The sequence below is a fragment of the Setaria viridis genome, chromosome 2, assembly GCF_005286985.2.
Source record: "Setaria viridis chromosome 2, Setaria_viridis_v4.0, whole genome shotgun sequence".
Lineage (NCBI taxonomy): Eukaryota > Viridiplantae > Streptophyta > Magnoliopsida > Poales > Poaceae > Setaria > Setaria viridis.
The window spans coordinates 3,135,395-3,270,842 of record NC_048264.2 but is presented as its reverse complement, the minus strand read 5'-3'; the positions used below and the strand labels follow the sequence as shown (position 1 = coordinate 3,270,842).

The following is a 135,448-nucleotide window of genomic DNA, read 5'->3' as shown; positions in this document are numbered from 1 at the left end:
TCTTGCAAAGATATCATATCTTGTAGTGCATCTATAGTGTCATGATGATTTGTTAAATGAAACAATCCCTCTCAATAATGCAAGTTTCAATTTATTTTTTCATAGGTGGCCATAGTATTTAATTCATGATGTGGAATCGTTTGATTGGACACATGATATGATGAAATAAACTCTAGTCCGTCATGGATTTGCCAGCTTGTGGTCGCTGCTCATGCTGCCCGAGTAATTTATAGCTTGACCGCTCCATTTCTGGGTCGCGTTAGTTCAGCAGATGCTGTCAGCCTGTCACAACATGCACATGTCAGCACATGACGAGGGAGCACAAGTGGCAATAGCTTCCCGCCAAATCTGCACGCATATACGCTTCCATCTTCCTCGCGCGCGGGCCCGTAGCCCGTAGGAGGTGCTGCTCCTGCATCGCTACACTAGTAGAGAACTGACTTTCGATGCACTCCCTTTTAATTCCGGTTTAAAGTAGGCCCAGTATAAAAGGGGTGTGCGGAGCTTTACCCCTGGTTGGTATTTACAACCGGAACTAAAAGTTACCTTTAGTCCCGGGTGAAAAAATCAGCCACCCGTGGGGGACCCTTTAGTCCCGGGTGAAAAAATCAGCTACCCGTGGGGGACCCTTTTGTCTCGGGTGGTAAGAATAACCCGGACTAAAGGTCACCCTTTTAATCCCGGTTGGTGTTACCACTTGGGACTAAAGCCCACGACACCAACCGGGATAAAATGAGGTATTTTATCCCGGTTGGAAACTCCAACCGGGATAAAAGGGTCCCTCACGGGTGGCTGAAAAAGAACTAAAGCCCTCGGACCCTTTTATCCCGGTTTGTAATACCAACCGGGATAAAAGGGGGTCTTTTATCCCGGTTGGTGTTTCCAACCGGGATAAAAGGATCCCCCACGTGTGGCTGGGGCATAACTAAATTTTTCGGACTCTTTTATCCCGGTTTGTAATACCAACCGGGATAAAAGGGGGTCTTTTATCCCGGTTGGTGTTTCTAACAGAATAAAAGGGTTCCCCACGAGTTAGTATAAAAGGATTGGATCCCTCAGATGTGGTGTGTAGGTGGGGATGGCAAGGAAGCTACGCGCGAGGCTTGAGGTCGTGGGTTTGAATCCCACGAACCGCACGCGCGCATATTTCGCGTGAAAATCACGTGACTTGTGATTTGCGACGTGCGCCCGTGTGGGGGGCCTCCCTGGGACCCCTCGGGGATTTATTTATTTTGCAATTTTTTTGCAAAACCATTTATCCCGGTTGGTATTACTAACCGGGATAAAAGGGGACTTGTACCGCGCCTGGCGTGGCAGCCCATTTAGTCCCAATTGGTATTACCAACCGGGACTAAAGAGTGTCTTTAGTCCCGGTTGAGGGACCCGGAATAAAAGATACTCCCTTTTGTCTCGATTGCTTTATTCCGGATAGTTTTTCAAGAGATTTGCACCCTTCCAACTGGGAGTAATACTCAGTTTTCTACTAGTGCCAGCGCTTCCCTACCCAAGCTGTTTGGATACTAGGGCTTTTATCACTCAAATATTCGGGATGCTAATTAAGAGAATTAAACATGATTTAATTATAAAACTAATTGCAGAAGTCCTAGGCTAATTTGCGAGATGAATCTATTAAGTCTAATTAATCCATCATTGCAAATAGTTACTGTAATTAGCCTATGTTTAATACTCCTAAATAGTATCCAAACATGCAAGAAGATTTGTACCAGGGCCTTTAAAAGCTTTTTGAAATCCAGTCTCTTGAAAGAACCATCAAACTCTGCCAGGATCTCCAGGGCTTGTTCATGCAGTTCTTGGACACTTTCACTGTCAGCAGGCTCCAAAATAGCCATCAGGTTACTGACGGCTTCCGCTTTACTTGCCAGCTCCTGGCGCAGGCTTGTGGCGCCGGCCATCTCCAGGCTGCTAAGTAGCCTGCTCACCACTGAGAGTGACTTGTTTTGCATTCCAACCCTTTTTTTTTTGCCTCGTGTATTGCCGAGGAAGTTATGGTTGCTCACTGTTGATGTGATCTTAGAGCAGCATTCGGTGTTTGCTTATCTCTGCACAGTCCTTGTTTCCTTTTGAAAGGAGAATATAACTCTGCTTTTCTGGAAAGCGAATGAGCAGCTGAACAGAAAAGGGGAAACAGCCTAACAAACAGAAACTACATTTCGTCGATGTCTGAAACTGAAATAGAGACAAATCCTTGTTAAAATCAAGTGCATACCAATGCTGCTGCGGCATCGCCGGTGCGCCGCGAACCCGGCGCCGGCAACCGCCAGCTGAGATGGAGAGGGATCCAACCACACCACTGCCGCTGGAAGCTGCAGCCGCCTCTTATGGGTTCCTCCCCGAGCTGGCTGCACGCGGTCGGCTCCGTTCGTTGCCGCCGAGAATCTGCCGCGCATCTCCAACCTTCAGGTGTTCATCCAACTCAACTCAATCTGCTTCATTTGCAGTTTTCTCCATCTCTAATATGTATGCCCATTGCATTTTGCCGAATTGGTTTCTTTCTTTCTTTTACTGTCAATTGTCAAATACCATCTGTTGCTCAGGATGAAGCATCTATTACCAAAAAAATGGGGTTACAAATACAAAACTTAGATAGCACGCGACTACATTGTCAACAAGAATTGTAGATCCTAGTTCTGGAATAAAAATAAAAATACAGGTTTTTTATTTTGCCAAACAAATAGCCCAGAAGACGATCCAAGATAAATCTTTGATAAAAACAAGATAATATACTTAATGATATCCCCTTTGTCAGGCAGAGATATCAATTACCCTGTTCTTGTGCTGTCTTTAGGAGTTCCTGTGCTTCCTTCACGAGAGAAGCGACAGACCTTGCAGGCTTGATCACCTCACGATCGTCCCAGCGAAGAGCAGGCAGTCATCAACCTCAGACATGGTTTCCAAAGTCTCGGCCAGTGTTTCCTCGAAATTATGTTCATTGAAACGTTGGATGCAGCTGGGCTGGGCTTTAATCATAGCTACCACCACGTGGCATGTAAGCTTCACTACTTCCAAACATCAGCCGTGCTGTGCTTGTTTAGTTTTAGTATCTCCTTGAGCTTCTTCACCATTGTTTCATCTCCAGGGGTGGCACGAGCAAAATCTTCTCTACTTATAGCATTCTTGTTGCACATCACCATGGCGAGGGATAACATGGCTGCCATTGATTTTATTTCAATACGTAAAAGGGAAGCAACAAACACAGTTACTTCCATTTTACTAGGTAATATCAGCTTACCGAGCACCTGCGACAACATAATTTAACAAAAAGGATCAGCAATGTCATAACCATATCATACGTGATACAGATTCATGCATGCAGCTCATCCCTGGTCTAAGAATGATGTTGTTTTATCTGTACATAAACTATTTGAAAGAACTCAACTAATTATATTGAACAAATTAAGGTGCTCCCCTTGGAATTTCATTTGTATATCTATCTAATGCAAGTACTAATTAGAAAATACAATTATTAAATATATTATGAAATGATATATAGTTTGGATCAGAAGGCGATACTAATGTTGACCCACTAAATGCATTTGAACTCTTGGGGAAAATATTCTACACTACAGAAGTAAGATAATTTACTGACATTTGAGGGAACGGGAATAAGTTCAAAAGCGATGCAGAGGTAGAGTACATAGCGAGTTACCTTGGTCGGCAGGTTTTCAATTATTGTTAAAGCCTTTTTGGGTGCATCTGCATTTGTTCCTATTTTACTAGATAGTATTTGATCATGCTCCTACATGATTTAACACAAGAGATCAGCAGTGTTATAATCATATTTTACATGATACAGAATGATGCAACTCATCTCTAGTAGAAGGATTATGTCGTATTATCTGTACATAGGTTATTGACAGGAGTTAATGAATTACTCGAACACAAGTTAAGATGGCCCCATGTGGTTTCATATGTATATCTACGCAAGTACCCATTAGCAGCTTGGATGAATATCAATGACAAAACTGCCTAGCAAATAATAATATCACAATTATAAACTATCTTACAAAGATGACATATAATTTAGATCCAAATGGAGACTAATTTTGATACACTAAATGTTTTCGAACAGTTAAGGAAAATATTTCTACACTATAGAGGTATAAGAGAACTGATTGACATCTAAGAAATTGGGAATGGGATCAAAAGTGATTCAGAGGCAGAGATAGCGAGTCAATAATTACCTTGGTTACTAGGTTTTTCGTTTCTCTAGCAGCCCTTACAGTTGCATATGTATAATTTCCCATTTTACTAGATAATATTTGATCGAGCGTCGGTAACAAACATAATTTAACACAACAGATCAGCAATCTTATAATCATATTATACATGATACAGATCGACGCAAATCATCTCTAGTAGAAGAAATATGTTGTTTTATTTATGCATAATTTATGGAAAGGAGTTAACTCATGTCTAGTCAAAGATGGATGTCCTTTTATCTGTATGTAAATTATTGAAATGAGTTGATGAATTGCTTGAATAAATTAAGATGGTCCCTTATAATTTTTTATGCAAGTAGCAGCTAAGATGGATATTGTTGATGAAAGTGCCCAGAAAAAGTAATAATACTACAATTATAAATTATCTTACTACAATGACATATACTTTGGATTGGAAAGGATACTAATCTTGGCGCACTAAATATGTTTCATTGTTTGAGGAAAATGATTCTAAACTACAAAAGTAAGAGAAATTTACTGCTGACAGATGAGACAATGGGGACAAGATCAAAGGTGATGCAGAGGCAGCAAGTTACCCCAATCACTAGGTTTTTCTTTTGTATAACAACCCTTTTGACCGCATCTTCACTTTTTCCATTTTACTAAATAATACTTGATCAAACATCTGCCGCAACATAATTTAACACAAGGGATCAGTAATCTTATAATGGTATTATACATGATACATGTTAAGTTATTGAAAGGAGTTAATGACTTACTTGAAGAAAAAAAATTAAGATGCCCTCTTGTAATTTCTTATGTTCATCTATCTAATGCAAGTTCCAAATGCTCCCTATTTCAACATGTGAGATGTTTAAGTTTTTTCTTTTTGTCCTAAGTCAAACATCTCTAAGTTTGACTGAATTTATAGAAAATGCATCACCATCTACAACACCAATTGTTTCATTAGATCTGCCATATAATATGCCTTGGTAGTTCATTTATTTGGTATCATAAATGTTAATATATTTTTATATAAATTTGATGAAAATTAAAAGTTTGGCTTATGGCAAAACTTAAACACCTTACATTTTAGAACAGAGGTATTAGCAGCTAAGTTGGATATTTATTTTGGAAAAAAATCCAAGAAACAATAATACTAAAATTATAAACTACTCCCTCTGTTTTTAATGTATAATATTTAGGATAAGTTCCAAAACTGTGGTTGTATCTTACTAAAATGGCAATATAATTTGGACCTAGACCCACTATATACGTTTGAACTGTCCGGGGAAATATTTGTATACACTACAGAAGTAAAAGAAAATTACCTGAGAAATTGCGAATGGAGGTCTTTTATGGTACACAATACTACATTGTACTATTGTTCGAAAAGGACTCGTATGTAAGGATCTAATGGTTAAGATTAATTGTATACTACTAAAACCTTAAGCTGTAAGAATCCAGTTTTTTGAAAGAATCATCAAAGGCTAACTCTGCCAGGATCTCCAGGGCTTGTTCATGCAGTTCTTGGGCACTTTCACTACTGTCAGCAAACTCCAAAATAGCCATCAGGTTACTGACGGCTTCCGTTTTACTTGCCAGCTCCTGGCGCAGCCTTGTGGCGCCGTCTCCAGGGCTGCTAAGTAGCCTGCTCACCACTTTGAGTGACTTGTTTAGCATTCCAACCATTTTTTTGTCCCGTGCATTGCTGAGGAAGTCATGGCTGCTCAGTGGGGATGTAATCTTAGCGACCAGCCGTTGGTGTCTGCTGATCTCCGTGCAGTTTCCTTCGTCTTGTGTGAGCCTCTCAAGAATCAACAGGCCTTGAGAAATCAGCTCCTTGGCTCCTCTAAATTCGTAGGGAATTCCTGGCCTCCCCTCTCTCTCTTTCCGGGCATCTTCCATAGCTTGTCGACATGCCTCACGGCAGTCCTTGGTAAAATCCCACACCAAAGCTATTCCTTTTCTCTTGGCTAAACTGGCTTGTTCGTGTTCATGGCCATCAGTTTGGTCTTTGATGGGCACTGCCATGTAGGCATCATCTTGATGCTGGGATGTTTCATGTTGATCCTTTTATCATCAGGAAGAAGTCTGTTTTGAGGATTCTCAGATGGACGACAAGTAGTAACTTGTGGCTCACAATATTGCTTACAGTTGCTTCTTTCAAGTAGGGAACAAATGCATTGTACTATACCCGTGAAGTGTGTTATATTGATGCTAGTGGCAAGATGAGCCACAATCCTTGCGGCGCGCTCTTTGCTCTCGATGATGTCATGAGCTACGCCTCTCCGACCAATCATGGCGATCAGATTCTGAATAGAGATCCTTGAAGACAGTAGCTGCCGTCTTATTGATGCATCCGTGTCGTCGAAGAGCTTGTCTAATACCCTTGCTCCCCATAGATAGTCATCATCCCCAGATGCAGACTGGAGCAACCCAATAGCGTATGTGATCAAGTACGTCCCAGTTGCAGGGCAGCTTCCCGTCCTTGCTAAGCTTCTTTTCTGGTTCTGAATAGTACATTCGAACTGCTTGTTGTCGGTAACCCCATTCTTCCTCAAGCCCAGAGTGCCTGTTCGTCAGAAGCTGCATGTATTCTCCATTAAGGTAAATGACTATGTAGTACAAGCTGAATAAGCTCTGCAGCAGATGTAGAGCATAGAAGATGTCCAGTGCAGCGTTCAGTTTTGCCGCCGCTCCGTTGGCGGCAATGTCTCGGCCATGTACAAGACGCGACACTGAGACTCCCAGGCTCACAAATGGCGAAGACAGATAGAGGCATGCATAACAAGTGGCTATGATCCACTTCACTAGCTGCATTGTACGCAACATGCTGATTATGGTCTTGTGCGCCTTGATCCACTTCTGTTGCCGGAGCACACAGATTATACCAATCTCGTGCCCAAAACGTATTGAAGTTTCCATGATCCTGCAGGATAATGTGTGTATTGTCGGTGAGAGAGATATGACAAGTAAAATTTATTGAAGAATTCGACTTCAATGGCAGGATTGTAAAATTGCAATTGAAGAGAGATGGGAAACCGGCCTCGATGCCACGACGAAGGTGAGTGCGGTGAGAAGCCAGAACTCCTTGGGTGGCAGATCGTGGACGACGAAGCCGCCGAGGAGCACCACGGCGGACCAAGACACTGCCAGGAACCTCAGAGCTCTTATAATCTTAGCTGTCCCCGCCAGAAGCCCCAAGAAGCGATTGATCATCAGCTTTTCCGGCCTGGGGATGATCCTCGTCTCTTCCATGATTCGATCTCAACTCTGTCTCTCTGATCAAGGGAAGCTAGTAATGCTAGCTGCTTCCAGTTCCAGATGAAGGAAGGAATTAATATCTGTCGTTGGCGAGATGAGAATGGTACGTTCATCACTTGGATTTGTTAGCAAATCCCTAAATTTAGAAGTGTGCTTTCTGTTGTTTCATGCTCGAGCTCAAGAAATGTGTGGACGGCGTTGGGCGTCCGAGTCTTACGCCATGGACTTGTGCGTGAGAAGCGCTTATGCATGTGCTCCTTCCTTCTTTTAGTTGTATGTGCATACCAATCAAGGGCAAATTAATTACAGAGAAAAATAGTTGCATGTGTACGGGACACAACAAATTAATCAGTTAAAAAACATAGGATAATGGATCCAACAATTTTCAACGAGCAGCTAGTAGCATTTTCTTTTCGCAAGCACTGCAGTAGGTACCAAAATAGAAATTACAAAACTCTCATACCCATATAAAGTTTGTAATCATCCAAGATCATATATGAAAAAGTTACAAACTTATTTGCATGGAAGCATTTATAGGGGCGGCCCATGCCACAGTAACTTCATGTTCAGATCCTCTAAAATTGTACTATTTCTTGCTGGCAGTAAACTTTTTTGTACAGTTTTATTAAAAAGACTGTATTAATAATACTGTACAAAATCCTATGTTAATACTCTATAGCAATATCCCATAGTGAACAAGGCTACAATTGTCCTCACGGCATAAGTTATCGATGAAAGTGTTGGGAGCTTCTACAAAATGCATAACAAAATCTTACAATTTCCTAAATCTTATTAGCCTGCCCTAAAAAAACGCGGTCAATTTTGCTGTTTACTGCTATATATTTCAAACAGGTTGCCAAAAAAACAACACGCATTTCCAGCCCAGGTACTGGAGACAAAAATGTTTTAATAAGGAGGCACACGGCACACATACCACATGTGTTTACCACACTTAAACTTCGAAGCAAACACAAGTAGCAGCTACCAACGCCTAGAGCCCCTAACAGAGTAACAGCTCAGGCCTTCCCATGACTGAAGCTTCAGCAAAAATCAATAATAGTGTAACTGTCAAGTAATTAATCAGAAATGTTGATGGGCGCACAGAGTTGTACCCAAGTCCATTTGTCAACAGCTTCCCTGTGTGGTCTCAAATTGAAGAAATGAGTGTGTCAGGTTCCCGAGGTCTCAAAAAGCTCCCGGTTACCTCCGCAAGTCTAGCTTGCGGAGTACCTCCGATTCCGCTGCTATAGTCGTCGTCTTCGGTCTTCACTTCACGTTCTCCATGCATGATGATGGCTGGTGTAGATGTGGGTGTCGGCATCGTCCATGGCCTCGTCGGTGTCCATAAGCCGGTGTAGCGCAGCTGGGACATCAGCTCCGCCCGCCTGCGTCGTCCACCTTGTAGGTGTCGAACAACACGTGGTAGTCATAGTAGGGGTAGGTTGGCGATGCATGGTCACGTGTAGCTGAACCGAGTCGATGTCGTAGCAGCTTGGTCATCGGTGTCAAGTTGATCTCTAGATCTTGAGTGCCAAAGTCGAGCCGCAGTCCGCGAGATCGAGGTACGTCGTAGTCGTGGTTGAGATAGCCGTCGAGTCATCGAGGTAGCCATCGGAGTCGTCGAGGTCATGGTAGCTGTCGGGGTCGTGGCAGCTGTCGGAGTCGTTGAGGTTGTGGTAGTCGTGAGGTCGTGGTAGCCGTCGGGGTTGTGGCAATCGTCGAGGTCGAGGTTGTGGTAGCCGTTGGTGTCGTGGCAGCCGTCGGAGTCGTTGAGGTTGAGGTCGCGGTAGCCACCCGATCGTGGTAGCCACGGAGTCGTCGAGGTCAAGGTCATGGTAGCCACCGAGTCGTGGTAGCCATGGAGTCGTCTGAGGTCGAGGTCGAGGTAGCTGCCTGAAAAGAATCGGTGATCGTAGCCTAAGAGGTAGCCTAAGAGGGCGAGGGGGTAAATTAAGCAACTTAAAAACTTAACCTATGACTTACACTACTTTGCATCAAAATATAAACTAGATCATGCTATCTAGATGTGCAATCTACGGTTGATCTAGTGTGAAACCCTCATCCCAAAATATGTTTTGCAACCCATAGCCAATCCTATCAAGACTACTCTAGGAAAGTAAAGGCACACAAGTTGCAAGTATGAAATGCGGAAACGTAAGGAGGGGATGAGAGGAAGCAAACTCTTAACACAATGATTTATCCCGTGGTATCGGTAGGCACTAAGCCACCACTAGTCCACGTTGTTGAAGCAATCACACAAGAGTATTACTTCCCGGTCACCAAGTCTCTCCCAATGTGCCTCTTGACTTGCCACAAAGGCTCGGCCACTAAGGCTCATGCCAAGTTTCTCGGTCACCTTGATGCTGTCTTCACTAAGGAGCTTCTCCATGAAGGAAGGGGGTCTCCACGTCCCCCGCACAAGGTCGTCGATGCCGCTCCACACCAAGCCGGAGGGTCGAAGACTTGCCGGCGAGCCACCAAGGCTCCAATGCGCCATCACACCTCTTGTACAGTGGTGGTTCACTCTAGAACCTAATCACAAGGTTGGCACACCTTACACTCCTCTCTAGGCCTATCCTAGCACTAATCACTCTCCTAAGCTTGTGCATGGATGTATCACTTAAGAACTTTTGGTGGCATGGATGTGTTCTTGATGAGTCTTGGTCTTCAATACCTCCCTTGACACTCCAGCAACGCCAAATGGGCGAGTAGTAGGGGTATAAATAGCTCCAAGGGCTCAAAGAGCTATTGCTCCAATGGCTAGTAAAAAAGTATACCATCGAATATTCCGATGGTCTATTTTTGGTATGCATCGGAACATCCGGTGCAACTAGCCGCCCAAATTCCTCAGAAATTCATCCGACACTTTATCTGATGCCCCCATCGGATCATCCAATGCCGCTGTTCACGTCACATAGCCGGTGGATCCCCCTGATGTCATTGATCCGACGCTTTCTCCGATGGTGCCGTCAGATCATCCGGTGCTGAAGGATTTCTGGCCAAAACCTTCTGTAAGGGATCAAAGAAAATATGCTTTGTCTGACGCTCCTCTTGCGCATACCGTCGGATCATCCGGTGCTATTGGATTTTCTTCATCTTCCAAGTTTGCCCCTCAGGATTCATCCGATGCTACTAGAAAAGTGACCATTGGATTATCCGATGGTTGAATTTGCCTAATCTTCTTTGCAGCGTACCAATTTACTCCGACGCTTGCTCCGACGCCTACCTGGGGACCATCGGAACATCCGATGGTGCATTTTTCATTGCAATTCGTTCAATGCAAGCACCAAACATACTGTCACTTGGATGGTGCATTTTTTCTATCATTTATATGCTTCAATACCATAAAATAATTCGAGATATCATAGCTTGGTCACTTAAATACCATAGCTTGGATACTTGAATACCATGATTTGGATACTCAAATACCATAACTTGGATGTCAAGAATACCATTATTTGAACCTTAGCATGATTTGATTTGCATTCTTGGGACCTAGAAAACCTACAAGGTACATGCTACATAAAGTATTAGTCACTTAATCACCAAAATCACAAACTATGGCTTAATGAGATCAAAATCACAAAATCGCTATGCCGCCCGGCAGCCCGGGTTTGGCACGTCCTCTCTGGGAGCGCCGTCTTGGGGGCTCCGGCACGCCCGACGGCCTCGTGGTGTCGGCGGCGGCCGTGGCGTCGTCTTGTCGCTACAGCACGCCTCCGGCAGCCCCACGCGGCATCGTAGAGGTAGTTGCTGTTCACGTAGACCGTAGACGACCGGCGGGGAGCTCCATCCGGTGAGTGTGTTCCAAGTAGTTTTTATGCTGGTGAAGGTGCTTGCATGTGCATGTAGGGCACTATACAGGATGTGGGCTCCTTGCTGCTTATATTAACTTGCACAGCGCGTACGCGGCACCGGCACCCTTCATACTTCCAGCTAGTGCAGCAGGCCAACGCGCGTCGATGATGGCACGGCGCCGCGATGGCACCGTCCGGGCTCGTCAGTGGGCTGCCTCGGCATCGGCGCCCGCAGCTCCTTCGATCTTTACCGCGTCATCACCGCAGGCTGGTGAAGCATGCTCACGCACGGCACGCTCCAGCGCGGTATCCACGGACTTGATGGCCATCTCCTCACCGACAGCAGGCTTGAAGCTTCTGGCTGCTGATGGATCGAGCTCCTCATGTCCCATGATGCATGTGCGTGGATGACCTGTGGGAGTGAAGGGAAGCAAGTAAAGAAATAATCAATCTATATCATTCACTACAGGAAAGATAAAAATTGCCGAGTGTTTTTTCTTTGCCGAGTGTTTTTTATCGAACACTCGGCAAACAGGCTCTTTGCCGAGTGCTAAGCTAAAAACACTCGGTAAAGAAAAAACACTCAGCAAATTGGGGCTTTGCCGAGTGTCAAAAAAAATACACTCGGCAAACCCCCATCTTTGCCGAGTGTCAAAAAAACACTCGGCAAAGAGGGGGGTTTGCCGAGTGTTTTTTTTGACACTCAGCAAAAAAATAATTTTTTTTCCTCTTTTCACCTTGAAATTTTTTCTACTCCCCACATACAACATGTGGTACTCCAAGTTAAAATTTGGTATATTTTTGGATTTATTTGCTATATTTATTTAATTAATTGCATTTCAAGGAAATTTTTGGTATAAGTCAAATTTGAGCTTGCAAGTGATTCAAATTATGGAACAAAATGAGTAGAAAAATGATATTCATGTTATTTGGCCCAATTTGAGACCTGATCCATGAAATGAAAAGAAATTTCGAACATCTTGTTCAGGAAACACGACCATGAACGTGTGTGGCAGTAGTATTTTTAAATTGTAAAAAAAACAAGTAAAGTCTGAAAATCATGAGATTTGTCATGATGTGATGATATAATACGTGGAGGCTGTGGAAAAAAATTGAGAAGGTTTTGCACATTTCATCATGTACGATGATTACAAACCGAAGCATCTCAGAAGAAGAATAGTAACTTTGAGAAGGATTCGATAAAATTTAGAGTCGAAGTGACGGTCGAGTTCGGTTTGACTACAAAACTTTTTGTATAGTCAGTAGAGAACATATCTTGTTTCGTGTGAAAATTTGGTATTTTTTTGAAACTGTTGGATATTTTTTATTTTTTTAAAAAAAAACTTTGCCGAGTATCCTAGGGTGGACACTCGGCAAAGAAACCCTTTGCCAAGTGTCCACCTAGGACACTCGGCGACTTTGTTTTCCCCGTACCGGCCGGGCCCGCCTCCTCTCACCGCCCCCCCCCCCCCCCCCGCCTCAAGACACCCCCTGCCCCCCCTCCCCGCGCGCCTCCCCTCACTGCACGCCGCCTCCCCTCCCTCCTGAACCCCCTCGCTGCGCGCCCCCTCCCCTCCCTCCCGAGCCCCTCCCTCACCATAACCCACGGCGCCCTGCCCCTCCCCTCCCTCCCGAGCCCCTCCCTCACCGGTGGCCCCCTGCCCCTCCCCTCCCTCCCGAGCCCCTCCCTCACCGGCGGCGCCCTGCCCCTCCCCTCCGCACGGCCGGCCCCTCCTCCCTCTCCGGCCGCCGCCCCGGCCCCTCCTCTCCCTTTCTCCGGCCACCGCCCCGCCCATCTTCTCCGGATCCGGCCAGATCCGGCCGTCGCACAGCCCCTCCTCCCCGGATCCGGCGGGGACTCGCTGGGTGGGTGCGGACTTCGTGGTGGTGGCGCCGGATCCCTCCCCTCCCTCTCCAGGCAACTCCCTCCACTCCTCCGCTCTTCCCCTCTCTCGCGCGGTGGCCTCTCTCCAGCGGCGTCTCCGGCCGCCGCCCCGCCCCTCTCCCCGGATCCGGGGGGGACTCCGCCCCTCTGCCCCGGATCCAGCTCCCCGACCCGCAACGATGCCGGTCACGGAGCAAGGAGTGGGGCGAGCTTGCTCGTGCGGCGGTCCACATCGAGGCCAGGGTGTGGTGGAGGTGGTGGCCGGCGGGTGTGGTGGTGGTGGCTGGCGGGTGGTGGTGGCGGCGGCGGGCATGGCGGCGCGGAGGCAAGGCACGGCGACCGGTGGGAGGCACGGGTGCAAGGCACGGCGGCAGCGTCGATGGCAGGAGGCAAGGCACGGCAGCATGGGAGGTGGTGCTGTGGTGGTGGTGCTGCCGGAGCTGGCGGTGGTGGCGGCGGCGAAGCTGGCGGTGGTGGCGGCGGCGAAGCTGGCGGTGGTGGCGGCTGGCGATGGTGGCGACGGCGGAGCAGGATGTGGTGGTGTCGGAGGATGTTTTTTTTTTCAAAAATTGTTGCCGAGTGTTTTCTCGGCACTCAGCAAAGACTTTGCCGAGTGCCCGACACAAAACACTCGGCAACTCTGTGTTTGCCGACTGAAAATTTGCCGTGTGCCGTTTGCCGAGTGTTACACTCGGCACTCGGCAAACGGTTCACCGAGTGTTTTTTGCCCTTCGCCGAGTGCCCCTAGCACTCGGCAATTTCCATGTCTCCCGTAGTGATTGTCGAGGAAGAGAGGGGCCATCTGCTTCGACTCGTCTCCGGCGCGTTCACAGACGTGGAGGGTGCCGCCGGCCTGGTGCAGAAGCGACGATAGACGTCGGTCTCGAGGGAGTATATGCTTCTTGACGGCCGGACTCTCTGAGCACCTTCGTCCGTGAGCTTGAGGTAGATGAGGACGCGCAGGGCCGCGGATCCAAGTTGCGCAGCGCGTCTCCTTCCTTGGACGTGAATCCCGGCGCCGTGAATGGCTTCGGTTGTTCGCGCAGCTCTTCTCCGAGCTGCACGGGCGCTCTCATCGGATGGATGTCTCCCGGATCTTCGTAGTTGGATGCCGGGCAGGTAGGTGTCGTCGGCGTTGATGCATCTGATGGATGGGCGTCGATGGACGAAGCTCGACGGCCGGGGCATCTCTACAACTTGCTCCCTCCCTTGATGGCAAAGCTCCTTGGTCGATGGCCTTCCTCCATGTGCGCTCGCTCGGAGTAGATGCAGATGCTAGGCTGGGGCGGCGTTGCAGGCGCAGGGTTTATGTACATGCAGCCTCGGCGTCACCTCGGGTCTCCATGTCCCGGCTCTTGGCCGATGGAACCACTGTGCGATGGTGCGGCTCTGCGGCCGCCGCTTCCTCCTCTCCAATGCGCCGGACCTTCTGGCGGCTCTTCCTCGGGGCCCGATCAGCCTCGTGGTGTGAGGGTGTTAGGCCTTTATATAGGCAAGGGTTAGGGTATGCGGCCACCCAGAAGTCACGTTCCATCCGGCGCCGCTTAGTTTGTTAGCGGAATATCTGCCGATTGCTGTTTCGCTTGATGACCAAGTTGGTTGACCTCTATCCAGAGCCTAGACTCTATGTTTGGCCGGCTTAATAGCACGGGCGAGAGTATATCCAGGTAGTTTGTTAGCTCCTGAACTCTTACCAAGATATTTTACTTGCTCGGCAACCAAACGATGTTGAAACCTACGGCGCATGGTGAGAGTTTCTAGGACTCTTCATATCTCCGGAACCTTCTAGATGGCGCCAGCTGCCGCATGCACCGCCCAGCCGCATGGCGATACGCATTGTAGAGAACTCAAATACGCGTACGCCGTATATGTGCATGGGCGCCATGCCTAGCGGCTGCCCTGTCCACTGATGATCATTAGGCGCTAATTAATTAGCGGCCATGTGTTTCTTGAGCACATACATAAACTTGCAAGTACTGATGCATGTAGCCTAATAATTTTCTCTATTCTTGATTCTCAGTGATCAATAGAGTTTAATCCGTCATGTTTGAATATTATGACAAAATAACATCAAACAAGACCATAGTTGTTGGTCCTGAAGAACCACGAGGTGGGGGAGGGTGGCAACCTCTCGTGGGGATAGCGAGCCCTCTAAGTGCTAAAGAAATATGATAATATCATAGTCCGATTTATTGTCACAATGGTATTATTATCACTTTGACGTAGTATTTTAAGCCTCAAGACATCGACATTCTTCTAATTGTTTATGAAGCTGATTTTGTTAATGTAGGGTTTTGATGCTGCTGCCATTGCTATTTGCTAAAATAATCCTCTTGTCTCGATATTAATGAAGCAGCTCGAGCTTCTATTAGCCCCGGCTCTTGCTTAACGAGCCGAGCTGAGCCGAGCCGAGGAAGCCTGCTATCAAAGTGAAGTTTTAATAAGACAAGCTGGCTTGTTATCCACTCCTATACTGGTGGTAGTAATGCCATTAACTCATCTTCAGTTCCGACAAAAAATAGGACACCCCTGCTATTCAGAATAATAATTTGTTGTCACACAAATATGTGTGCATTGATGGAGCCCGAGCCTGCTGCCTCCACCACGCCCCTCGACACCTTGCCGGCGGGGGCCAACCTCCACCGCAACCTCCACCATGCTCACACAGCCAAACCCCACCAATCACCAGTAACGCCCCATCACCTCAACCTGCAACCTACCTTCTCAGCCTACCACAGCTCGCCGACTCCTCTACCCACTGTGGAGGAGGAGCTAGACTTACTCTACTGCTCCGACACGGATGAAGACAGCCCATGCCCTCGTCGCTTCAATGACCGAGCATTGAAGACGGAGAAAGCACAAGAAACGGCGAAAAGTGTTCACCAGGAATTCGGGGACAGCGAAGCTGGGCAGGACACGGCATCAGCGGCCCCCCGCCGGATTCCTTCGCTCGTAGTAAAGCCGGCCAACCACCGTGTCTCCTACCGAGACGTGCTACTGAAGCCACGAACATTCAAGCCGAGATTCTCCAAGGATTCGTCACATCGCGAAAAACAGGTATGGCTCCATGAAGAAAGTAGAAGGCCGCGCTTGAGGAAGGCCTCAGTCTGGTCCAGGCTAGGTCCTGCACACAAGAGCTTTCATGACAGCCTCCTACCTCGAGCTCCATCACACGCTGCTACGCACTGGCTCCCTCTGCTCAAAGAAAAAGCTTCAATTGCTTTGCACAAGATCACCGCATCGGTGCATGCCGAGACCTGCCTAGGTGCATCTTGTGCTTGCGCTCTGGACACAAAGCTCACCATTGCCATTCCTCCTTGCCACACTCCTGCCATCCATCCACTCCCAGCACAGGTGCCGCCGTTGCTGCCAAATCCTCAATCAACACCAGCAGCCAAGAATACAAGCCTATTGCAGACGCTCCCTCACGGTTGAGCACCACGGTGGTGGTGAGGCCTGCCCTGGCAAAGGTTGCCATGGAGCACGGTGATCCTGACCTCATCCCGGGTGTGGCGCACAGGAGGCCGGAGCATGTAACGGTCTGCGTACCACACTAGACCGCAGTGAGGGAGGATGAGCAGATGCTCTCCTTGACGGCGCTCATTGGCGTTCAAGTCAACGGCCGTGCCAACCTCTCCATTGACGTCGTGCGCCAGGATGCTCTACAACAGCTCTGCATCCTGGAACACGAGATGGGGGTGAAGTGTCTCACGGCATCAACTTTCCTCCTCCACTTCTCCACCCCAGAATGCCGCACCGCGACGCTCCACCTTGGAGGGCTCGCCGCCGGGTGCACCGCTCTGTGGCTCATGCCGTGGATGTGCCAGGTCAGTGCATCTGCTACCAAGCTTATGTATCGTGTGAGGGTTTGCATCGAGGGTGTCCCAGAGCATGCACAGTAGATTGAGACAGTAGCTAAGTTTTTCAATGCCCCAACATTCATAGAGGAAATTGACACTGAACATGAAAATGAGCAAGAAAGAGCCTACATGTGTTTATGGGTTTGGCAGTGAATCCTGATGGATTGGCTAAATTGGTCTCTCTGAAGAATACTATTGGCAAATGGGAGAGTCGGATTTGCCAACCACTAGATGTGCTCCAGCTGAAATGTTAGAATATGCAGTTATCATCCATTTGGATAGGATCCTTGATTACTCGCCATTGCCAAGTAATCCGTCACATGGAAGCGTCCACAGTAGGACAAGTGGCCTGCCAGATGATCTTTATGAGGAAGAATGGCATGCAAGTATAGGTTTGTGTGGCATTACGGAGTGCCTGATGACTGGGTTGTTAGGCGTCGGGCTCCGGTTCAGGAAAGGCTCGGGGGAAGGAGAGACAAATCACCGACGGGAGGTTCAGGTGCAGGAGGAAGTGACACCATGCAGTTCCCACCTCCAAGTTGGCACGACTTGAGAAAGGCTAAGGCACGAGGCTTCCAAGGTGGTTGTAGCAATCAAAAACATGGGTGACAGAGTGACCATGGCTGGAGACATCAGCTTGCCGGTGGGGACTCATCCAACAGTCACCAGAATGGGGGCTCCAGCAAGAGGGGAAGCGACCAGATCAGATACAGACCAAAGGAGGAGTGGACACCCACTTTCTAAACAACAGAACCAGATTGCCATTCTGATGAAAGACTGGGACATGGGCCAAGCATAGACCCTATGACTGAGGAAGCAATATTGATGGCAAGGGATCAGACTACAAGGGTCTTCACAAGAGACAATGGAGGAGGGGGAAAGACTGCAACAGCATGGTAGCAGGACTACTGTTCACCTCGGGAGACATCTGAGCAACCAGTGCATGCCGGTCTGGGGGACAACAACAGGGCAATGGACCAGCATATGGAAGGAGGCAAGGAAGGGGTTCAAGAACAGGGCCACATGCACTTTGACACCGTTCGGGATCCACATGAGGTGATGAGTGTGCCTGACAACAAGGGGCCGGTGATGCACCAGGAGGGAGATCAGTGAGGGATGGAAAGGCCAGTCTCTCCTGCACAACTGCCTAATGTTAGACCAGCTACAGTACACAAGTGAGTTGAGGAGGAGTCAGTGTTGCCTATTGCCAGACTGGCTGCAGTAAACAAGCCTCACAAGCTGTCAGATAACAATGGCCGAGTGCTCAATCAAGAGGAACAAGCAAACTCAACAAACTCAGAAGAGTGTTGTTTCTGCTGAAAGTAGTTCAATTGTCGGACAAACAACAGTAACCAAGGGTCTTATGCTGTCAGGCTTGAACATCACCAAGCCTATCACAAGGGCAATTTTGGGCACCCTTCCCACATCACAGGAGATGTTGAACATGCTAAGCCAGGGAAAGGGAGTAGTAAATGCTGAAGCCTCAAAGGAAAGCCTATCAACCCCTTTCACAGATAAAATGGGCAGGTCATTCAGTGGCAAAGAAAATGAGGTAGGCTGGGCATCTCAGAAGAAAAGTGAAAGATTGGCCAATCGACCAAAATCTGACTTGTCTATGCAATAGCAAGCCACACACCTACTGATGAAGAAATGTGGAATTATAGAGCCAAGGAAGAAGGTAGATGAAGCTGACCATCATAGATTCAGAAGCCAATTTGTGGAACCTTTGATGGATAATGCAATGGATGGATTTCGTGAAGCTTTTGGTCTGAATGACCTAGAGGGGGGGCCTCTTAACGCGATGGCATTGGAGGCAGATGAGTGACTTCAAATTCTTTTTGTGTTGGGGGAGAGGTGTGTGGGTTTGTATCAGTTCCTATGTGTCGTCTCGCGTGGTGTTTCTGGTGTTGTCCAGTGTGGACAAGTGACTAGAGGTTCTATCATATCAGGTTGTTGTGGTGTGAGGGAGAGCCCAGTGTGGGCAATCTGTTTTCTATTTCTTCTTCGTTATGTGTTGTTGGGAGTAGTATGGCAGAGTTTGGAGAAAGGTGGAAGAAGGGTACTGGTGTTTGGGAGGGGAATATGGAAGGGGCTCAAATTGGGCTGAGAAGATCCACAAGTTACAAATGAATGAGCAGAATTGTATCATCCTAAACTGGAATGTGAGGGGGTTAAATGGTAAATCTACAAGAAAAGTGGTCAAGGATCTAGTGGCTGAGCACAAATGCACCATTGTCTGCCTGCAAGAAACTAAGATGGAATTTATAGATGACATGATGGTCAAGGAAACCTTGGGACCACAGTTTGCAACAAGTTTCACCTACTTGCCGGCTCAAGCAACTAGAGGGGGAGTCCTACTGGCTATGCACGAGGATTATTACAAATTGTCTCATCCGCAACACAGAATAAACAGTCACTGCAAAGTTAGAAGCCAAGACAACACCAATCAGTTGGTGGTTGACTGGGGTATATGGACCACAAAATGATGCTGAGAAAATTGAATTCCTGAATGAAATCAGATTATGTCAGCTGGCAGATTCAGATAGGTGGTTACTGATGGGGGACTTCAACATGATACTAAGTGCCCAAGACAAGAGCAATGACAACATCAACAGACGATTGATGGGAGCTCCCAGGAATGCTGTTGAGGAGATGGAGTTAAAGGAGATCCATTTGAGAGGGAGAAAATTCGCATGGTCCAATAATGTGACTCACACTAGGATTGATAGGGTTTTTTGTACCGCTGAGTGGGAATTCATGCTACCAAATTGCAAGTTGCAGGCAGATTCATCACTGGTGTCAGATCATTGCCCTTTACTGCTGACTGCAGGCTACAACATCAGAACTTACAGAGGCTTTCGTTTTTAATCCTTCTAGCCCAGCATACAATGCTTCGAAGAAGAAGTCAGTGACACATGGAACAGACAACTGACAATGCATAACCCTTTCCTTAGACTCCACACAAAAATGCAGCGCACTACAAAAAGGCTAAGGGCTTGGGCAAGATCAAAGATAGGGGACAACAGGCTTCTGCTGCAAAAACTCATAGGGATCCTAGATGTTGTCTAAGAACACAGGAACTAAAGCCCACAAGAGATATTGCTCAAAAGAGACCTCAAGAACAGATATCTAGCAATGGCAGCAATTGAGAAGCTGAGGACGAGACAGAGATCAAGAATTAACTTCATAAAAGCTGGAGTTGCGAACTCCAAATTTTTCTTTCTCAGTGCAAATGGAAGAAGACAAAAAAAAATTATTCAGAGCCTGCACACAGCTCAAGGGGTGGTGCATAGACATGAAGACAAGGAAAAAACCATTCTTGACCACTTCACTTTAGTGCTTGGGGCAAATACAGCAAGACATGAAACTCTCAACTGGGAGGCCATCAATATTCCAAGACAAGATTTGCAGCAATTGGAAGCAGATTGTAATGGAAATGAAGCAGGAAACAGCTCCAGGGCCAGATGGTTTTATTGGCAAATTCTTTAAACATGCTGGGAAACTATAAAGGAAGATCTCATTGTGGCTATTCAATGTTTCTATAACCTCCATGGGCAGCATTTCAATCTTCTAAATTCTGCTCATTCAAAAAACCACAGAGGCAACAAAAATAATAGATTTCAGGCCAATAAGTTTGACAAGCAACATAGCTAAGATAATATCTAAACTATTGGCTAACAGACTGTCAAAATACCTGAATCTGCTGGTGTCCAGAAATCAAAGTGCTTTCATCATAAAAGGGAGCATCCATGATAATTTCCTCTACACTCAAAATCTCATCAGAGAGTTGCACAAGGCATACCAGCCAGCTCTTTTCCTTAAACTAGACATTGCAAAAGCATTTGACACTGTTCGGTGGGATTACTTAATGGAGGTGTTGGAGCACATGGGGTTTGGCACAAGGTGGAGAGAATGGATCACTATACTACTTTCTATTGCAACCTCTTCAGTCTTGGTGAATGGGTCTAGGACAGAAAAATTCAGACACAGGATAGGGCTTAGGCAAGGGGATCCCTTATCACCCATGTTGTTCATATTGGCTTTGGAGCCATTGCAAAGATTACTCATGTTGGCTGAGCAAAATTCTTCTTTAACTCCTATAACCAGCAGAGCAGCCAAGATAAGAGTTAGTCTCTATGCTGATGATGCAGTAGTGTTTGTAAGCCTGGTTAAAGAAGAAATTGACACCATCAGACAGATCTCTGACACCTTTGGTTCAGTGTCAAGACTCAAGATCAATCTTGCCAAGAGTGTTGCATATCCAATAAGCTATGAAGGAGTACAGGTAGAGGAAGTGATGCAAAACATGCCCTACCAGATTAAAAGCTTCCCATGCAAATACATGGGTCTACCTTTGAGTCTGAGAAGGCTAACAAGAATTGAAGTTCAACCTCTTATTGATAGAATTGCAGCAAAGTTTACTGCTTGGAAAGGAAAACTGATTGACAAGGCTGGAAGGGTGACTCTAGTTAGATCAGTCCTCACATCAATGCCCATATACTTCCTAACTGTGTTCCCCCTGAAAAAATGGGCTCTCAAAAAGATAGACAAACTGAGGAGGAGTTTCTTATGGAAGGGGTCTGATAGTGCACATGGAGGACATTGTCTGATCAAGTGGAAAAAAGTGTTACTACCAAAAAATATGGGTGGACTGGGGATCCTTGACCTTGAACTCTTTAGCAAGGCATTGACATTAAGATGGCTGTGGTATAAATGGAGTGATCTTGACAGGCCATGGGTTGGAACTTCAATTCCATGTGACAGCATTGATTGGCAATTTTTCAGAGCTAGCACAATTGTAACTGTGGGCAATGGAACACATGCCAAGTTTTGGCACTGCAGTTGGCTGGATGGCAAAGCTCCAATGGACATTGCACCGAAACTTTTCAAGCTGGCTTGGAGAAAGAACAGAATGGTGCAGGAAGAATTAACCAATCATAGTTGGACAAGAGGGCTATGGCGTATGAACTCTTTTGAAGAAGTGGCTAAGTTCGTTACATTGTGGGATACGGTGCAAAATTTCCAGATCAATGGAGAAGAGGACAGCATAAGGTGGCGTTGGATATCAAATAGTGCATACACTACAAAGTCAGTGTATCTTGCACAGCTACAAGGAACATACTCATCTTTGCAAGGCAACAACATATGGAGAGCACATGCGGAAGGAAAACAAAAGTTCTTTGCTTGGCTCCTGGTCTAAAGCAAGATCCTCACAGCTAACAAATTGATGGCAAGAAACTGGCCATGTTCAGAGATGTGTGCACTATGTGATCAAGTCCCAGAAACGGCATCTCATATTTGCCTGCAGTGCTGCTATGCAAAAGAAATCTGGCTCCTTGTTTCCAATTGGGTGGGTTCTGGTGCTAATCTCCTCACAGGTGTTGATGGCGATATTCATGAGTGGTGGAACAGGCTTTTGGCACCACTGAATGCTAACCAACGAAGATTAGTAGCAGCAATTCTGATGGACACAACATGGAACATTTGGAAGGAAAGGAATCGAAGGATCTTCGACAACACTACGCTTCGGCCTGATCAAGTGTTTGAGTTAATTCAAAATGACGTTCTAACAGGACGAAGGGCAAGTGGGACTCCACTGCTAGGAGAGGAGCTCCTTGTATCTCAAGTATTCATGTTTTCTTTTCGTTCTAGTAGTGATCGAGAGCAAGCTTCTATTATGTAATAGTTTCGTACCTGTAATATTGAACCTCTATCTTTCTTAAATGCAAGGCAGTGCTTCTGCCAATGTTTCAAAAAAAACATGTGTGCATTTCTTCCCATTCTCCTGTGGGGCGTATAAAAGAAGCTGAATCTACAGCAGGGAAATAGTGAGCAAGAGTGATAACACCGGCACAAACTCTGGTAGACATTGTCTTCCCTTCGAGGAAGCTATAAATAGTTAAAGCACAAGCAGGAAGATAGCCATGAGTACGGTGTTGGCACTGCGTTGTCTTCCCTTTGGGTTGGGTTGGAAGTGATGCATGCATTAGTTACATTGGGCTGGAAGGAAATGTTGTGTGTTGTCTGTGGAATGTGGATGACAATTACATGGGATTGGGACGCATCAGGGAATGTGATGCTGGCTTGCCGAGCATCTGTAGCTCGAGGAACCTAAACTTCAGTCCTACTAGTGACAATCTGCTTACAGGAACAAGAGCTCATTGTGCGACGCGGAGCAACCAGCCATCAGCGAAGCATCCACCAACTTTACATGCGAGTCCTGACTGTCCTCTCGCTCTTCTGGACTCTGGAGCCGGCAGATGTGGACCTCTCTGCTGACTTATAGTCGTTGCAAATCGGTTGCGGGTCGGCGTGCCAAGGCGTCTCCCCGTTGAAGTACGGCGTCTCGAGCAAAATCGGATAAGGGTGAGTCCTGATTGCAAAATCAACCAAGAAATTTCAGATGAAGAATAGCTTTAAAATCCCATTCTCTGCAACTACAAGAATACAGCTAAGTTACTCTGCAGGAGAGGAGCTGGAATAATGCGAGAGTACAGAACTTTTCCGATCGTTTGATGCTTCAGGAGTTCAGGTTCAGTCCTTCAGATCAATGGAAAACTGAAATCCTTGCGAGAACGACCAATCCACAAGGGAAAGAACTACTTCTGTTGTGTGTGTGGTGATCCTGAACGAAATGTAGTGATTTGCAAAACGATTTCGTGACAGCTGCATATCCGTTCGATGTTCAGTATTTGCGACCTCCCTGCAGGGAGAGAACATATGGGGCTAAGACTTGCGACTTGAACCCTACTTGGAACTTCACAGTGCTACATCAGCAGATCTGCAAAATGATCCTTTTCTTATACAAAACAATCCTACTTGGAAGCAGTCTAGACTACATTTCCTTTTCTTATACAAAATGATCCGTGTGCCTACAGAATTTCATCTGACATTCGCACCTAGAAGATGGATGTGCAATGGGAACACAATTCGTAAGTTGTCCTTCCTCCTAGTATGCAGGGAAAAAATGAAAAAAAATCATATCTTAGCCTTTACCTATACTTCTCTCTTGCTTACAAGGAAAACACTAGCAGATCTAGTTCTGTGACTTTGAAGGGAAAAAAGTGCATCCCTTAATAATTTAGTATACTAGTCCATCAACCCGGGCTCCCGCACGGGCTAATATTTTTAGAACCTATTGTATTTGAAAATTATTTAGAAATTAAACTCTTAGCTAATAATCAAAATTGTTTACCTACTACTCTCTTATTTTTCCAATACTTCAATATAATACTTATATACCTATCTTTGTCCAGCTGTGATTGAGTTTTAATTAATAATTACTCTATGAACCTTTTTATCCATATTCATACGTTTTCCATTTTGTATCACACCTCCAATCCTCCGTACATTATGTTTAGCATACAAATCAATGTTTTTCATCGATTCCGCACGTATATGTATAAATAGTCTAAATGGTGGCACTCATCATGTGTATATACTTTAAGTTAGTATTTTTATATTAACAATGACATAAATAGGTAATTTAGAATCATATATTAGTTTACTTTTTGACATTTATGTACGATACACATGAAGATAATTAGATTAAGATTTAGATGTTTACTTTAGGTTATTTTTAATAACGACATACGTGGGTAATATAGATAAAATTTTAGAATGATATTTTAAGTTATGTTTTATAATGATGTGTATTAGTAAATTGGATGAAGATTATGAGGTTACTTTAGATTATGTTTTATAATAGCTAAGCTCGATAATTTAAATATAGGTTTAGAGCTCATTTTTGAATATTTTCACAATAACAGTGGTGGGTAACTTTTTAGAAAATATAATAGATCAATGGCTATGATTATTAGAGTTTACATGATTGCCGTTTGATGTTTTTAATTTTTATGAGAATTTCTCACTTTTTTCTAGCTTGTCTCGTGGGAACTAATCCGGAGTCTCCAATGGAAAAAGAAATAAGACTACATTGCTACAAAACTATTACCATAGGCTACCTCTCGTTTGTTAAATATTCGAACACAATACTTATGTAGATATATACTTAATATCTTCGTCCAATTGTGATAGATTTTAGTTAGTAATTATTCTATAATATTTTCATCCACATTTATAATCTTTAACTTTTCACTTTGGATCGTAGGTATGCACTTGAATTTGTTTAATGAACCCTAAGTTTGAGATACAATTTTAGCATAGAAATCTATATTCCCATCACTTTATATCTTATAAATGGTGACACACATCATCCATATAGACCTTAATTATTATATCGTATACCAATAGTGCAAGATATAGACGATTTTGAATCATATATTGTTGTATATTTTTAATTAAGGTTATTTGATTCAAATGTAGGGTTACCTCATATTATTTTTAATAAAAGCATGTGTGGGTAATATAGATGCAAATTTAAGGGGTTAGTTTAAGTTTTTTAAGTAATAGTGGTAGGCAATTCAGTTGCAAATTAGGGGGTTATTTTAAATATTGTTTATAATAGCATAAGTGGGTAATTTTGATGAAGATTAGGGGGTTATTTTAGTTTATTTTATATAATGGCAGAGATGGGTAATTTATATATAGATTTAGGGGGTTACTGTAGGCTATTTTCATAATGGTATAGGTGGGTAATTTTTTAGAAAACATAATAGATTCAATGGCTATGATGATTTGAATCTATCGATCGATGGTCGAATGTTTTGCTTTTTTGTGAGAATTTCTAGGATTTCTCTCTTTTTCTAGAGTGTCCACCTAGGAATCCTAGGTGGCTTCACCTGAAGACTTCAAAAGAAGCCTCCAATTAGTAATAGTAAGATTACCATCCCTTCCTCATGTGATATTGGTAGTAGTGCAGTTAGTATTTTTGCTATTCTTCACAAGTTCCCTCGTCATCCAATCCTAGGGTTGCTAATGTCATCAACTCATCTCCAGTTCCGACAACAAATGTGACACATCTACTCTTCTGTACAACAAGTTGTCAGACTCGGACATGTGTGTGCTTCTTCCCATCCTTCTCTGGGGCTAAAAGAAGATGAATCCACAGCAGAGAAAGGGTGAGCGCACAAGAGAGACAACAATGGCGCAATCTCTGAAGATGGTAGTCATGCTCATGTATACGCAGGCCTACCGTGTTCATACTGTGCTGGTGTTTGGGTTGACTTGGTAGTGCTGCTGTGAAGGAAATTCTGTGACAAGTCTGCGGATGACATAAACATATGTAGGATTGGGAAGCATCAGGGAACATGATGCTGGCTTGCAGGGCATCTGCACCTGCATGCTCTCGAAGCTATGAAGCACTTGTAACCCTCCTCGTACATAGGAGAAAGGGCAAGCCGGAGCCATCAGCCATGAGCAGAAATTTTGTCCAACCTCATCTGCGTGCCCTTCCTGTAATCTCTCTCCTTGCTGAGAACCAAGTCGTTGAGAATCTGCTCTGTTTGCAAGTGCAGAACAGGTACAGCTTTCTGCAGTGAGTTCCCACTTCCGAGTGCAAAATTAACCAAGAAATTTCATGTGAAGCATAGCTTCAGAATCCCATTCTCTGCAACTACAAGAATACAGCCAAGTCCCTCTGCAGGACGAAGAGCTAATGAACAATGATGCATCCATGTAGGGAGTACGGCACTTTGTTGTTTTGATGCTTAAGGTTCAGAGATCAAAGGAAAGCTGAAATTTCAATTGAGTGCATCAGCATCTACCTGTGATCACTCAAAACTCTAGACGCTGAGGAAAGATGAACGACAGTGAACTCCACGGAAAAGAAGTGCTAGTTGGGTGGATCGTACAATGAGGAGGAAAAAGAAATAATACTAAACAAAATGTAGCTATTTGCAAAATGATATCTTGACAGCTGAACATTCGTGAGTTGGTGGTCAGTAGTTGCAACCCCTCTGCAGGTAGATAACATAGGGCGCTAACACTTGAAGGCCACTAATGGACTGATACATCAACAGACTACAATACTACGTATTCTTTTCTTCTACAAAGGTTAGCTTGCAAAGAACTTGCTGGCCAACTCATAAGCTTCACCTAAGACTGTAAAATCCACTCCTAAGTGCAACGTAAACTGGACACGATCCACCAGACCGACTAGGCTGGGGGGCTCAGTATTCTAAATCTCACGAAGTTCACAAGAGGTTTAAGGCTAAAATGGTTATGACAAGAGTGGAAAGCGGAGCATAAGCTCTGGGTGGGATCCGAAGTCCCCTGCAACAGCACAGATAAGAAGCTATTTACAGCATGCACAACTATTAATATAGGCGATGGAGCCCGGACTTCATTCCGGAGCAGCGGGTGGGTGCAGGGGCAACAGCTGAGAGACATAGCTCCGAGCATTTATCTGGTTTCCAGGAAAAAGAATAGGAGCATGCGGGAAGCCTTGTGTAACAGAAACTGGATCAAGGACATCGACCTACAACACAGTAGCTTCTCTGCGCAACACTTTCACGAATTTGTCACCTTATGGAGAATTGTACAGCAAGTGGCACTTCGGCCCGGGGTGGAAGACGATATCAAGTGGAAATTCAGCGCTGATGGCAACTACTCAGCTAAATCAGCTTACCATGCGCAATTTATCGGTTTGGCGTACACCAATTTCGATGCGCTTATCTGGAAAATGTGGGCCCCTAGAAGCTACAAGATATTCTCTAGCTAGTGATCCAAAACCGGCTCTGGACAGCAGATAGACTGCAAGAACAAGGATGGCCGAATCAACTAAATTGTCCGCTCTGCCGCAACACGCATGAGTCGGCTATGCATCTTCTTCTCGTTGAGTGCCGAGTAACCCGTAGACTATGGGACATGGTGGCCACTTGAATATCTTGCCCGGCAATTAAACCAGCACTTTGGGAACAAGCAGACACTTTACACCAATGGTGGACAGCAAGGGCCGTAGCAACATGCTACTCAAGGAAAGACATGCATTCTTTGATCATGCTCACCTTATGGTCAGTGTGGAGGGAGAGAAATTTGAGAATTTTTGAGAAAAAGGAATCTACAATCACCACGATCTTCACAAGACTTAAAGACGAGTTCGCAAGGTGGATCATGGCCGGGGCAAAACAACTCTCCGCTATTCTTGCGCGTTGCTGATTCTTTCTTTTTAGATGTACTGTAAATAATAGTTTTTTTTCCCTTTCTACACCTTTGGGTGTTTCTAACTCCTTCTTTTTAATATAATCGGCAGCTCTCCTGCCTGGTTCGTTTCAAAAAAAAAAAACACCCTACCGGTAGTAATGTAATTAACTCATCTCCAGACCACCAGTGGGACACACCTGCTCCTGTGCACAAGTTGTCACACAAGTGTTTCTTCTTCTCATCCTTCTATCTAGGATTCTGGGGCATATAAGAAGCTGAGTCCAGAGCAGAGAAGTGCTCTAAGGATTGCACGGAGCTAGAAGGAAATGCGGTGACATGTATGTGTATGACGGCTAGTAGCCTAGTACATAGGATTGTAAAGCATCAGAGAAGGTAATGTTGCCTTGTGGATCATATGTACCTCCATGACTGTGGAGTTTGGTTCTACCGGTGGCCGTCTTTGTACAGAAACCCGAGCACCAAGCGTGAGCCGGAGCCATCCGCCATGAGCAGACCTTCTACCTCGCCCTTCTGCAACCAGCAAACGTAGACCTCGCCGCTGTCGGGGAGCAGATAATCCTCAAGAATCTGCTCGGCCACTGGCGTGCCAGGGCGTTTCTCCGTTTGCAGTTACGATGTCTCGAGCAGAACCAGACAAGCTGTCTTTACTCTTCAGAGAACCAGGAAACTTCAGAGTAAGAGTAGGTCTAGAATTCTAATCTACAACTATGAAGCCCTTGCTCTGCTTCTGCAACCATGTAGAGAGACAGAGAGTACAGCGTTTTGTCGTCTGATGTTTGAGCTTCAGTTTCTCAAATCAAAGGAGAACTGGAATTCTTGGTGAGAACGTCTAATCGGCATGGGTTCATTACATGAATATAGCCTACAGAATAAGCCGTTTTCCAAAAAAAAAACAGTTGACTATCCAGCTGCATCTACCTGTGATCACTCAAAACTGAACGAAATGTAGTGGTTCGCAGAATGATTTCGTGCCAGGTGAAAATTCGTGACTTTGTTCAGTATTTGCAACCTCTCTGCAAGGAGATAACAACACTCAAAATCAACTACTATTGCAACGCCACATCAGCAGACTATGGTTTGTTTTGTTGTACAAAATGTTTATTTTTTGAGAAGAATAGGAGGGGTTGCCCCCTACTGGCTATATATATTTAATAAAATTTAAAGTTTACAAAATGTTGTACAAAATGTTACTCCCTTCGTTTCAAAATATAGGTCATTTTGACTTTTCTAGATACATAAATTTTGCTATGTATCTAGACATAACCTTATATTTAGGTGCATAACAAAATCTATATATATCTTGAAAATCTAAAACGACCTACATTTTGAAACGGAGGGAGTACTATCTTAGTAAGAATGCGTGCGCATACAGAATTTCATCCGACATTCGAGCCTAGAAGATGGAAGTGAAAGGGGAGCACATTTCGGAATCAGCTTGTCCTTCCTCCTAGCGTGCAAAATAAATAAATAAATAAATAAAAACATCTCAGCCCTTTCCTGTACTTCTCTCTGGCTTTCAAGGGAAATATTAGCATATCTAGTTTTATGGCTTTGAAGGGAAAAAATCGTCTCCCTTAATTTCTCATCACCATCCCTTCCCCATGTTATACTGGTGGTAGTAATGGCAATAACCCATCTTCAATATTGACCGCAAATGCGATACAGTACACCGCTGATCTGCTCAAAAGGATATATATAAATCACCCATTTGGGTGGTTCTTATTTTCCTCTGGTGCATATAAAGCAGAGAAGGCGTGACAGGAGTAGCAACAGCACAAACTCGGGTAGACACACTGTCTCTCTATCTACTTAGATCAAGGAGATGTTAGCTGATTTTTTCTACGTGGATGACAACTAAATAGGATTGGGAAGCATCAGGCAATGTGATGTTGGCTTGCAGAGCATCCGTACCTCGACAGCTCTGAAGCTTCGTTCCAGTAGTGACAGTATGCTTACCTGATTTGGATTTTGGAGTACATTGTGCGAGGAGAAATCAGACATCAGCAAACCTTGTACCGACTTCACCTACGAGTCATGACTGCTCTCTCGCTTTTCTGCAGCTGGCTGCCACCTAGTGTTTCTCCATTTGCAGTACGAAGTCTCGTGCAGATGGGCTTTGTGTGGCTAGTTTGAGTGCGATTACAAGTATCCCATTTATAAGAATACAGCCAAGTCCGATCCTTCTGCAGGAGAAGAACTGCAATGTTGCGCCCAGTTCTGCTTCTGGAACCATGCTTGTAGAGAGTACAGCATTTCTTCTTTGATGCCCCAGACAGGCTCAGTTTCTCAGATCAATGGAAAACTGACGGTTGCAAATTTGTGAAGAAGAACTTGCTGAAAGCGGGGGGGGGGGGGGGGGGGGGGGGGGGGGGGGGGGGCGGCCGGCGGGGCCAAAACATCACCAGGCGGCAGGTCCTGCAAACGTTACGCAACGAAAGAAATCCAGTATATTCAGGAGGCCGATAGCACATCCCAGAGAATAAAATGCTTATAACCTCACCTCTCTAGTCTGAACATTGACGTTGAACTATGTTTAGCTCACGAGCCAAATAAACGAGATCGAGTTTTTTAAACGAATTAAACCATACTACCTATTCAAATGTTAGCCTTAATAACAAACCGGTCCAAGCCTTATGATTGTCAAAGCAAAGCTTTAACCAAAAACGAGCTGCCTCATTATCAAACCATATCTGTAGTGATGGCATTGACTCAAGTAGGGCCCAAGAAGTTACTACCAGTTTGTGTTTCTTTCCCATGCTCCATGTAAGCCCCTAAATCTACACACGGAAGAGGAAGAACGAGCAAGAGGGGTAAGAACAGTGCAAACTCCGGTAGGCATGCATTGTACCTTTGAGGAAGTTATCTAGATGGGGAGAACAAGGATAATAGTCATGCATACCCGGGTCTATCCTACGTAGGATTGGGAAGCATTAGGGATGTGATGCTGGCTTGCAAAGCATCTGCACCTAGATGATTGCACAGGTGTGTTCCATAAGAGTAATCGGTCGCTTTACACAGAGGCAACTAGACGGCACAAAGCCGGATCCATCAGTGCACTTTTTATCCACCTTTGCTTCCTCTCACTCTTGTGGAGCCGGCGGACCTTGCCCTAGCTGCTCTCAGGCCGGTCACGAGAGCATCGGGTTGCATATCGCTGATAATCTCTGCGCGACGAGAGGCGCCAGGAACACCTATATTTCCCCTGGCCGCAATTTACTGGTTCATAGCACATGCAAGTGAACTTGGTGTTGGATCGAATGGGTAATTAACTCGGCGTCATATGGTGTTGTTGTGCTGGCAGTATGATGTTTCGTGTAGAACCCAAAAACCAGCAAAACAGAGCAACAAAAATTCTCAGTTGAAGTATAGTTTAGCTGCTGTGAATCCAGAGTGAAAAATTGGCCAAGAATCTAGCGCTAGCTAGCTCACTACTGTTTTAGCTTTAGAACCCGTTCTCTGAAATCAGGACATTACAGCTATTATCTCTGTAGCTACCTACTCTGCTACCTGCGACCATGACGAGAATATGTGTCACACCCGATTCGGACAAAATCGAATGCATAGCATATGTGTGTCAGGATCCGTTCTTACACATATGTTGATGTCATAAGTGAATAAATCAAAAGACAGTGTTCAAAATGTAAATAAAATAATAGATAACTTTATTACACTCCGGTAAATAGACACGAAGGTCTTTAATCATTTCACCGTTAACTTAACACGAACAAGTTGCTTCTTCCACAGGCACTTGACTGGTGAACGCACGTCTAGAACTCCCCTCGTAGTCGTCAAAGTACTCTGCGTCATTAAAAACTTCTGAGCAACATTGGGCAAGGGTGAGTACACTTATGGTTGGTACTCAGTAAGTGGGAGAAATATGCAAGTCTAGCGAGGAGAGGTTGATAGGCTTTCAGCGGTTAGCATTTTTAGTTGGTCACATGTTATTAGCAAGCACCTATTTACTAGGTGTAAGTTTATACCGACCAAACCAACATTACCTAAAAAACGAAGGAACCACGATTTATTTTGATCTTTAAGTTCAATTATCATGTGAGGGTTCAAGTCGCACATAATCGTGAGCAAGGCTGATATACCAATTTACACTCTGCAGAGGTTGTACACTTTACCCACAGCCCGTGTTCCCCATGTTGCCCGGGTTTGCAAAGCCCTTAAACACTTCCTTTCGTGAGTGGCTGGGGTCCACTACGAAGCCTTTACAAAGACACATAGATAACCAGAAGCCCGCTAGAGTTTCAGTAGTGGTGCAGGTCATAACCCTTCCTAATGAGTCAGCACCTTAGCCAAGGCTACTACTCCAAGAGCATCGGGCTATACCCCAACACCTTCCCCCTCCTAGCTCTTTCGGTAAGGCTACTAGTCAACAACATGTCTAATTAGTTGGCTAAGATCAAAGCCATATGATGTTGTGGTTGTACTATTTTCTTGAGTAGTTCTCCATGTTCCAATTAAAATAAATGATCTTGTAACTAACCAGGTATAACAACAAATAAAGTCATGATTAATATTCTCAAAAATTATGATGTTACCATCCCAAAGTAAGCAACTAAGCATTTCTATCCAATAAGATTTAAATCCGGTGTTCAAGGGTCGGGAAAAAAGACTAGGTAAGTCCTTAATAGTTATCCCGTCAAATTATGCAATACAGGAAATAGTAAAATGAATTAATTGCTAGACGAAAAAGAATATGAAGGGGAAAGCAACTTGCCTTCCTCAACAAACTGCGGAAACTCTTCTTCTAACGGCTGCTCCTAGCCTTCCCTGAACGCCACGTCGTCTACACGATCACACAAGAAAAACAAACAATAAATAAGATACAATACACCAAACAGTTTTGAAGACTTAAAACAAACTCCTAGAGCTAACGTTCATGCAAAGACGATCGCTTGAACGCGAGAATCGCTGAAATCGGAGTTAAAAAGAAGAAGATAGGAGATAAACCAGGTTTTAGGGACCTAGATGTAATTAATTAAAAACATGAAGGGCTAACAGAGGATATTTCCCGAGACACAGTAAACAGTGCTCGTGAATAGAACAAAGGTTAGGGTTAGAACTGTAAAAGTGCAAGGCTCAGGTTAGATTGAGATATCTAATCTACTCAGGGGGTTTTTTGTGAAGTTGCAAGACATAAAGAACAGAGCATAGGATTACAAGAATTCCCAGAGGCCTAAACGAAAGAAGCGCAGGGCCTCAAGGCCATGGTGGCCGGCTCTCTGGCGGCGGAGCTTGCCGGCGCTCCGGCGAGGTGGGAGCCCGGGTGGGTGGCGCAGGCGGTGGAGAAGAGCGAGAGGAACCCGAGGGGGTGCTCACCGGCGGCGGCGGTGGGCGGGAGCTGCCGGTCTTGGCACTGCGGCGGAGGATGGATAGCGGCAGCGGCGCTCGGGCGCAGGCGGGCCGGCCGGAGGTAGGGGGTGGCCCTGATGGGTGGGGCCGCCCTGTCAGTGAGGAAGAGAGGGGAAGAGGGGAGGTGGGCTGGGCTGGCGAAAAGAAAAGGGGGCCGGCGGCCTGCTGTTGGGCTAGAGAGAGAGGGGGAAAGGAGAGGTTGAGGGGGTTTTATTTTTTTTTAAGTTTTGCAAACACAACTCAAATAAAATCAATCTTGTCGAGATTCTAAAGTTATTTTAAGTGTTGTTTAAATTATTAAAGGCTGAGATTTATTTAAAAAATTTATTAAGTCCTTAGAAATCTAGATCGACACAAGTTGCTTACATTATTTTTTGATGGAATTTTATGGTATCTCGTCGAGTATTATTCTAAGGGTGAATGTTAGCAACTTCTCTGCAGGGAGATAACGCAGACTCCTAACGGTTGAATGAAGACCAGGGAATAAAAGGTGGCGTATCTTGATCACCAAATTTGTCACTACAGATCATTGTGCTAGAGCTCCAACAGAGTGCCATTCCAATCTGGAAAGAACAGACCAGCAGATCTTTTCTATCTGTTCTTTTGACACGATAGTGTTATCCAAACCATAATAATAAGTATTCAATCATCAACCAAACTTACATAGCATAGTCATCAGCTAGAGGCCTTAAGTTCGAATTATGACTCACAAAATTTAATAAAAAGTCGTTCCCTAATTTAATTCCACGTCTCAGGCATGACTGTTGAAGTGCCACACCTTTCCATCAGCTCAATAAAACTTACATGGAATAGTCATCAGCTCAACCATTGTTGTAACCAACATTTGTCCTTCTGCACCAGTTATCATCTTTTTATTTCTTTCTTCTGCTCTCATTCCCTGTGTATAATTCTAGAGTGCGGACAAGAACAGACATGTATGATTTGTCATGGAAAATGCAAAAGAGCCGAAAACCACATTTTCTTCGGGATGAAGGAGACATTCACCATTTAAGTTTATTCCATTTTAAAATGCTCCGCACCGCATGCCTAATAACTGGTTGGAGTTGAGAAGCATTGGGAGGAGAGAATGTATTACTCGATGTTTTAAGAGCTCCAACTCAGGACCACTATGCTGCAGCTGCACTATGATGACTATGCAATGGAGGTGCCTCCAACATACGTTTTGGACTACTGTGGTGTCTGTTAGAATAATGTTTTTATGTAATCAGGACGATTGCTAATCTACTGCAAGGAAAAAAAAAGTGAGAGGGAACTGTGGGTGTTAAGCTTGCATAGCTGCGATGTCATTAGGTTCACTTCTCACTTATAATTACACTAGATGGAAAGTCAATAATAATAGGCCATGTAATGGTTGAAACTATAGTCAGTGTTTAATTTTCTGCTATTCCTTTTCACTCATGACTCGTTCCCTCAGCTTAATGCCAGAGCAAAGCGAAGCACGTAGAGATCTACAAACTAACTCAGGGAGGCAGGGAGGCAGAGAGAGAGGTGGCGGTGGGGAGGACGAGCCGGCGGCCAATGGGGGAGAGGGAGCGGATGAGAAGGTTCGGGGACTGGGCAGCGGCGACTTGGCGGTGGTGTGTCGACACGTCCATGGCGACGCGCCGACGCGGCAATGCCTCCAACACATTTTGAACTACTGTGGTGAAGAAGTCTAGGTCTTAGAGGATATTTGATATAGTTAGAATAGAATATTACAATCTCATACTGCCATATGTATCTCGAGGCATGAAAATCCTGACGAGGCATGAAAATTAATCCTGATGAGAAGAAAGTCCCTGAACTCTTTTCTCTGACCCTTTTCTCAGCTAGCACATCAACTCTCAAGCTGTTTCAATTAGTTCATTAGTCTCTCGATAGATATATGTGTTCGAGTGTTTTCTTTTTTTAGATGAGTTAGGCCCAATAGGCCTTTGTCGAATTTTGTGGCTCCGATTAACCTTGGACTAAGATCATAGTTGTTAGTCTTGGAGAGCTATGACTTGTGGAAGGTGGCACCAACTTATGGGGATGCGAGCCCTGGCCTCTAAGTGCTCTGGCAGTATGATAATATCATACTCCGATTTATTAGCACAGCAGTATTATCAAGGTTTGGGCAAGTTGAACTTGAAATCAAACTCATAAGTTTGACCTATGATTGTAAAATATATTTTAAGTCTCAAGACCAATGTCATGGTTTTTAATAAAGCAAACACACAATTTTGTTTGCAGATCATTTTCAGGGCTGCGTACTGGATCAGGTACTAGGCTTTGCTTTAGAAGGAGGAGGACCAAACACCATAAAAAAGACTTGTCGTGCTTTGGAGACCAATCCATGAAAATCTTTGCGAAGAACGGGTGGTGGTTTAGTAATAGACTTGTTGAGTTGTTCAACTTTACTCTTTTGACATATTTGGTCCCTTCTCTATTTGTAATAATGGCTGGATATATTAGTTGCACTTATGTAGAGGTCGGGATATGAGCTATTTCTTTATCTAAAAAAGACCGATGTCACTGTTATCATTTCTAGGTACTGCTGGTGTTTTTCCTAAAATAATAGGACAATGCTCTCAAGTATTGACTTTAGTTATGCTTGGCTCGCTAGCCAAACAAGACAGGTCGAGCTTTTTACACGTCGAGCTCCATATTCACCTCTTGAGCCTTAAAAAGCCGAACCTAGTCAGCTTGTTTATAAAAACGAGCTTTAATTAGACAAAATAGCTCGTTATCTACCAGTAGTAATATCATTAACTCGTACTTAGTTCCCACCACAAAGGGGACACACCTGCTCGATCTTCTGCACAAAGTGTCCTCTGGCCTCTGGGGCATATAAAAGAGAGAGGGTGAGCAAGAGCGATAACAACGGCACGGCACATGCATACTACCCTGGTAGCCATCTGCTCCGCTTCTTGGAAGCTATCGATCTGATTGGAGCACAAGGATGGTAGTCATGCACTCATAATACGTCTGTGGATGACAACTACATAGGATTGGGAAGCATCAGGCAATGTGATGTTAGCTTGAAGGACATTATCAGTACCTCGACGCCACACTGAAGCTTCGTTCCATAACTACAAGTTGTCATGCATCTGCGTGTTTCTTTCTTCCCTTCCTCCTCCGACGATCTATAAGTAGCTGAATCCACAGCTGAGGAAGAGTGATAGCACCTGCACTAACTCTGGTAGCCATTGTCGTTCCTTCGAGGAAGTTATCTAGTTGGAGCACGAGGAAGATAGCAATGCACATACATACACGGGATACTGTAGTTGCATTGGTGCTGTTCTTGTGTTTGGGTCGGTTTAGAAGTGACATGTCTGTCGATTGAAACTGCTTGTACATAAGATTGGGAAGCGTCAGGGAATCTGATGTTAGCTTGTAGGGCATCTGTACCTGGTGGGTGATGAGAGCGCGTTCCAGTGTCGATAGTCTGTCTCTTTACAGGAGCTCTAGCGAACAGTGCTAGCCGGAGCCACCCGCCATGAGAAGACCTCCTACCTCGCTCTTCTAGAGCCGGCAGACATGAAGAATCTGCTCCGCTGCCAGCGTGCCAGGGCGTTTCTCCGTTTGCAGTACCACGTCTCGTGCAGGACCGGATAAGCTGTCTTCAGTGAACAAAGAAATTTCAGATGAAGAGGAGCTTTAGAATCTCAACCTGCCATTACAAGAATACAGCTAATTAAATCACTCTTCAGGAGAAGAGCTGTCATGAGGCCCAAGCTCTGCATCTGCAACCATTGAGGGAGACAGAGAGTACAGCGCTTAGTCATTTGATGTTTCAGGTTCAGATCAAAGGAAAACTGAAATTATTGTGAGAACGTCCAATCCACATGGGTTCATTACATGAATACAGCCTACTGAATAAGCAGTTTTCGAAAATTTCAGTTGAGTGGATCAGCATCTATCAGTGATCACTCAAAACCCGAGACACAGAAGAGAGATGAACAGTGAACTCTATGGAAAAAAGGTGCTTTTTGGGGGTGAATTGTACAACAAGCAAAAGAAAATCCTGAACAAATTGCAGATATTGCATAATGATTTTGTGACAGCTGCAACTTCGCGAGTTTTTTAGTATTTGTGAGATAACACTTGAAGGACCCTACCTGCAGAGTGAACTGTACAATGCTGCATCAGCATGCTTCATTTCCTTTTCTTGTACAAAATGTTAGCTTGCAAAGAATTCACGTTCCTACAGAATTTCATCCGTCATATTCGATCCTAGATAGAAGTGCGAGGGAACACATTTCCGAACTAAAATACTAGCAGCTCTTCAGCGTTAATGAGCCGAGCCGAGTCGAGCCAGCCTATTATCAAAGTGAGCTTTATAATTAGACAAGTTCCCTTGTCATTCACTTCTACCAGTAGTAATGTCATTCTACCAGTAGTAATGTCATTAACTCATCTTCAGTCCGATCCCAACCATAAACGTGATGAACCTGCTCTTCTGTACAACAAGTTGTCAGACTCAGACATGTGTGTGCTTCTTCCCATCCTTCTCTGGGGCATATAAGAAGATGAATCCACAGCAGAGAAAGGGTGAGCAAGAGAGATAACAATGGCGCAATCTCTGAAAATGGTAGTCATGCTCATGTATATGCAGGCCTACCGTGTTCATCCTATGCTGGTGTTTGGGTTGGTTTGGAAGCGCTGCTGTGAAGGAAATGCTGTGACATGTCTGCGGATGACAAATACATAGGATTGAGAAGCATCAGGGAATATGATGCTGGCTTGCAGGGCATCTGCACCTGTATGCTCTCAAAGCTAAGAGAGGGCAAGCCGGAGTCATCAGCCATGAGCCGACCTTCATCCAACTTCATCTGCGTGTCCTTCCTTACTGTCATCTCGCTCTTTATCAAGGAGCATGTAGTCGTTGAGAATCTGCTCCACCGTCGGCATGCTAGGGTGCTTCTCTGTTTGCAAAAGATGTCTCTCGTGAAGAACATGATACAATTTTCTGCAGTGAGTTCCGAGTGCAAAATCAACCAAGAAATTTCGTGTGAAGAATAGCTTCAGAATCCCATTCCCTGCGACTACAAGAATACAGCCAAGTCCCTCTGCAGGACAAGAGCTGCAATGATACGTCCATGTAGGGAGTACAGAACTTCATCATTTTGATGCTTGAGGTTCAGTTTCCCAGATCAAAGGAAAGCTAGCTGAAATTTTTAGTTGAGTGCATCAGCATCTACCTGTGATCACTCAAAACTCTATGCACTGAGGAAAGATGAACAGTGAGCTCCACGGAAAAGAACTTCTAGTTGGGTGAATTGTACAATGAGGACGAAAAAGAAATAATACTGAACGAAATGTAGCTATTTGCAAAATGATATCTTGACAGCTGAACATTCGTGAGTTGGTCAGTATTTGCAACCCCTCTGCAGGGAGATAGCATAGAGAGCTAACCGCTAACATTAGAAGGCCCCTACTGGACTTTATTACAATGATACATCAGCAGACTACATATTCTTTTCTTCTACAAAGGTTATCTTGCAAAGAACTTGCTGGCCAACTCATAAGTTTCACCTAAGTTGTAAAATCCACTCCTACCGGTAGTAATGTAATTAACTCATCTCAAGTTCTGACCACCAGTGGCACACACCTGCTCTTGTGCACAAGTTGTCACACACATGTGTTTCTTCTCATCCTTCTATTTGGGATTCTGGGGCATATAAGAAGCTGAGTCCAGAGCAGAGAAGTGCTGTAAGGATTGTATAGGGCTAGAAGGAAATGTGGTGACATGCATGTGGATGACCGCTAGTACATAGGATTGGAAAGCGTCAGGATAGGATTGGAAAGCGTCAGGGAAAAGGTGATGTTGCCTCGTAGAGCAGATTGACCTCGATGACTGTGCAGGTTGGTTCTACCAGTGGCCGTCTCCGTACAGGAACCCGAGCGAAAAGCGTGAGCCTGAGCCATCCGCCATGAACAGACCTTCTACCTCGCTCTTCTGCAGCCACCAACGTAAACCTCGCCGCTGTCGGGGAGCAAATAATCAAGGAACTTCAGAGTAAGAGTAGCTCTAGAATTCCAATCTGCAACTATAGCATAGATGCATCATCAGCAGACAAAATTTCCTTCTCGTGTACACTTTCCTGTTTTTTGTGCACACGCGTAGTTACCCTCATACAACATCACACATGCCAAAGAAACAAGCAAAGAACTTGCTGAAAGGGGGCCAAAACATCACCAGTCGGCAGGTCCTGCAAACGTTATGCAACGAAAGAAATCCAGTATTCAGGAGTCCGATGGCGCATTCCAGAGAACAAAAAGCACATACTCCCTAGGATTGCAAGAGCCTCATGTTGTGCATGTAGTTAGTGCAGGCAAAAAAAAAATCTTGTTGTAAGCTTGACTCATTCACATGCTCGACCCTTATAGCTTGCTTTCTCATCTAGCTCATCAACTCGCAAACTGTTTCAATATCATATTCCAATTTATTGGCACAATGGTATTATTATAGTTTGAGCAAGTTAAACTTGCTATCCAATCCATATGCTTGACCTAGGATTGTAAAATCTACTTGAAATCTCAAATCATTGAGATTCTTGTAATAGTAGTTTATAAGCCTGGTTTTCGTAAATTAGTCATGGGTTGTATCATTGGCATTGCTAAAATAACAGGACAGTGCTGTACCCACGCCTCTCTTTAGCCTTGTGACATTAGTAATGTTTGGCTTGCGAGCCAGACAGCTCAGCTCGAGCTTTTTATTCACCTGTTCAGCTTTAACGAACCGAGACAAGCTAGCTTGTTATCAAAGTGAACCTGTTCAAGGTGGGTTATCCACTCCTAGCGGTAGTAATGTCATTAAACTCATCTTTGGCTGCTAGTCAGCACAATTAACAAGCTGTCACACAAGGCGTCCTTGTTCCCATCCTCCTCTGGGGCATATAATGTAACACCCCATCCTCCATAGCCACACCGCCTAATCCTTCTGAGGGGCAAGCACACGTACACATAGCACATTGCTTATACTTTCATCCTCGCTTCATGTAAAAAGTTAACCCGAAGGTGGTATGGCTAATTGACAAAAGCTTATAAGTTGGCTCCACCATTGCTCAACTAGCAAGGTGGTACTAAACATATACACTGCACTCATGAGCCACACTAGGCCAACCAAATTGGGTCGGGTGTCGTAGAAGCTGAATCCATTACCGTCTCTTCGAGGAAGTTATCTAGTAGTACCATCACAAAGAAGGTAGCCATGCTCTGTCACATAGGATTGGGAAGCACCAGGGAATGTGATGTTAGCTTGCAGAGCATGCTCTGCACCTCGATGTGGCTGAGGTTTTGTTCCACTCATGGGCGTCCCTTTACAGGCGTCTTTCTTGCTGCTGTCAGAGCGTCGGGGAGCATGTAGTCGTCGAGAGTCTGCTCCGGTTGCACTATGATGTATCGTGCAGAACCGGATAAGCTTTCTACGGAAAATCAAGGAACATCAGATGGAGAGTAGCTTTAGGAATCCCATTCTGATACTCCTGGAGTACAGGTAAATCCCTCTGCAGGAGAAGAGCTTCCAATTCCATGTGGCGCCCAGCTCTGCTTCTGCAAACCATGTAGAGAGACAGAGAGTACATTTCTCGCATCAAACATAAAGGAAAACTGAAATTCTTTGTGAGAACGTCCTATTCACAAGGGTTCATCACATGAATACACAGCCTGCGGTATGAGCGGTTTTCACAAATTTCAGTTGAGTGCCCATCAGCAATTCAGCATCTACCTGTGATAACCCAAAAATCTAGACACTGAGGAGAGATGAACAGCCAACTGTTCAATGAGAAAACAAAATAACCCTGAACGAGATGTAGTGATTTGCAAAACAATTTCGTGACAGCTGTAAATTCGTGAGTTGTTAAGTATTTGCAACCTCTCTGCTGGGAGGTAACATAGGGTGCTAACACTTGAAGACCCCTACCTGAACTTTGCAATGCTACATCAGCAGACTACATTTGAGCAAATTGTTACTAGTTTGCCAAGAGTCCATACACCTACAGAATTCCATCCGATATTTGAGCCTAGAAGATGGAAGTGCAAGGGGAACACATTTTGGAACTAGCTTGTCCTCCCTCCTAGTGTGCAAAAACTTGTAAGAAAAAAATCATATCTCAGAGCTTTCATGTACTCTCTCGCTTACAAGGAAAATAGTAGCAGTTATAGTTCTGTGGCTTTGAAGCACAGAAAAATATAGTGTCTCTTTATTTTACATTAGATATTACCATCCCTTCCTCCTGTTGCACTGGTAGTAATGGCAATAACTCATCTTCAGTATTAACCACAAATTCAGACACTGCTCAAAAAGTTATCACCATCTGCGGTGGTTCTTATTCTCCTCGGTGAATATATAGCAGAGAAGGCGTGAGAGGTAGCAACGGCGCAAACTCGGGTGGACACAATCTATACTTAGATCAAGGATGATACTCGGGCGAACCTGTAGTGTTCTTACAATCAGTTGCAACAATTATGTAGGATTGAGAAGCATTAGGGAATACGATAAAGTATTACTAGCGTGCAAAACATCTACCTCCTGGAGATGTGGGTCAACTGCTCTGTCTGCTGGCCGGAGCGCCATGGCATTTCTCGCCGCTCAAACTATCACTTTTCAGTTGAAGAATAAGCGAGCTGCGATGAAGAATGCTGATACTTGGTTCAACTTCACGAATCACAATAGTTCATAGCATGAACATAGCCCATAGTGTAACCTGCTTTTACAAATTCAGTTGAGCGCTGCAATCATAAAAAATTATACATAGGCAATGAAGGAAAAGAAATGAAAGTTGTAATGAAGAAAGATGAACACTGAACTTCGTGGGAAGTATTGTCACAGTGAATCGCACAATGGGCAAAAAAAAAGGAATAATTCTGAACAAAATGTAGGAGATTACAAAATGATTTCTTGATGGCTGCAAATTTGTGAGTGATTCAGTATTTGCAACCTCTCTGCAGGGGTGATAACATAGGGCACTAACATTTGAAGGCCCCAAAAAGGGTTAACCTGCAGAGAGTGGACTTTACAATGCTGCATCAGCAGACTACATTTCCTTTCCTTGTACAATTTGGGGTCCTTTTGTGCACATACGTAGTTACCCTTATACAACATCACATGCCAAAAAAAAAAGAGCACCAAAAAGAACTTGCTGGAAGGGATTGGTCATCAGGCGACCGGTCCCTGCAAACGTCGTGCAACGAAAAAATCCAGGACTCCGGGAGGCTGATGGCACGTCCCTGGAGAACAATGGTCAAACTCCCTAAAATTGTAATCGCTGTCGACCAATGCCTTACTGTCCCTTGCTGGCAAGCCTCCGCTTGTACCGCTTGAGCACAGAAGCCAGGTTCTCCTTCCCCTTGGGGAAGGCGACGTCTCCAGCTGCCGTGCCGCTCCTGCCCTTGCGGCCTGAGACAGCTGTCTCGACATCCTTGATCATCTCCAGGACCACTGCTGCAGTTGTGAAGGTGCCCCGGATAGGCATGGGAATGGGACCCATTGCTGATAGTCCACTGTGTGCCGGACCGTTGAGCACTCTGATGTCTTTCTGAAGGCAAGCACATATGGTCAGGGCACTCCGAGGCTTGGAGAAAGCAGGGTCTAGGATTCCCTGCATCAAATTAAGAGAAGAATCACAAAATGAATTATTGCTAGTATGAACTACATATTAAGCTCACACGTTATGCATCCAAATTGAGTATAAAGTTAAATTAGTTTGGGACTAAAACAAACTCACCTGAAGACGGTTAAGTACATAAGTATACTTGCCCCAAAGTTCAGGCCTGCTTTCCACTTGAGACATGTCCAGTACTCGGCGGATGCACCAGACACCAAAACTAACAACAAGGGAAGCACGCCAAACGCAGTCCTCTCCACAGTTGGGCAATGTGCGCATATACTGAATGTCCGCCTGATCAGAAGATGGTTGCTGAAGATCACCATGAAGCAGTTGATTCTCAGTTGTTCCTTGCAGCAATAGCCTCTCTGCTGCAGCAACTCGATCGATTAGATCTTCATCACGCCCACCACTTTGCTTAAACAGCCCCCCTGAACCCTCTAGCTTCAGGAGCTTCATAATGCAGAACCTAAGGGACTGAAGAAGCTTCATCTCAGACTCCTTATAAGAGAAATCATCCTTGGCCATGCCACCTGATCTGCCAGAAAGATTAAAGTCGCCTTTACTGAGCTCTGCACTTGACATGCCAAACAATTGCTCAAATGGTTGCTTAGCCCAAAGGGATCTAGCACTAGGGCTCATACTTGACTGTGCTGAGAAGATATCACTTTGCAGTTTAGGAGGTGAAAGTTCATCGAACGCTAGGGGAGCTGCAGGTCTGGCTATTGAGTTTGCATATTGAGATCTTTCTGATGCCATCCTGCTAAGGTACGACTGGGGTCCAATGGCACCACCCATCTTTGCTTCGTTCAACAGTGCAGTTCTGCTTGCAGCAATTATTGCAGAAATATCAGGTGAGCTGTGATACTTCTTTGAGTAAGCAGATGAGCCAGCACTTTCACTCCCATCAACAATGGAAGGATCATAATACGATCTTTCTGTCATCATTGAACCTATGCGGGATGTTGCTGCAATCTGGGAAGGAGTAGCACCCAGTGAAGCAAGAAGATTCTGGTTACGAGAATGCATCATGGAATCAACATAGGTTGGTGCAGCAGGCGCAGATGATTTTGGAAGCCGCTGAGGATCCAGTGGCATGCTAGAGTAAGGATTTCGGTTGGCATTCATCTGTTTCAAGTAAGAAGTAAGCTGATACCCATGAATTGTTGCAGGCTGGTAGAACTGATTGTTGTCCGAGTAAGATGGTGCACCAAAATTTGAGTTTAGTCTTGCACTTTGCTCGAGTAGGCTGTTGCTTGAGCTCTGCAGTTGTGTATTTGGAAGCTGCATACCCTGAGACCAGGTTGACGATCCCATGCTTGTGCCCCTCTGAAGCCCATATGTAAGTTCTAAGTTCGACATCTCATTCTTAGGGGACATCAGGTCCACTGAGCTTGGCATGAAAGCTGGCCCTCGCATTGTGTCTCTCACCATCGGACTCTTGGGGATTTCAATAGCTTGTTTATCCGTTCTTGCAGCTGAGCTAGGTGCTCTAAGGTCTAGCCCAAGTAAGATATCAAACTTTTTAGTGCTAGCTTCTTGAGTGAGCTTACCATGGTAATCAAAGAGATGCCCCCAGAACTCATCAAGAATGGCTGCTAGCTGCCTCCTTGCTGCACGACCCAAACCAGATAACCTCGACAGACTCCCGTTACCATTGCCTGCATCTGAACCTTTCCCCCTGAAGGTCAGTGATGGAGGGCCATCATCAGATACACAAGAAGGGGTGCTACCAACAACAGACTTCTCAGACTCCAACACATTTAAATCTTCCTTATACTTGTCCGCGAGAACATCTGTTTCTACTAAAACATCCCTTTCAGTCGTGCTTCTAGAGTCCACACTTTCTACTGTACTTTCCTCTATCACAGTAGAGGTAGAAAGTTTCTCCAAAGGCTCTGGCCAGTTGACTGCAACTACAGATTTTGACTCCTCAGGAGTAAATGATGGGGAGGGGCAGGTTTCAGGAATAGTGGATGCAAAAGCAGTAGACTGTTGAGAGTCATGATCAGATTCAACAGCAGTGTCAGAGGTATCAGCATATTCCATGGCTGATTGTGGATAGTTGTCCACCAGATCTCTAGGAGAAGGATCAACATCTGATCTCTGATCTTCTTCATATGAAACATTGTCCGCTTTAGCCTCTTCCCTTCCTTGAGTACACAAGAGCTCTCTCTGAGAATGTACAGACCATTCCTGCGATTCAGCTTCATTACTTCCAGATTTTAATGGTGTGACAGCCAGGTACAGCATAAAGGCAACAGATATACAGGCAACTAGAATGAAAACAGAATATGGGAGGACCACTGGGCTTCCAGTATATCCTTTCAGATTGTTCATCCAGCCACTGTCACCAAACAGCATTTCTGCCACAAATATGATATTTGAAAATAGCATAAGGAGAAATGCAAGAAAAGCCAGTATCTCCAGATGCAAAGACACTCTATGGGCACCCATTATTGATCTTGATGAAGCAACACGAAAAAGTGGGATGACTGATGATGGAAGGAGCATGGCCTGAATAATCTGGCATATAATTAATAATTGGTATATTCCTTCAGCACCTGCGACTTTTGCCCAGTACAGAGTAGGAACTATTGCAAAACCCTTCAGTATGAGATGATGCCCTGAAAGTGGAATGTTTACACCAAACAAATGCTGCGAAATCACTTGGCTACCAATAACAGATGTCAACGTGATGATGTGGCTGGAGAAGAGAAGAACCACTAAAAATATTGTTGGTGCCAGAGGGTTTACAAAAATCTGCAAAGTAACCAAAAGTTCAGTTCTATAACAGAGTAGGATTGCTTCTAAATGAGATTTTCAGCAAAACTTAGCACAGGTACACAAGTAGGAATTGTAGATTCTAACCTGGTTCATTAGCTCCACAACATCTTGAAAGGTGAGGAGAAGAGTATTAGTGGATTCAGCTGCTGCAGAGTTCATTAGAACATAATTCACCAGAAAGATCCCAGTAAAAATAAATAAGATCGAAAAAAGATGGTCATGAAATAAGGCGCCAAGACCAACTGCAGATGACCTTTTCTGACCCTGCAAATGCAATGTTTCTTGGTTAAGAGTACAAATAGAAACTGAAGACAATTGAGCGAATACCACAGGTGTGCAAACGGTTGCTACTTTCATTCAGTGCGCTTGTCAATATTATCCGCCAAGCATAATGTGAAAAGTTACAAATGCCACCATTTTGATGTAGGGTAATATGCTACCAAGCCGAAAATAAGACACAAAATTCTATTAGCTACCAAACTTGCTAAAAGTTGAGGAAAATGTGTGTAGATGAACAAAGTATGGATCCCATAGGGAACAACCATATGAAATTATGCAAACAATTGAAACATGATTTTTCACATCTAGTTCTATTTGGATGCAGTGTTACCCACGACTTGCTTGGGACTGAAAGGCTATGTTGTTGTTGTTGTTGTTGCAGTGTTACCCACGACTCATTGAAATTGGTAAAGTAAATAAATATAGTTTATGAGCTGTATCCAATATTAAACTGGAATGGGAATAAGTCTAATCATTGTAATATTGCTAACAGCCTGAATATTAATTGTTTCCAAACTCCTATAAACAACAAACCAGAACACATGCATGTCATTATATGGTTTTAACCACTTCTGACAAGCCCTTGTCTACTAAATTATAAGTCCAAGTGCACTAATCAAACAATTTACCTGGACAACTGATGAATGAATGTAAAAATTGTGTGCCATTACGTTTGCACCAAGAAGCGCCATCAGAGAGTAAGCACTTTCACCACTCAGCTTGGGAAACATTACATTCATTGTGAGAGGAATTTGTGGTTGGCTAACCAATAAGCCAAGCACATAACAAAGAAGTGCAAATCCTGCTATGCAGGCATTTACTGTCCCTGCCATCTTCTTTCCCTAGAGTAGATATAAAGGGTAAGTAGCCAGCAAACATAAAGTCACATCAGCATATCACAATTTTTGTGCAAGTATCCTTTTTGAAGTAGTAATTTTACCAGGTGGGATATAGCATATGGTAGCAGATTAGGTACAACCATCGCAAAGCATACCCCTGTGACGAGGTCATCATATTCAAAGAGGAGGTTGAATCCAAGTGCTATCCCAAATATCTGAAGAATCCAGATACAGAAATCAGAATATAGCATGTCCAAACTCGGAACTAAATATTTTTGTCAATGTAGAATGCATGTAACACTGCCTGAAAGGAAGGGAATTCACAGATTAAACATCTAAGAAAAGGGAGACTCCTCGGAAGCGTGTAAATACCATAGTCAGTTCTGATGTCAACAATGATAATCCAGCTTGAATACCCAAGAAGACACATGTTGGCTTGCTGTACTCTTGGTGGCATATCTTTGTTTCATGTGAAAGCATGAAAAGGTTAGCAAACTTCAAAGGAATATCATGAACAAGCTACAAAACTAGACAAAGCAAGGAAATTTACAAGGAAAGCTTGATATTGTTTTTCCAAAACGTTGTTCATTGTTAAAGTGAGCTACAGAAAGAACCCTAAGATTAAGTTCATTTTCCATCATTCCAAAAAATCTCCAACATCCAGAACTAAAATTGAATCATAAGAGAAAAAAGCATTCTTTCACATAGTAGTCCACTGATCCATTTTCTTTACCAACAATCTGCATTTACTAAATGGTCCCTAAGTTCTAATGTTCTCAGTTCCTTCAGGTCCAATTCAACATCAAACCACCATGAGCATTGTGATTTGTGAAATGGAAAAAATGTTGAGTGAACTATATCTCAAGAGAAGTCAGCAAAACCAAGGAACAACACAGGTAAACCAATACCTCTGCAAGATTCTTCCCTGTGACAGTGCCAATGCAAGCAGCAAGGTACTGGCATACAATGGCAGTGAAGTTGAAAATGAGAGCCAGCAGAACAAGGTCGAATCCGAACCGAGAACCAGCTTCCACTGCTGCCACCCACTTTCCGAGATCAATGTACCCCATAGATATCAGGAGTGCTGGTCCAAGGGCATGGAAAAGATTAGGCGCACCGCCTCTGGCATCCATAGATCGCATGCCCTGCTGAACTTCCGTGACATCCATGGCACGGCAAAAAAGAGAATGCCTTCCTGCGCAGGCAGATCAGTTGAAAACCGTACCAGTTAACAGAAAAGAAACTGTACGCAAACTCTGGGCTCTCAAACAATCCTGCTATTAATCATACAACATCTGATCAAAACCCCCAAAGCCTGACACCACTGATCCAATCATCTGCATAGGAACAATCCACAGCATTCAGGTGCCTCCAGTTCATGCAGCTTCATGGCAAGTGAACAGCCATGGTTCTTGACATGGATCGTAGCAGAGACTGATAGTAGTTCCCAGTCTCCTTCTCCGGAAAAGGCGGCGTGCACTCCTTCTGACCGCGCAGTTTATGCACCCCACGAAGGAGGTTTTCCCATGAAGAAAACAGTACAGAAAAAGATTGGATTTTTCCCAAGATAGTCAGTGGATCTTTATGCCCAAGGAAGCAGTTAAACCTAGCTTGTCCGCCTGCGATAGATCAAAACAACCCAATCAGCAACAAAAACCGATATCCTTCACACCAAAGAAAAAACAACTTTTATAGGACTAAAACCAAAGGGGAAAGGAGAAGGGGGGGATTATTGTTGCAGTTGCAGCAGCAACCAGAGCATAGAAAGGGCAAACCAAAAACAGTTTTTAGCCCAGCGCCAACCAAATCCATCAGCCCAACGGGATCTACCAGGAGCAAACCAAGGACCTGCTTCCTCTCGCGAATCGGCGGCGAGGACGAAGTAGCCCAACGGGATCCACTCAGAAATTCCCCAGCAATCGAAGGGACTTGCTAAAACTCGCGTCCGGCTCAACCCTTCGATTCCAACCCGACAAAACTTGCAAGAGGAGCTCGAAAAAACAGCAAAAATCGTGGGGGGACGCGGGAGGCGAGCAATGCGAGAATCATACCTCCTGCTGCTCCTGGTAAGCGGCTGAGCGCTCGGACTGATTAAGGAAAAAAATCGCAGCTTTTTTCCCGGGCCTGGGGCCTCCTTATCTGAGGAAGAAGAGAGGGGAACGAGCAGCTGCGGAGGCCTTCAGCTTTCAGCTTGCTCTCTCTCAGCTCTTTTTCTTCTGCGTTTTTTTTCTTTTTTTTTCCCTTCCGTCTTGGCTTCTTCATGATTTTTTATTTGTATTTTTGGGGAAGATTCTGCGCTTACTGTGCAGTGTCTCCTGCTGTCACGGGTGACAAGACTGGGTCTATGGACTAGCCCTTATTTGAACTGTGATGCTTCCTTTTTTTTTGGGTGTTTTCTCATTTGTTCATTTGAATTTGCCAGTTCAAATTTATAGAAATGTAAAAAGGAGGATAAAGGTGGAAGATACAGTAGAAGGTTTGGATTTTCTAAACACGGATGTTGATGAAACAGTTTGAAAAGTGCTGGAGAAACTATGAGAATAATTAAGTATAATAAAACCACAACATGATTGCATAGTGCTGGTTGCTTTCACTGTTTGGGATAACACGAAAGTGTCAAGGTGGCACCCTTTTGATTGTGTTGACAGTAATGCTTGCCACTTTTGGTCTTGGTTCGTGATCAAGATTGGTTTCTACCAGGCCCCGTGCTAAACTAGCTAATGCATGCCTAACCTTTTTGTAGCTTTGTAATATTTCACTACTTTTACGATTGGATTTTTTGACTTAGGACAACTGGACTCCCTCCATCCCAGTGTAAATACACATGTTTAATGATACATCAATTTACTACTCCCTCCGTCCCAAATTACTGTCCGTTTTGGTTTTGCTAGATACAAAACTTTTGATGTGGATCTAGATGTATGTATGTCTAGATACGTAGCAAAAGCTATGTATCTAGAAAAGCCAAGACGAATAATAATGTGGGACGGAGAGAGTATTTGGCATCTTACTTCATTTCATGTAGGTGGCTTTTCTTGGGTAAAAACTTTCATAATTATACACGGCTTATTTGGTCTCTCATTTTTTGCCAAAAAAAAAAGAGCGTGGCTTGTTTACTTGTTGAGAAAAGTTGAAGCAGCCCAATTGATACAAGTCAGCTCCTATCTCCAAGTTAATTATAGAGTTTGTAAATCAAAATAAAGTAGGTTATATATATTTTTAGTCTAAATTCAAATCAAAAGGGCTCATATAAATATCTCAATATATCCCCAGCTCCGGCTTCGAAGCTAGGAATACCCCTCTCGAAGAATTCTTGGAGCCGAAGCTGTGCTAAAAAGGTATCACGAAACTTATCTCTGCCATCGTAATCACTAACCATGCATGCTAAATGCTATGCTATTTTACTCTTTCCCATCTCACCTCATTTATCATAGGCAACTTTTCATCAGTAGAACTTTATTGTTTAATCGCGGCTAATTTGGTCTCACAATTTTTTTTTTGGCAAAAATGTGTGACTTGTCACTTGTTCAGGAAAAAAGTTGAATCAATAACCTTACCAATAAAAAATTTAAACGAAGGTCGTTGCTTTTAAGCAAATGGACTACCCAACATATATAGACAGAAATTAGCTTAAGATGGTTATGTCATCTAAAAAAGCATGTATATGAATTTTAATGATAAGAAGAAAAACGGCTTTGCTGAAGAAGACCGAGCATGGAGAAGGAGGAGCCCAACGCAAGCTACAGATCTGGAGCAGACGGGAGATGTCATGAAACCGAAGAGTGAAGACCATAAAATCTGAATAAATCTACATTCAATCATATAAAAGTCGAGTTGACTTAGGATAAAGTACAACGAGTTCCTTATTATAACCGTCATAAAGTCAATCATGACCGCCAAGCAAGGCAGTAGTATTTCCAAGCCCCAAATCCTCTCCCTCAGGTCAACGCAGGATGGAGGCGATGGGTGTATAGACCGGGTGCGTACACTTGTAGCAGTGTGCGAGCCGGGGGGCGGCGATCCACGCGGCCCGCGCGGGTGGGCTCGCGCGCACGTCCGATCGGCGCCCAATGGCCGGCCAGCGGGAGCTGCCCTCTGCACTGTGCACATGCCCTCCATCCATGCGTGGGGCCCTCGCCTCACTATTCTAGTCGCCACCTGTATCACTCCGCAGCTTTGTTTATCCCCTCCAACAAGATCTCACCATCTGTGATGCCTCCATTTTCTGCTGGTTTGTTTTAGTCACTGGGCATCGATGCCTGTACTGTAGGTTCATCGCTCCTCTTTTTCTTAGCTCTGGCATCGGCAGTTGTACTGTGCATCTGGAGCATCACTTGAGGCTAACACTGTGGAGGACCTAAGTTCTGTGTGTTGATTGCTTTAGTTTATTGAGCATGCATGGGACTGTGGGAGCATGGTGATTTTGCAACAAAAGCAGGGTGATAACTGGTGTGGTAGGGGAAGGTGCACAGTGCACCACAAAACCCACAAACTGGCCTTTTGGGGCATAGATCTGTTGGCCAAACATGTAAAGTGATGTGAAACTCATTTTCTCATGGGGGCTCTTCTCATCATGTAAAAGTGTTTCTGAAAATATGTCATCAATTGCCAAAACATCCCTAGTGACTAAATGTATTTTTAGGGATACTTGGATAGAGGGCGGGCCAGTAAAAAGGATGAGTTTTGTGTCGCCATCATGGGAGCGAATTAATTAGAACATGTTGTTCTTTTAAAAAAAATTATCTTGATAAAGAAAAATGTATTTCCCGTGGCAAATTAATGCGTTAGTTGATCCTTCCATATGATCTTTTTTTCTTACAATATACATGTAGTACTATGTGTGTAATAAATTTTGTTTTTAGCTTTTGAGCCGACATGCAATTTATTCGGTTGGATGCATATTTGTAGCCAAACAAAATGGTGAGGTGGCAAGGTAGGTCAGTTCTCGGATGACATAACTCGTTGATATATCGACAAGGACATGATGTTTTGGGGTAGCAGCCAGAGCCAGGTGAGGCCAACAAGTTTGGCCTTATATATACACAAAGTGTTAGCATCATGATATATACATGATGTTTATGTACACTAATTAAGTGTTAGTAAAAATAATAAGGCGAGGAAATGCGAAAGGGTCTCTAACCTATGAGTAGCTCGCACCCGCACGACTTCGGTAAAAAAAATAAGGAGAGGAAAATAATTTGGTTCAGATAATGGTACCAAATTTTGGCTAACAAATAAATAAAGTAAGCTCTTTTGCCCCGCCTACACTAAAGTCCATAACCGAAAATAGTGCATGTTCTTTAATTTTTATAGTTCTTTCACTGGTAGCTGTTGTAAAAGAAAATTGCCTCGCCATTCGGCTAAGAAATATGAAAGACTACGGAAAGTTGAGCGAATACATTATTGAGCCTTATTAATTAAGTCCTAGAAAAATGAAGATCTAAAGAATCTTTCATGATATCAGGCACCATGCAATTCAATCATTGGATCTAGTACCAATAGTGATCAGTATAATATTATGAAATTTTGTAGCAAACCTTACTGATCAACAACAACTATCACCAGCCCTTTATTATGTTTTTTTTTCTCTCTCACACACTCTTTTGAATATTCAAGACACACACATGTCCATGTCATCAAGTTAAATCGCAACAGACATAGCATATACCCCTCTTGCATATGTTAGATAATACTGTATGAAAAAGGAATGGACCCTGCCAACATTTGAGACCACACAAGGTTAATTAACAAAGCAAAATTAAAGGGATGGAGACAACTTGCCTTCCCATCTATCCTGCTACATATATCTCATGTAAACTATTGAACCATTTGCTAATCTTTTATCCTTGAATCCACTCATCCCTATACAAGCTAGAGTTGACTAGTTGGCTAGTGACATTGCTTATGTTAATCTCGACACCTCATGATAAAGAAAGGTTACACAAAAAGATATTGTTGCTTTTGTTTGTTCTTGCATCACACACAACATATATATATCATGTATATATGTAAGTCTCCTACCTAAGCAACGTCTACTACATGTATGTATACTGGGAGAGCTCTGGTTACTTATATAAGTTAGCAATAGTACGAGAAACTGTGCATGTGATGTGGATGCGTGGACGGTGCCGGACCTTATACTATTTAAACATTTGTTTTCTCCCCTTTCCTTCCGTCCTTAGCTTTGGAGAAACCCAATCTTTTACAACCTAGCTTGCATTGAGAGCAAAAGGAAGAAAAGCATGGGTATGAAATGTTTTCAAATAATATGCAACCAATTAAGTGGTTATATGATTGACTAATATAACTGCACTTCACATACTTATTCAAATCTTACTATGGCTCCAAGCCTCCAATTCATTCATTTGAGAACTGAGACTAACGTGGATTTTTTTATTGGTTATTAGTCACTAAGGGTAACCGAACTATTTTGCTTCCTATCGACCAATTTCCTCCGTAACGTACGGGACCTGAGCGAAGCTTGTGATGATGCATGCATGATGTGCATAATTTCCATCAGTAGTCAACAACTAATATGGTGTAAGAATGGTACATGAGAATTAAGTATATGGTGAAGTCAAGATCTGCGCCTCATTGCATTAGCAGATAAGAATGAATCTTTGAAAGAGTCGTCAGAAAAAAATATATAAATGCACTTGGAATTGATAGCAACACCGGTTTAAGATCTTTCATGACAAAAACGGAAAAAAAAACCTTGAACATCCTCTTCAGAGTGTTCAGAATGTAGTTAAATGGATATATAGCTAGGTCAGCATGCAATGCAAGTGTCCAGCCAGATTTTTCAACTGATCGATGCACCGAAGCAATCAAGTGGGCCGGAGGAAAAGAGGAAAAGAAACCTGAAGCCTCAAGTCATGGATAGGTTAATTTACTTTGGTTTGTGGATAGCAGAAAAGGACGGCTGTCACGAGAGAAAGGGAAATGAAGGCGAAAGAAAGCAACATGATGGCCCCGCGCGCTAGTAGTTCGGAGTGGGAAGGGAAAGATGGCACTGCACACAAGAGAAATACAACGTTATTATTAATTTTTCTCGTGAAATTAAATATCCGTACAAATATGTTAAATTTTACTTGAGTAGTCAAGAATTGGATAGAGTTTGTATTGTACTCCCTCCGTTCCAAATTATAAGTCATTCCAACTTTCTTTTGATCAAAATTATAAAGAGGATCACAAACATTTATGGCACCAAATAGATATACTATGAAAATATATTTAATAAAAAAACTAATGGTACTTATTTGGTATCATGAATGTTAATACTTTATTGTATAAACTTGGTTAAGCTTAAAATGTTTTGACTCTCAAGAAAGTTGGAATGACTTATAATTTGGAACGGAGGAAGTAGATCTCTATGTCCCATAATTAATTAACGGTTCCTTTGGTTGGGCTTCCCAACCTGTTTTTGCTTCTCAAAAAGTCAAAAGCCAACTAAAGGGGTGACAAACCCACATATGTTTTAGGCCAAAGCTACTTTTCCTTAGTACAAAACTCACATGAGCTTCCCCTTACTTTTACCTGCTGTGGAGGTGGGAATCTTCGAAAAAATTACCCACCCCTTCTATTCCCGCCCGCCGCCGCCAGCGAGCTCGACCCTCCGCTCTGACACCGCGGGCGCGAGCTTCTCTGGCCGTGGGTGCCTTCGACGCCGCGGGCATGAGCTCCTTCGGCCGCGGGCGCGAGCTCAGACGCCACGGGCGCCTCCAACACGAGCTCCTCCGGCCGCGGGTGCAAGCTCCGACGCCGTGGGCGCTCAGCCGCTGGGAAGGCCTCGTCGGCGGCCACCGGAGCCACATGTGGCTCCCCTCCTCCCTTCTCCTATCGATTTGTGTGTCAACAGGAAGAAGAAGATACTGACAAGTGGGGTTCACTCGTCAGTGAGAGAGGAAGGATTTCAGCGGGGTGGACTGTGAATAACATGTGGGTCCGCTCATAAGTGCTTCCAAAAAGCCACAGCTGTTTCACCAAACGGCTTTCAGCTTTCTCACAGCCCACAACCAACCATAGCTTTTCTATAGCCCACAGCTCACATCTACTATTGCAAAAGCCACGGTTCAACTAAACACACCTTAAGTACAAGGACACCACACAGTTGTAGTGGTCTCTGACCCCATGCTGGCTTAACCTCGTCGACAAATATCATGTACCATTGTTGTTTCTCATGTGCGGGTTTTTTTCAGGTACGGCATTTGTGATCTTTGCTTCCACGTCCATCAAGGGCGTGTTAAAAATTTGAGCACAATATATACATGCTTGGAATTGGAAGCATGAATGTGCTGCAACTTGAGAGTGGGCCGCACAACATACTTGCACAGATGCTAAGTTCATAATCTGAGTACATGATGCATATATCATACTCCTTTTGTTCCAAATTGTAGGTGGTTAGTTTTAGCTTTTTTAGGTCATAGATATTATTATGCATCTAGATATAGTGTATGTTTAGGTGCATAATAATAATAATAATAATAATAATAATAATAATAATAATAATAATAATAATAATAATAATAATATGTATGAATTTAGAAAAATCAAAACGACTTGCAATTTGAAATTGAGGAAGTATATGTAATGCATTTGCATTTCTGTGGGTGTTAATATAAACACAGATCGTACATGCGTGCTTGACTATACTCAGACTCATATGAAGTTACGAACGAAGTCGTTTTAGACATCATGGGTCTCCCGGATGGAAACTTTTTCATGCTAATAACGCTAAACGTGTGGCCAGCGTCAAGCAGCCACGAGTCCAAGTTGCAGGAACGTGACGTGACTTCGCGCCAATGCGATGCGATGCCTGTGTGTGTGTGGCTCTGCATCGATCTCAACAATAAGTAGCCGGTTTCTAGCTACTGTACACACAAAGGTATAGCGACTCAAACGTACATTATATTACACGGATAATGAGAATGTAATCTGTCACATCGATCGTGCTCGCGTCGCTGGCCCGGCCCGCGCGTCATGCTCAGGCACTTGTAGTAGGGCAGGACTCAGGAGCAGCAACGTCCCGTGGATTGTCAACCGTCCGTTTCTTGGAGGTTGACAGTGACTTATTATTTTTGTTGTGTGTTCATCATCTCGAGTGATATGGTCGCAGCAGCCGCCCGCGGCGCATGTTAGCACCCGTGAATCATGGGCCTTAATTGTTAACTTGAGTGTGCTAATATACTATTAAGATGAGAGAGCACGGGCCGGTTTGAGATCCGGGAAATCTAGGGACCTGCCGTGCGTTGCATGTTAATCCGGAAAATCGAGTACTCCCTCTGTACTCGCAAAGGAAGTCGTTTTGGACAAGATTTGGGTCAAACATTAGAAATATAAATTATGAATAACTTTTAAGTCGTTGAGTTTGGAAATGTGAAAGCCATTGAAAAATACTTTCATAAAACTATACATATATCACTTTTTGATAAATATTTTTATAAAAATAAAGAGTCAAAGTAATACTTTGGAGACCGTGTCGCTGTCCAAAATGACTTCCTTTATGAGTATGGAGGGAGTAATTGCTTTTGTATATTCATTGCTTGTCACATTAATTGCTCTCAATGAACATCTTGCACATTTTTTTTCCGAATCGCACGGTACAAACGCAGACGCTCACATACATGCACGCACATGTACACTCGCCCCTATGAACACACGCACTCAACCCTACCCCTTATGAGCACCTTCGAAAGGCTGAGCTGACAAATCCTCGAGATTTACAAAGTCACCACTGGCGCCTCGCTGTTGATAGGTATATCGCCTACCACTAAAAGAATAGTGCCGGTTAAATCCTAGAATAAATCCAGAAAAATACGAGCACCAGCGTGAGTCGAGGACTCGAACCCTGGTGGGCAGGATCCACCACAAGAAACCTTACCAGCTGAGCCACGCTCACATTAATTGTTTGTCATGTAGGAGGAGAGAGAGATAAAACTGGTCCTCAATCCGTTTTTATTTGTAAGCGCACACACAAGAAGATTCAAACTTTATAATGTTTGACTAATAATTTAACTATCAATTTTTTATTTCTTTATAATGTAATATGGTTGGATTCGTAATCAAATATACTTTACAATGATTATAAGTTTATAACCATAAACAATATAATGTAAGATAAGTGAACAGTCAAAATATAATTTGTAAGATCGTGCCCAGTCATACCATGCCTAAAACAGAGGGAGTAATATCATCTACTCCGATCCTAGGCATTAGAGGTCACATGATACTATACTGTCGCTAGTGGAAATCGTAGCTTCGGTGACGAATGACTTTCATCACTGTGAAAGCAAAATTCGTTATAAAGGAAGTTTTGTCACGAATTTATGACGAAATTCGGTTGCTCAAAAATGGAGTGTCAAGTTTGTACTACTATGCTGAAATGGTCAAAAACGTCACATAACTGATTTTATCAGTGACGAAAAAACTTTCATCGTAAAACCGTTTTCCGTTTTATGACGAGCCAAAAAACATCATAGAACTTCCAAATCCACTTGGCCATAGGCCTGTTAGCCCAACCCATACCCAAAATTAGTGTCGAAAATAAATCTCACAAATCATCATCCACGTGGCCATAGGCCAGCTAGCACAACCCAGGCCCAAAATTAGTGACGAAATAAACGTCACAAATCATCACCACATAGGATAGATATCCGTCACAGATTGAATCGCCACATCAACACTAGGTCAATCATGGTGACGTGACTGCCAACGTGGATGCTGACATGGCAACCTAGCTGCAGGCCCATTTATTTATGGGCTCAGCTCATGTTAGAAATTTTCATGTAGTCCATAAATTTAGAGGCCAATCCAATTCTATATATACATGTGGGCCAAGCCCATTTTAACAACCAAAATTAAATATTTATAAAAAAATTCTAAAATAAAAATAGGTAGCAAAATTACTTTTGAGCTATTGTTGGCGCTCGCTATTGACACACTTTTAGTGCTATTTAAGTGGTGTTTTCATACATATTCTTATACTAACCCGTCACTTGGCACATGAAATAATCTCGTCTTTGCATATGCATTGTATTTTGGAGGACATTCTATTTTTGCAGGAAATTGGACCTAAATATATATTTTTGGATAAAACCCCGAATGGGCAACGAACCTGTCAAAGACGAAGGCCAGCAGGCTCAGAAAGAGCCCAGGCTGATTGGCCTAGTGAAGCCCAAGCCGATCGGTCAAGGGTCTTCTGGCCTCCTCCGACACTCATTTTTGACAAGCACTCCTCCAAGATTACTTAAGAGCTAAGTTTATAAGGATATCGCAAGATGAGCTCAGGAACAAAGAAGGATCAAAAGAGGATCAAGCGAAGATTTAGAAACACATCAAGGATCAACCTCATCCCGAAGCTATCGACATGCCAACCCACATGCATGTGAAAATAAGTTTCCAGAATATTATAGGAGATTTGGCTATGAAGTTGGGCAAAGGGGATAAAAGGAAGGGTCAGGCCGATCGACTTGGACCCCAGGCCAGATAGCTTTCCTAACTCCGCTCCCCTTCCAATTTCTGCCGTGGGTCACAGGAATCTGACAGCTAACGAATTTTGTTGGTGCCTTTTATTCTAGAAAAATTCAAATTCTTTTGTTTCTTCTTGTAATAGTTCGGGTCCATATACAACCCTATAGCACGTGGACGCTTCTTCATGTACGGTCTACTGCGTGGTGCCACCTGGGTACCAGTCTAATGACTAGACATACATCGCTGAATTTGAACTACGTATTAATCTAATAACTGAACAGCGTGGAACAGTAGCATCAACGCAAACACTTGGAGGCATGCATGAGTGTTCACATGTGTACATATTATTAATGTGTTGTAAGTCCAAGGTATGTTTAATATTATTAATTTCAGTTTTTGTGTATTTTTTTAAATTTGTGTCTTGTCCCTATGCTGGCCCCAATCTTCTGGAAAAAAAAAACCTTCTAATTTAGATGACGGGTCCATTATCTGTTTATGGGAGTCCTTTTTTCGAGTGAGTGTCCTCATGTTTTCAGTCAAATTGGCTCTGCAGCGTAGTGAAAAAAATCGAGTGATTTTAATCTTCCCGTCACTCAAGTATTGGCTCAAAAAAAATTTTGACTAACAGCATCACATATTATTACTCGATTGTTAGGTAAGAATTCAATTTAGGAATTCCGTTGTTGGATACCCACAATTTGTTAGTATAAAAAATAAATTATTTGCTATGCTAAATATCGTAGCTATATTTATCTAAATATTTTAAAAAGTAGAAATATGTCAAAATAACTGGATCCTGCCGCTACATGTTGCTCACAGGTGCTATGACGAATCGTGGTCATCACAAATACGAGATGTCCATGGCGCACCGTTTTGTGACGATATGAGCTGTTGTTCTATGATGCTCGTTTTACTTTCGTCATAATTCCGAAGTGGCCGAGGGCTGCCGCCTACGATCTATGACGAACCTTAGATTTTCGTCATAGATGTGGTCTGTTCAATGATGAAATTTTAGAACGTCACGCCCAAAACATCATGGATGCTACGATTTCTACTAGTGTGTGGCTCAAGCAAAATCATATGGAGACACGCAGTGGCGGAGGATGGAATAGAATTAAGGTATGGCGAAATTGTATATCAATATGGTACGATTTAAATACAAAATAATATGTAAACATGTATAAAATGTAATGAACTAATGATACAAAAATTGCATAATTGTACATATATGTGTACCACTTTAGCTTTCAATCCTTGTTACTTGTTCACTTAATTCTTCACTACCCAATCATCGGCCCCTTGTGACGTGCGACCGTGCACCCTACGGGGCACATGGCCGCTGGTTTGTGCGATTGTGCCTGTGCCGCTGTGCACACTGCACAGAACGTTACGCGCTTGCGTCGCTGTGGATCCAACCAAGAGCTCCAGGGCAACCACCACACCCCCCCCCCCCCCCCCCCCCCCCCCCCATGTTCCAAGTCGGAGTTGTAGGTGATAGCGCCACGACGGCCGGTGCACAGCGAAGGAAAAATGAGAAGACCTAATACTTGCAGCGAAAAATAATTAAGGTACGGCGCGGCCACCGCCACACCCTGCCATCAATCCATGCATCATGCTCCTCCGCCACTGGAGCCACGGTTTGACCAATATATATGCACACCTTATTTTTGGTTGTCTTAAATACAATGACATGATATAATGGAAATTAGTAGTATCTTCAACTATATTTATTGCACTCAATCTGACGTGGCATTTTTGGTATAGCGCAGGGCGGATTCAGCGCGTGTGGTGCGGGTGGGGTGGGGGTGGGGGGGGGGGGGGGCTGGAGCCTCCTACCGAATTTTAACCACAGATGAAGAAGAAAAAGGAGGAGGAGGAAGAAGAGAAAGGGAGGAAAGAGGAAGATGAAGGAGAAGATCAGCTCCCCTCTCAGAACCTCGATAAGCCTCGGGTATAATGCTGTGATACTGCCTGTTGGGAGTAGTCGTCTGAGTTTGCCTCTTTGGTGGCATGTGTGTATCATTGTATGCATGCATATGCATGTATCCCGTGCATTATTTGTAGAGCATGGGCGTGGATGTGCATGCATCTGGTTGTAAAACCGGAGTACAAGTAACTCAAAAGTGTTGGATCATGCATGTTCGTTTAATTCGTTGCAAATCAGGTAGCAAAAAAAAAAAGGTAAGCTGGTAGCTGCATGCATTCGATCGCGTGGATTAAATATTATTGTTGCTCTAGCTAGTTTGGCTGGTTTAACCAGCTGGCCTGAAATGGAAAATGTCGTTATTACCGTTAGCTAGCAGCCAGCAGATGGCCTGAGATGATATCGCACGATGCATCCAAATGCAAGGGAAGTCAAGGCTTGTGTTTCAACGTCAGCTAGCATTCAGCACGCAAATAGAGAGAGTTACGGTTGAGAAAGGAACGTTGTGCAACGAGGACCACTAATCCACGAACGAAAGCCGGCGCCTGCTTTGAGTAACCGGCAATGCATGCTCAGGTCGGGTTCCTGCACCATCCAAATCGACCTGCAGTGTGAATTAAGTGAGGCAAAACCAAAAGAAAAGAAAAGAAAAGAAAAGAATATATGCACTAGACTAACAGAGAGGTCGCTAGCACCGTGATGTGAGCGAGCGAATATTCCAATAGGATCGAGCCCCTTAATTATATCATGCATAGGAAATTTTACTTAGTTCGAGAACCAAACATTGTCTTGGCTGGTAGTGGGATTCCTACGTACTCGCTGGGCTTGGACTCTACCGCTCATCTCTCCTAATCCCCATCCGTGGTCCTTGTCGTATGCTCCCTTCGTCCCAAAAATTACAATTCGTATGCTCCCTCTATCCCAAAAATTGCAATTCCTTCTAGTATTTCTAGATACATTACTTTTTGTTATGTATGTAAATATGATTATACTTAGAAAAGCTAAAACAAATAATAGTTTGAGATGGAGGGAGTAATTTTTTGAAAAAAATCAACAAATAACAAGAATAATTCTTTTGGGATTGACGAGGTTCATTCTGTCAATCTTCTAGCACGAAATTCAACTTGCTAGAGGAACAGAGACAGACGTACAGGCAGTATATAGCGGCGCCGGAGCGGCCGGGGAATCATGCACCGTGCCGCCGCGCCGGCCGGCCAGCAGATCGCGGCGGGATCCTTGGGATCCACGTGAACCGTAAGGGAAACGGCGATCCCATGCCAACCACCACGCAAACCAACCCATGCCTTGCCGTGCATGCATGCTCGTATCGCAGAGCAGCAGAGAAAAGAAAATTAAAGGTAATGTATGTTACATTATTTTTCTTGTCTAAAGAAAATAAAAATGTCTTCCGATTGATGATCATTAGACACAGTTCAATGAAAGGTGGGATAGACTAGAAAGCACAACCACCACTGCAACCAGCTCTAGGACCTATTTGTTTGAGTTGCGGCTTTTGCACTTTTCTTGAAAAAACCACAGCTCATGACTTTTTTTCCTGAAAAGTCAATACTATCTTTCAGAAGATGTGTTCAGTTTTTTAAGTTTTTTTTTCGAAACGAACCAGGAGAGCTGCCGATTATATTAAAAAGAAGAGGGTCCAGACTGGACAAATACAAAGCATCAAACAGTGCAAAGAGGAAAGAAAAAACTAATTACAGTCCTTTGTATGGAAAGTATTAACAGCAGGCGAGCAAAACGGGAAGTTGATTTGCCCCGACCGTAGTCCACATCGCAGCCTCGTCTTTAATCTTTTCGAAAATCATGTTATTGTCGATTCCTTCCGCTTGAAAATTCTCGAGTTTCTCTCGTTCCATACAGTCCATGAGACGAGCATGATCACGGAACACATGCCTTTCCTTGAGGAGAAATGCATTGTTGCCCTCGCCGACCACCACTGATGCAAAGTATCCACTTGTTCCCATAGCATCGGCTGGATCGCCATACAGGATATCCAATTCGCCACCATGTCCCACAGCCTACGTGTCACCCTACATTGAGTGAAGAGGTGCATTGCCGACTCTTGTGTATTACGGCATAATGGGTAGTTAAGTTGATTAGGCCACCCCTTTTGCGCAGTCTATCCGCCATCCATAACCTATTTTGGATCGCAAGCCAGGAGAAGATCTTACAGCTTATAGGAGCCCAAACTTTCCATTTCAATGCGTCGAAGTTGGTGTACGTAGAGCCAATGAACTGTGCGTTGTATGCGGATTTGGCTGAGTAAATTTCATCTGCGCTTAGTTTCCATTTGATGTCATCTACCACCCCTGGCCGAAGTTCCACTTGCTGTACAATTTTCCATAGAAGGACATACTCCCGGAAGTGTTGCGTGGCGAAGTCTCGGTGCCGAAGGTTGATGTCCTTAATCCAGTTCCTGTTATATAGTGCTTCCCGCATACATCTATTCTTTTTCCTGGAGATGGAATAAATATGTGGAGCTACATCTCTTGGTCGTTGTCCCTGTGCCCATCCACTATTCCAAAAAGAAGTTCTCGTTCCATTGCCTATATTGATAGTGGTACATGCGGCAAATAGCTTTTTATCCATATTATTACATGGAACTTCGGATCCCACCCAAAGTGTATGCTTCGCTTTCCACTCTTGCCATAACCATCTTAGCCTCAATCCTCATGCGAACTTTGTGAGGTTTAGGATCCCCACACCCCCGAGCCTAGTTGGTCTTGCGGATCACACCCAGTTAACTTTGCATTTTCCGCCTATGATTTCTGCAGCTCCGGTCCAGAAAAATTTCTTCCGTTTGTGGTCAATATCCTTCATCACTTCTTAGGGAGCGTCTAGTGATGAGAGGAGGTATATCGCTTGCAAGGTTAGCACTGATTTAGTGAGTGCTAGACGTGCCGCCATGGTCATATTCCTCGCGTTCCACGAGGTGAGCTTGCTAATCGCCTTATCGACAACATACTAGAAGTCTACTCTTTTCAACCGCGTCATCGTAAATGGCAGCCCTAAATATCTAATCAGGAATATTGCTCTTGTCACCGGGATATCTCCAATAACAGCCTCCAGGTTAAGATCTTTACAGCTTATAGGCACCACATTCAATTTTTCAAAGTTTGTTCTCAAACCCGACGTCTCTCCAAACCTGGTCAGCAAGTCAGCAAGCGCACTTATATCATCATTGGTCGGATTTAGAAATATGGCTGTGTCGTCGGCATACATGGAGGTTCGCAGATTTAGGCATTTCCCTCTGAGTCTGGTAAGGAAACCTCACTCTGTGTCAATTTCTAGGAGGGCACGAAGCAGCTCAATCGCTATGACGAACAAAAGTGGTGACAGTGGGTTGCCCTGCCGTAATCCTCGCTGGTGCTTGATGGAGTTGTTTGGGATCCCATTGAGGAGGACCCTTGACGACGATGTGTAAAACAGAGATGCCATCTAGTCGCGCCATGGGGGGGGGGACCTAGTCGCTCAAGTAGGGAGGGAAGATAATCCCATCGTACCGAGTCGAAAGCTTTTGCGATATCGAGTTTGAGGAAGAGTGTCGGTATTTTGAGGCGGTGAAATCGTCGCGCCATATTGCGGACTGTCAAGAAATTATCGTGGATGCTTCTTTTTTTGATGAAATCCGATTGTGATTGCGATATGATGGCTTTCATATAGGCCACTAGACGCATGGCAAGGATCTTGGTAATTATCTTAACGAAGGAGTGGATCAGGCTTATAGGCCTAAAATCAGACATTGCTTTAGCCTCTTCCTTTTTTGGTATGAGCACGATATTGGCCGTATTAATTAACGGAAGACTCATGCAGTGAAGATTGTGGAAGCCGTTTGCTGCCTCAATGAGATTGGCCGTTATTATGTCCCAGCATGTCTTAAAGAAGACACATGTGAACCCATCTAGGCTAGGCGCCTTGTCGGAAGGTAATTCATCGATTGCATGCTTGATCTCCGTTTCGGAGAAGGAATCGTCAAGACTGTGTAGGTCCAGCCTGGGTAAATTTAGGCACTCCCAGTTGATGTCTTGTATTCTGCCGCCAGGGTGGCCCATCATTTTCACAAAGTGACCTTGTATTAGTTTTGCTTTGTCGTCGTGGTTGAAAGCCCAGCGTGTGGCTTGCTTAATCTTCTGAATGTAGTTCTTTTTTCTTGAGCCATTTATTTTCCTATGAAAATATTTAGTATTAGCATCTCCCAGTTTGAGGTTCTTTATGCGCGAGGCTTGTTTCTTCCTTGCCCTTTCGACGATCGCAAGGCCTAGGATTCGCCGCTTTAGTTTTTGGCATAGTGTGATTTCCCCTATGGTGAGGGCTCTGTGCTCCTATGCCATGCCGAGTCTGAGGATTACGTCAGATGCCATGAGAAGTTGCATCTTGGCATTTGGGTAGAAGTTTTGGCTCCAGGCTTTCAGTTCGCCGGCGATGTGCATCAGTTTGTAAAAAAGGCGATGGAAATGCTTAGGATGATTGCAAGGTTTGTTCCATGCTTCGGCTACGATCTCCTTGAAGCGAGGAAGTTTCGTCCAGAAATCCTTGAATCGGAAAGCGCGTGGACGTCTCGGGTCGTTTTGATTAGACAGAAGTAGGGGGCAGTGATCTGAGTGAGACGTCGAGAGGGCATGTAAGACATGCGACGCAAAAAGATCATGACCTTCCATATTGCAGAATACGCGATCTAATTCAACAAGCGTCGCGTTTTTGCTACTCATTACTCCATGTGAATCTAGGATTTTAAGCTTAGAATGCATTTATACATGTGCATACGAGTGGCAGCGCGTGCACGGCACACAGCACGCTCTTCTAGGTCCAGCATACACGTGAGCACGAGACACACTTGCAAGCGCCACTAGCAACTTGTTGCATGATCGATCAGCTTCGGTGGCCGACCGAATCAGCGAGGATTTGCGATTTGCTTTGATTTGCACCATCTCGTCGCAGCGATCGAGTTGGCCGGCGTCGTGGGAATTAAAATTTAAAGATCGCTGGTGCAAGCTGCAACCAAGTGGTGGCAGGATATCCGTGCCTCCTGGACGGGCTCAAGGGGCTTGCTGCGTGCGACCCCCTCGGTCTCCGAGATAACTTTACAAAGTGAATCCTGCTAGCTGCTAGCGAGATGGATGCAGCATGCAAGTGCCCAATTACTCATTTTTTTTTATAAAAAAAATGCTTACTGCTGGACCAAGTACTACTCAGGGCAATGATACTGTTTACCTCCCCTTGAAAAATACACTACTCCTCTAATTTAAAATACATAATATTGTTAATTAACTAGTAGGATGTCAAAATATATGGGATCTCTGACCAACATGTAATTCCTATGAAATATACGGTATTTCAATCAAAGAAGGCTAAGTATTTTTCCAGAGTACGCTGCTGTAGGATACTCGAATACGCAGACTGGCCCCCCGTTCCCTTGGTCAAGCTCTCCGCCTTTTCAAGAGCCAAGACGTGTAGGACAACCTGTGGGCCAATCTGCAGGATGATGCCAGGACAGGACCAGGGGATGGAGATATTATTCATCGGTAGCTATCGTTATCGGCCGGCTGACTACAGCTGCAATAATCACCGTCGCAACTTAATTTCGGATGGATGGCTCTCCTTATGCCCCGGAGTGGTCCGGCCTGTTCGCTTCAGCTTATTCAGCCGGCTTATCAGCCACCAAACAGTGTTTTCCTCTCACAACAAATCAGCTGTTTCAACTTTTCAGCCGACTTATAAGCTGAAGCGAACAGGCCCGTCGTCGTCGTCAGTCGTCACGCACCGACGCACGCACACCACGGGTTCAAAAAGCAGAGGGACGAATCCTAGTAGTTTCCGATGACTACCGGAAAATCTGTTAAACAAGTGATCGACTGTCTATAAAAACTTTATAGTTGAGCAGGATATACTGTAAGAAATGCAGTGGTTACCAAATGCCAAGAGGTGAAATCGGCAAGCAACACGATTATTAAGGACTAGTCCCTCGCGAAAAACAATATATTTTTCGCGAAAAATAAATACGGCTAACCAGTTATGGGCCTAAATCTATATTTTTCTGAAGCACCCCACCAGCCCAGCCCAGCCCATCTGACGGTGATGACGCACGCACCCGTGCGTGCGCAAAAAGCCAAGCACGACCACACGAGCCCACAGGCCCACACCGCACCAGACCAGGAGGAGGGAGGGAGAGGCAGCATGGCGGCCGCCCGCGCCCAGGCGCTCCGCGCGCTGCTCGCCAGGTGCTCGACGAAATGCCCCCGCGGCGCCTCCTTCTCCAGCCTCCCCCGCGGCGCCGCCCCCTCTCCCTCCGCACCCGCCTCCCGCACCCACCACCTCTTCCCATCCCAGTCGCGCGCCCTGGCGAGCGAGGCCGCCCGGGGCGGGGTCCGCGGGCGCGAGGCGGGCTCGGAGGACGACGAGGAGTGGGCGGTGGAGTGGGAGGACAGCGAGGACGACGGGTACGAGCCCGAGGTGCGTACGTGCAGCCACGCGCGGTTGCAGCGGGTTGCGGAGCGCGGCTCTGACCGTGCGTCGACTTTGTTGCCCAGATCGGCGACGGCGGGGACGGCGGCGGCGTCGCGCTGCGGGACGTCAAGTGGGGGGAGCGCGCCCTCGCGGCGGCCCAGGAGGTCCTCGCCGGCCACTTCGGGGATGACGTCGCCATGTTCGCATTCAAGTTGTCGCCCAAGGGATACGTCTACGTGCGCCTCGACAAGCTCACCAACATGTCAGTGTTCAGTGAAGTTTTCCTATTAGCTGTTGTTCTACTGCAGGCGTTTCTTCATTTCTTGGTCTCGTTTACACTCATTGTATTGCTGTGCTTGCCCATGGACGGTTCAGAAGATTGCACAAATGGGTTCAGAGAGGCCCAATGCAGCTGGCTGAAACAAAATTCATATCCTTAGTTACAACTCACTGTTAGTTCTCCAAAAATTGAAGTTTGTGCATAGGCAATTTAGAGTTTCTGTGAGTGGGTTCACTGTGACCCATTGCATATTTGCAGTTGGCAAAGGCAAAAGTTATATCCTTTGTCTCAACTCACAGGTTGGGTTGTTCTCTGATAATTCATCAGTGCCCAATTTGATGCCTTCAGCTTTATTGTCCTCTCATACATCATGGCATTTAGTGTTGCTGTGGCAGATACCATAATCATGTTAGGTGTCAGCAGCTTGCTATTATAGCATGTTGTGCATACTTAAATCTGTCTGTTGTTGGCTGGTAGTGTGATTGCATCTGTGTTCATTTGTTACTGTGTGTCATGCGATTGCTGCATTATGTTACTCTTAAAGATTGCATTGAGTAGATGTGGATAGCCCTAGAATATTTTTTTCGTCTGTGGATGGCACCAGATTGTCTTTATCATCTATCCTTATCATGATATTCTTTTCCTTTTGTTATGGGAATGTTAACAGATATGGGTGCCCTGATATTGAGGAAATAGAGAGTTTCAATAGGCTCTACAAGCAGAAATTGGATGAGATAATTGAAAGAGGCGAAATACCCCTGGACCTGGCACTTGAGGCAAGCTACCTGATTGAATTTGTAACCCAATGAATGCACTTGCAGTTCACCCTTACAGAAAAGTACTAATTGCTTTGGACACTGCAGGTATCGTCACCAGGTGCAGAGAGGCTTCTGAAGGTGCCTGGGGATTTGGATCGCTTCAAGGACATGGCTATGAGGGTGCAATACCTTGCTGAAGGCGACAACGACCTTGTCTCAAAGCAGAACCTTCTGAAGGATGGCATCTTCTTGCTCGAGTTGGTTGACACTCAGGCTGAGCACTGCATCTGGAAGCTGGCAGATGTCAAGGAGAACAGAGCGGAAGCGGGGAAAGGAAGGCCATTGAACAGGAAGCAGAAAGACTGGAGGCTGCAAACTTCGTTCACGTCGGTGAAGAAGGTGACTCTGTACTTGGACTCCAACTAGTAATGCCTGTAGTTAGAAATGTTAAGACTTCCAAGAACTATCCTAGTCAGACTCGTGCTTACTCTTCAGAGTTAAGAAAGAGCAGCATTATCTATAGTCTAAGAGTTGCCCGCTGGCTGTGTCAGAATAGCGTGGCATATTTTTTGTAGAGGCAGGTTACCTTGTACTGGATCACAGTCTCATCTACTGAGATTAACTTGGGTTGATCCGAAGTCTGCATTGCTTGCAGCCCTGATGTTTTGTGCATACCGTTTCAGTTCTCATGCTTGATTATGTACAAGAATGGCAGATCATTTGCTATACATCACTTAGTCGCCATATTAGCATTCTTAGAAAAAAGCTTGGAGTCATGTTTTTCCAGTGTCTGAAGCATACAGATCATCCAGAATCAGAATGCTGGTTTCCTTTAGAAGGTTGTGTCATAGGAAATTGGATTGGGAATTCATGAAGCAGAGCAACATGAATGCAGATCACTTGGCAACAGGTAAACATTGCATCTTGTTGCTGCCAAATTGGAATAACTTGTAAATTGGAATAACTGCCAACAAGTACAGAACAGCAAGTATCCATTATTTATTCACTACTTCACTCATACATGTTTTGCAACTCCCATCACGAGTGTGTGTTCTTATTCAGTTCCAAGTCTGAACCTTCACAATTGACACCAAGCACCTTACACAGTCAGGCTCCACGCCGGCTCCTCCTCCCTAGAAACCTTGCCGGGCTGAACGGCGCAAGATCCACGATCTTGGCCTTGCCATCGAGGATGAGCTCCGCTAAGGCCGCTCCAGTGGCCGGAGCATTGAGGATGCCCCAGCAGCTGTGCCCGGTGGCCACATAGCACCCCTTCACCCCCGGCATCTCCCCGATGACCGGCAGCCCGTCGGTGGTGCACGGCAGGTAGCAAGCCTGCTCCACCACCACCTCCGCACCCTCTTCCTTCTTCAGTTGGCTGGACACCCTCCCAGCGATCTTGTGCAGCATTGCAATTGAGTCAGGTTCGCCTGTGATCGTCGCCGGATCATCCGGCGGGTTCTCGTCCTTGGTCATTCCACATATGTACACCTCCCCTGAATTCAGAGAGGCACGAACAGCATGAACAAGGTAAGCAATTCGGGCAATTCAGCTCAGCAATTCTGCAAGAACTCGGCGGCCGATAGGTGGCGGCAATGGCTTACCGGTGGGCCGCGGGTACACCTCCGGGTCGAGCATCTTGGCGCCGGGCTCCGGCTGGTAGCTGAGGAAGAGGCAGTGCGGCGTGACCTTCTCCGGCTCGGGCGGCCGCAGCACGATGCTGTGCGCCTTGAGCCCGGACACGTCGAACACCTCGCTGACCACCTCGAGCCGCCCGGACCAGGGGCCGAGTGCGAGCACCACGGCGTCGGCGTCCACCACGCCGTCGCGCTCGCGCCCCTTCATCACGACGCCGGCGGCGCGGCCGTCCCGTACCACGACGTGCTCCACCTCGCCGGTGACGACCTCGGCGCCGGACGCGGCGAGGACGGCCCTTGTGAAGAGGCCCGGGTGGACCTGCGCGGTGGTGTCCGGGGTCCCGAGCTCCCGCGGCGGCGCCGCGGAGGCCGACGGGTCCACCCAGGGCGGGAGCAGCGGGTGCGGCGGTGGCGAGGTGGGCTTGGGGACGGAGGGGACGCAGACGCTGAGGGTGTGGACGGGGCGGAAGCCGTAGGCGTCGGCGCCGCCGAGGTCGGCGGCGAGGCGGCGGTGGAGCGCGAAGGAGGCCCGCGCGAGCGCGGAGAGCGCCGGGGTGGAGTCGCACCAGTCGAGGGCGAGGAAGCCGCCGGCTTTCCCCGAGGCGGCGCACGCCGGGGCGCACCGCTCGATGAGGGTCGGGACGGTCGGGGACGCGGGGTGGGTGGAGAGGAAGTAGGCCGTGCACGCGCCCACCACGCCGCCGCCGCAGATGACCACGCGGCGGGGCGGGGCGGCGGCGGCGGCGGCGGCTGGCGCGGCGGACATGGGCAGCGTCGGGATGCCGGATGCGGAAGTGGATTGTGGTGTGGGAGCAGGTGTTTGGTTTGTGCACGGTGGCTGCACGCGCGGCATGTAGCCGGTTTGGAGTCACACGTCAGCTCGAAGTTCGGTGAGTAAAAGTGTAAAACTGACATGCCGATGCCCCCTGCATTGTAGTTTGTTTTTTTTTCTTCGAAAGGGGCAAGAAGCCATTTGATTAAGTTGCACTGTAGCACAGTACAAACCCCTCGGTTTTACATCAGACACCCTGGAAAAGAAAGAAATTACAATGAGGTGCGGACCCACTCCTTCTCCGTTGGTAAACTTTGCAAACAAGACCCTAACAAGCTTCTCAGGATCCGCTGCAGCGCTCCTGGTGTGCTCGTCGCTCCTCTGCTCGAAGGAGAAGAAGACGAAGAACCCAACCTAGAGAACGGAAGCTACTATTGAGGAATCCAAGGAGACAAACTTTGACTAGTCGCAAATCTAACCCTCTAGCGCACATCGACCGTCGTCCTTGACTCCCCGACGAGGCACAGCACCAGCGCCGCTGACGAAATCAACAGCACAGGAAGCAAGTTCATCAAGGGATGGGAAGGACTTCCTTCCTTTCGCAGAAGAGAAGAAGGATACAAAACTCCAAGGTGGATCCATGGATCGGTCGACGCCACTAACGATGCCGTCCTTCACATCACCCCCTGGGAGGAAAACTAACCTCCATGGACCGTTGCCGAAGAAGCCGACACAGCCACCACCAACTCCGACGCTGAAAGAGTATCTAAGCCCCTAGTGGGTTTTGGTGTATTGAATGGCAACTAGATTAAAGGTCTAATGAACTTGTTAAGCATATGAGTAGGTATAAAGTTATTGCTGAATAACCTTTATGACAAAGAATTGTATTGATAAGCTCATATGGCGAAAAGATTAAGTGTAACATGTGACATAGTGCATCTAAGCATGAAAAATAAGCAATGGTGGAGAAAATGATTAGAGGCTGGTTTGATAGTCTCATATTTTTAAGATTGCTTGTGTTGAAGATAAATGTCACAAGAAGAAATATTATGTGTGATTCCACGATGCGTATGTGTAATATATGACAAGCAAATTAAGGTGAAGATAGAGGCATGATAACATTGGGATATTCTTCGATCTCCAAATAAAATGAGAAGCTTGTTATCTACAAATAGGATACTGAAGTCAAAATAAGATACGATGTCAAGCGGGTTTCATTCTTGATGTCAAAACAAAGCTAGACTCAATGTGGTAGTGATTGGATGAAGAAATCAAGCGAGAAATTATCAACGAGGTATTAAGCGAGGTTTGGTCAAGTGGTGGCTTGAGCCATGAGCTTTGCTAGGGTGAAGTGGCTATTGCTTGGAGGATTTCGAGATATCGAGTCAAGCCTTAACGAGTATAGTATTGTGATGCATCAAATGTTTATTGAGTCATATGAAGGAGTGACTTGTGATCTAAAGTTGAATTTCATTCATATGTGTTGAATATTGATCCAAGTCATTAGCTCAAGGTTGAAGTGCTCAAACCAAAGAGACAAAGTTGGATGCAGCCCTCAAGTGGATATATTGATCAAGTATGGCATGTTTCATGATGATGAAGCTCAAGTAAAGGAATAGTGTGTTTATGTTTTAATCTTGAGTATAGGTATGCCGTACTATCAAGAGGGATGCATCGTATGGTCATTTGACGAAGTTTCAGTGCTCAAGTTTCCTATGTGAGTTTATGAGAGACACAAAAGCCATACGTACACGCTCTATCGAGTCAGGCAATGGCAAAATCGGAAGCTCCGGTTTTAGAAACAAGAAGTTCCGATTTTGGGTGCCACGTGTCACTAACGGCTAGTTGGTTTGAAAAATCGAAGGTTCCGATTTTGGAAAACTGGTTCCAGTTTTGGTCTAACACTCTACGGCTAGTTTTTGAGGGGTGGTGGATTTATACCCCGCACCCTCCCCAGTTGCTAGCTGCTGCTTCTGGGGTTGCTTGTGTGCTTCCTGCCTATTCTAAGCTAAACTAAAGCCAAAATAGTTCTTCCCAACCCCTCTTTGTGAGGTTGTCTGATCTTTGCTAGATCTTGTGAGTTGGGTATTAGAGAGAAGTCATTCATGAGCATCAATAGAGCACGCAGTCCTCGCGCACTGGTTTGCCTTGTCAAGTTTCAAGTGAAGCATTTGTTACTCTTGGAGGTGTGCCTCCTAGACGGCTAGGCGTCGCCGGCTAGCTCCCAATGGTGTGGTGAGCAGCGGCAAGTTTGTGAAGGCTGCGATCTTGCCTCTGCAAGGAAAAATGTCATCTATTGGAGATGAGGAAAGTGGTTGAAAGAGACTCGGCATATTGGAAGGGAGTTGAGTAGACTCGTATTCCAATGGGCTCCTCAACGGAGATGTAGGATTCACAGTGGTGAATCTGAACTTCGGTGAAACAAATCATTATGTCTCCTCGCTAATTTGCTCTCATTTGCATTCATGGTTGAACTTGTGGATTTGGTTGATTTACTCAGGTGTTTGTGTTTGTGAAGTGTAGGAGCTTTGTGAGCCTGATGAGAAACACCTACTGAGCCTCTGCACCAAGTCTTGTTTGACTTTGAGCTCATTTGCCACTTTGTATGTTGGAGATTCTCTCTGCCCGAGCCAAAACTGGAGGTTCTGGTTTCTAACAGAGAGAGTTTTATTCCGCTGCAAAAGTGCTTATCTCCTAGCTTCGGAAATTTCCGTAGATTTCTTCGGAAATTCCGTAGGTTACGAAATTTTCGGAAACATCTCCGGAAATATCGGAAGTCACTTATAAACTTGTTTTTAAGTTGCGATAATTTTAGGGTACGCCTATTCACCCCGCCTCTAGGCGACATCAAGATCCTTTCAGACCTGCTCCAGAGGAACAAAAGACCCGGCACACATCTCACCCACGACACCATGAGAAGATGAAAACTCACTCGGTCGTCGCCGACGATGCTGAAGAAGCACTCCCTCCGACCGCCGCCGAAGCACCATGCCTTGCAGCCGCCGAAGCAGAAGACATCCAAACCATCGTCGGATCTGAAGCCGAGGAGACAAAAGGCGGCGACGCTGAAGAGGAGATTGATCCTACTCTTTCTAAACCTAACCTAGACTTAGAAAGCAGGAAGTTGCACACCGGCCGCTAGATCCGCAACTCTCCGTCACCTCCGACGCCTAAAAGGCAGTCGGACGCGGTGGAGAGCCGACGAAATTGGCATCGGACGGCAAGCCACCTCGGTTTCACCCTTTTTACTGTAGCAATTGGAAAGATCGAGAGACAGGATAAGGGCTGAAACTGAATATGAATTGTAGTTTGTTATAAAAGATGAAAAGTTAAATCCTTCAGAAATAAAAGATGAGTAGTTAAAAGCTCGACGACTGTTAGGATCTCTGAAATGTGAAGGTGGTTGGATCACATATGCTTGATGTGTTTAAGGTGTTTAGATCATACTCTAGATTTTTGAAGCAAATTTCCACGATTAAGAATTTTTTTTTTTTAAAACAGACAACCGGCGGATCATATCTAGTGTGTTTGGATCACAAGCTGTAGTGTAAAAGTTAAAAAGTTCAATTTTACATTTTTGTAGAACCAAACCAGACTTTGGGTTGATGAGCCAAACAATTGCGAAACTTATTTGGATCTTTTCTTTTCAAAAGTTGTGGGCCGCCAGAGCATCTAGCTTTTAGAAATATATGAATTGAATTTTGAAGTTATGAAATGTATAATGCTGCAACAGTCGTGAAACATCATCCCAAAGAAGCCACCAGAAGGTAAAAGCACCTCCAAACATGCTTTTGGTTTATAACTATTGTAGATTTGAAGTGTTAAAGTTCTGAAATGTAATTTGTTATGGTTTATTTCCTAAATTCATGAAAATTCACGCAACAAAGTAAATCCATTTATTTACGATTAAAAAGGGGCAAAACTACGGGTTGTCGATCACATGAGCGCGAATATTATTCGCACTATTACTTTTCAATTTGTCCCACAAATGTGATTTGTTCTGTTCTCAAAATTTTTATATTCAGGTAGTTCAACTTTTAAGAATTTTTTCCGGAGCTAGGCCATTCTCCTCGTCTGACACTTCCGTTTCTTCCCCACACTCTTCCCGCCGCGGCGGCCGGCACCGGCGAACGCAGCACCACTCGCGCCGCCGCCGCCGCAATGGGAACGGAATGGAAGCGGAAAGTGAGCCTCTTCGATGTGTCCGACGACTACGAGGCTTCCCTCTCCGCCCTCTTCACCAGGCTCAGCCGCGTCTCCATCAACGGCGCCGCCGCGGCGGCCAACCCGCCGCCCATCAACCCGTGGAGCGGGCGGCCCTACTCGGCGCGGTACCTCAAGCTCCTCGAGAAGCGCCGCGAGCTCCCCGTGTGGCGGCACAAGGACGAGTTCCTCCGCGCCCTCCGCGACAACCGGACCCTCATCCTCGTCGGCGAAACCGGATGCGGCAAGACCACTCAGGTAGCACGACACATTTGTGCCCCCTACACTCTTACGCCTCCACACATACGCTTTGCTTAGAAAGCTGGGTGATTGGCCTTTCTTAATCATAATCATTGTTGGTTGCTAGCATTGGGAGGTAGATGTTGTGAAAGCTGCCGACTTTGTGCTATGGTCAATCGATTAGTTTTCTCTGTGAATGGGAGTGCGTAGCTGGCGCAGCGAGGGTGTGCTTGTTGTGATATTAGTTTCTTGTATCTCGATTAGTTCCCGGGCCTGATTATGCAATTCTCGTGCGTACGCTTGATTTGTTCTGGAATCATTTTTATGATGATGTGGAACAGATCCCCCAATTTGTGCTCGACGCTGAAGACTTGGGCAACCACTCCGCTGTTGCCTGCACGCAGCCATGGAGGCTCGCAGCAGTGTCGGTCGCCAGGCGTGTTGCACAGGAGATGGATGTTGCTATTGGGGAGGAAGTGGGTTACAGTGTCCGTTTCAAACATCTCTGCAGCTACAAGACTGTTCTCAAGTAAGCTCCTTGCGCATTGTGTAGTTATGTTCCATTCAAGAACATGACTATATGCAGTGCACGATTCCTTTGGGATTTTGGCAGAATTGGTATGGAGTGTATGCTTTTTTTTTTCTTTACTTTTTAGGTGTTCTGATGTAATCCTGTGGTACTGAACACTGTTGCTTCCTATCAGGTATTTGACAGATGCCATGCTCCTGAGAGAAGCGATGGCAGACCCTCTTTTAGAGAAGTACAAGGTGATTATCCTTGATGAGGTTCATGAGAGAACATTGGCGACAGACGTTCTATTTGCGCATCTGAAGGCGGTTCTAAAGAAGAGGCCTGATTTGAAGCTTGTCGTTATGAGTGCTGCCCTCGAAGTGGAGAAATTTCAGGGTTATTTCAGTGGTGCTCCACTGATGAAGGTACATGGGAGACTTCATCCAGTTGATATCTTTTATACACAAAAACCGGAAAGGGACTATATGGAGGCTGCTATCAGGACAGCTGTGCAAATACATATGTGCGAACCTGCTGGTGATATCCTTGTATTCCTTACTGGTGAAGGGGAGATCGAGGATGCCTGCTGGAAAATCAACATGGAAATTAATAACTTTGGAGATCATGTTGGCCCAGTTGAAGTTGTGCCTTTGTATTCTACGCTGCCCCTTGCAATGCAGCTGAAGGTTTTTGAACCCGGTCCACCTTCACTGAGAGGAGGTCCTCCTCGAAGGAAAATTGTTGTGTCGACAAACATTGCTGAAACATCCCTAACCATTGATGGTATAGTTTATGTGATAGACCCAGGATTTACCAAACATAAAGTTTACGATCCAAGGATTAGGGTGGAGTCCCTCTTGAATTCACCAATTTCCAAGGCAAGTGCCCATCAGAGAGCTGGCCGTGCTGGAAGAACACGACCCGGGAAATGTTTCAGGCTATACACAGGGAAGAGTTTTAATGAGGATTTACAGCAACAAACTTACCCAGAAATTTTTCGGTTGAACCTTGCATATACTGTTCTTACATTGAAGAAGCTTGGAATTGATGATTTAGTGCATTTTGACTTTATGGATCATCCAGCACCGGAAACACTAATGATGGCCCTTGAAGTTTTAAACTACTTGGGGACACTCGATGATGAAGGTAACTTGACACATTTGGGTGAGATGATGAGTGAGTTTCCACTGGACCCGCAAATGTCAAAGATGCTTGTCATGAGTCCAAAGTACAACTGTTCCAATGAGATAACAACAATTGCTGCCATGCTGTCAGATGTGTCAATTAATACCTCGTAACCAAATTGCTTCCACAGCTGAATCATCTCGTGTATGTATGGCACCTGTACTATTTTGATTGCAACATTACCATGTGCAAGCAAAGTGCAAGGTTTCTAGTATGTGAGCTTGCATGCAGACTACTGCATGTACGCTTAACAAATCTTCTTTACATCTTTTCCATGGGTTGTCTTGAGCAACTGTCATTCACCTGGTGTTCTGAGCTATTGGTTGAAATTGTCATACAGTTTAGGCTGATGCAGATAGTTGCTGTTTGTTTAGTTATCCTGTGAAACAAATGATATATATCATCCCACCTCTTTGCATTTGCTAACCACCATGGACTTTGTTTGTTACCACCACGTTCTTTCTCTAGCACCGAATTGCTTACTCCGGCCTAGGGAAGCTCGCAAGGCTGCTGGTGAGGCGAGGTCTCGATTTGGCCACATTGATGGGGACCATCTGACCCTTCTGAACGTCTGCCATTGGTACAAGCAAAACAGTAAGTGTGCAACCCTTTTCTTCAGCAGGGATGCTAGGGGGTTGGATTAGTCTGACCCATTTAATCCATGCATCCTAGTTATTTTGCTGTACCGACCGTGAGCACACTTCAATCCCTACTTTGAGTGGGCATTTGACTAGCTTTTCGGCTGCCTAATCATCCTCTTGTTGACAACGCAGATGAAGATCCTCAACGTATGATTATTTCATCAATGCCAGAGCACTTAAGTATGCTGACAAGGTTAGGCGGCAGCTTGTTGGCATCATGACCAGATTGGGCCTCAAGGTGTGCAGCACGGACTTCAACAGTCGCGTGTACTATGTCAACATCAGAAAAGCACTGGTTGCAGGGTACTTCATGCAAGTCGCGCACCGGGAGCAAAATGGACATTACTTGACTGTAAAAGATAACCAGGTTTGTCTTTTGTTGTTCCAGCTATGATATCGTTTGTGCAGGATGTTGCATTGTGGTGTCATTATAATCCTTTCTTCTTCCACCAGATCGTCCATCTTCACCCCTCGAACTCTATGGACCATAAGCCAGAGTGGGTCTTCTTCGACGAATTCGTCTTGACCACCAGCAATTTCATCCGCACCGTCACTGATGTGCGCGGGGAATGGTAAGCTGTTTAACTGAACAGAGCAGGGTCACTTGTGATTTGTGAACGCGATATACTGATGATCTTTTTTGTGCCGTATGCGCAGGCTGATTGATATAGCTCCACACTACTACGACCTGAGCAATTTCCCGTTGTGCGAGGCGAAGCGTGCTCTTGAGAAGCTGTACGGCAAACGGGAGAGGGAAGCATCTGTAACTAGAGTGCGGAGGCTGTATTTGACGCCGCCTGCTGCTCCATAGCTGCCGTGGGGATCATGTAGCCGAACCTTTCTCCTCGGAGCCAGTAGGCGCAGGTAGCGAGCTTTTGGAGTTCGTTGTCCCAACTCCCTAGGTCATGAAGGAGAATGGACCTGGTGACGAGGGAAGCTCACTGGTGATGTAGGAAGCATGATCAAGGGGCCATAGGTTGGCATAGGGCGGCATTGGTGAAGCTTTGCTCGAGCTTGGTCTTGGGTGTCTGAGGAGGAAGAAGATGGAGAAGGTCAGGGAAGCCCTTGCTCCAAGCTCAGGCGAGGTAGAGGTAGGTAGATTAGTTCATTTTAATGAATTTTAGATTCAAAAGTTTGGTAGCATTTGGTAACAGCCTCCTGATTATATCCATGTCTTAACTCCCTTTGTAAGGCTGTGATGCGGATTAATTGTCTGTCTCGGTACCAGTGGAGGATCAGACGTTTGGAAATTGGAAGGATCATCTGAACCTGAGAAAAGAATGCGCGTCAAGTTAATTTACTTTGTTTTTCACTCGTGTCATCTGTGTAATTTTTACTTATCCAAGTTAATTTACTTCTGAATGCTTCAGAAGTCGGAATCGTTGCTGCGCGTACTTACTGCTGGTGCGTGGTGCCTAGACACCGCGTCTGCCACTGACATCACGGGCCCACTTGATGGTCACACCTTGCCTGACCCCACCTGCCAGAAATCAGCATCCCCGAACCCCCCCATCCGCGTGGCGCGAAAATTTCATTTCCCCGAAACCCACCCCAAATTCCCCGGCTGTCTTCTCGTGGAAGCCACCTCGCGCCCGCGGCGGCGATCGGCGGCGCGATGGTGTTCCTGCAGCGCAGCCGCCCCGTCAACCCCCGCAAGCGCCCGCCCCCTCCGCCCGACGCCGACCCCCCCGAGCCCGCCGGCGCCGGCCACTCCTCCGCCGTCGACGCGGCGGCGGCGCTTCTCGCTGACGCCGGCTGCACGCTCCTGGTCCCGGCGCACCAGGCCCCGCCGCTCCCCTCGCCGCACGCCTTCGCAGCCCGCCTCGGGCGCGCGCTCTCCGCCGACCCCTCCGCCGCCCCGCGCCTCCTCGCGGGCGTCGCCGCCTTCGCGTCCGCCTCCCCCGCGCGGCTCCGCCAGCTGCTCCTCCCTTCGGCCCCGCACGTGCCGAGCCTCGCGCGCGCGCTCCTCTCCGTCCCGGCGCTCCAGCCGGACCTCCTCGCGCTGCTCCTCGAGAAGCTGCCCGAGCACTTCGATGACGGCGGCGGGGCGCTCGACGGATTGCCGCTGCAGGACGACGTGGGGAGGCTCATCGTCTCGCAGTTCCGGTGGCTCGATTTCCTCGCCGACGCCGACGCCTTCGTCGAGAAGCTCGTCGAGGTGCTGTCCGTGGCGCCGCCCAGGCTGAAGAAGGAGATCATTGGCTCGCTCCCGGAGATCGTAGGCGACCAGAGCCATGCCGCCGTTGTCGCCGCGCTCGAGAAGCTCCTGCAGGAGGACTCGGAGGTTGTCATCGCTGTGCTCGATGTATTGTCGGATCTTAACCTCAACGAGGAGTTGCAGGAGCAGGTGATGGTGCCGCGTTTTTCTTCAGCTCTGTTTTATATGTCTTTCAGGGAACTTAGCTTTGTATATGATATGAATATGATGTGGGCTGAACAATTTTCTTATGCTCCTGTGGAACATTTGAAGGCGGTGACTGTTGCGATATCGTGCATACGGACGATTTCTCCGGACCAGATGCCGCATTTGCTCAGGTTCTTGCTGCTGTCTGCTACACCAGCCAATGCTGGAAGGATCATATTGCAGATCCGCGAGCAGCTGAGGCTTGTTGGTGTTGTGGATCCACGGGCTGCTCGAAGCAAGAAGATGAAGGGGAAGGCATTGGCAAACAGCACTGATGGGGCAATACTTGATACGCTGAGATCTGGCCTAAGGTTTAAGAATGTAAGTTATTTGAATCTTCAATTTATATATTTTGCACCAGAGTACAGTATTGTATGTTGAAGCTTAATCTCGGCTGTGCTTTGTTGTGAATAAACTATGCAGATGCTTTGTGAGGCTTTCTTGAAGGAGCTGAAGTCAGTTGACCACCCAAGGGATCACAAAGTGATTGATGTTTGGCTCATCATGCTTATCTATGCCAATGGTGGTGCTCTGCAGAAGAGTGCAGAGAAAATATTGAAGTCCAAGATCTTGCAGGGGTGCATACGAGAGACACTGTTTGATCAATGCATTCATGGGAACACTGAATTGGTAAAGGTTAGTTCTTCATTATATTGCCATGATGGTACAATAGCAGCATATGTTTGACTATTCATGCTAGTTTAGAGTCTAAATGATAAATGGTTTAACTTGAATCAGGAACATTTCATGTTGTTCCTCTCAATGAGCGATTACTTGTTGGCTTGCAAGGAAGAGAAAGCTAGAGAGTTTGCATCCTATTTGTTTACAGCTTTGTTTGAAGAATTCAGTGATACATATTCCAGGCAAGAGGTACCCGTTATCTGCCAACACTTTTGTCTGTCATGATCCACGGGCTAAAAAAATTAGAATGTTTTATATATGCTGATGGCATGATACTCTATGATTTCTGAAACATTCAATTTTGTAAAAAAAAATTAAACAAGTTCTGGTGTAAATACAAATGTACAAAAGTTGCGTGTACTTATAGTGAATTAGTTCTTTACACTGGATGCCTATGTTCAGGTCCAGCATATTAAAAATACATTAAAAACATGGTATTAAGCACATAACATGTCTTCATGCTCGATGGAATGTAGTACTTAATAATACTTTAGGTAGAATAGTGTTGAGAGTTGATGATTAAGGAATGATTAGGAAAACTTATTACAGCTGAGGAACTTACTTTCATCTGAAATTTCTGGTCATGACTAGGGTCATGTTCAGATCTCATAGAAGCAGTAAAGTAAGTTGTGTGATATGTTTTATGTCCAGCTAGCGTAGCCTTGGGAGGGATTCTTTAGTTGCAATCTGATACTGCTTTCACTTTGCAGTACCTTTTCTTTGTTCCAAGCAGTTGGCATAAACCATGGAATTTGGAAGTGATTTCTTACGTGTTAAGCCAAAGAGATTTAGTCCATGCAACTTTCTTGCGCACGGAGTTGATTATGTTTGGTTGCTAATTATCTGTCCTATCTTGTGCATTTTATCTGTTCTTCATTTCCTAATGGGTTTGCCATTTTTCGCAGCTTGTAGGCTCATTGGTTGCTCATATAGGTTCTGGGGTCAGCTATGAAGTTTCGTCTTCTCTGGATATAATGATTTCTCTAACATCCAACCATTCAGAGGAATTGATTCCTATATCTTCACATATAACTGGTAATATACTTTCCTTTATATTTAGTGCTTTTCATTTGCTGAACAGACACATCAACTTTTATATTATAGGAATATTGGATTACTTGGAGAGTTTCCATGAAGATAATCTTCGGAAGGTTTGTGATACATTGTCCATTTCTTTCTCCTAATCCACCATAAATAATCCCTGAATAATAACCAATGATGTAATTTAGGTTTACGATATCTTCTGTCATTTGGCACTAGCTGCTGGTTTCAACATTGGTTCAGGTGGCTCTTCTGTAGCTAATGAACTTCTAATGGTGGTGAGAAAGCAGGTATGACCATGCTTATTACATAGGTGGCACATTCTTCCAGTAAATATGGCTTTCAATTGTAAAATTACTGTGTAATTATTCTCTGTGCCTGCCTCTTACCTTTTAAAAGGTTAGCAATCCAGATATGAAGTATAGGAGAATGGGAATAATTGGAGCTTTAAGGATAGTTTCAACTATCGCTGACGTTGATGTCAATGCTGCGGTGAACTGTTCATCTTCTCAGGTTTGTTTTGAGTATGATGTAATTATAGGAGAAATAGCAATTTTTATGTCAAAACAACAATGCACAAGTGCATATATTATTGTCTGGCCTTATGGGCATTCTTCATATGTGCATGTGAATGCCAGCACTCATACGATCACATTTACCATAATTGATAAATTGCTGAAAATTATTTAAGCACCCTGAATACCTTGTATTGGTATTTATTAAAGTGATAAACCGTCTATTATTACAAAATATTTTTTAGACAACAACATTTTGTACAAATAATTAAACCATTCATTATTTGTTGGTTATTAGGTTGGTTCCAGAGCATCATGAAAATAACTGACAAAATAGTACCATATCTTACACACATGCTGAAACGAAGGATAAAATGTTAGGCACGCATAGACTGTACACCTGAATTGGTAGAGTTCCCTTTTTGGGATACGAAACCTCACTTCCTGCATCAAGAACTTCTCAGCATTATAGCTGCCTTGTTCTAATGCTACTTTATTTTTTTGGTTTGTTAGCAACTGAATTGTGAGGAGGCCCTGGAACTGTTGAAGATGTCTGTTAACTCCTGCAAATTTGTGACATTGCCCTTAATTTTTCTATATGATGAGTTAGCTTCTTTACTGGAGAGCAAAGTTCTTCACTCTGCAATTGTTGAGTGGTAGGTATAAAATGGTAGCATATGCTAGATATTTGTTCCTATGTTTTTTCTGCCGGTTGTGCTCATGCAAGATAGCATTTTACCAACTGGCCCATTCAGGCTAGGAGATTATCTTGCAGAATTTGACACATCATTTCTTGCTGATCTAAACAATGGTGAGCTATCAGAAAAATACCTGAATGATGGCATAGAAGGTTAGCTACATTGTTTTATAATTGTTTTTGTTATGTGGACTCCTACATTTCATTTAATCATAGGATTTCAATACTTACAATAAGGGCAAGTGTAATTGTTGACACCTTGTTACAGGAGAATTATGGATGAACTTGGATGGAGATCTCTCTCCAATATGTGTTAATATTGTGCCTCTAGCCTCCACTTTGCCACAAAAGTAAAAGATCTTAGCTATTAATTGTCATTGTGTGGTAGCCAATTAGTTTCAAAGAGAACCTATACTAGCTAAATTTACTGATATTATTTTTGCTTATTGCAGATCTCAACCCTGCTTGCAGATCCTCCCATCCCAATTTTCACTTTTAACTACAGTAAGTGCAATAACTATGTAATTTTACATGTCTTAATTGCTGACCTTACATTCTTGCTTTATATCAAAGGTTGAACGTTTAATAAATGAAGGCTCGCTTGGTGGATTAAATGCACTACTTGGCTGTCCTTTGCACCTTCCCTCTACCAAGGTTGTATAAACTTCTCTTTAATTTTTGAAATTATATCAATATCTAGTTTCTTTGTGTAGTTCTAAATTGCTTGGTTGTGGAATACTTCTGACTCTTGTTTGCTGCTGCACTCATGATTTCTAGAGGCAAATCGCAAATGATTTTGTTCATAAGGTAGTTTGCGAATATTTCCAATAAACTGGAAGTGCTGATTCTTTGTGTAACTATTGTTATCAAATGCGAAGCATTTAAGGGCCTGTTTGGGACTGATCCACTCAAGGTTTTGTGCTCTGCTTCAAAAAATCCACGGTAGAGCAGATCTGCCAAAAAACAGAATCCATGGAGCACCTCTTTGCCTGCTCTCCCAAATTGAACTAGGAGGGCTTGCTGTTCATGCGACTGGCTGCTCTAGAAAATGGTGGAGTTGGGTGTTTGGGACAATGGTATACGATGGTCTAATCGTCTAGTCGAACCATGGCACCGATAAGGTGATTAGTCGTCGATCAGCCCCGATTAGTCGGTTCTAGTCGGGCCTAGTCGTCCATATATACAAGGACCAATATGATATGTATACTATATAGTACATAGTATATAGCACCCGTCAACACCACAAATTTGTATAAACTCCTTCCTCACAGGAGTATCTGACCAGAACCCATATTTCCATCCTGGCTCATTAGATTTTGCTTTCCTCTTAGGATCTCGAGCCATCTCTGCAAACTCTGGTGGCAGGAAAGCTATGGCCTTCTCTGCTATGGATTTACCATCTGGAGCGGCTGAGGAAGCAGTGTCAGCAGCTGATGACCCTGTGGCACCTTCTACATTGTCGGGAATCAGCACTTCCACATTTCCCTGCCTCTGATACACATCCACATCTGCACATGCCAATATGTAAGCATTAGAACAGCAGCAGAGGAGAGCAGAGCAAGAGAAGAGAAGACAGAAGAGCAAGAGGAGAGCAGAGCAAGAGGAGAGAAGAGCAGGCGAGCAGCAAGAGCAGAGCAGAGGAGAGCACTGAGCAGATCAGTTGGTAAAACGTACCATCGGAGGAGGAGCTCATCTTGCTCACGATTCACGAACGGCGCGGCCTCCTGGGCGGCGGCGAGCTCCTAGGCGTGTCCGCGCGTCGGACTTCTGGGCAGAGGGGAGGGGAGGCGGGGATGGAGCTCCTGGGCGGCTCCCCGACGATGGCGGCCTTCTGGTTGGCTGGATGGCGCCGACGGACGCGCCTCTGGGCAGGCGGCGGGGCGATTTTGGGCGGCGGCGGCGGCGCGATTTTGGCCAGGCGCCAGGTGGGCGGTGGCGGGAATTTTGGGCGGGCGATTTCTGGAGACTGGCGCTCGGCAGTCGGCACGGCATCCCCTGGAGTATATACTAAAACCTAATGGGCCTAATTGGCAGCCCAGTAGCCCACCACCCACCGGCAGCCAAAACCTAATGTTTCAACCTGATCGTTTTTTCTCCTAATCGGACGACTAATCACGATTAGGCGATGAGTAATAGGACGATAAGGTTCCTAATCGCTCCTGCCTAGTCGCTCGGCCTAATCGGTGCTGCAAAGCGATAAGTCCGATTAATCGGACAACTGTATAACATTGGTTTGGGAGTGCTCCACTAAAATCCACGGTGGAGTTTGGCATTAGAGCAGTCCCACATAGGCCTTAAGAATGGCAGAAGTATCACTTTTGCATTACATAAATTTTCAAATTCATTTTAAGAGACTTTTCAATGATTAAATGAAATAATAACTAATAATATGGACCATCGACAGCATTTGGATGGAGCCAAATGGGGAAACTTATCAGGATTGCAGAAAAAGGCAGTGTGCCATTCACTGTACTATGCAATAAACTGGATCAGGGAGTTGGTGAGTGGTTTTGTATGCTGTACTTTTCAAATTGTATGATATATTGATATCTGTGTCTATTTGTCTAAAACTAGTGGCATCAATGCAGCTCAATGCTTTCAGCACACAGGTTGCAAGTAGGATTGATAATTTCTCACAGAAAGCAAGGGATGAGACAGCAGTAAAACTTCTAAAGCGTCTGAGAAATCTGATGTGAGTGTACACCCATTGTTACGGTGCTTGAATACTGTTAATAAATACACGTTCATAGTTGCACCCATTCCGGAAAACATCTATAAATGGGATGAAATCATTGAAGTCCTGTGTTCATTGTTGTTACTTGTTCTGCCATCACCATCCCTGGGTGCTAAAAATTTGCACTGTTCCTTATTATTTCTGACTAAGTGTCTGGGCACTGAACTTCCAACAGTGTTATACTAAATCTGAGAACTTAGTAGATTACACACGTTCTTTATGAACTGTTTCCCTTTACCTGGCGGCTGGCTGCTTGAATGGAGTATTAGAGGGTTTAGTGTATATGTGTAAAAAATGTACTCTGTGGTTTTGTGGCATGAGATATGTTGATATGCATTCACATACAATCCACGGTGATGACAAGTTTTTCCAATGCAGATTTCTTGAGGGCTTGCTGAATGCGTTTCTAAAAAAATATCCTCTATCTCTACCTGAGCTGCAATATCTTGGGGATTGTTCTGGATCAACTAGCACCAGCAAATTCAACCTTCCAAAGACAATGGGAGAAGAGAGCATGGATGGCACATCTTCCAACAAAAGACAAAAGGGTCGCAAGGACAAGGCAGCCTCAGAAAGAATGAATCCTGATGATAAACTCAAGCAACCTACGGTACTGGATGCTTTCAAAAGAGCAGGAGTAACAGTCAGTCAAGCAACAAACAAAGCTTCTTCTCAACCATCGTCAAGTGGAATGATGTCAAAGAATATTGAACAAGAGGCTAATGATCCTGGTGAGTTTGGGTTTGTAGATTTAATGGCAGCACCAGTTCAGCTGGATATGCAAAGATTCAAATTCAGAAGTCTCCATACAAGATGCTTGTCTTTGTTGAACTACTCAGAGGTATGCATTCTTTCAGTTCAAATTGACTAGTAGATCAGAAAATGCGGTGGGCTGTCTCCCCCTCCACCAGAAAAAAAAACTTACTTTCTATCTTCAGTACCATCTTATGTTCACTGAAACAGTTGATACACTTTTTGCAGTGTCAAGATTCATCTTGTTCTTACCTTGAAACTGAGGTACTTTATCACTACTAGATAATTTAGCTACTAAAATATGGTTAAATTATTAATATATAATGTATGCCTTTTTTTGTTTTGCAGCTACCTATATATCTATATCTTCTCCGTGATCTGCACAACAAATTAGATAATCTAAATCCCACAACCAAGCCTTTTCTTAGTACTTATCAAGCAAAATGTTCGCAAGTTTATTGCCATAAGAGCACACAAGAATTCCTTGACAAAATCCAGCCACTATTCTCGGTTCTAAGGAAGCATCTAGATGGGGCAGTTTCAATGATCAAAGATGGTAAACTTCTCTATTTCCTAATTTCTGCCTCTTATTCCTTTTATAGTGTTTGAAATTTTGCACTTATAATCATATATTTGACGCTCCTTGCTTTTGATCAATAACATAATAAACTACTATTACTCTGTAGAATCAGAGAGCTGCACAGATAACTGGAGTTCACATTCCTCTTCAGCTGGCAACCCAGACATTCCGTATGTGGTGATCTCGAAATCATCAATTGCAACTGCAGTATGTAAAGAGATTCTTGGCTGCTACAGGAAGGTTGTTGTATGAATGTCTTTTCTTTCATTGGCAAGTAGACAAGAGATCTGGAGCTAAAAAAATTGCTAATGCTAACATGCCTGGTGCCTTTTGCAGTTACTGGCCTTTCCTGATCTATTGAATCAACCAAACATGTCAGGTCTGAAGCAACTTTTACAGACTTTGCAGCCAACAGAAAATTTTGATGATATTCTTTCGGAGTTCCAACCATCTCTTGCTCCTAGCAATGTTGATTATCTATACTGTGGAGCATGTAAAATGTTTGAGGATATTATGGATCCAGGTAATTAGCTATCTAGTTTTGTGCCACAGTGCTTGGAGATTATGCAACCTTTTCACCTAATTTCAGTTCTCTAATATTCATGCAGTGCGCTCGTTCTCATATCTTCTGTCTTCTGATGTGTTAATTACTATGCAATCAATTGTAAATTCTGTTGTTGTGTTGTTGGATGAACCTGGGGAATCAAATAGGAAGAACCTACAAATAGGATGTTCCAAAGCGATCATTCCCTTTCTGCGAAAGCGTCTTGGGCAGTCAGCTCATAAACTGCTAACTGCTGATCACCCTAGCGAAGATGCTGAAAATGGATGCCAGAGTAAAGTAAGCTAAAGTTTCTTTCTAGCTTTTAATGTGACACTCCCTCCAATCACAAATATAGACATGGACTACAAGGTGCAATTTTGACCATCAATTTTTGTAAGCATGTATTAACTTAAATAGATAAAAATATACTGTCTGAAATTAGTTCCAACCTTATGTTGCCAAACTATTTATATCTTTAGCTATTGATGGTCAAAGCTAAACAAATTTGACTTAGGACAAATCTTAAACTACTTATATTTATGAATTATCATTAGAGGGAGTATGTGAGTTGACAAGCTTGTAGCTCCTAATATGTCCCCTGTTTTGTCTGCCAGGGTGATCTTATACAGAAGATATTGCAAATATACCTAAGAAATAGTGATTCCACTACAGATCTGCTTCATGAGCTTTCCGGAGCATTGTCTCAGGTGGGCAGGCCATCTCTACTTCTTGAGTGATGCTCTCAGAGTCATCTCATTTAGCAGATAGTTGTACGTATGGATTAAATAATCCTGCCTTTTGTCTTAGAAGACTCATAGGCATCTTGTTCCATATTTTTTAGGTACCTTCGACCAAAGCACAAGGTACCCAGGATGCGTCAAATGGTTTTCCAACACTCTGTTCCTCCACTATCCCCTCTTGGTATCGTGTCCTAGTAAGTATCTGGTGTTCAGTGCATTTATGAAATATCCCATGTTCGTCTATCTTCTAAAATTATGGTCATGAATGCAGCATGAGGAGAATACTGGGGGTTTAAACAAGATGGTAAGAAATTTAGCTATGCATACACACCAGATTGGCTCCTTTTTGCCCTTTTACTGTGTTCATAAAACAACTATCTGTCATGTCACCTGATGTTTTGGTAATTTCCATCCTGTTTTCTAGATCAAGCAGGCCCTCAAGACTAGAGGATTACCAGAAAGAGGATCAATTGATACTATTCTGGAGGAAATTCAGAAATCAGTGAAGGTGTTTGTTTCTCTAATAGAAAAGTGCAAGACTCATGAAAAGGTTAGTTGCACCATAATAACTTACGTAGCTATGTTCAAATCCCTCTCACAGCCACCCTGTGCTTTATGCTTTGGGCTGCTGGATGAAAGAGACACTACTCACTAGTCGTAAATGACAGGTATCTATGCACGCAATGGCAGTTAAACATGGGGGAAAGTATATCGACACATTTCTGAAAGGTGAGGAATTGTGGCTTGATAAAATCACTATGTATATATGCCTTTACCTGCAATCATGGTGTTGGTAAAACCAATTTCGGTGTATCTTCATCATGATGTTTGACAAAAGAAAATGTTCAATTTACCATTGCTGTTTGCAGCCTTCAACTTTCTAGAGACACAATTCAAGGAGCATAATGCCATTATACTTCAAATGGTAAGGAGCTGTAAGTTCCCTTTTTTTTAACTAATGCTCCTTGTTGGTACCAATGATGCATTACAATGACTGCTTAATGTTACTGATGAAATTATGCCAACGCAGCTAAAAGAACTTCAGAAAGCGACAAGAATAATCCAAACTATATGTGCAGAGGCTAAGGTACAGCTGATAAATGATTCTGTGTGTGATGCTCACTGTCATAAGTTTTATGCTCCATGCTTAGAACAAGTACCTCGATCTCGCACAGGGTTACAAGCGGACAATGATCACAAGCAAAATACCTCCTGCAAAGAGATCCATGGAGCGGTTCTTGTTCCAAGTCAAGGCGCTGCTACACAACTGCTCCACGGAGAAGAAATTTTGGATGGGTAAATCTCGCAACCTCATCCACAATTCCATAACAATTATGCTAGTTATCCAGAAAAATGCAAGTTTCTCTCTGTTTTTTTTGAAAGGAGAAAAATGCAAGTTGGGAACAAACGACATCTCAATCTAGAACTGTGGTTTTGTATGCTATAGAACCTACAAAGCTACGCCAACCTCTGATGCCTCTGTTTTATCAGGCAATTTGAAGCACAAGGACCTGCACGGTCATGTGGTGAGCTCCCAAGTGTATGGAAGCGTGGATGAGGAAGATGAGGAGCAGACGGAGTCTGACTCGGACACTCCGGCTGCCGAGAACGACAACACCATGGACGAGGATGATGCGGCGGCGGAAGGGAGCAACGAGGCGCCGATGGAGGAGGAATAGCAGCATAGGTACCAATCTGTAGTTCTGCACATATATCTCTCGCCTGCTAACCTGACCAGTTTTGGCCCAGAGTTTACCCGAGTGTGTATATATGGTGTAGAAAGGTGAAGTCCCCATCAGAATCTAGGTTGCAATGTCACTTGTAGCATAGAGATTTGAAGCCTCAATCAGGAATTCAGGATCATATATGTAGTCAAGACACTCGGATGAACCATGTTCTTCTCTCGTTTTTTTACAGCAGCTTACACAGCTAGATAGCAGTTTGGTACCATATCTTAACAAAAATCACATGAACAACAAACTCATAAGCTCACACCATACATGGAGACAAACAAGATCACGAGGAAGGAGCAAACAAAGCCTACTTCTGCATTTGCCTGTCCGCCTACAGGAGGGGGTTGGGCCGCCGGAATCGCCGGATGAGGAAGGAGATCAGATGGCCTTGGCGGGCGGCGCGGTGGACGCGGAGAGGTCGCCGAGGAGCGGCTCGTTGGCGGAGGCGCCGCCGGAGCCGGTGGTGGCGTTGGTGGGGGAGTCCGGGTCGTAGTTGGGGTCGAGGGCGCGGTCCATGGCGCGGCGGCCGGTCTCGAGGCAGGGCTTGCAGGCCATCTCGATGGTGATCCAGCCCAGCACCACCGCCGCGATGGCGATCACCGCCGTCACCACCGCCCCCATCCTCTCTTCTCCCTCCTGGCCGGCGATTTGTTTGTTGGTCTTGAGTCAGGACGCGGATCTGGAGGTGGCGTGGAGTGTCTACGGAGGGAGCCAGACAGAGTCAGGGATGGGAATCCAGGTAGCTAGTTGAAGAGGGACAAAGGGCCCGGCCGTTGATGTGGGCCCGGCGTGGCAGTGAGCTGGTTTATGTGGAGCAGCGATTGGATGGGTTTGGGCGTCCGGCCGGACTCGGCAGTTCGGCGACTCCAATGCGAATCGCCGTTGTCCTTTTTCTGTGTCTTCGTCAATCAAACAAATCAAAGTTCCAAAAGGAAGAACTTCTTGCACTCGCACGATCAATGGACACCACCAACGCTTGGTGTCTTCTAGTACTGATAGAAATTCTCAAATTCATCAAAAGCGACATATGACTATATCTATACGAGTCCTCCATGAACGTGGGTGCACACATTTGCAGGTTGCAGCGATGACTATATCTAGTATCAAATTTTGGAAGTTTTGGTACTCTTGATGCGCATACGTTTCAGGCTGAGTCATGCATGATTTCGTGGTACCGGAAGCCAGTTAAACATCACAACTATAAAACTCATTAGGCCCAATTAAAAATTCAAATCAACATTTTAACAAACCAATTCAACATTTCAACAACTCAGATTCAACATTTTTTAAAAATCAGATCAACATTAAAACATAATAGCTTCAACATTTTTTAAAACTGAGATCAACATTTTGTAACACAAATACAACATTCAACATTTTTCACTTTCTATTTTAACATTTGGACAAACAAGATTCAACATTTCAACAAATAAGGTTCAACATTCCAATTTTTCTCATCTTCCTTCGTGAGCACGGCAAGCGGACGGCGGCGCGCTGGCTGGCGCGCTCGGGGGTGGCGGCGCGGCCAGAGGGTGGCGAAGGGCCTCGTGGCCGCGCGCTCGGGGGTGGCGCCGCTTGCGGCCGGCACGCCTGAGGGCGGCGGTGCTTGCGCCCGCAAGAGGCGTCGGCGGCGTGCGGGGCTGCGGGGAGCCGTTGTCGGGTCGCCGGCGAGGTCGGGGCCAGCGGCGGCAGGCCAGGGATGGTGGAGAAGTTCGGGTTGAGGGAGGAGTGGAGATCCATCCAACGGATGGTGTTGTGTGCACGAAATCTCAAATAGTGGAAGTTGGGTAACTAAAAAACTTCTGGAAGCTATATAGGTTTCCATAATTTCGTAGGGACCCGGATTGAGGACTCCTATCTGGCTTCCGTGTGCCGGATAGGGAGGATAGCTTAGGCCCTTCAAGGGCCCATAAATGCTCCAGCTTCTTCTATCTCGCGTGGCATCCTCCACCCGCCGCCCTCGTCACCGCTGCCTCGGCCGGCGGTTGCCACGCCGCCACGCCATCCGCCCACCATCCGCACTCACCGTCCACCTCACCCTTCCTAACCTCGTGGCCTTCCTCGTCCCCCGCCACCGGCTGTTCGACCCTGCACGGCCGGCGACGCTCCCGCGCTGCCTCACTCCGCCAGCGGCCAACCTATCACCTCCGCTGGGCTTCCACCGCTTCCGCCACCCTCCTCCTCTAAGGCTGATTGCTGTTGGAAGCCTCGAAACCCGGAAACCCTAACCTTAACCCCGTCGACCTCGACCACCACCTCAGCCGGCGGCGCCTCCCCACCTCCCGCCCGCTCCATCGAACTAGACTCCTCAGCAGCGCAAGAGAGAAGTAAGAGGAGAGGAAGAGAGAAGGGCGATTGGACGATCTCTAGTACATAAATCTTAAATCGTTTGAAGCCAAATAACTATCCGGCTTCCGGAAGCCAGATCGGAATACCTCCCGGATCCATGTGCTTTTGGGCTGTTAGATGCTTGGCCCGTGGGCATTGACTCGTTCTGGGCTTGTCTGGCCGTGACCACACATAAGTCACCTTCTTTACAGACCATGTGTCTACCTTGGGCTGCAGCCCAGTGGCCCAGCTAATTCACTTCTTTTTCTTGCTTTCTCTGGAACATTGTTTTTTTTTTGTTTGATGCAGATATCAGATATAGCTGTGCAGGACACAGGGTAAAAGCTAAAGATCCTCATTGACCACCTCTGACTTTTATGATGTCTGGGTCAAAACCAACGTGAAGTTGCGCATCAGGCATTGACTTCCACATCCGCAATCATAAATCGTCCAAAGTTCAAGCCCTAGTGAAATTCATCAACATGTACGTGGCAAAACTCGATTACCCAACAAAAACCTCATCCGCTAGTGCTTGCATTTGTTGACTGCCCCGGCTGCTGGATCGAATCGACAGGTTGTTTCTGAACTGCAATTGCTTGAGCAGCTCTGCAAATGGATCGATCTCTTTGGGTGAAAATTTTCTGCTCCTGCAAGAGTCAGATGAGTAGTTGACAAAGTAACGTAAAGAACCAATCCCATGCACCATTGTCTTCTCCAACTAATCTCTGAATATAATGACGCACTCCAATAGGCGATCCATCGACTTACCAAGTTCTTAACGTAGGCGCACAGGGAGGAATACAAACAATGACTTCCTTTGATGAACAACTTGCATGTTGCATCGTTCCAGTAGTCTATACCTTACGGTTGTTTCTTCCAACCATCGTAGTTATTTTGAAAAAAGTTCCTCAACTTTTTCGTAATCAACCCGCAGTCATTGAAATATGTCTTGATGATTTTCCAAAAAGGTCCCCAAACTTTATTGCAATTGGTCGTCGAAGCTCCCACGGCGTGTGCCTGCACCACGTGCGGCGCAGACGGGTCGAGCAGTGACAACGACGACGGAGGGGAGTAGTTCGCGTTCGCGAGCCGTGCCGCAGTCGCCGGGGGCGTGGGCAAGCTGCGGCGGCGGCGAAGGGGGAGGGTGAGCAAGTACCATGGCGTGCGGCCGCGGCCGTGGGGCAAGTGGGTGGTGGAGATCTACGACCCGCACCGTGCCGTGCGCAAGTGGCTTGGCACCTTCGACACCGCCGAGGATGCTGCGTGTGCCTACAATATCACCGTCGTCGTGCTTCGGGGCCGTCGCGCCAAGCTCAACTTCCCTGACAACGCGGCCCCATGCCCGCACCTTCCTAGGCGTCGACCTCGACGTACCACCGCCACCACCACCTGCTGCAACCGCTGCCCGAGAGCTTGCACGAGACCTGCGGGTCGAACGCGTCCTTACCGGTGCACGTGGCTCTTGCGGCAGTGGCGGCGGCGGCGGATGGGAAGCACGGCGCGAGGTCGGTGTCGAAGGTGCAGGACATCTGGTACGGGCTGAACGAGATCATGATGATGGATGACGGCAGCTTCTGGTCGTTCATACCATGATCATCACATTCCCCTCTTGTGTTCACCTTCGTTGCTTAGTGGATAATGGTGGTCAGCTACCCTCCGCTCTGTCGTCAATCACCAGCCATCCATCGCTTTCATACGATTTTACACTGGCTTTCGGACTTTGACCACGCCTCCATACCCATACGAAATGACTAGCTAGAGTGATGTTGATCTACTGCCGCTCACCTTGGCGAGTAGCTGCTCACTTGGGCTGCACACCCTACCCGCTACCTGAACCTAAGGGGTGAAGGAGAGAGGAGGAAGGGGAAAGAAAACAAGGAGCCGAGTGTCTCCTTGCAGTCAACCAAGTAGAGCCATGTGCCAGCAAGGGCATGGCACCAGGGAGGGGGGCACAGCGGCAGTTGGCAGGCAATGCAAATAGGGGCGGAGGTCGAGACCTCACAGCCCCCTCTCAATGATATCCATCCCTTCGGATCCGGAACTAAGGCCTCCACTTCTAGCAATTGGGGGCTCAATTTTGTACTTGATTGGAACAATTTGGAGTGGATTATAGAAGGGAGGTGGATGGAAACGAGAAGAAGAGGAGAACGCACTCCTGCTCATGGCAGCCAGAGGCGCTGTGACCTAGCGCTCGAAGCGGGAATGAGGCTAGGCACGGGGAGGACGAACCCTTTCCTGGGCGACGGCGAGGACGGCAAGATGCGTAGCGCCTCGGCGACGGTGAGGATGGGGCAAGATGCGGGTGGTGCTGATGGATGAAGAGGCAGCGACTGGCTGGATGATGATGAGTACGGGGAAAATCGAATGAATGGATAGAGCGGAGGTTAAGCGATGATTTTTTTATTTCCATGTGTGGGTCCCACGTAATAAACAGATGGTATCAAACCACCCACAAATATTTCCTACCACTATAATGGGACAACGCACCAACATATTATGAAGCGAAGCCAACATATTAGGAATAAGCGAATAATAACGTGAGAGCAAGTAAGGATCCGTAGCAATGTATAGGCATTTCTGCAAGTCATTGTAAATTCATCCTTTAATCGGACTTCCATTTGCTGATGTTGCTTGTTCAACCTAGCTAGTGGAATCATTGATCAACAATGTGGCAAAACTCGATTACCCAACAAAACCTCATCGATCCACTTGTGCATATCTTTACTACTGCGCCTCTATCGATCGACCGAGGAAGGATCGACAAGCTTGTGTCGTCTGAACTGCAATTTCTTCAGCAGCTAGCAGTTGTGTGGACCTCGTACTCTTCCATGCGTGCGTGATGATGCCCGCAGTGACGCGCATTTGGTTGCAGCTACACGCTCCGTATCCAACTTAACTTAGTCTTTGACTGAATGCTGAGCTGACCTTATACTTGTTACGCAGCTGATGAGGTAACCAACCATGCACACTACAGCTTTGACCAAATGTAGATGCTCTGACGGCCTGACCTTCGCTAGCAGGTCAACTTTCCTTGGAGTGTGGCCTTTTTCCCCATCGATCGTGTTCCATTCTTTTTGTGTGTGATCCCACGTGGACACATATATCCACATGATAATTGCATGCTAATGTGGACACTGGACATGAGCATCAGATGCCGGTTCTCTGTCTGTATGCCCCATTGGTCCAAGGGCATGTGCACACGTACTGATCTTATCCGCGAAAGTAGTGCTGCTGATACAGGAGCTTAGTATGCTCCAGAGTCCCCACACGTATACAATAATGGGTCATTTGATGAGAAGCATATAGAGAGCTATTTTGGTGACTCACTGTCAGCAAAAGCATATGTAGACTGGATCAGAACGAAATTAGGTGAGGCAGAAGTATCCTTTGTTGTTGTTTGAGCTTTAAATCTTGCGGTTGTATGAGATGGTGATGATGCTCTTGTTGATCCTAGAAGGATAAGAAGGCCACCACTGCATGCTGTTGCTGCGTGTGCTTTTGGATGCATGGACGGCCGATAATGATCTGATTGGGATGACGAAATGGCTAGCCACACACTCCGCTAAAAACTGCATGCCAGTTCGATCTGGGGTGGCCTGGGTACGGTCTTGGTCGTAATAAGGTGTACAGATACTGCATGTGTATATACAACAGTTCACACGTTGACGTAGTACGTGCAGTTAGGTAGTCCAGATACATACACCATGCATGCGCATTCAGAGCTATGAGCCTATGACCTTAGATAGCTACTACTACGTGAGGCTGTTTCAGATTCAGTTGACTAACACAGATCCATCCATCCATCTCAAATGAGAATTCCTCAGGATCGGAAACTGGAAATCTTTATTTGCAACGGATACGCTGCCCATGGCTACACAGCTCACGCGTCGTCGTTCACGGAATGCATGAATCCACAGTGTCCATGCATGCATGCAGTACTCAGAGAGTTGAATATTTTTTTTCATCTCGATCTATCTGGTCGTTATACATAATTCGATATTCGTGAGGCTGAGTAAGTCGGAGGGATTGCAGCCGTGCGTACGTGCATTATAGAATGCTCACCTGCATGCAAACCACGGGTTTGGGAGGAGGCGGCACACGGTTTCATCACCTGCATGCAGTGGGGCCTCCGATGCCACGTACGTGCATCATATCGATCCATCGACATACACGGTTGAACGACATGTCGGCATGTCGAGCGAGTCCAAACGTACCAGCAAGCAGTGCAGTGGTGACACATCGCATCAGTCGTCGTCGCGTACGTGCAACAACGAAAGGAGGCAAGCAAAGACCAAACAATGCAAGGCTCTTGCTTCTTCTGCAGTTCTATCTGCGGCTGATGGATATCGATCAAGTCCCCAGAGATGTGCATATATGCTAGTTCATTGGGAATGGCCACAGCAAAAGGAAACAACAACCATACTAGAAGATGTGCAGCAGAGCTTTGGGTGGTCGCTGTAAGTGAAACGTCACCGTATTGGTTATTGTCTCGAGAACAATGCACATGGACAGGCAAATGTTTCAGGACCATGTCGATCTGGGATGTTGATATTTCGTCGGGCATATATGAAGAGATATAACTCAATTCTCACAGTAGTATATATACTAGCTAGGATTACTAAAACAATTGCCAAGAGTTTAATTTTCATGCAGGTGTCTTGTAGTGTTATAAGAATTTGATTAAAACTCTAGGTGATGGAGTCTTGTAGTGTTATAAGAATTTGATTTTATATATGAGCTTGCTCTGACTCCATCGGGCTAGCTCGAGAGTACGTCCAGTTAATGTACAAGGTTGCTGTTACTATTATACTGGAGCATCTTTTGCCGAAATTAGGCGGGAGCGAAATTGTCAACGATCCTCATGCACCATGCATATGCTTGCTGGGGTTTAGCGCAGGTGCATGGCATACCATGCATGCATGCAGTCACAGGTCCAACACTGCTTTGACATTCTCGTGCATCACATGTGTGCTCAAAGCCACTGATAGCTAGCCTCTGCCTATGCCACTGCTACATTGCATATATACTAGACATTCTCGTGCATCACATGCGTGCTCAAAGCCACTGATAGCTAGCCTCTGCATAGCCACTGCTACATTGCATATATACTATTTTAAAATAAAGAGGGAATTCCCTGTTCGATGATGAAATGACCCATTCTTTTCTTGACCTTCAAAAGTTTTTCGTTCCTTATTTGGTCACGGTTTCAACTTCCGTTTCCAAATTGACACTCCGTTCCATCCAACTACAGTTAAATTTCCTGGAAAAAGACCATTTTGCCTCTTGAAGAACGTACGCGCACCGCAACCACCCTTCTCCTTCCTCCCTCCCCTTATCTCATGGCCTAAGTAGCCCTACGGCAATGCACATCTACGGCAGGCGGCATGCGCGCGAGCGTGGGGGCGGTGCCGGCGGCGGCGCAGGGACGAGCAAGGAGGGGCCTACCGCGCGGGAGGCTCTGTCCCGAGGCCTAGCGGCAGGCGGTAGGCGGCGCCGAGGCGAACGGGGGTCGGGCCAGGCGCGGCCGGCGGGGCGCGGCAGGCAGTGGTGGCGGCACTACGGGCGCGCGGCCTGCCGCGGCGGCGTTGAGGGTGCACGGCAGGTAGCGGGGCAGGCGCTTGGCCGGCGGCGGCGCTGTGGCTGCAAGCAGCGGACGGAGGCGCTGCACAGAGACGACGACGGTGGGGGCCGACGACGCTTCGATTTTGGGGGCTCGGCTTCACTATGCCGCGACACTGCACAGGGACGACCGGCGGTGCTGCACAAGGACGAACGGTGTTGAGCCATGAGAGAGGAGAGGGCAAAATGGTCTTTTCACATGGCATCTAACAACAGCAAAATCAAACGGAGTGTCAATTTGAGAATGGAAGTTGAAACTGTGACCAAATAAGGAACGAAAAAATTTTAAGGATCAAGAAAAAAATAAATCATTTTATCAGTGTCAAATAGAAAATTCTCTCGAAAATAAACTATGCATACGTAAGGATGGATGAAGCAAAATGGTTCCAAAAGAGCAGTAGACAACGATGCTGCAGATAAAAGAGCGGTCAAGAGCGAGCTGGAGAGGACATGCACGTGGGCGTGCACGTGTCGGCACCACGGTTTTCGTGCAGGCAATTATTTTTTTTCAAACAAAAATGAAAGGTTTGTGTTGATAGGCTGATCAGTCAATCTGCCACCACTAGCTTGGTTATACACAGGGTCGATGATGCATGATGCGTCCACATGCAGATACGTCTCCGTGCTTCTCCTATTTGAGTGGATTAAACTATTTATTACGTGTGCTAAAGCTAACTAGGATGTAGATTAGATTACGGGTAGGACACACAGTGGAATCGAGATCATCATCACGTAAATAATCATCAGCACAACCCGGAGATGATAATGACCATCTGACGTCGAAGAATAAGTAGTACATAATACAATCCCAGTGGCAATAACGATATAGTCGGTGGATTATAATACACTCGCCACGTGGAATATTCTCTTATACTATTCATAGTAATTTTAGCGATAGGCACAAGGAGTTATTAAACATGGATTAATGAAGGGAATAGTTAATTGTATTACACTACCGGCTTGGTGGTTAATTGCAATTTTGTCGGCGAATACTTTTGTTCTCGGTTTATGCTACGCCAAGAAGAGTTTGGATTGTGCACTAGAAACACCATTGTTCAGATGAATATAAAATGATAGTGAAGTATGAACGTATACAAACGTTGGTGGCCGTTGCATGTTCAGAAGTAAACCATTGCAAACAGTACCGATACACTTACTTCATCCTTGCTATAATTTGGGTGGTGTGCTTAAAATATGGTACGTGCGTATCTTTTCTGTGGTCAGCATAGCTAGTAGGCCATTGGCCCCATTCTCTTAGCCGGATCTAGGAAGCCTGGACTGGGCCCTCCACATGCATGCAACCCAGGCGTGGGGGCCATGCCCAAGCTGCATGGGTTCCCTGCCTCGAAACCCGTGCAGACCCTCCTCCCAGTAATCTCGGGCGACAGACACAGACCTACGGGAGAAAGGGATTGGCTCTTTTGCACTGTTCATCCTTTGACCTTTGTCTGATCTCCCATCCCAACCGTCTCGCTGACATTGCATCGCTCTTTCTGCATGGTGTAGTGTGCATAACTGCATATACTGGATTAACACCTTTGCCTCGGTGAACGGTGACATTGTACATTGACATTTATCGTTTCTAAATAAAACCGGAACAATTTTCATGCCATTGTTACAATTTTTGCACAATCCTTTATCACCACTATCCGTGGTACATGTAGGCTTGACAAGGTAGGGACGAATACTTTGTTAGAAATTTTCCGATTTTGTTGGAGGTTTTAGACCCTACTGACAGCGACCCCAAACTGCCATACTTGCTTGCTTGCTGGTGCGGGATGTGAATACAGTTGGAAATAAAGGAACCAGAATGTTCCATGTATATCTCCATGCGAATATCCATTCTTTGTTTGCAAAGGCGAATCGATATTTTCCGATATCGGATCCATATGGATTTCAGTGCAACCAAGAAACAATATTCATGCAACAAGGGGTCAATGTAATGCCGCGCATTGAACTCTCTAGCTAGACGATCTATCACACATAGTCTAATGCAAGAGGGGCACTTGGTTGCTGCTCTCTACTCACAAGGGAGCAGAGACGAAGAAAATGATGGGGGCGTGTGTCCATGGTGTGTAAACTAGTGGTGTTTTTTCATGGGATGCGGCGAGCCGGCGGCGCGCGGGGCGACCCTTGGTGTTGCCCACGGGACATTGCAGAGATCCATGTCTACAAACCGCACAAGCCCATACGTCCATTTGCACTTGGATGGCTGCACGTATGTACATGCTTCACTTCCAACGAAACTCCACACACGTTGTAAGCTAAGCTTGCTTGCCTCCGAAGTACTATGCCATATGCTATATAAGAATCTATAGCATACTTCTTGATTTGGGGACACAATCTTGCAGAAGTTTAATGGGGTGTTTGGTTCATCTGACTTATTTTTAGCACCCGTCACATCGAATGTTTAGATACTAATTAGGAGTATTAAACGTAGACTATTTACAAAATCCATTACATAAATGGAGGCTAAACGGCGAGACGAATCTATTAAGCCTAATTAGTCCATGATTTGATAATGTGTTGCTACAGTAAACATTTGCTAATGATGGATTAATTAGGCTTAATAGATTCATCTCGCCGTTTAGCCTCCACTTATGTAATGGATTTTATAAATAGTCTACGTTTAATACTCCTAATTAGTGTATAAACATTCGATGTGACACGTGCTAAAAATAAGCAAAGGAACCAAACACCCCCTAAGATAATAGGAGCAAGATTCCAATTGAACATTCGAATGTGGTGAGCTTGTTGGCAACTTCAACATGATTAAATATGATTTTGAGACAACTTAAGAGATACTACATCAGTGACAAAGTAAGAGCACTTTTAAGGATTTTCAGACATATTAGTAGTACTTCCTCCGTGCTAAAATAAAAGGGATCCTGAGTTTATTCTAAGTCAAATGGTTTAAGTTTGATCAAGTTTATGGCAAAATTATTAGTATCTGCCACATCGAAGAAGTAGATTATGAATACATACATGCATACATGTATATATATATATATATATAACATGATAAATCTAGTTTTGCTCATTTGATATCGTAAATATTATTGTATGTTTGTGCACAAGATTATTAACATTTACGCATCAAAGAAGTTGTTCGGGGTTCTAAGCTTATATTCTAGATTTGCATCAAGTTGTATTCTACACTGGTAGCACCACAACATATATTCTAAGTTCATTCGCAAAAAAAAAAATATATATTCTAAGTTTGCATCCAAACTTGTAAGGTCGAACATCCTTGGTTATTAACTGCTTGCAAACTTGATGCGGCTTCATCATATTAGTGTTATCTTGAGCCTCCTATATTTTAGTGGTTTTAGACACATAATATAATGTAGAATCTATCATAGATATAAGATCTATGATAGAACAGATATAGAATCCAATGTAATAATTAATATCTCACATTTTATTAGTGAGTCAAATTTATCATGTTTTCAACACTGATATATTAATCGATTGCTATTTTAGAATTTTTATTTGTAAAATATGGTGCAGATTAAATACCGGATGTTAATTAGGCAAATTACATTGGAACTAATAGTGTAAAATATTGCAATTAATTGCACAAGTACGCGTATAATTTTTTCAACAACCCACTATTAATTAAAGTGGCACGATTTTATAAGGGCCTTAAAGTTGTATAAAATCAAGTCTCTAAGTTAGGATCATATGGGGTCCATTTAATATTGGGTCGCAAAAATATAGTCCAACCGATCGAGATTATATATTGACAACCACTATTAGAAGCGCTTTTGGTCCACATATATATCAAGCAGTTTACTCAAACAAGTCCTATTAACTTGAAATAGTTTTTTTTCCCCATTTTCTCCCTTGGGCTTCCGGCCTTGTAATTCTCCTTTTTATATATAAAAAAAGGTAGGGGGCTCCCCTGCCGGTTCCGTAAAAAAACGAGTCCTATTAATATAATACGTAGTCTGAACAAAGAATTTGAATACCACATATTTTTTAACGAACGGGCACGAGATTGTGCCTATTTCATTGGTAGAGAAGAGATGAATACCATAGTGCATTCTTTAAAAGGTAGTAGGCGTTACGACTCTTTCTAAAGATGCAATACCTTGGACTCACATCCCTGGAGCGCACTATTGCGAGGCAGCGATCCAGCATGCAGTGGCTCCATGAGGGAGATGTGAACACTAAGTTCTTCCACTTGCACGCAAACCAACGGTGGAGGGAGGAAGAATCACATCGCGTCACTACAGGTCGATGGAGTCACACTGCTAAATGAGAAGGACAAGGTAGCAGCAGCGTTTAACTACTATGAGGCAATCCTGAGCACTTGTCACGACAGAACAACGGCACTTGACTTTAGAGCACTAGGCCTACCGCTGCTTGATCTTTCGACGTTGGGTTGCCCTTTCACTGAGGATGATGACCTCCCTCTAGACAAGGCTTCGGACCCGGACGGATTCACATCTCGGTTTTATAGGTCGGCGTGGTCGATCATTAAGGGCAACATACTTAGGGTATTTGAAGCCCTGTCGTTGATGGACTATAGAAGTTTCCATCACCTTAATGAGGCGCTGCTTACTCTCCTTCCTAAAATTGAGGAACCTATTGAGTTGGGGGACTACTGTCTGATTAGTCTCATCCACAGCTTCGGGAAAATCTTTTCAAAGGCTCTTACAAACCGTCTCGCCCTCATCTACACAGCCTAATTTCACCTAACTAGAGTGCTTTCATCAAAGGTCACCAGATCCAAGACAATTTTCGCTACGTCTTGAGCACTGCGAAAGCATTAGCGGCCAAGAGGATACTGCGGATCATGTTCAAGATTGATCTCGCCAAAGCTTTTGACTTGGTGAATTGGGTTTTCCTTCTTGAGCTGCTATCTGCGATCGGCTGCCCAAGAACTTGGACTAATTGGATTTTGACTCTGCTTTCCACAGCTAGCATGAAGGTGCTACTTAATGGTGTTCCAGGTAGGCGAATCTATCACGATCACGGGCTTAGGCAAGGGGATCCGCTTTCCCCTATGTTGTTTGTTCTTGTCATGGAATGTTTCAGCGCCATGATTAAGTTAGTAGAAAATAGGGGCCTGCTTTAGGCCCTTAGACTGACCACGATTAAGCAAAGAACTTCTCTTTACACGGATGATGTGGTCATTTTTCTCTCACCGGTCGCACATGATCTCGTACTAATAAGAGAGTTTCTGTCCTTGTTCCATGGAGCTTCTAGCCTAGCAGCTAATTACACTAAAAGCAAGGTCTTCTTGCTTGGAGGACCACATTCGAGTCATCATTGACATGTTGAGCTGCCAGGTCTCGGCTTTTCATTGCACATATTTGGGGGTGCCCCTATCCACCCATAGGCTACCTAAATCGGCTATGCAGCCGTTGGTCGACAAGGTCGCTAAGCGCCTCCCAAATTGGAAGGGGGAGGATGCTCAATAGAAGTGGTCATTTAATCCTAGTTAAGTCAACCCTATGCGCAATTCCTGTCCACATCTCTATGGCAACGAAGGTCGCACCATGGGCTATCCAAGCTATCAAAAAGCTCATCAGAGGGTTTCTCTGGTGCGGCACGGAAGTAGTTGCAGGGGGTAAGTGCGTTGTTGCTTCGGTAAATGTCTGCTGCCCTAAAGAATTGGGAGTATTGGGGATCCCAAACCTCCAACTTATGAGCTTTACCTTACGGATGCGCTGGCTTTGGCTAGCAAGGATGGATGGAGACAAAACCTAGTCGGGCTACAAGTTCAGAGAGGAGGGGTCGGCCAAGGCATTCTTCGATACCTCGGTAACTATAAAGGTCGGTGATGGTAGAAGATCTCTCTTTTGGATGGTTCGGTGGATCAACGGCTGTTCTATCAAAACTTTGGCTCCCGACCTTTGGCATGTTGTTCTAGCCCGTATCAGAAACACTCGTACCTGATCAACGGTGGGTCCGCGACATCTCACGTGCGCGGACAGTGCAGGTCGTGGTCCAGTATCTCCAGGTTTGGGACTTAATGTGCCTTCAGCATTTGAGTTTGGACCCGGATAGGTTCGTTTGGAAATGGTCACCTTCCAGCGATTTCTCTTCGGCTACAGCATACCGCGCCCTCTTTCTTGGTCGCTCTCAATTGTATGGTGCAGATCGCTTGTGGAAGGTGCAGGCACCAGGGAAATGTCGTTTCTTTGGTTGGCTAGTATTGAATGGTCACTGGTGGAGTTCTAACCGCCTACGCCGGCATGGTTTGCGTGATAGGGACGAGTGTGCGCTTTGCGCTCAAGAGGTCGAGACGATGGACCATTTGCTCACTGGATGCGTACATAGCCGTGAGACTTGGTTTTGAATTTTACGATACCTTGGTCTACAATGGCTGACACATCATGTCGAGCTTCCTTTCTTCGATTGGTGGATGCAAGTAAGGAAAAGGGTAGCTAAGGTGCAACGGAAAGGTTTTGACTCTCTTATTTGGTTGGTCGCTTTGGAATGAACGGAATCATTGAGTTCATGAGAGGACAGCGCTTCAACCGGTGGCTTTGGCACCTTTGGTACTGGAGGAGGCACGACGTTGGGGTCGCGCGAGCTTCGTTGGGCTTCGCTCTCCGTTGCGGCTCAGGATATAGTTTTGGTTGTTTTCTCTTCTCTTCTTCTTTGTTTTTGTCTGTCGAGGGCCTGTAAGTTAGCTGGTGTATCTTTTTTCGGTTTTATTTTGACCCTCTTGGCTAATATGTAAATGCACAATTAATTCTTTTCATTTTAATGAAATACGTGCCAGGCACATCTTTAAAAAAAATCTTGTTTTCAACAAAAAAAAACTTATATTGAGATTTGAACCATTGTGGATAAGGCACGCACCAACCGCTCCACCACCACCACACCAAAAGGTTTTTTTTCTCGGGACAAAAAAAACCTGCTGGTATATTGGAGCTCGATCAAAGTCATAAAAGGCATTGCAATAGGAGCCCGCGTGGGAGTATCTTCTTTAGTGTGGTTAATGGAATAACACCGCGAAAACACTGTAGCAAAGCATCAAGTTTTGGGCAATTGACCCGATCTGTGGCTGGTAATCCAGCCATGTATACGCGGTGACACGGACCAATCGGAGAGCTGTGAGTGGCCCACCTCAGCTCACCTTTACACTGGGAATCGCACGCACTTGTCGGTAAAGCTACCTAGCTAGGAGATGATGCCGTTTTCGGTTCTCCCTCCGGCCACACGCCGGCCGGCCATTTGACTCGCGACGACGACGACGCATCTTTCGCCGCCAAGTCATAGGAGTCCTCATTTTCGTCGTGTCAAGTCCTTATTTTCTTTGCAAAAAAAAAAAGAGAGGCAACGTCGTCATTAGTTACGTAATCGGCCGGTAGTAGTTGATTAGCGTGGGTGTTACACGTGATTTGGCGCGTCATTAACATTAGCCTTGCACTGTAATTGGTCAGTAGAGACTTTGCAGCAGCGCGACTCTCTCGCATGTAAACACGCAACACCGTTCGTCAAAAGGACAGTAGGATATGCAGATGCTTATCCTACCGGGGATCTCTCTATTGGTGCTAGTTGATCCTGCGCTTCCCATGCGTGTTCGTTAAGAAATCCTCCGTTTCAATTTGCACGTTTGGCATGCTGGACCAGTGATCACCGAGCAGGTGAGGGCCGTTTCGAACGCGGGAACCTGGGATTTATCTGCGTTACAAATTAGGACCGATTTATTAAAATGTCACAACTTTAGTTATTTATAAGGAATTTTTTGCCAAGCTCCACCACTGCCCCTGTTAAGGGAGTGTAGCTACACTAGTTAGGGTTGGGTGCGTAAGTATATATGATTGTCTATCCTAATCGCATAATTAGGTTGTCCGCGTGATCCCGTCGTCTATTTCTTTCTTCATTAGAAACATCTAGTTAAGATTGGCCTAGTCTTTTGCTCTTCTTAAACCTTAGGGTCTATTTGTTTCAGCTGAGTGGCGATTCTCTGAAAATCTAGCTACTTTGAAAAGCTGATGTCTACAGAATCTGCTGGTAGGAGAAGCAGAGTGTTTGGCAACCTGATTTTTTTGTTAGGGACAGGAAGCTCGACGGCAGGGTGGTGCCAGGAGGCCGGCGACACTGACTGATGGGCGGCACAGGAGGTGGAGGGGCTGGCGGTAGGGGCCCGCCATCACCAGCGGTACGCGCTGGCGCTTTGCCACGCTGCCACTGGCGGCACGCGCAGGTGCTTCCTCTACACCGGCTCCTCCGACGGCTACGTCAAGGCACACCACCTCGCCGGCGCCATGGTCGGGAGGGGCCGGCGGCGGCACGCTGACCGGCCGGGAGGGGCTGGCAGCGGGGCGCGGAGGGGCCCGTGGCGGCGCACTGACCGGCCGGGAGGGGCTGGCAGCGGGGCGCGGAGGGGCCGGCGGCGGCCCGCGAACCGGCCAGGAGGGGCCGGTGGCGGGGAGCGGAGGGGCTGGCGGTGGGGCACAGAGGCACTCCAGCCCGATTCTCACCTCACGTTATACTTCTACTCGGGAGAAAATCTGTGGAATCGAACAAGAATCGTGGCGTTTGGGAGGGTTTGTTTCACTAGAATCCGCCTAAAATCGGAAACAAACAGGCCCTCAGCTAAATCCCTCACTCTGCCCCTACATTCTCTCTTCCTATGCAATGCAGCTGGTGACCATTTGGTCAGTAGTACAGCATGTGTATATATCTTTATCTATACTTAGTTGATGGCCCTAGGAAAACGGTGCCCTTCTCTTTCAGGTTGATCCTTGTAGCACTTTGTTTAAGACGACTTTGACGCTATTAGAAAGAAAGCAGCAGTGGCTTTTAAGGTACCTCCTCTGCCCTTGACAGAGCATCCCACTAAACTTAACACTGGTCTTGTCGTCAGTTCACACAGTGATGGTGTTTCCGACAAAGCTGGTCGACACAAGTCAAACTCGACGAAAGGAAATCTCATGCAAATTTTGTTTAGGTAACAATCAGTGGGCATCTGTAAATACAGAAAAATACGTACGCACGTATCTGTACAAAGATATATATATATATATATATATATATATATATATATATATATATATATATATACCGTTACATATATATACACGTGAAAATAAATTAAAGAAATACTTGGAGTTATATGCACATAAAAACTTTTATTTCTGTACAGAAAATTCTACAATTTTTTTTTGTAATTCCTATACATCTACTCTGACTCAAAATCATACAAGTACTGTACACGTATACTGCCGGCGTACGTCTGCCCCAAAAATCAGTACCACACGGCCCTCTACTGTTCTAAAAATGAAAGAAATAAATCACTGTGGTAAGCAGCTGTAAATAATTCAGTTGCCACGTCACTAGCTACTGTACTCTGTATGTACGTTAGGTGGTCGTGAGTTCGTGATCGACGAGGCAGCAGCAGCGCCGCCGCTAGGCCTGCCGCTGCAGGTCCTCGCCGGAGATGAAGGTGCCGTGCAGCCCGTACGGGACGCGGCCCGGCAGCTTGACGGCGGCCTCCTCCCGCATGTCGCGGGCGTTGACGACGAGCATCTCCGACGCGCCGCGGGCCTCGTCGTGGACGTAGCAAAGCACGTAGCCGTCGTCCTCCTCCGCGCCGGCGCCGGCGCCCGGGCGCGGCACGAAGCAGGGCTCGCCGCCGTACCGGCCCTCGCCGTAGATGAACTTCTCGGCGGTGCCGGTCTCCAGGTCCACCTTGGCGAACCCCGACACCTTGGGCCACGGCTCGGCGATGGCGAGATAGACGTACCGGGTCTTGCGGCCCAGCAGCTGCCGGTTCACCATCCCGGCCTCGAGGTTCACCTGGTCGTCGGCGGCCAGCACGGCGCGCCGCCGCGATGTGCCGGTGGTGGGGTCGAGGCAAATCTCCGACAGCACGCTCTGGAAGGCCTCCCCCTCGCCGGACTCGTTGAAGACGGCGTCGGCCGGGGTCATGCAGGACCCGATCACGACGATCTCGCCGGTAGCGTCGTCCTCCCACGCGTTCCAGAGGTGGAAGCAGAAGCAGTCGGGGACCTCCACCCACCGGAGCTCCGACGCGTCGGCGGCGCGCTTCGGGAGCACCCCGAACCGCGAGGTCTTGGTCTTGTCGTACACGACGGGGGAGCCTCCGAGAACCATCTCCTGGAGCTTGAAGACGATCTGCTGGTCGGGGATGATGGCGTAGTTCTCGGTGACGGCGAAGTCGTGCATCATGGTGGGCGCGTCGACGGGGATCTCGACGTCGGGGGACTTGCGGCCGTCAGCGGTGAAGTAGAAGTACTTGAGGTACGGCTTGGAGACGACATTGTAGCTGAGCGCGAAGAGCTCGCCGGTGGCCGGGTCGAGCTTGGGGTGCGCGATCATGGCGCCTTCGAGCTGGCCGCCGAAGTCGTAGCGACCGACGGTCTCGAGGTCGCCGTCGGCGGTGACGCGGACGTGGTACGGGAGGTCGTCCTCGGACATGGCGAGGAGGCGGTTGTTATGGAACACGAGGCCGGCGTTGGCGACCCCGATCCCCTGGGACGCGTCGAGGACGCCGCAGAGGGAGCGGGCGCCGAAGAGGAGGAGGCGGGCGACGCCGGAGTGGCCGTGGAGCTCGCCGATGGCCTTTGGAAACACCGCGCGGCCGATGGCGCGCTCCTGCCGGAGCCGCGCCGTCTCCGTGAACCGGCACGCGTAGGACTCGGCGCGCCCGGCGCGGAGGCGCACGGCGTGGAGCATCCCGTCGCCGTCGAAGAGGTGGTGCCCCGCGCGGGGCTCGTGGAGCGGGTTCGCGCCGTTGCGGACGTAGACCCCGTCGAGGCAGGGCGGGACGCGGCCGGAGACGGGGAGCGGGCGCGGCGCCGCCTCGCCGCGGCGGCGGGGCGGGCGCTCCCCGACGGGCGCGTAGTTGCCGGCGATCTGGACGGCGGGGTCGGCGGTGCGGGGGAGCGGGTGCGCGCGCTCGAGGAGGCCCGCGACGAGGCCGTCCTCGACGGCGTCCAGCGCCGCCGCCGCGAGCCGCTGGAACGGGTTCCACTTGGGGCCGGCCGGGGTGGCGGCGCGCATTGGCCGCACGGGGGCCGCGGTGCGGGCGGCCTTGCCGGTCCCGGTGCTCGGTTTGAGCTGCGACGGCTTCTTGGGCTTCGCCGGCGCGGTGGCCGGAGCCGCCGCCGGGGGAGCGGTGACGGACGACGCCATTTGTGATTGGAAGAAGTCAAGAAACTAATGAGTCAGGGGCTGAGAGTTGGGGTCGGACGACGACGGAGCCAGCTGATCGAGCGGTGAGCCGGTGGGGCGGTGGGAATGAGAGAGCTTAGGGAGACCTCGAGTGAGGGGTTGGGGTTGGGTTTCCGGTGTGGCGGATGCGGGGCGGGATTTATAAGAGGCGACGGGGGGAGGGGGGTGGCAGCGTGGCGCGGTCAAAGGCGAGGAGGAGGCCGACGACGTGGCGGGAGGGGCGGGAGGGGACGCGCCGCACTGCGGCGAGTTGGGGTAGGTGTTCTAGAGAGATGGATGGTTCGGTCGAGATGCTTGCGGCTGTCCACGCGTGTCAGCACGCGCAGTGCCGCCGCCGCACACAGGTTTTCTTCTCCATGCTCGCATGTCCCCGTGCGTCGCCAACTCGCCATGGCGTGTTTTCCGTTGGAAATTGGTTGCGACAACTGTGGTTTCATTCCTAGTTCTTGTTATGGATCGAGAAATCTAAGTAGCCCCTCGCAGTTTCCATTAAAATGTTAGGCCTTGTGTAGTTACTTTAGTTCATGGACTAAACTTTAGTCCCAGTTTTGTTTGGTTTCATGGACTAAAATGTTGAACAAAGACCCTTTTACTCTTCTTCCCAACCTCCTGGTACCCCTACACCTACTCCTCCTGGCGCCAAGCACTCCTCCTCTTGGCGCCAAATTTTCTGGCCGCTCCTCCATGGCGGCCTCGTCGGAGTCCCCAACGGGGCTACAAGATGCAGTCGTCAAAGATGTGCTTCCTCCATCTCCTTCCTCCAACCCTGCGCCTCTTACCACCACTGTCGTGATGCAGTCGCCGAAGATGTGCAGCCCTTCCTCCATCTCCTTCTCCTCCGTCTCCAGGCCCAACCCGAACCCCACAAACCTCGCGCCCCTCACCACTACCATCATCACCGTCCTCCGCGTCCGTCACCTCGGCCCGCACCAGATCCGCAGCACCGAGGCCCTCCCCGCCGCTGCCGCGGCCTCCGAGGCGGAGGTCGCCTCGTCCGTGCAGGAGCATGCCAAGGACATCCTCATGCAGAAGAGCTGCCTAGATCCACGGCGACGGGAGCGGACCAGTCGGAGACACCACGGCGGAGGTCCTCCGGCTCGCCGGCGCCGTCAAGGTCGGGGGCAGCGGCGGCAGGTGGGAGGGTGGTGGGGGCGGCGACGGCGGGGGCTGACGGGAGGGTGGCGGGGCCGAGAAGGAGGGCGGCAGGCAGCGACGGCGGCAGATGAGAGGGCGGCGAGCAGCGACGGCGGTGGGCGGGAGGGAGGTCAGGTGGGAGGGAGGGCAATAAATGAGGGGCAGGGGTGTCCCCAACACCTTTTAGTCCACTTTAGTCCAGTTTTATGGACTAGAGGACTAAAGGCTTTAGTCCAAACTTTAGTTCACCTATTTGGGTGTTTAGGGACTAAAAGTGTAAATTTTAGTCCAAACTTTAATCCACGGTGGAACACCTCCTTGCAAACTAACTTAGTCTTTTACTTGCTTCCTCAATTGTTTAGCTCATTTAATCAGCTCATTCAAATTCTATTGATTTTATTTAGCTCGTTGGGCCACGACTAGGGCCACGTCCTGGGTGGTCCTAGTCGCAGATCCACCCTTGCGACCTACGGCAAGTTATTCAAGCGAGTACTATTCAAGAATAGCACCCTTCTCATCTCGCAGTCTGGAGTCCGACTACCGACCTTCCTCAAAATTAAAAATTCTCACCCCCTAACTCGAAAATCCCTTAATCTTTGGAGAAGCTCAATATTATCGGAGATGGAGTTGAAAGTGGTGGATCTGGCAGGAATTTGGATAGAAAGAAGACACCATGGCATGCCGTGTCGTACTAGGATCTTGCGCTCAATATATCATCCCACCACTGCTAAAACAAAATGTGCGGTTGTGCTGCTTTTTTCCGCTTTGTTGAACTCTCCCCCTCTCCCAAAAGTGTTGATCCACCGGAAAATTGTTTATGGCTCAACAGGGTTTATGTTGTTAGTTGCTGATTTCTCATAAATTTGTTCCGTTTCTATAAATTGCTAAAAACGTATTCTAATTATTGGGTAGGAATCCAACATCTAAATTTGGGCGCATTACTAGTTTTTTTGTCACGATTTTTAATATAAATCAGGATATTAGAGTCTTAAGTAACATCTGTTTTAATTAGTATTCCATCCATTTGCAAATTATACGTCTCTTTAATTTTATCATAAATCAAAATTCTTTACTTTTTCATGTTTATAAAAATGCATAAATATCTACGACATCAAACAATCCGCACTAGGTAGATCAAGACATATATTTTAATATTGCATTTATGTTGTATTGTAAATATTAACATATTTTTCTATAAATTTGATCAAAGCTAGAAAAAAATTGATTTAGGATAATATAAAACAACCTATGATTTTGAAGGATTTTATTCGTGCCAAGGATCTCCAAGCTTGATAGCTCAAAACTAAAGTGCTAAAAAAAGCTTCCATAACAGGGATGTCTGCGTGCTTTTGTCCCAACTCAACATAAAAATTGATATGCAAGAAATGTAATGTGACTAAAGAAATGTATTTTTTAATGTTTGTTAATAGGGAAAAGATCCCGCATCTATTCTTGGGCGGCAGAAACTTTGTGCCGGCTCCATCAGCCAGGAGTGCAACAAAGGTCCCCTTTGTGCCCAACCGTAGCTAGCTAGGGCGGCCGAGACCCGAGAGATCCGATCCGGCCGGCTCACCACTACATAAACCTTCATCTGAGAGGCTTTTGACCTCTGCTTCTCCAAGCTATCCTTCGTCAAGGTGTGCCCTAAGTTCCATGGCTGATGGCTTCAGCTCGCCCTAGCCTGACCTCATGACTGAGTTGAAGCCGTGTGGATCCCATCACCAAAAGGCAAAGGATCACCGATAACAACCTTGCACGCTGACTGCTCCGTTTCATCTTCTTTGTGGGCTGGCTAGCTAAGCTAGTGCACGGATGGAGTAGGGTTTGGCCGTGGCAGCAACGCACGGGCAGGCACGTCCCCGTCGAATGGGAGGCGTCCACGTACGCCGTGCACGTGTCGGGCCCAGGGCGCCCGGCGTTTCACCACCCCATGCACCGACCGCGCACATATACACACACGAAAGAAAGAAAGAAAGAAAGAAAGGTGTCGGAGAAATAATCCCTGCTGACTTTCCATCAGACCGTTTCAACGCGGAATCGTGCCGTTTTCGCAGTGACCTTTCCTAGGCCCAGCTACGAGCTCCGCCTGACGTCGCCACTAGCTAGTCAGCAGTCACTGTCCTTTTGCTTAATAAACAATATTAATCAATAGATTAATTAAGCTAATTAATAAGCTGGGCAGATGGTGACAGGCCACTGCTGCTCTGCTTGCAAAATTGCTTCTGCTTGCTTGCCCAAAACGGTGTGTCGGAGCACACGTCATCCGATCACCAGCCTTTGCCATCATTTTTTTTTCCTTGAAAAACCAAGGTTAGTTTTGCTAAGGTTGGAAACTAGGGTTAGCATATGTAGTGTCCACCGTACCGTGGCAGTTGGTAGCTTCTTTTTTTTTCTTTCTGAAAATAAGTTGCATTGGTGGCTTCAGCAGGGGGCAGAAGTGATGGGTGGTGGCATTGGCAAACATACCGTGACCGCAGTATTTCTGTGTGCGTTGATTGGTGGGTGGAAAACAGAGTATCCCTGAACTTTATTTTTTTTCTGTCGATTTACATTGCTTTAGGTCTAAAGGTTCAGTACAAATGAAGGCGCGTGTACGGCTTCTTTATTTTAATTTACAAGGCGCATTAGATTTAATCAAATTTCATAGGTTTTGACCAACAGTACGATCAGTCAAGATTATACGCATCTATTGCGTATAAAAAGTAATTCAACAGGTTTGTCTTTGAAATATCTTCGAATCCAGTATCATTTCCTTTTTTTTATTGTACAAATCGATGATACTAAATTGCAAAAGAAATTAATCGCAGACGACTGGGTCGTCCTAGACCAAATTAATTACGTGTGGATACGATGGCCAGGGTTAGGTCGCGACCGTGGTCGTCATCACCTCACTCTCACAGCAACAGTATCAAGCAAGTGTGTCGAGCTCACAGAATCTTGGCTAATCCAGCTGACAGTACACAATCAGCAGCCACGCCGTGACGTCAGGCGATGGGACACGTGGTGGAATATAACGAGAAACGACTGGCCCCTGCTCCGACTCCCCCGAGTGGAGTCGAGCTATCAGCTGAGCTGCAGCTTCCTGGGATCCAGCCAAGCGTCCCAACAAAAAGAAACTGAAAAGAAGCTGGTAGCTTCCGAGAAGGCAACGAGCTGGGAAATTCAGGTGGGTCGGGCCTGCCTGGGGTCGCCTGACACGTACGTCAATTCTACACGTGGAATGCGCACCTCTCTGGTGTTTCCCGCGTAATCCTGCCGGTGCGTGGGTCCCACCGGTATACTAACAATAGGCTAATCAGTAGTATGATCAGCATCCCGTCGGGAGTAGCTAGTAAACCCACACAATTAGGGCTGTGATTGGCCCGAGCGGGCAATCCAACCCAATGGGCCTTGATGGTCAAGCTTGAGAAAGAAAAAAAGAACAGCCTGTTTGGTAGACCTTCATATGATTCTGATTATTTACGGAAGAAGTGACTCACCTCATAGAATTAAAAGAAGCTACTTTTTGCAGCTCTCAGCCTCTTAGTTCATTTCAGAGAATCACTTCACAGAATCAGCGAAGAATCACTGCTTTCTGAAAAACTGTTTGGCAGAGCTCCTGCTGGATTCAGCAGAGAATCAGTTTTGGAAGCTCTACCAAACGCACCCGAAGTTTCTTTTTTTGCCACCCTCACCTATCATGAAAGTCTAATTTTTGTTACTCAACTACAAATGCAAAATACTGGACCCTTTAAACTCGAAATGCCACTTATTTTCCTTACAGTCTCGTTTCGAGCCTAGTTTTGTTACATGTTGGTGTTGACGTATAAGTGGTTTTGGCTGCACTTCTTTCTAAATACTCTCTCAGTCCCTGGTTACTATTCATTTTGGACTTGTGTTAAGTCAAACTTTTTCTAGCTTTGATCAAGTTTATTAATTTGGGATATGGCCTGGTAACATCTTTAATACGTACCAACTTGCTTTTATTGAATCCACTTTTGATAGTGAATTTATTTGGCATGGTAGATATTATTATATTTTTCTATAATTAAGTTTGATCAAAATTTGACAAGTTTGACATAAGACAAATCCAAAGTGAAAAGTATCCTGGGATGGAGGAGTACATTCTTCGACCACATATACAAGTTCATCTAGTTTTTTCCTAATTAAGTGAAACCTTTTTCCCACTTTGGCCATCAATGTACAAAGTTTGATATGGATTGACCTTATACTAGGCTTATTATAGAAAATACCTTTGCAAAATATCTATCCATTTTAGAGGCTATACTTTTACATACGTTGCTGGTCGAGGTGACATATATTGAAAACCGTGTCAATGACCTACTCCACACGTCCCAAATTGTAGTTGTTTTGGTATTTTTCTATGTTAATAGTTTTTACTATGCATCTAGATATATATTATGACTAGATACGTAGCAAAAGTTATGAAGTTAGAAATCACAAAAAAATAACCTATAATTTAAGACGGAAGGAGTGTCGTGTCGTGTCAACTTACATCGACGATACTGAATATGATTTCTACATCGATTCAGATCTTCGCCCGGGGTGCACTATCTAGATTTTGTAGCACCCGTGATACACTGCCTGTGGCTGTGGTGCAAGTGCAACGTACATTGGAAAAATGGACGACTAATGCAAGGTAGAGATGGAGATCGAAGTATCTTTGATACCATCTTTACAGCGATGATTACATGGCGTCGTCTTAGGCATGAGAGCAGCTCACACGCTTGGAGAACTAACCAGAGTTTTGCACGGTATGACGACTCCCTGGTGATCGAGATTATAAGACAGCTAGATACGACGTTGCCTTCCAAACGTGTCGGGTCGGATCAGAGTTAGTCTACTTCAAGTCAACGTGGAGGATTTGCATCCAGGCAAGCAATGCAACTATCAGCTAGCTTTCCTTGTTGCCTAATTTGACTAGAAACTAGTGGATGCCTGCAGCATATTGAGTTTATTGACTTGAAAAAAGTTAAAGGAATGCATGGCTGCCTTCGTCAATGGGCTATTGCAGACATGCTTGCACTAGCTCTAGCTTTTGAACTTGTCCAAGGACTACACATTCTGTTTTTACAATGACAGGGACGTTCGTCAATATGTGTCTAGCAAGTCCATCACGCAAAAATCACTGGACGAAGAAGATCAAAGCACCGATTTGACGGTAAGAATGGGAATTGTAGCCGTTGAAAATGTTTGTTTGTCGACACGGGAGAGCTAGAGAGAGTTGGGCCGAGGTGACGACATGAGCTGGGAATCTGGACAATATCTGGTGCTTACGTCGTACACATTTCTCCGGCACAGTCGCCTGATCTGCTGCGTAATGCGATTGATCATTTGCTGTGTGTCATCCTGTTACTCAGTTACGTGATGATTTTTATGTACGTTTTGTAGTAAATGCATATGCGCTTGACAAAAGAAGTATAGGTCCAGCAGGCCCTAGATACGTCATCAACCGACAATATATGATGGTGTACACTGGTAATCCCTCTGTTCCAAATTACTATTTATTTTGACTTTTTAGATATATAACTTTTACTATGTATCTAGATATAATATATATGTAGGTGCATGTGGAAAGTTATGTATCTAGAAAAATCAAAACAAATACTTAATAATTTGGGATTGAGGGGTAGTAATCAGAACAATGCCTTTTATTTGGCCTTTTGGCCATATATAGTGTACTAAAATAATTTCTACCCGTCTAAAAATTAAACAAATCAGAAACCACAAAGTAGCGACAGCAAATTTCCCACCAATTCTACAGGAGATGTTTCAGACACGTTGGCAAAAAAGAGATATGCATGCAGTATGCCAGTGTGAGTTGGTTGGTCGACGTAAGGATGCAGTTTGTCGAGGTGGCCAGGACGAACCTGCTGCATGTCCTGCTAATTTCTTGAGGTGAGGATCTGGGCAAGATCCATGCAGTGCACAGTCCACCTATAACAACCCCTGACTGACTGATCGATGCTTGCTGCCGTCCAGCGGCGGAGCTAGGATTGAAGTTAAAGGATGATCTCAACAGCTACATAACTCCATGCAATATTATGTAAAGCTAAACAAATTAACTGCTTCCAAATATTAGAACTAGTATGAGAAAGCAATCAAATCTGTCAAAGGCTTAAGGAGAATCGGCAAGTGAACTGCGTAAGCTTACTAGCAGTTAAAAGCCAGATGAGAGCGAGCACCAGAAGGTGTAGGCATGCATGCATATGCATCCATGCCAAATTCCTCCAAAGCAGGGGGGGGGGGGGGGGGGGGGGGGGGGGCAGGCATGGCCCACCTTTGGCCACCATGTAGCTCCGCCACTGCTGCCGTCGGTTGCGTTGCGTGTGATTTTCTTTGGTGCACGTGTGAATCGAAAACGCACATCTGGACGAACGCACACACGTAGGACACGGATAGGCACCCAGGTCCGTCCAGGTGTTGTCTGATCGATGCAGACGTACACATACATGTCACCGGCCGCTAGCGACACGTGTTGGGCTAGGAGCTAGAGCTGAGGCACCGTGTGGACCGCACCGCAGGTAGTGCCACGGACCGATCCAAGGCGACGACGAATCGACCGACGATATGGCGTGGTGGTGGCCGCCGCCCGCACTATGTAGAGCTCGAGCTGCGGCATTTGGCAGCTTCCCTGCCTGGACACGTGTACCACACTAGCTTTACTAGTACGTCTATGGCTCATTTTGGGACCTTGTTGCATTGTGACTAGCTAATTTGAACACACGTTGCACATATTGATGCATGAATATAGTTGGTACTTACTGTACCAGTCCACCACATTCATGCATGTCGTATTATCGGTTGGTCCATGCATATGTATGCGTACTGCATGCATGCCCAACTCATGATAGATGATAACCACGCACCCAATGCAACAATTGCTACCTACTAGGTTTTCGTTCGGAAAAAAAGGAAAGAAAAACTCATCGTACGTGTCCCATTCGCTCGAGTGGTCACTGGGATGGAGATCGATCGTTCGGGCACGCGTGTTGCGGCGTCAGTGCTCTCAACCAAATTTCTTGGACATGTGTGACACGTCAGAGTCAGAGACGAACAAATTGGATCGTCATCTAGTCATATAGCTAGAGAAGGCATTATTGTTTCAGTTGGTCGTGCCTTCTTTCTCACCTGTTGGAGCTATCTAAGGTTGAGTATTTGACCAACACTCCCTCCTAGTCCTAAGGTAGGTTAGACTGATTGGACATGTACGTCTGTCTGCTGATCATCGATCGAGGACGACGGAAATATGGAGCCAAAAGCAAAAGGATCGATCGATCGAGCTAGTGCTCGTACTGGTGACTGGTCCACATGGCGGCGCGCGAGGAGGTGCCAGGTCAGCTCCATCAGGTGGCCGGGGGACCGTTGGCCATCGCCCCTCCTGCATGTCTCCCTCCCTGTCGGGAATGGTCGGCTTCCGCGCCGTCCACGTTGCAGCTATAGCCGTCTCGTTTTGTTTGCTCTGCGGCTCTGCCTGATCGACGACGGGTGATGGCTACACCTACGGCGCACCACCTGACGACTTGGATGCGTCTTGTGCGGTGTGGGCCCCGGCACTTAACCGATGAGCCAGCGATTTCATTCCCGCCGCGACGACACTTGTTAAAGCACCATACGATCTCGCCACATGCTCGCGGTTTGAAGGATATACATTTCTGAATGCGAGTACGTACATCGATCGATCGTGCCACGGTATTTTAGAGTCCGAGTTACAAACACATACTTACATGTTTAAAGTTCGCAACCAGTTTGAAATAACACTTTACTTTATTTTTATCCTCAATCAAACTTGTCTAATTAATTTGATCAAGTTATAAATGCAGCATCAATATATGCTTATGGTGGATTCCATTAACTAATTTGGTATGGTAGTTGATGATATATTTTTTTTCCCTAAAGACTTAAAGAATTTTGACGTAAGATAAAACTAGACCTGAGCATTACGAGCTCGGACTGATCCGACCCGAGCTAGGTGGGTGGCTCACCCACGCTAAATGACGGGCTGGACGTTGTCGGAGAAAACCAAACCTGAAAAAAAAATCAGTCCAGGCCAAGCTCACCCAAATAATTAATTTCATTTATTTTTCAAAAAAAATAACGGGAAGCCCCGAGCCTAGCCTGAAAACTCGGCCAAACAACGTTCATGAACTATCATGGGCATAAATTTTCAACCTAAAATGAACCGGGCTACTTTTTGGCTCGGCTCGAGCCCAGCACGGCTCGAAAAATGCTCAGGTATAGGTAAAACTAAAATGAATTATATAATTTAAAGAACAAAATGGGTGGATTTTAGCGTAGGTTATTAGGCTGCAGGCCGGCCGGTAGATATTTCGTGTTGCCTAGCTGGCGCTCAAGTAGTGTAATTGCGCTAGCCCAATTATTATGGATAGTCACCAGCTTGTTGATAGTTAGCTTTAGAAAGATATTTGTGCCTGCGTGCAAAAGATATGTGCGTAGCCTGGCCTGCCCTTGTCCTCGCTTTTCGAAGTTAAGATGTCGGGGGCTAGTCGTAGCTGTGCAGATTCTTCAAGGAAGGTAGGCAGGTGGTTAAGTTCCATAAGTTTGGTTGATCAAGGTCGCTTCACTAAGCTGGATGATATATACTACTCCTCTGTTTCAAATTGTTGGTCGTTTTAGAATTTATAAGACATATTTTTTTATGTACACATATCATATATCTAGGTACATAGGAAAATTTATGAATATAGAACCAAAACGGCCTATAATTTGAAACAGGGATAACATGCTGCAAGTGGTCTATATTCAAACATAAAAATAATTTGACTCATGACAAATCTGAAACCAGATGTTTTTGATACCTACTCCCTCCGTTCCAAATTACTATTTATTTTGACTTTTCTAGATACATAACTTTTGCTACGTATCTAAATATGTATACATCTAGATCCATAGCAAAGAGTATGTATCTAGAAAAGTTAAAATGAATAGTAATTTGAGACAGAGGGAGCAGAAAACTGATGAATTGTTTTGGTCGGTCGCAATAGGATAGGAGAGCTGCTGGTGCTTGTCTTGTTCAGTCGACAATCAACTCATCGATGGCGACTCGTCTCGTTATCCGATCGATCGTGTTGGAACAAATAATACGCGCGCGCGCAGGCGCGCATGGCTCGTCGACGGGAGCGCTCGGGCGGCGGGCGGCCAACACCTGTGCGGCGGCCGTGGCCGGACCAATGGCGACCGGTCGTCGTCACACACAGCCCGGAGCCCCGGCCGGCGCGCTACCCGTTGCAATCATATACTTCCTCCGTCCCTAAATAACTATCGTTTTCACTTCCCGAGAAACAACTTTGACTGAAAATATATAAAAAAATATTAATATTTATGATACAAAATTAATATCATTAGATAGATATTTGAATCTAATTTTTTTAATAAATTTATTTAAAGATACAAACGGTGCACGTATTTTCTACAAATCCAGTTAAACTTGCGACACAGAAACTAAAAGCGACGATTATCCAGGGACGGAGGCAGTACACCCTTGCATCCGTTATCGTTATCTTTCTCTGTTCCGAGTCGGCGGGTGGCGGCGTGACGGCCGGCGCGTTCGTCGGCGGGGCGTCACTACTCTCAGTGTCACGTAACCTGCTAGGCAAGACTAGTGTGTTAGGCCAATAGCTTTTCGTTGACATCACGCCGGCGGTTGCACGGATGCAAGCTGTTGCTGGCTTTTGGCCCCTTTTTGCTTTTTTTTAGGAAACTTCGTTGCTTTATTAGTCATGCGGTTCTTTTATTTTTCTCCTTTCAAAATTATTAACGCGTGCATGTTCTAAGAAAAAGTGCGGTGTCTGTACTCTACCCATCAACTTAGTCGCCACATGTTTGGGCCCATCGACCTAATTGGGCTTTTGCCTCGCCAAAAGGGGGAAAAAAATATATGAAGCTATAGATCTGCCCAGCCCAATGCAGTAGGTGTCTGGGCCGAAACATGCAATGCACAACATGCCGACTGAGTGAGAACGTTGGTTACATTCGATGATCCAAGGCGACTCGAAGAGCAGCCTGTGTCTTTTTCTTCACAAAAGATGGTCATAACTAATGCCTCTAAAAGAAAGATGGTCATAATGGTGTATCTTTCTCGTGTTGGTTCGTTGCCATTTTTGTTGGATGGTTCTTAAATTGTTCATCCACCCTTCCATAGAAATCCAAGAAAGCTTTGTTGAATTTGTCATTTGTAATGGCACGATCTATTATTCCGTATTGGTTCATATATATCTTGCTTAATATAAATAAATCAGGTATAAGGGCATCTTTTGTCAAACAGGAGAGGAGAAAAAAAGGCAGTCTTTCCAGCGATGTAGAGTTAGAGGGTGTTTGTTTCCTATGAGCTAGACTTTAGCTCCTATCACATCGGATGTTTGGATACTAATTAGGAGTATTAAATCTTACTATTACTAATTGGAGGCTCCTTTTGAAGCCTCCAGGTGAAGCCACCTAGGATTCCTAGGTGGACACTCTAAAGAAATTCTCAAAAAAAGCAAAACATCCGACCATCAATCGATAGATTCAAATCATCATAGCCATTGAATCTATTATATTTTCTAAAAATTACCTACTTATGCCATTATGAAAATAGTCTAAAGTAACCCCCTAAATCTATATATAAATTACCCACCTCTACCATTATATAAAATAAACTAAAGTAACCCTCTAATCTTCATCAAAATTACCCACTTATGCCATTATAAACAATATTTAAAATAACCCCCTAAATTGCGACCGAATTGACCACCACTATTATTTAAAAACTTAAAAAGTAACCCATTAAATTTGCATATATATTACCCACACATGCCATTATTAAAAATAACATGATAACCCTACGTTTGAATCAAATAACCTTAATTAAAAATATACAGCAATATATGATTCTAAATCGTCTATATCTTGCACTATTGGTATATAATATAATAATTAAGATCTACACGCATGATGTGTGTCACTATTTATAAAGATATAGAGGAAGTGATGAGAATATAGATTTCTATGTTAAAATTGTATCACAAACTTAGGGTTCATTAAACAAATTCAAGCGCATACCTGCGATGCAAAGTGAAAAGTTAAAGATTATAAATGTGGATGAAAATATTATAGAGTAATTACTAACTAAAATCTATCATAATTGGATGAAGATAATAAGTATATATCTATATAAATATTATGTTTGAATATTTAACAAACGAGAGGTAGCTTATGGTAATATTTTTTAGCAATGTAGTCCCATTTTTTCTATTGGAGACTCCACATTAGTTCCCACGAGACAAGCTAGAAAAAAGAGACAAATTCTCATAAAAATAAAAAACATTAAACACCAATCCTGAAACTCTAATAATCATAGCCATTGATCTATTATATTTTCTAAAAAGTTACCCACCACTATAATTGTGAAAATATTTAAAAATAAGCTCTAAACCTATATCTAAATTGCCGAGCTCAGCTATTATAAAAAATAATCTAAAGTAACCCCATAATCTTCATCCAATTTACTAATACATATCATTATAAAGCATAACTTAAAATGTTATTCTAAAATTTTACCTATATTACCCACATATGTTGTTATTAAAAATAACCTAAATTAAATACCTAAATCTTAATCTAATTATCTTCATGTGCATCATACAAAAATGTCAAAAAGTAAACTAATATATGATTCTAAATTACCTATTTATGTCATTATCAATATAAAAATACTAAGTTAAAGTATATACACATGATGAGTGTCACCCTTTAGACCATTTATACATGTATGTGAGGAATCGATGAAAAATATTGATTTGTATGCTAAACATAATGTATGGAGGATTGGAGGTGCGATACAAAATGGAAAAAGTATGAATATGGATGAAAAAGTGCATATCACAACTGAATAAAGATAGGTACCTATCTATATAAGTATTATGTAGACGTATTGAAAAAATAAGAGAGTAGTAGGTTATCAATTTTGATACGAGTTTAATCTCTAAATAATTTTCAAATACAATAGCTTCTAGAAATATTAGCCCGTGCGGGAGTACGGGTTGATGGACTAGTATAGGTTAATTACAAAACTAATTGCACAGATGGAGGCTAATTCGCGAGACGAATCTATTAAGCTTAATTAATCCATGATTTGACAATGTGGTGCTACAGTAACCATTTACTAATGATGGATTAATTAGGCTTAATAGATTCATCTCGCGAATTAGCCCATAACTTTTGCAATTAGTTTTATAATTAGCTCATGTTTAATCCTCCTAATTAGTATCCGAACATTACTAAATTAGTTCAAGGACCAAACACGCTTTTAGTGCTTGCTAGCTAGTGGTGACTGATGCCGTAACCTGCTAGCTAGCCAGCGGTGGTTCCGATTGAGATCGAACTGATGCCGCCGTGACGTTCTCTGCAGGCCGACGGCGGCGACCGGACCGGACCGACTACCGGCGTTGGCCGTTGAGCGCTAGCTGGACCACTGAGGCAGCTAGCTAGCTAGCTAGGCGGCAACCAGCTTTTACATTGCCGGCCGCCACCGCGCGGCCGTCCCGCGCAGCCAACCACCTTTAACCATGCGTGGTGTCTCCGATCCAATCCAGGCATCCAGCAGGGCCCAGCGACCACCTCTCTCCACTCCAGCAGTGCTACAGGAGAGCCGCCGGTGAATAATCGGAGACGACGGGTCGAGTACGACAACAACAGGTCCAAGTGCCATCGATGTCGCCGCCCATGTCTGCTGGGGCCCGCCTGGCCTCTGCTGGAAGGGAGGCGAGGAACAAGGAACAGCGACGGGAGTCTTGCTTGGGGCGGACTCATTGCAAGCAGCAGCAGCAGGAGGGCGGGCCGGCGGGGACGGGGTTTCCCGTCTCCTTTTCCTTCCGTCCCCACGTCATGGTAGCTCCACAACTCCCACATCATCTCAGGCCGCAGCAGCGCGTGACCGCCGGGGGTCGGGGGACGCGTGTCGACACACCAGACCCCGTGTCAACTCGCTATATATAGCTACCCCTAGCCTCAATAAGGTTAACATCTTTTTACCACAAGTGGCTATGGCACTGAAAAGAAAAAGACCGGTGGCATACTACCGTCCTACATTCTTTTCATTAAGAAGAAGTGAGTTCTCCTCATCTAAAGAATTCCTGAACTACGATTAATTTTACAGGAATTCTTTATTAACACGATCCCATCCTGTGAGGATTCGAACCCGAACCTGTTGAGTGTTACTAAGATGCTGTGTAACCACTGGAGGTCCTTCTCCGCAATGACTATGGTATTATATTGAAAAAAGAACAAAAGCTAGATTGGTATTTCCGTAAGGAAGCTAGATTTGTACGAAATACATCAAATAGAAAAGGAACAACGGCAACAACACCCAAACACTACATGCAACGACTTTTGCCCAAAAGTAGCAACACGTACCACTCATACCACGATGATGATTTTATGAAGCCTTGGCGGAGTACACTACAACTATTCAATCAGTAACGTTCAACATCGTCGGTGTATAGGATATCTACAAGGTGCTCCTCGCCATCGAGCAACCCTGTGATGAGGGCACAACCCTCACTCAAATTTTTGAAGCAAAGGCTATTAACAAATTTTCACCACGTATGAGCTTCACAAATTTAAATTTCCTTAAGCTGAACCCCCACTCAAGCTTCTTGAAGGCGTTGCCGTGAGGACTTCAACTTATAGAGATAGATCCAGGTGAAAACCAAAGAACCAACTCGTTGGTTTGGACGGCGACAGCATCTTGATGTTGCTCTCCTCTTAAGGCGTCGTCTTGGAGTCCTTGAAGGAGACACCATGGTCAGCTTGGAGCGATGGTGGTACCTGATCTGTTTGCATGGTAGAGATCGACTAAGTGTGATTTCTAGATGACAAGGGTTACCAGGCAGCACATGACCGTCGATGATTCTAACATCAAAAGTTTCTAATAAGATAGCTGATGTGAGGCTTTTGTTACTACACAAGGACCAAAGCATGCTTGAAGGAAGGACGTAGAAGAAGTTCGAAGTTTAGTCTTTCAAACTTCCTTTCTTAATTTCTTCCTTTCTTGTCTTTTGTGTTTCTCATTTTGAGGTTTGGAGTCTAAGTATTTGTGTAACTTCTGGTTATGAGACCCGATTTATTTTCTTTATGGTCGTAGACATTAATGTTCAAGACCAGATATTTTCCTTAATTAGAAAAAACCCACTCAAATCTTGCCCTGGGTTCGCCCTAGGTCGATCCGCCGCAAATGTTACAGGAGTCTTCAAAAGTTCATGAGCTTTTCGGAAACCTCAAAACGATTTTTTTTAAAAAAATATTGCAACGGTTGTCTGAACCTAGTTCAACAAACATTTAAAAATCACGCAGGATTTATTTAGGGAGCAAGTGGAGAAAGTTCCCCTGTTAGCTAACAATGTAGCTGTCTGTCACACTGTCTTCTTGTGAGTTGTGATGCCTTCGTCCTTCCCTTCTATAAATAGTTATATAAGTGCCTCTTCCATCCACTCACAGTCACAGCTCTCCTCCATTTGTGTTGGTACCAGCTAGATCCGATGTTGCAATAAAATATAGCAAATCCAGAACTTGCATTTGGGGAATGCTAGTAGCTCCTTGTTAGACCTTTTATGGAGTAGCAGCTGTGGATCGAATCCTGTAGAGATATATATCTCCATGGAGTCCTCCAAACGTGCTCCACCCTGTTCCGACGACGCAAGCGGTGGCGGCGGCGGCGGCGGCGCGCGGCTGTTCCCGTGCCTGTTCTGCAGCAAGACGTTCCTCAAGTCGCAGGCGCTGGGCGGGCACCAGAACGCGCACAAGAAGGAGCGCGTCGCCAGCGGCGGCGACTGGAACCCCTACGCCACCTCCTACGCCGCGGCGCTCGAGCTCGACGCGCTCGTGGCGGCCGCCGCCGGCAGCGCGATCCCCACCACGTACGCGCTGGTGGCGGGCGCCCAGCACTGCGGCGGCGCTGGTGGCGGCGCCAGGGCTGGGGAGGCGTACAGGGACTCCGGCGCCGCCGCCATCGCGGCGCGGCGCTTGGAGCTGGTGGACCGGTGGACGGGGGGCCCCTTGCCGGCCCTGAACGGCGGTACCGAGCACGACGGCGGCGACATGGACGGGTTGATGGATGACGTGCTCAACTGGAGAAGGGGCACGCAGCAAGCCGTCCCCGTGGTGGTGAAGGAGACGGCGGCGTTGGCGAGCTCCGGCGGCGGCGAGGAGCCCGATCTGGAGCTGAGGCTCTGGCCAGCTTCGTGACGACCTTGGTGTTGTTCTTCGAGCGCCCCTGCCGCTCTGTTGTCGTCTTGTGTGGTTGCCCACCGTTGTCACTACTGTTGCTTGCTCGTGTGCTGGTTGTTGGATGACAAGCCTGCATGTACCATCCTCGATGCTCTATACTCCCTCCGTTCCAAATTATAAGTCATTCCAACTTTCTTGGAGAGTCAAAGCATCTCAAGTTTGACCAAATTTATACAATAAAATGCTAACATTCGTGATATCAAATAGGTATCATTAGTTTCTTCATTAAATATATTTTCATAGTATATCTATTCGGTGCCATAAACTTTTGTGATTTTCTCTATAATTTTAGTCAAACATAAAAATGTTTGACTCTCCAAGAAAGTTGGAATGACTTATAATTTGGAACGGAGGGAGTATTATATATATTTTTAATATCAACATGCTGATGATTCTTGGCTGCCGCATGCCCCATCTCCATTTTTTTTTATCCTTGCTTGTTGTTCTCCTCCATCATTTCTTCTAAACAAAATTCGGCAAATTAAAGCTCTTCTATCATCGGTTTAAAAGAAGAACACGGTACACATTCATGCATGCGTGAACGCACGTGTGCATGCAATAGTAGTGCATCATTTCTCTTAGCTTGGGATGTATTCAACATTTGCCTTGGACAAAGAAAAATGAATTCTAATACTAATGGCATATGCTGCTGCACTGCAAGTAGAGGAGAGATGGAAGAGTTGCAGTTAGCTTAGGCAGCACAGCGGTATCACCTGTTGCTTCAAGTGGATGCCAGTAGCTAGGAGCTGAAATCATCATGGCTCCACTCCACACTCCCACTGATAGCTGCTGCTGACAATGCCGCGCTGACTCTTCCAAGCTTACTAGTAGCTTTATACTTACACAAGACCTGGTATGACTTTTCCAAGGTACCCAACCAGGCCCAGGCTGGGGAACCGGACAAGAAGCGCGTCCACTTCCGGGGAGGATGGTGTCACGTGGGCACGCACAAGCACGACGCAACGCAGATGGGTGCGTGCGAGCGTGACAGCGGCTGCAGCTAGCCAAGGGGACCAGATCGACGCAGCGATCCACAGTGTGCCTGCCTTTGGATTCCTGAATCCTGATGACGATGATGCACTACGGGAAACCGTAAATTTACCGAGTATTTTTTCTTTGCTGAGTGTTTTTTTTCGAACACTCGGCAAACAAGCTCTTTACCGAGTGCCGAGCTAAAAATACTCGGCAAAGAAAAAACACTCGGCAAAGAGGAGCTTTGCCGAGTGTCAAAAATAAAATACTCGGCAAAGCCTATTTACCGAGTGTTTTATTTTTGACACTCGGCAAATTTTTTTTTGAAAAAAAATCTTTGCCGAGTGTCCAGATCGGGACACTCGGCAAATGTCAAAAATATATCTCTTCCCCAGCCCCCTACCCAGCACCCCACCCGCCCGGTGCGCCCCTCCTTAGCTTCCTCCGCGCAACACCGCCCGACGCCCCCCTCCTCTTCCTCCGCGCAACACCGGCCCCCCACCTCCCTCTCCCGCCGCCGGCTAGCCGCCGCTGCCGCCGCCCCTTCCCTCCCTCCCTCCCTCTCCCTCTCCTACCGGCACCCCTCCCCCTCCTCTCCCCTCCTCCCTCCCTCGCGCGGCCGGACCCTCTCTCCGGCGGCGTCTCCGGCTGCCGCCCCGCCCCTCTCCCCAGATCCGACCGGATCCGGCCGCCGCATCGCCCCTCTTCCCCGGATCCGGCGGGGACTCGTGTTGGGGGCCCTGGGAGCGGCGGCGTGGAGATGTGGTGGTGGTGGTGGCCGGGAGGAGGCAGCTCGTGGTGGCCGGTGGGAGGCAGCTCGTGGTGGTCGGCGGGAGGCAGCTCGTGGTGGTCGGCGGGCTGTGGTGGTGGTGGTGGTCGGCTGTGGTGGTGGCAGCGGCGGTGGCGGTGTGGATGGTGGCGGCGGGCGTGGATGGTGGCCGGCTGTGGTTGTGGCGGCGGCGGCGGCGACGTGGATGGTGGCGACGTGCTGGTGGTGCGGCCGACGGTGTCGGCGTGCCTTTTTTTATTTTTTTCGAAAAAATGGTTTGCCGAGTGTTTTCTAGGCACTCGGCGAAAGCTTTGCCGAGTGCCCGACCGAAAACACTCGGCGAATGCTACTTTGCCAACTCAAATTTTGCCGAGTGCCAGATGCCGAGTGTAACACTCGGCGAATTTGTTGCCGAGAGTATTTTGGATTTCGCCGAGTGCCCCTGGCACTCGGCATAAAACCTGTGTCCGGTAGTGATGTCTCAAGAACCACACGTACGTCTAGACAAACGGCCTTCTATTTGTTCCATGGTCTAGACTACCATGCCTACAATGTGCCAAGGCTAATCCCAACCCATTACTCTATATGCTATTCCGTCCGTAAATAAATGATAGACGCATTGTCATCAGAAAAAAAAGTCAAGCTTTATAAATTTTAACCAATAATAATTAGTTAAATTATAAGCACATTTAGTGTATAACTTTTCTCCGGTTCAAATATGCTTATTATTCCTAGGAAGTATTATGCTCTCTAAAAATACCATGCCATTTTTTCAGTATAACGTGTCAATTTATCACTGTCTAGACCACTGACTGTACGTGACAATGGCCCCAGACATACCTGCGGACCAGTACGTGGTTTTCGAAAGTTACCTTTCATGCTCAAGCTGTGCCTTCAGCAAAAAATGTCCTAATGTAAGTGACAATATGGCACCTAAGTAATGTCTATGATTTAATCATTAAGATTAGTCTAAGCAGGCAGCACTAGTGTACCCTACCTAGCTATCGGTGTGGTCCACTAGCGTGGAGTGTGTCTAGCACTACCCACCGCAGAGGTTGGCACCTCGTACGGGCACAACGGAGATCGGAGAAGAGCTGCTTCCCCGTTGTACCAAATGCAAATTTTAATGTACAGTTTCATTGTACTATTACTAACATTGAAAATTTCGTAACTGTGCATGCTAGGTGTCATAGGGATGAGACTCCTCTCATAATGACCTTGCCAAGTCAGCAAGTTTGCTGATGTGGCAACAAATTTAATGTTCATAAAACTCCTATAAAACCTCCATTGAGACTGGCCTAAACGCGAGGCGGCAGATGCCCTAAGGAGTAACACAACGGGTCAACGGGCTGTCTCTCTGAGCGAGGGAGAGAGATCCTCCTGTAGTCCTGTGTCAGTTGACGCTGTGCTACTGTTGCTGTGGGCCAGCCCCACCAACATCATGTCCCATTCCTATTTTTTTGGTAGTAGGCCGGATTTTCCCGTTCCATAGTATCAATGATGGTATGCTGAGATCATTGGATAAATATTGAGCTGCTTCGTACCATTGTTGTTCCTTGCCTCACCTTGCTCAGCAAGGATTTAAAGGTTTGGTTGATGTGCTGGCAAGGAATTTCCTTTCTATCATGAGAGAGCCAATCCAGCTCTCCTAAGCCACCAAGGCAAGGCTTGCTCTCGCCGACAAGGCGAGGCAAAGCTTGCCTGAGAACCAAGCTGACCCATAGGTGCAATATATATACACATGGATGTGAGTTCCGGTATTGCTGATCCTGTATCATAGCTCCTAACTATACTTATCTTTTTCCCCTAAATTTGGAAGGGAAAAATCCTATTAATATTTCACCCTTCAACACTATTGTAAAAATCTAATTTTCAATCTACAACTATAAAACCGGATAGCAAGGGTCATCCAACTATCAAAACTAAGCAAATTTGACCCTTTGGGTGGTTTCAAGGGGGGTTTTGCATTTCCTAGAAATTTAAAAGTTTTGATTTAATCTAATAATTCATAAGTAATTCATTTCGAAAAAATAAAACAGTACCAAAATATTTGCTGAAAATGTAATCTATCTGTTGGTGCTCTATTTGGTATTATTTGATTATTTGTTCTTATTGCTTGTATTTTATTAAAAGCAATAAAACACTAGCTAATAATAGTAACAAGTAAGATGTAAATAACTTCAAATCGAGCATCAACAAATAGCCTACATTTCTAGGAAAAATTACTCAATAGCCTACATTTCCTTGTATTTCTAAAAAGTTTACAATAGTTTACAAATATTACTTGACATGAGCATAGATATGGGAAAAAGGAAAAGAAGAAGAAATTACTCAGCACTTTGTCAAATTTACATATATCTCGCAACAAAGTGAGTTTTCAAAACTGTAAACAAGTAACTTTTGCTTTGGCTGAAAAGTCACGGGACTACCTATACATGCATGTACTTGTACTGTGAATGGTGGGGTGCTTAATTAATTCTCCGCGTATATTAGAGGAGATGAACAACAGGAATATAATTCGGGGTGTACTACATCGTTGCGAGTCCATATCAAAACTGTGAGTAATCCTTATTAGCGTGAGCATAAAAGAGAGGCTAGAGACTGGCAATTTCTTGTGGAAATGGACTACGGTGCATCGAAACAACGGACTCATGCCTGTTTCAGTGAGACATTTGGACTGAATTTTCTCCGGTTTACTCAGGGTCTAGAGGAAATCAGAAAAAGGAATTGCAGATGCGTGGCTCAACCAAGCTATGTGTGCAGTAGACATGCACCCATCATGCATAGACTCAAGTTACGCTCGAAATAATTGAGAAAAATGAAAGATAATAAGCAATCACTGTTTGCGCCTGCCAGTTCCTGATGCATGCTACCTCCAGTCGATGTAGTGCTACCAATTATGGCCGTGAAGGCACGTGTCGCGACGCCATTGGAGCAATCCAGCTGTCCCATCGCCAGTGAGAATCTTGGCCTAAGAACCGGCCAATAGAGAAAAGCTTCTCGACATCTTGATTTGGCCTGCAAAAACTTTCATGGATCGATGATTACACTTTTTGTTTTTGATGTTGTGTGCAGCCGAGCCCTTGCTGGTTGCATTGGTTCCTTCCGTACGTGCGCTTGTCGTTTTGCTTATGCAATCAATTTTATTGGGGGAAAATCGCAAAAATCTACCTATACAACCAACTTTCAAATAACGGTCTAACCCCTATGAAAGCTTTTATGCGGCTGTTGTTAGGTGCATGCTCTATGTATAAATGATTATGCCAAGCCTCATGTGCGAAGGGCGATGCAAATCTAAGCATAATTTGCACTCCCGAGTTAATTCGAAAGATTAGTGCCTGATTAGTGATCACCAACGGCCGGCGATCCTTGTCATGGAAAGGTGGTTGTCGCGATTGCGAGCTGAGCCGGCAGAGTCTAACATACTTCAGGTGATGTTCAGGTGATGTAGTATTGTAGTTCAGGTAAAAATGTGCGAATTATACTGTGCTGCTCCAACTAGCATATATTAGTGTTTCTTGGATGCTAGCTAGTGCACTTTGCATATATGTCAAGGTAGTGGGGGCATCTCTTCTCCGAGCAAATCAAGCAACACAGAGTATATTTCCATGTACTGCTTTTAAGAAAGATTTGCTTGTTTGGTACACGAACATAAGGCTCTCAACAATTGTGACAAAATCACTATCAGTACTACAGAAATGGCTAGCTCCCAACCCTACATCACCGCGGGTTTGGGGTCCGGCGGATAAAGGTTGGCAGTTTGGGGCCCTCAACCCTGGATCACCGCCGGATAATAAACCAGCGGTGAAGCTTATTAGAGGAAAAAAAAAACCACATGTGCCCATTGTTATCCTAAACGCTAAACGGTAAATAGTCGGTCACTCTTTGTTTAGTGTTTAGATGGTTTAAATGGTGTTTTGACGGAATTGAACGGTCTCAACAGTTTTGCACTTTATCACTAAATTATACATAATCATGCTCATAAAAGATCAAGTATTCTAGAAAGTATATATATTTATGCATATAAAAGACCAAGTACATATATTCATGCGTGCAACAAACCAAATATAAATATTATCTATGGAAAAACTTAAGTATATATATTTATGGAAGTAAGAATTCAAGTGGAATTGACAGTGTTCACCTAAACAGGATGTTAAATGGCCGTTTAGCCTGTATAATGATGTTTAATTCAGTTTTGTTTAGGCCATTTAGCCCGTTTAATCTTTTTTGACCGTTTAAACCCATTTCCATTTAATGGACCGTTTATAGCCTAAACAAAACAGTTGGTCTCCGTTCACTGTTTAGACGCCGTTTAAATGGCCGTCCGTTTAGGCGAGCACTGCCTGTGCTGCTAGGGTGCACCGCCCGCCGCCCGTCGAAGTCCCATCACACGCCGCTGCACCTCATCCTCGCCGCGGCCGCCGCACCTTGTCCCTGAGCCTCGAGCTTGCCCCACGACCGCTACCGCACTTTGCCCACATGGCCCGCCATGCCTCGCCCCGTCGGATGCCGCTGCTGCAGCTCCTTGCCCCACCGACCGTCGTCGCTCCACATCTCTCCCACCACATCTGCCACACATCGTCCCTGCGAATTCCCCCACTGGACGCCGACATGCCGCATCTCCTCTCGCTGCGGCTGCCGCACTTGACCCACACGGACCGCCACGCCGCGCCTCGGCTATAGCCACCGAGCCTCCCACTGCGGCCATCGCACCTTGCCCTACGGCCACCACCGCACTTTGCTCACGCGGGCCGCCGAGCCTCGCCCCGTCGGGCAACGCCGCGGAAGCTCCTCAACCCGCCGGCCGCTGCCACCGCTGCTCCTTGCCCTACTGCTGCTCATCACTACAGGCGTGAGCACCAGCTGCTCTACGCCAGTGAGGGGCCAGCGGAGGGGGGAGGAGAGGGGCAGGTAGCCGGCAAGAGTGAATGATTTTTTGGAGAGGGTGAGAAGTGGACAGAGCAGAGAGGGGATGCGGAGGATAGAGAGAGAGGGGGGAGGCTATCTGTGGATAAGATAGAGATGGATGGGAGATGTGGATGGACTTGAAGGACTGGTATCAACTTTTTTTTATAAAGATTTCGGGTCTGCATACCCTTTCACCGTCGGATGGAAGTACAAACTGGTATAAACGCCGCTCCATATTACAAACCGGTGGTGGTAGTCTTTTTCACTGCCAGTTTCAATAGCTAACAACCCCATCATCTTTTGAACTGGTGGGGATACACTGTCACCGTCGGCTCACATATAACCGGCGGTGATAGTCCGGTGGTGATGGGCGGTTCTGTAGTGATATCTTTCATGGTTCTATAACAAATTGTCGGAGAACATATAGTACAAGTTTTTTAAGGTCTCTTGGTCTTAACTCCAAGATAGTTGATTCGAATGGATTGTTCAAAAGATCACAAAGACCAACAAGAAACAACAATGATTCATAATAACTGATGTTTTTTCATTCACTGCATAATATAGAAAAAAACACATTATTGCAATATAGTGATATGGATGCTCACACACAAAAAAATCCGGATGAAAAATGTTGCTTCATCCAAGCACCAGTGGCCAACCATGAACCATGCACAAATGAACCATCTATAGACCGTACATAAAATCTTGCTATCCAGGTCTTCCACCAAAGATATTTGGTGCCACTACTAGGCCTATCTATATAATTTACCTAATATTGGATTCAATCTACATCACTTATTGACACCACCAATGTAGATGCCGAAACATGCTTTGAAGGTAGCAGGCACGTTTCCATCTGCCCATCTGTCATTTTTCTTTTCGTTGTTGTCTACCTCCATGCCTGACCATGAAACATTTACCAAGCTCTAGGTTCGCACAAGCCCCAGTGCAACATGCCCTCCTTCGCATATGCTCCATCTGTTATGGGCGCCGCCACTTAATATCATCCATGCTTGTTGGCATTGACCTCCACAAGTGGGTCATCCAAAATGACGAGCATACCTCGCACCATCTCACCCACCTCCACTGGAGCCTTCACCTTCGTGAACTCTATCTCTAGAAATCTGCACCAAAACTCAGCAACAAATTTCCCAAGCAGCCAAAATCCACAGGTAGTTCTTTTGGACGAATTGTTGGTATTAGTACATACCTTCATGAAGTGGCAAATTCGTTATTGAAAGTCCTCGATGTCACCCTTCGACTTGTCAGGTGCCTGATCCTACTAGATTTTGTTGTTGTTGGCTCTACCGTGGTCGACACTAGGTGATGGTGGTGTGATGGCTTTGGATCTATAGGAAGAGAAACACTACCAAATACCACAGAAACTATTTGTCGAAGCACCTATTTTTTTCAGGAACAAATGAAAAGTTCATCCACCCCTACTCATTTCGAGGGGCGGTACAATTTTCAGGGACGGACAAAAAATGAACTGCCCTTGGAAATCAGATTTTCAGGGGCAGGCTGAAATATGGACCACACCAAAAATTCAATATCAAAATTTTAGCCACCGCGCGCCCTAGAAATTGAAAAGGCTACATAGGTGGTGGGACTGTGCCCTCTATTCTCTCTCTCATCTCTTCCTTTTCTCTCACTAATCTCTTCCATCTCACTCACTTATCTCTTCCCCTCTCTCTTCTCTACCTGCCGAGCGTCCCTGCTCATCCTCTCCATGGGGCATTGCAGGTTGGGGGGGGGGGGGGGGGGGGGGGGGGGGGGCACGGTTTTCCCGTCGTGAGGCGAATGGAGCAGCGGCCTTGGGCGGGCAGGCAGCAAGGAGGTCGACTCAACAGGGGTGATTCCTGTTTGATTAATTACACTTAATAGTCGGCAATATGCTCATTGACAACGAGTTTTCTATGATGTCTTCCTCAATCAGCCTTAGATATCTAGCTTTTTATTTTCAATTATATTTCTAGGAAAATGTACTTCTAATTACATTTCTTGAAAAAGCAGTACTCCTAATTTATGACTTTGTCCTTGAAGAATCCTTGTGGTTATGATCAAACAAATGATTGGTTGTCTCGTATGCATGTCCCCATATCTAGCTTGTTTGTGTGAGGAAACATGCCCACCTGAACGGTTGGACGATCCATCCAGTGTTTCATGCTCTGATCGATTGATCCCTACACAAATATTATTCAAAAACCAGTCCAAATATCGCATGGTGTGGTCCTCCTTTATCCACGTCAAATTCGATGGTATTTGTAAGCAATTAGTCGCAAGCTTACAAACAACCTGGTTATCTCTGGACGCTTATATATCCAGGCCGACTTCTGGTTGTGCCAGTTAGAACATTGTTCAATTACTTCCAGAAGGCCTTGTGCAATGGAGTGCTCATCACCTAGTGCTCCACCACGAGCGGTGGCGGCGGACCTGTCCCTGTCGTTGGCATCGGTGACAGGCAGCGCCGCCGCCGGGGACGTGGGCGGCAAGAACGTGCGGCTGTACCCCTGCCTTTTCTGCGACAAGATTTTCCTCAAGTCGCAGGCGCTCGGCGGGCACCAGAACGCGCACAAGAAGGAGCGAAGCGCCTGCTGGAACCCCTACCTCTACGACGGCCACGCCGCCGCCGCTGTCACCGTCGCCGAGCCCTTCTCGGTCGCCGGCAGCGCCGCCACCATGTCCATCCCCACGCAGTCTCACGGTGGCCACGGCGAGGACGGCGCCGACGACGCCCCGATCTATCGGGCGCAAATGCAGCGACGGCGCGCCGTGCTTTTTGCGCCGGTGGGCGCCGCCGGGGCTGATGGCACGGCTGCGAGCTGCGATGGCACGATCGACATGCTCAACTGGGTCAGGGCCAGCAGCGCGGCGGCCGCCATGGCACTCTCATCTGGCGCCGGCGAGGATCTCGACCTCGAGCTGAGACTCTAGACGTACGACTGCATCAATGTCATCGAGCAGGGCACTCTCTGTTTTTTCATTAGGTATTTGTCCCTCCCCGGTTGCGTCCATCTATGTGTCATGGACTCATGGCTCCGTTGGCATTAGGTATATTGTCGTCAACCCTGTATACATGCTAGCTAAGTACCTATAGCTGAAGCCTCAACCACAGTTTTTTTATGAGCTGTTGCAGGTTTTTTCAGTTGTATAATGTGTTTCAAGAAATCTAAAATAAACACCCTGGTTTGCAATACAATAAGAATAGTATGCACACACGCGTTTAACTGATTTTCGTATCTATAGTTAAATTTATGTTTAAAATAGGTGAGGATATTTATGGGAGAATTTATGCACAAAACAAGATTATCATATCAATTTACACTAACAGTCGAGCCAAGTTTCTAAAGCGGGATTGTCTATAGGTTTATGATGGGTGGTTCATTCTCTAAACTCTAAATAAGAGAGAATGTTTATGGGATATACACAAAGCAAGATTATCATATCACGCTGGTGATTAATTGCGGGGCTAAATATTTTAAAATACAAATTGCACTTGCTTTTCATTTTCAAAATATCAATATTTCTGATAACTCTTCTAGGAATTTTTTCATTAATCGGAGTTTCTAGATCTCCTCTTTTCATGATATTGTGCAGATTTGTAGTTCTCAAAATCTTGAAAGATTCGTAAACTCCTTTTTTTTTCCCAAAACAAGACGGGACTCCCTTACCGATCTGATTTTATATATTATACAGAAGGAAAACTGTGCAAACTAATTACAAAGAGAAAAGAAAAAATAGAAGGAAGGAAGGAAGGAAGGAAAAAGGAATAAAAAGAAAGAGCTTGCTAGGTGAGTGAAGCCAGTCGTGAAGAAGAGGTTTCTACAATATAGTGTTACATGCTGTGTATACT

At 45.6% G+C, this 135,448-nt stretch overlaps 8 protein-coding genes and 2 pseudogenes across 10 annotated transcripts; 6 read left to right on the top strand and 4 right to left on the bottom strand.

Moving 5' to 3' along the window:
* Positions 1–42,277: 42,277 nt before the first annotated feature.
* Positions 42,278–49,151, bottom strand: LOC117842565 (protein ETHYLENE-INSENSITIVE 2). Its single transcript, XM_034723038.2, has 8 exons — positions 48,962–49,151; positions 47,819–48,529; positions 47,283–47,369; positions 47,012–47,125; positions 46,701–46,913; positions 45,877–46,056; positions 43,126–45,768; positions 42,278–42,999 (listed from the first exon to the last, which is right to left on the bottom strand). Exons 2-8 carry the CDS (start codon positions 48,077–48,079, stop codon positions 42,682–42,684), a joined length of 3,816 nt encoding a protein of 1,271 aa, XP_034578929.1. The 5' UTR covers positions 48,080–48,529; positions 48,962–49,151; the 3' UTR covers positions 42,278–42,681.
* Positions 49,152–66,464: 17,313 nt separating this feature from the next.
* Positions 66,465–68,475, top strand: LOC117843487 (uncharacterized). Its single transcript, XM_034724094.2, has 4 exons — positions 66,465–66,771; positions 66,849–67,027; positions 67,713–67,821; positions 67,909–68,475. Exons 1-4 carry the CDS (start codon positions 66,496–66,498, stop codon positions 68,227–68,229), a joined length of 885 nt encoding a protein of 294 aa, XP_034579985.1. The 5' UTR covers positions 66,465–66,495; the 3' UTR covers positions 68,230–68,475.
* A 303-nt stretch (positions 68,476–68,778) lies between these two features.
* On the bottom strand, positions 68,779–70,308 carry LOC117843486 (D-amino-acid oxidase). Its single transcript, XM_034724093.2, has 2 exons — positions 69,408–70,308; positions 68,779–69,299 (listed from the first exon to the last, which is right to left on the bottom strand). The coding sequence occupies exons 1-2, from the start codon at positions 70,291–70,293 to the stop codon at positions 68,911–68,913; spliced, it is 1,275 nt and encodes a 424-aa protein (XP_034579984.1). The 5' UTR covers positions 70,294–70,308; the 3' UTR covers positions 68,779–68,910.
* LOC117843491 (probable pre-mRNA-splicing factor ATP-dependent RNA helicase DEAH3) lies at positions 70,257–78,248 on the top strand (annotated as a pseudogene).
* LOC117843485 (uncharacterized) lies at positions 77,932–89,595 on the top strand. Of its 3 annotated transcripts, XM_034724092.2 has the most exons (31): positions 77,932–78,083; positions 78,185–79,339; positions 79,463–79,717; positions 79,820–80,032; positions 80,135–80,266; positions 80,983–81,112; positions 81,182–81,228; positions 81,307–81,408; positions 81,518–81,631; positions 82,147–82,289; positions 82,389–82,483; positions 82,599–82,680; positions 82,783–82,834; positions 82,904–82,984; positions 84,735–84,830; positions 84,919–85,022; positions 85,443–85,905; positions 86,046–86,081; positions 86,166–86,373; positions 86,504–86,640; positions 86,734–86,920; positions 87,006–87,238; positions 87,556–87,648; positions 87,783–87,875; positions 87,953–87,985; positions 88,106–88,231; positions 88,350–88,410; positions 88,551–88,606; positions 88,712–88,768; positions 88,857–88,977; positions 89,173–89,595. In XM_034724092.2, the coding sequence occupies exons 2-31, from the start codon at positions 78,608–78,610 to the stop codon at positions 89,358–89,360; spliced, it is 4,470 nt and encodes a 1,489-aa protein (XP_034579983.1). In that variant the 5' UTR covers positions 77,932–78,083; positions 78,185–78,607; the 3' UTR covers positions 89,361–89,595. The 3 variants fall into 3 exon arrangements, with proteins under 3 accessions (XP_034579983.1, XP_072148138.1, XP_072148139.1); XM_072292037.1 differs by lacking the exon at positions 77,932–78,083 and having other exon boundaries at positions 78,395–79,339; positions 86,504–86,637; XM_072292038.1 differs by lacking the exons at positions 77,932–78,083; positions 80,135–80,266 and having other exon boundaries at positions 78,395–79,339.
* LOC117843490 (uncharacterized) lies at positions 89,515–90,147 on the bottom strand. Its single transcript, XM_034724096.2, has one exon. The coding sequence runs from the start codon at positions 90,033–90,035 to the stop codon at positions 89,793–89,795; it is 243 nt and encodes an 80-aa protein (XP_034579987.1). The 5' UTR covers positions 90,036–90,147; the 3' UTR covers positions 89,515–89,792.
* A 1,180-nt stretch (positions 90,148–91,327) lies between these two features.
* On the top strand, positions 91,328–93,547 carry LOC140221788 (uncharacterized; annotated as a pseudogene).
* Positions 93,548–106,439: 12,892 nt separating this feature from the next.
* On the bottom strand, positions 106,440–108,628 carry LOC117845465 (9-cis-epoxycarotenoid dioxygenase NCED4, chloroplastic). The gene has a single exon (XM_034726513.2). It carries the CDS (start codon positions 108,483–108,485, stop codon positions 106,737–106,739), a length of 1,749 nt encoding a protein of 582 aa, XP_034582404.1. The 5' UTR covers positions 108,486–108,628; the 3' UTR covers positions 106,440–106,736.
* A 15,524-nt stretch (positions 108,629–124,152) lies between these two features.
* Positions 124,153–125,220, top strand: LOC117845922 (uncharacterized). The gene has a single exon (XM_034726994.2). The coding sequence runs from the start codon at positions 124,314–124,316 to the stop codon at positions 124,899–124,901; it is 588 nt and encodes a 195-aa protein (XP_034582885.1). The 5' UTR covers positions 124,153–124,313; the 3' UTR covers positions 124,902–125,220.
* Positions 125,221–133,976: 8,756 nt separating this feature from the next.
* On the top strand, positions 133,977–134,742 carry LOC117843235 (uncharacterized). The gene has a single exon (XM_034723804.2). The coding sequence runs from the start codon at positions 133,981–133,983 to the stop codon at positions 134,527–134,529; it is 549 nt and encodes a 182-aa protein (XP_034579695.1). The 5' UTR covers positions 133,977–133,980; the 3' UTR covers positions 134,530–134,742.
* Positions 134,743–135,448: the final 706 nt, after the last annotated feature.

Excerpts from the sequence above, each read along its gene's own strand:
- LOC117842565 (XM_034723038.2), bottom strand. The coding sequence starts at position 48,079 with ATGGATGTCACGGAAGTTCAGCAGGGCATGCGATCTATGGATGCCAGA. Across the intron at positions 47,370-47,818 it reads CAGGGAAGAATCTTGCAGAG|ATATGCCACCAAGAGTACAG; the intron begins GTATTGGTTTAC and ends CATGAAACAAAG. Across the intron at positions 43,000-43,125 it reads ATGTACTTAACCGTCTTCAG|GGAATCCTAGACCCTGCTTT; the intron begins GTGAGTTTGTTT and ends AATTTGATGCAG.
- LOC117843487 (XM_034724094.2), top strand. The coding sequence starts at position 66,496 with ATGGCGGCCGCCCGCGCCCAGGCGCTCCGCGCGCTGCTCGCCAGGTGC. Across the intron at positions 66,772-66,848 it reads ACGACGGGTACGAGCCCGAG|ATCGGCGACGGCGGGGACGG; the intron begins GTGCGTACGTGC and ends TTTGTTGCCCAG. Across the intron at positions 67,822-67,908 it reads CCCTGGACCTGGCACTTGAG|GTATCGTCACCAGGTGCAGA; the intron begins GCAAGCTACCTG and ends TGGACACTGCAG.
- LOC117843486 (XM_034724093.2), bottom strand. The coding sequence starts at position 70,293 with ATGCCGCGCGTGCAGCCACCGTGCACAAACCAAACACCTGCTCCCACA. Across the intron at positions 69,300-69,407 it reads GGTGTACCCGCGGCCCACCG|GGGAGGTGTACATATGTGGA; the intron begins GTAAGCCATTGC and ends CTCTGAATTCAG.
- LOC117843485 (XM_034724092.2), top strand. The coding sequence starts at position 78,608 with ATGGTGTTCCTGCAGCGCAGCCGCCCCGTCAACCCCCGCAAGCGCCCG. Across the intron at positions 81,632-82,146 it reads TGAACTGTTCATCTTCTCAG|CAACTGAATTGTGAGGAGGC; the intron begins GTTTGTTTTGAG and ends TTGGTTTGTTAG. Across the intron at positions 82,484-82,598 it reads CCTGAATGATGGCATAGAAG|GAGAATTATGGATGAACTTG; the intron begins GTTAGCTACATT and ends ACCTTGTTACAG.
- LOC117843490 (XM_034724096.2), bottom strand. The coding sequence starts at position 90,035 with ATGGGGGCGGTGGTGACGGCGGTGATCGCCATCGCGGCGGTGGTGCTG.
- LOC117845465 (XM_034726513.2), bottom strand. The coding sequence starts at position 108,485 with ATGGCGTCGTCCGTCACCGCTCCCCCGGCGGCGGCTCCGGCCACCGCG.
- LOC117845922 (XM_034726994.2), top strand. The coding sequence starts at position 124,314 with ATGGAGTCCTCCAAACGTGCTCCACCCTGTTCCGACGACGCAAGCGGT.
- LOC117843235 (XM_034723804.2), top strand. The coding sequence starts at position 133,981 with ATGGAGTGCTCATCACCTAGTGCTCCACCACGAGCGGTGGCGGCGGAC.